Raw genomic sequence first — 121,896 nt, forward strand, 5'->3', positions numbered from 1 at the left:
CTATTTGGTGAACAACCAAATTATATATAGATGTAAGTGATATTAAGAGTCTAATTGTAGCAATTCTTGCTACTGGAGCATAGGTATCAAAGTAATCAATACATTGTTTTTGTGTAAAACCTTTGGCTACCAACATTTACTTTAAATTTATCAATCGTTCCATCGACCTTCATTTTCTTTTTGAAGATCCATTTACAACCTATTGGTTGAAACCCAGTGGAAGATCAATAAGATCCAAGTTTGATTTCTCATTATTGAATCCATTTAATCATTTATCGTTTCTTTCCAAAAAGCAAAGTCTTGAGATTTCACTGCCTCTTCAAATGTAATTGGATCAGATTTCGTATTATAACAATAAAGTATCTTATTGCATATACTTTTACTTTTTCCTTTCACAAGAAACATAATGAAATCTGGTCCAAAATCTTTGACCTTTTTAATCCTCTTACTTCTTCTTAATTCTTGACAAGATTCATCATTATTATCAATTTGTTCCAATGGAATCTCATTCTCATTCGAAGAATGAATCAATTGTTGTGGTTGTAAGTGTCTTGAAATAGAATTAAATCTATTTTCATAAAAATAACATCTCTTGATTCAATAACAGCATTAATTGAAATTGAATCATTTGGTTCAATTATCATGAACCTATATGTCTTACTATTATGTGCATATCATATAAATATGCATTCAATTTCTCTTTCACCTAACTTTTTACGTTTAGGTGTTGGAACTTTAACAATAGCTCTACAACCCCAAACCTTCAAATAATTAAGGTTTGGTTTCCTTTTCTTTCATTGTTCATAAGGGGTTATTTTAGTTTCCTTATTAGGAACTCTATTCAATATATGACAAGTTGTTAGAATAGCTTCTCCCCAAAAACCTTGTCCTATACTAGAATATGATAACATTGAATTTACCATTTCAGTCAAGACTCTATTTTTCCTTTAAGCTATACCATTTTGTTGTGGTGTGTAAGGGGTTGAAACTTGATGGACAATTTCAGTGGATTCAAAATAACTTCGATTATAGTATTCTCTACCTCTATCCGATCTTAAGCATTTGATAAATGATTCACATTGAAGTTCAACTTTAGATTTATAAACTTTAAATTTATCAAGCGCTTCATCTTTTGAATGCAATAAATATACATAACAATATCTAGAACAATCATCAATAAAAGTAACAAAATATTTCTTTCCACCTAAGGTAGGAGTATTATGCATGTCACATAAATCACTATGTATCAAATCAAACAATTTTGTTTTCCTTTGAACCTTAGGGAAATGGTTTCTTATAATTTTAGTCAACATACATGTATTGCATTTTTCAATATTATTATTAAATACAGGAATTAAATCTAACTTATACATGTCATTCAATTTTCTATAATTCAAATGACGTAATCTATAATGCCATAAACAAAAAGATTCAACTATATAAGCAGAAATATTATTTTTATTTATATTAATAATATTGAGTTTGAACATATTCTCATACATATACCCTTTCCCTACAAAAACTCCTCCCTCAAACAAAATAAACCTATTTGCATCAAAAATAAGTTTGAAACCAAACTTATTCAACAGACTTCCAGACACTAAATTCTTCCTAACTTTTGGTACATAATATACCCTTTCCAGAAGTGAATTGTAGTTCAACAGACCCTTTGCCTTTGGTTGTTGCGGTGGAAGAATTTCTTATGTACAAGACATTGTCATTTTTACATTGTGTGAACTTTGTGAACATGTTTTTGTCTTTGCACACATGTTTGGTTGCTCTGGTATCAATCTACCATGTATTATCACCTTCTCCCATATTAATTTCAGATATCATTGCAACAAACTTTTCGTTATTATCAGCCTTAGAAGATGATTTCTTCTTTAAAAATCGACATTCATTCTTGAAATGTCCCGACTTACCACAATGATAGCATGAGCCCTTTTGTTTCTTTTTGAACTTAGGTGCTCTATCAGTCTGTTTGAACTTTCTCTTGAATGGTTTAGTAGTTTGTACTTCCTCCGTAACATGTACTTTGACATTTTCAGAATTTAGGTTCTAATTTTGCTTTCAATATTCTTCTTCAATATGAAGATGATTTGCCAAAGCCTCAAGAGATATTTCATCTTTCTTATTTTTTATACTTCTGTTAAAGTCTTTCCAAGATAGAGAAAGTTTGTCTATTATGGAGGATACAACAATCATTTCATCCATTTTCATATCATATTGCTTGAATTGATTCAACATTTTTTTAATATCATAAAATTATTCCATGACAGAACGACCATCAACCATTTGATAATTATTGAAACGACTGACAATAAATTTCTTACTTGTAACATCTTCGGTCATGTATCTTGTCTCCAATTTGTCCCATAATTCTTTAGCGATGACCTCGTTTTGGTAGGTGTCGAATAAACCATCAGATAAACCATTCAATATGTGGCCCATGCACATGTAATCATCATTTTCCCATTTTTGCCTTTCTCGGGTTGCAACAATAGATTCGTTTTCAGTCTCTTCAAGTCTTGGAGTATCCAAAATATAAGCAATCTTCAAAGTTGATAATAAGAAGTGTATCTTTTTCTGCCATCGTCGAAAATTGCCACTATTAATAACTATGTGAAACAAGCGAGTAAGAAAAGAATGCACAAGAAAATTGTATAAGTAAATGCTCTCTCTATTGATTACTCAATAATGAATGGTGAATGATACAAATAAGGTGGGGAATACCTCTATTTATAATTGACCCCCTTACATCCAACGGTATAGATTGAATTACATCAATGGCTAATATTCAAACTCATCTACAAGATAGAACCTTAAGGAATTTAAACTCCCTCTTATCTTATCCTTAGAATTATAAAATTACCCTAGTGAAATACAAGTTGTTGGAGTATTTATTGATTCACCAGGCTTAAAGTAGATTGGCTTTCCACAATGTTCTAAGAATTGGGCCAATCCTGGTTGGTTAAATAAGCCCAATTTACTCAAATGGTCACCTTGGGCTGTTCTTCGTGCATTAGTCAAAGGCATTTATGTATGTGTCGTGACATTCTCCTCTTCCTGTTTTAATGGCATCCTTGTCATGTCCTCAGAATGAAACTTTTCTACCTCATCTCGAAACTACTACAATGCCTTGATCGATTTAAGACTAGCCTTATTATTGGGTAGTCCCTTCCTTCAAACAATTTACCTCAGTTTATGTTTCTATTGCCCTTTAATTCGATCTATCATGTCACATTATACATCTCAATCATAAGAGGCCTTCACTCTTTGTCATCATTGCGACTTGCCTCGATTTAAATCCCCCTAACCCTTAAGGAAAGAATTAGGCATTGTTACATTAAACACAAGGTGGACTTTGTGTATTGATGACAACTCAGGTTTTTAGGTCACCTTGCCTACTCTTCTTGGAACTCTAAAAGGACCCTTGTGTCTTTTCCAAGCCATAACAAACCCACAAGCTGCTAGACTTGGTTGTGTGTAACCTAAATTCAATAATTTTGGCAAGTCACACTGTATAACACTAGAATAGTGTTTGAAATGTACCTTCCTTGATGTATTTACTCTATCTGATTACTTATTTTGCATTGACACTTTGTCACCCAAAAAGTTTGATGCATAATCCACCTTTCATAAGTGCTAATCCCATCGGTAACGAAACATGCTTCATACCGGTAAAGAACTGCTGCACTTTTAGCACATCCAATGTGGTCTTTACCATGTAGATATTTTCATCATTGGAAACACTTTTGGCTAGTTGAATTGTAGATAATATCTTGGTTTCACCACCCGCATCTCAATTTACCAACACAACATATTGTTGGCAAGGATCCAATATACATATACAATCAACAAAAGGAAAAAAAGAGCATTAATCTTGTCAAGAAAGTTTAACCCAAGTAAAAAAAATCATAATTTAAATCGATTACCTTAATATTTTCACTGCCCTTCCAATCTCCAATTTTTAGCTCAACTCCTTATGCCACACCCACTATTAAGACCCCTTAGAGTTAACAATTTTGATTAATCTAGTTATTTTGTCAATTGTAAGAGTAAATTTACTGGAAAATTTCTCAAATATGAATAAATCAAATGCTCATGTGTCAAGTAGAGCACTCTTTTATCTACCTATGATGTTGATGTCTGAGAACATTAATACTTTATGCTTTTGACCCCTCTTTGCCTTAGTAGAATTAAGTATCATGGAAGTAAGCTTCAAAGCCTCACTCTTTACTCCACATCCTTCTTATTGATAGTGATTAGCTTGGCTCTCTTTGGGCAATCTTGCATCTTGTATGAACTATCACAAAAGAAGCACTTCACTTCTTATTTTTCTCCCATGGCTTATTGGACTTCCACTTCTTTGTTGTGGCTTACTATTTACAGTCTTGGATGACTTTTCTTTGTTTCTCTCATCGTTTCTCTTTGGGTTGAATTTAGGTTTGGAAGACTCAGACTTCTCTAATTTTTTACCATCTTGCTCAATCATTAACTCTGCTACAGTCATGCCTTAGTTCCTAGACACCTCTTCTTTGTAACTCTTGTTTGGCCTAAGGCTTTAGTCTATCAATAAAAGATAAAATGGCATCTTTCTCACCCAATTCAAATATTTGGAGCACCAGTTCACTGAACTTTCAAACATACTTACAAACAGTGCCATATTGTGTACGTCGTCACAACTTGGCTAATGCCTCATCCTCGACATATTCTGCATAAAACTACTACTTGAACTCATTTTGGAACTCTACCTAAGTCCCAACCACCACACTTTTAATCTATGCACTTACGATGCCACCATAAAAAAGTTATACTAGTCAAATACATAGAAGCAATATTTATCTTAGTAGTACTATCATGGATGCTTACAACATGAAAGTATTGCTCCATTCTCTATAAAAAGTTGTCCATATCCCTTGCGGTCCTGGTCCACTTAAACTTTTTTGGCTTAAGGACATCAATATTGTGTTTAGGTGTCACAACTAAAACCCAATTGCACATTGTCATTTTGCATAGAATGAACTTCCTTTAGAGCTCTTCCATCTCAATCTTCAAAGTTTGCACCATGGCTTCAATAACATTATTCTTATGAGTCAGTGTATCGATGGTGGTGTTGAGAGCTCTCTACATCTCCTTCACGGTGGTATTAGTGTTGAATTTGGTGCCTTGAGTATGGTATATTCATTTGTAAACTTGTATTTTTTTTTAACAGATTGGTTAATAAAACAAATTCATTAATTACATTAATATACTTTGTATAATTGTCCTCGCATGGTTTTTTCACGCAAAGCAAAATGAAAGCAAATATTGTTCATTGGTTGTCTAAATGTTTAACTAATACTAAGTGGTATTATGTGGTCGGATCATAGTACGAAAAGACAACTTGTATCAATAGACGAACCTAAACATGTCTTTAGTCTAATAAAAAATGAGCAAACTGATTAAAAGACTAATATATCGTCTATCAAGTCCAATTGGGGAGATGTCTTGTCTTGAGCATTGGAACGGGTGGCTCTCAAAAGATAGAGACATAGGTGTGACTAACTGGACTACCAGTACATTGGGTAAGACTCAATAAGAATACATATTGTATATGTTTATGTATTTATTCACTTGTGACATTTATAGTGTGGCATCTCTAAACTTGAGTGGATGGCGGACTATGTATCCGTGACTCGTACACTTTGATATAAGTAAAAGTCTGAGTTCAAATAGATAAGGAACTGAAAGTTGGTGCGTTGGGTGTACGACTTTTTTAGTATGTATATTCATTCACAATAGTGGAATTCATAGCCCAAAACATGGGTAAATGATATCCTCTCATTGACATTACATGGTTGATGAAAAGTAAACATGGCCACAGGTCATCCGTTTTTTTTATGGATGACTTGATCACTATTTGATAGTGATTGACTTTTCGTGACTATATGAGTTTATAATTAATTGGCGAGAAGTTAGAAATTAATTATAAATCATTTGAGCCTCAACTACAAATGTCCAATCGGTCCCTTTGCTAGCTCGTTGAAACCAAAAATGAATTGCGTGTTTGAATAAAAATGAAAGGAATGAATAGGAAAAGAAAAATGGAAAACATTCAAGAATGATTATGGTTTTCTATGGAAAAATGGAATCATTTGGAAATAAATATAGGTTTCCAAAAATGGAAATGGAAATGATCCATTAGCAATTCTATATGGATTACTTAAAAAAATGATCCGGAGAAAGAATTTATATTTTTTGACTATTTTAAAGCCCGAAAATGAAAATAAACCAATTGGTTATAGTGAACATGTTGAGTTGTGAAATATTGAATATATTTCTCAAAATTTTACTAGGGAAAAAAGGTTAAAATTTTACCAGGGGTAAAATCGTTAAAATTTGTTGAAGGTAAACTAGGGATGAGAAAATTGCTTTATATGTAAATATTAAAGTTTATTTTGGGAAATAGAAAATTGAATGGTTTGGATCACATTATAGAATACTGGGTCAAAAAGGCCCAAGAAGTACTCGTAATTGGACTTGATATAAAAGAGGCCCAAAAACCTCTCATGGACATGAAGGGGGCGGCAACCCTAGTAGGAATCCTAGGGTGTGTCGTCCACCCTAGTCCTATTCTAAGTAGTATGTTTTTATTTCTATTTGAAATAAACCACTACAACTCAACAAGGGTTCTACCTTCTCTTCTAATAAATAGATGGCACCGTTAGAGCTATTAACACAACTTTGAGAGATTGTTATTCTGTCGAAAAATAGAGAGAATTTATTCTCAACTATTATATATATTTTCCAGAATAATAGTTCTACCGATTTCTATTAAGAAAAGAGACATTTCGTTTTCACCCCAAAAAGAGAGAGAACTTATTTCTAGTTCTTTCTTTCTATTCAATTGGTTCAAGTCCACACTCAAAGCAGCTCGTGGTACAAGAATAGCAAAAAAGATTGTTTGGTTGAAAGCTGGGAACAACGAACTTCAACTAAGCTGAAACACAAGTATAGATTCGGTTAAGGTTTATTAATATAAATATCACAAATCGGGTCGATTTTCAAATTTTTAATTTTTCATTGTGCAAGAAAATCGTTTTCAAATAGGAATTTTTTTCAATAATTGGTATAAGAACCAGGTTGTGCTATGTTTATGGTGTAAATTGAGACTGCATCTTTCTCTTCATCTTGTTTGATTAATATTTGATAAGATGTGATGTAACACCCCAAACCCAGTCTAGATGTTATGGCTGAATCTGGAAATGTTACATAAAATAGTTACAAATTTGACTTTCGCTTTTGAAAAACATCATGAACATTTGTTATTTAAAAGCCTGTTTTATTTGAAAATGTTTTGTCATACTTAACAGTTAAAACCGTTAATTGTTTACATTTTCTAAATAAATCGAATAATTTTCAACGGAAGTTCTTAATATGTTATATTTTAGAAAATCGAGTTTTTTTAAAAACAATTGATCGCAAAAACATAGCCGTTTTTCAAGAAAAAATTTTTATCGAATGTCATGCCAAAACCTAAAAAAAAAGTCCAAATCCAAAAATTATACCGAATGTCTAAAGAATCCAAAATTTACAAAACTCTCAAACCAGAAATTTTAAATAAGTTTAATTTAAGTAAAATTAAGTTTAAGGGGGAATGAACACAATCGAGCTCCCGTCACACTGACCTGCCTAAGTCTGAGGATTACCTGAAATTATCAGACAAACAGAGAGTGAGTTTTTATAACTCAGTGTGTAACTCGTAAGGAAACAGAGTTTCAGATTTAATCACATAACAGGACAAATACAAACATACATCTTATACAGAATCAGAATCATGTCAGAGTAGTACAAATGCATATATATAATCCTACCCCCATCCTCTACACACTAGCTCTGTCCATCCCAACACACCATGTGGGGTATAAAACACTCACCCAGCCCTACACACCACTTAGTGTCCTTACAACACTTTTCAGAATAATCACAACACGCCAGTATAATGGTGAAATATCGCCTCACGCAGAATACTTCCTCCACATAATATATGTCCCACCCTATAATTAGATATAAACAAAAACTGAAATTTACATATCATACATGCTCGTATAACAGATGCAGAACATGTTATATGCATAACAGATCATACATATTAAACGTTATTTACATCAAGTTTCATACTATCAGATTAACAGAATTCATTCTTAATGTCTTATATAATTACGAAACAACCCCACGGAAGGCCCATGGTCGATTAGGACGATGTGTATGTCCCTAGGAAAAAAATTTAAATTTTGGGCCCGCACGGCCGTGTGGCCCACACGGTCTAGCACACGGACTACACATGCTTGTGTGTCACCCACTGCCTCGCACATGACCTGTCACACGGTCATGTGTCGCACACGGCCGTGTAGTGTCGATGACCCCAATTCTAACTTTCACCATTCATTGTTTTTCGAGTTTCTCATTACACACCTGACCCGATTTTAATGCCAAAACTCCCATAAGTTGTCCAAAACCTGAAATCAACCATTAGTTCACCAACAACTCAAATTAACCTCTTACCTTCAATAAAAAAACAACAACCCACCAACGAAATTAGGTTGCCGGAGGAAAACCCAATGATTCTCGTTCTTCTTCTAAACAACACATATATAGAATCAAATTCCTAACCCATACCTTTTTCCACCATCCACCAAAACACAAATAAACACAAAAGGAAACAGAATAATCAAAAAGGAACTTTTGAGGAAAAGAAGTCAACAGACAGTAGCAGTAAAAAAAATTATGAGGAACAAAATGAAATAATAAAATTTAAAAAAAAAAAGATGAGAAGCTTAGGGATAAAGTTAAGGGATTTTAGGAGTAAAATTAGCACCCCCACTAAACAGAATCCCAACATGACCCCACCTTTACTAAATGGCCAACCCACGTGAGAAGCAAAAATAGATAAACTCCCACAAGTTATCACAAGTCTCAAACCTATGACCTCACCCTCCTAATCAAGGCTTACAACCATTGAGACACACACTTATTATTAACTAAATCCAACAAATCAAAAACTTGAATTCCTAGGAGTTACATATGACATTCTTTTAATTATTCACATGTTTAGGAGAATGTATGTGAATGAATGCAAGAGAATGTATGTGAATGAATGCAATATTATATATTTTTATATAATTATTATTTTTTCCAATGTTGTGGTTCTTAGGAAATAGACTGTAGGATTAATTTTTATTTATAGAATTCTTGTGGGATGGAAACGAGCATAAGACATAAATTTATTTTTTTTTCAAAAATGAGTCTATGATGAAGTAAAGATAGAGGAATGGCGATTGAAGACACAATGAATGTCTTGTGACGAAAAACTATGTAATTTTTTTTGGTTATTTATTTTCTAGAAATAGAACCATGAAAACTTTGGCTAACAATTTTAGTTTATTACTCATCTCTTTACTGTTTAATAATTATTTATGATATAATTGTGATATATATGTATGGGACGATCCACAGTTGATCTATTAAATATATGAAGTGTGGTAATGAGAAGGTGCATGTCTAGGATTGGATCTGGTAAGGAAAGGCTTGGTTTTTAAGTGGTAAATTTTGACTCACCTCCCTATGTTGGAACCTACATGGTACACGATTCACATTCACTTCTTTGGTTTTTCCCTTAAAAGAAAAACTATAGAGAATCAAAATTGTTTGATTGGCTCTTGTGAATAATTGAATGTGAATATTATAAAATTGTAATAGCATGTCATGCATATATGAGATAAGCATGTCATATAGCTTAGGAAAGAATGTTATATGTACTTGTCATGCATATATTGATCATACATGATTGAAACTGGAAATTTTAAAAGCCTTGCATGTTTTTTAAAATGTGGCCCTCAACCACTTCAATGCTTCCCTTCATATCACTCATGGATTCCTCACGTTTGGCAACTTTGTCATCCATTGTTGGCAACATATCTTTCAAATTACTAGCTTTTTTAGACCTCTTATGGTTTTCGGTGGGACATCTTGTTCATTTGTGTAATTCGTAATCTCAATTTAGCATATTAAATGAACTTTTCTTTGACACAAACTGTCATAGACTTGGATTTTAGCTTAGCAAACTTTGTGGCCTTAGATAATGAATTCGCTTTAATTAATTAAGTTAACCTAAACCCTCAAAGTTTGAGAATCTCAAAGATAATTCTCTAAGGCATTGATGTTAGAAAGCAACTAAGCAAAACAAGCAAGTAAGAAAAGAATGCTCAATTATGCGAGTAACTGATCTCTTTATTGACTACTCAATAATGAATGGTGAATGATACAAATAAGCTGGGAAATGCCTCCATTTTTAGTTAAATCCCCTTACATCTAACGGTACAGATTGAATTACATCAACGGTTAATATTCAAACCTATCTACAAGATAAAGTCTTAAGGAATTTAAACTCTCTTTTATCTTATCCTTAGGATTACCAAATTACCCTAGTAAAATACAAGTTACCGAAGTGTTTATTGATCCATCATGCTTCAAGTAGCTAGATTGGTTTTCCAAAATGTTCCAAGAATTGAATAGTCCTAGAAGGTTAAATAAATCCAATTTACTCAAATGATCGCTTAGGGTTGTTCTGCACACCTTTGTGATGGGCCCTTGTGCGTGGGTTGTGACACGTCTTTGTGGACCTTGACACCTTGTTTAACATCAACACACTTATTTTGGGAATAAAAACGAAAAAATTTTAACAAGCATTTAAAAAAAAGCCTTTTTTTAAGGAGATTCTTAAATAATTGATGTTGTAACTATTTACACTAACTAATAGAAGTGAAAATATAAGGAATAACTTCTAAATTTAAACTAGACTTAACCAAACAAACATGAATTGGATTTTCACCTCAACCATTTGAAACCGATGAGGAGGATATTGGAATTAGTTGATGCACAAAAACGTTTGTTATTGTGTTTACAGCCAGTTGCATGATAAACATGCAGCCAATGAAGCTGTCAATGATTGGTAAAATGATTATATATATTGTTTATATAAAATGGCATTTAGGGTTTCGTACGTTGATTCGAATATAGGAAGATTCAATAGACCAAAGCCGTGATATTGTGGGGGCAGAGATTCGTATGTAGTTTATGCTGATCTGTGTGCTGTCCTTCTCGTTAAAGTGCAAAGTTAAATGCCGGTTCCTGTCTAGTTGTGCTTTATGGGATTCTGCAACTAATTTGAACTCTTTAATAAAAAATAAAATCTAAGTTAATGCCATGTGTCCATTATTTATTTATTTTGATTTGATTTAAGTTTTAAAATATTTTATATAATTAATACAATACATTATATAATTTATTTTTATATTTCGTAAGAGGCACTAATAATTAATTCTTTTCAAAAAGAATAAAGATATACGGAAATAAAACTAAAAGCTACACACTTTTCATCAAAATTTCACAAATTTTCATTTTGAGGTTCGAAAATTAAAAATTTTTATTTTAAGTTCCATGGTCAAAATTATTTGCATTTTAAGAATTACCTTCTAATTTTAGTTTCCACTGTTAATTTAATGTTGTTATACACTCATTTTAGTCATTCAGCTTTAATAATTTTTTATTTTTTCACTCATTTCCTTTTTAAAATTAATTTTATTTTTTTAAAATTTGGATTTTTACAGGGAATTGATTAGTTATTCAACTGCAGGAATGAAGCTTAAGTTTTTCCTCATAACTTGATTCATTATAAAAATTCAGGTAATTAATTCACTAAAAAACGTGAGTTTTTCCCTTGTTACTAAGAAAACTAAATTTAATTTTAGGGGGAAGGAAATGAAAGGATAAAAATGTTTTTCCTATAAAAACCTAATTTTGTCTTATAAAGACCTAGGTAATTCTTAGGAAAACCTCCTTCCCAGTTCAAATTTAGTTCTAAAAAATGAAAAGATTAAAGGAAATTAAAAAGATAAAATAATTTTTCCTATAAAGATCCAAGTTTTTCTTATAAAATCCAGTTAATTCCCTGTAAAACCTTAGGTTTTTTCTTTTATGGCAAAAAATTTAAATTAATTGTAAAAAATGAAAAAAAATAAAGAAAATTAAAAAGATAAATGACATTTACATGTAAAATATGTTTTGCCCTATACACCAAAGTTTTTCCCTTTTAATAGATTAAAATTAATTCTAGAAAACTCAAAAATAAAAAATAAGTGACCAAAATGAAAGCTTACCAAATTTGGGTGATACATGCACGGATGAGATGAAATTTATTAAATTTCATTCACCGAAGCTACCAATTTCAAGTTTCGAAAATCAATCAACTTGCGATAACTTTTTGGATGGGATCAGGCATTTCTGTTGTAACACCCCAAACTCGGCCTAGACGTTATGATCGAATCTGACGACATCACATGGTAGTGTTTTTTGAAAAATATGTCGTCGCTAAATCCTCTTTTCTATTTAACCATTTTTTTATTATCTTATGTTAACTTCAAATCGTGTTTTTCGTTTTCAAAATATTATTCATTTACAAATCGTTATTCAATTTCAAAACGTTTTTATTATTATTTTTATTGCGGAAGTTTTTAAACAGTTTGCTTATTTGTGGTATTTTTTATAAAACATTAATTTCAATTGAAAACCCGAGTTTTACCTAACACTAGCAGATTTAAATCATAAAACCATATAAAATCTAAATTTTAAACCAAAATTCGTAAAGGCCATAATTGCAGCAAAATACTTCCAAATAAAAGTAAAATCATAAATAGGTAGTAAACAGTGTAAAAGAAGTCATGTGGCCACCACTGAGTCCTCCGCTGCACCGATCCGCTTATATCTAGGGATTACCTGTACAGATTAAACAGAAGGGGTGAGTTTACGTAAACTCAGTGTGTAATCCCCATACAAATGAACAGACAGTAAACAAATAATCACAGTCTGGGCTTAAGCCCTTTTCAGTATTAGTATCAATATTAGTATCATTCCAGTTTAGGCCTTAGCCCATCTCAATACAAAAATAGTCATGCAGTAGGGCTTTAGGCCATCACAATATCAGTAGCAGTAACAGATATGCAGTCACAAAAATCCTACCCATCCAACCTCTACACACCATCTCTGTCCAACCCTACATTCCAAGTAGTACCGAATGCGACACTAGATAGTAGTTTGCAGGTGAGCTACCAGTAATTAGGCTCGAGCCTTTCAGTACACTTTTTTCGAACATTATAATTCCCCAAACCCAATGCAATGCAATATACGGATATGACATGCTATAACATAATATCATGCATGTAAACAGGGCATACAGTATCAAATCAGTGGGACATCATCAGGCTTAATCATATCAGTCATAAAGTCATTTCAGTCAATTAGGGGTCTAGGTAAATTTACTGACCCTACAGTAGGTTCACAATTGACTTGGGCGACCCGTGCAACCTTATCAGTCAAACAGTGAAAATAGGCCTACAAGCCCATAATGTTGGCCCGTGTGGGCCTACACGCCCATGTGGCCCACATGACCTAAATTAGCCTTGGCCTCATGATCCATTTTAATGTAACCCGTGCTAGTTAATTATTCATATGTTTTTCCACTATTTACTTATATGATCCTTCAAAGTTTTCTACTTGAGTCACTGTTACTAAATTATTTGTATCTTAAGCTACAGAATTTCGAATTAAGATCCGCAAGTTTTTCCTGAAACCAATCTCACATATCTTCTTACCATAAATTTTTCAAAATTATTGGTTTAGCCAATAAGTACATTTTATTTTTAAAGTTTCTCATATTCTGTTGTCTAATATTTTCGACCTTTCTACACTAAAAATTAATTATCTTCTCGTACAGAATTCGGATGATGTTCTTGTTTGTTTTTCTTGAAAATAGACTCATTTAGGATTTTAAAAATATAAATTCTAACCTATAATTATTTTTATACAATTTTTAATAATTTTCCAAAGTCAGGATAGGGGATTCTAAAATCATTCTTACCCTGTCTCACTAAAATTCAAATATCTCATACTATAAAATTCTTTTGCTTACTTCATTTCTTCTATGAGAAACTAGACTCAAATATATTTAATCCCATATTTTTTTCATCCTCTAATTTGATTTTCACAATTTATTTTGATTTTTCAAATTTAGCCTACTCCTATTGTCCAAACAGCAAGCAATTTCGACTTTTCGCCGAAACCCTTATTTTTGTGTTTCGGGTACACACCTGGTTTTGTTTGATTCTAAAACAGTCCCCGAGCACTCCAAAGCCTGTAATTGAACAAATAACACCATAATCAGTCTTACCTCGTGATTAATCAAAATCTCGAAACCAAAATACTTACCCATAAAACGATGAACACTTACAGCAAAAACTTCAAATCGATACGTTTACGAAAATCACGAGGAGAGCCTTAATCCTCGTGAAATGCTACTACCAACACCCCGAAATTAGACTATTGAACACAAAATAATCTCTTAAAATAATACCCAACAACTTACTGAATTTGCACAAGTACTGTTTAACGCTACGAAATCAAGAGGAAAAAATGGTTTAGGGGGAACAAGGGAATTTCGACAGTAGAGGAAAGAAAAGAAAAGATAATCGAGTAAGAAGCAAGGAAGAAAAAAATTTGGTAGAGATGGGGGAGAGAAAACATCAAAAAGATGGAGAGAAAAACGACTCTTTTTTCGAGCAAGGAAAAAGTGATTAGATTTTGGATATTCTCCCCCATAATCCCCTAATTCACTCCTAAAATCGCTCCCTCATTTCCCACTACACATCCACCACTTAGAAACCCAGTTCAGCACAACTCTTGCTAAAATTAGGAGCAAAAATACAATATTTTTTGTCCCAAAGAATTGAACCCATTACCTCCCTCACACTAACACTCCACTTATCCACCAGACCAGCAAGCCCATTCTATTAATTATTTGTCAACTTTTACTTAAAAGTCTACTAATCAAATATAGGACTTATTCATAAAAATACCAAAATTTTCCCAAGTCCTAGCTTGAACTTGGGACCTCCCAAATAGTCCCAGAACACATAACCACTAAAGCTGGCAAATGTTTGTGTCACACATTCACAATACCCAAAATTAAAATTTTGGGGCGTTGCATCTGTGTTGAGGCATCTTCATAACGTTCAAATATTTATCTCTTAGCTTCGAAACGCACTTTGAATCACTTGATTTCAAGTTAGAGAGCTCAAGTTATAATTGTTTTAGTGAAGACTGCACGAGTAGAATTTATGAACATTATTATTACGGAAATTACGAGTTTTAGGCTTTTAATTCAAGTTTAAATCATATTATTTTTTTATTTTTAGGCTTAATTTTTATTATATATGATCTCAATATTGTATTTATTAGGTTTTATTATTTTATTATTTATTTATTCCAAATTTTAGATATTTTTTAAAGTTATTTAGGAGCTTTATGTTTTTTAGTCAACATAAAAGTTTAGTTTAAAACTACTTATTATTTAAATTAATTAGAGTTTCAATATACTTGAATGTTTTATTTGGATTTACTTTGCTAGCCTATATTGTAACAACTCGAAATTCAGTAGTGTCGGAAAATACAATTTTGAAACCTCATTTCTGTAAATCGAGTCTGTAAATATTAAAGAAAAATATTTATGAAATTATTATGAAAACATATTGAAGTTAGATTAAGTAATTTAGCCGAAAAAGTGGTTAATTAAGGCTCAGAAACTAAATTGTAAAAGTTCAATCGTGTTGAGTTTTAATTTTAAAAAAAGGCTTGGGGACCTAAATGACAATTATCCAAAGGACCAAAATAGTAAATAAACCAATATTAAATGGTAGATAGTGGATGATGATGATGTTGTATTCCACTTAGCTTAATTAATGAAAGATTATTAAGATTAAAATTTAATTAAACTAATTAACCTAAATTAACTAATGGCTAGTTAGAATATAAATAGATAAGCAAGTGGAATTTTCCATCATCTTTTTCATTTCCTACCATCCACCATAACCAAAGCTTGATAAAAGCTTCAAAGTTTTCTTTCAACTTTCGACCATTAATTTGGCAAGTAAACCAAGTCATTTTCTTGTGAATTTTATGGATTTGTGATCATGGGAGCTTGATTTAGCTAGCCCATGTACGAATTTGATAAACTGTTAAATTTTAGAAAATTACCATTGTTGATTTATTGATAAATTAGGCTTGAAATTGATAGATTTTGACCTTAAATTATGGAAAGGATTAGGTTGTAAAATTAATTAAGCTTAGTTAACTTTGTAAAATTAGGAACCAAATTAAATAAATGCAAAACCTATCATGAAATTATGTTAGAAATATAAAATATAAAGTCCCTAATGAGAATATGTGAAATCATATTTTAATTCGAAGCTAGGAATTAGAAGTTATGTCTATCTTTAGTTTAGGGACTAAATTGAATAAAATATAAGGTCTCTAATGAGAATATGTGGATTGAATGAATTTTGATATTGTCTTATTTATTAAGTTATCGATTGTAGTGAATGACGGCATCGAGCGGTTGAAAGGGAAAGAAAAAGCGAGAATTGTCAACAAGTGATGCAAGATATCAATCGTGCTTTTATGATTAAAGATCAATTCATTTCTTTTCATATTCATGTCATATTGCATTATTGAATATCGAAGTGAGTTAATAATGATCGTATGAATTGATTTTCTATGATTGATATCGATTGCCCAGATAGTGGACTGAATTGAATGAAATGTAAAGTATTATGATTTATTGGGAATATGATATACAATGTGTAACGACCCGAAAGTCAATGATACCGAAAATTATGGTTTCGAGACTCCATTTATGTAAACCAGACTCATAAATATTTTTATTAAATATTTACGAAATTATTTTAGAAGTGAATTGAATTTTGATCGAGTAAATTCGTTAAATTAATGTTTAATTAAGATATATGGACTAAACTGTAAATGTGTCAAAAGTCAAACTACTATTAAATCTTTAATTAGAAAATGGTCTAGGAACTAAAGTGGTATTACCAATACCACTTTTGTAATGATATTAGACGGCGGGAAATGATATATAGCATTTATATATTATAAGTTAATAATTAAAATAAATGAATAAATAAAACTTAATAATAGAATATGATAAAACAAAGATAATGGAGAAACAAAACACATTTCTCTTTTTTCTTTTTCATGCAAAGAAAACTAAAGCAAGAAGAAGTGAAGAGAAGTATCAACTTCTAAGGGTCTCAATTTTTTATCTTCAATTGTTTAGTCAATTTAGTCCATTTTCTTGTAATTGTTATGTTTTCAGAATCCCCATAGTTTAATCTAGTTGACCCATGTTATATTTTTCGGTATTGTTAAAGTTTGAAAATGTTACCATTGTTGAGTAGTTGAAGTTTTAGGAACCAATTTGATAGATTTTAAGTTTAGAATTGAAAAAAGACTAAATTGTAAAGCCAATTGATGATTATATGCAATAGGGAATAAAATGCATAAATTTCAAATTTAGTGGTAGAAATGTGAAATAGGAAGTTTAATTAGGCCTAGAGTGAAATTGGTATAAGAATTGAGGGTTTAATTTGAAAGTTATGATAGTCATAGTTTTAGGGACTAAATTGAATAAAATACAAAAGTTGTATAAATTAGAAATTGAATGTGAATTTGACAGTTATTGATAAAATTATTATATTTGTTTTGACATGTATCTAACGTCGACCCGGATTCCTCAAAAAAAAAAGAAAAGGACAAAACCGTCGACATATAGCTTGGAGTTTAAGGTGACAATTTGTGATAATGAGATGTATTTGGGTTGTTTCAAAATGATTGATGTTCTTGAGGACCAAATTGAACACATGTGAAAGATGCAAATGTTTATATATTTATGGAACTGAATGCAAAATGAGATATTTGATATTGTCATATGTTTTAATAAATGAATTTATAATATAGTTTATGTAAATTGATATATTGATTGTGTATGAAATAAATAATGAAAACCTTATTAACTGTTCAGGCTGAGTCTGAGTCATGTTAATAGGGAGTTAAAAGATAAAAATTAAAGGTTATGATTGAAATAGTGATATTGAATAAGTTCCCAAAATCCATATGATTGGAAAGAAACTATATGGAATGTAATTGTTATTATTGAAATGGAAAAAAGAATATCAAATGGAAATAAAATGTGGAATGGGTTATTCAATTGTGAAATGAGTTGGAACCTTAATGAAAATGTTCATTGAAATTATAGATTTAAGAATTAAGATATCAAATGATATGTGAATTGGATTGTCTTGTGAATATATTGACAATATAAGTTAGATTGAACATAGAATAAATGTGAATTTGCATTAATGGCATATTAATTGCATATTAACATTTACATGTAGTTTATGTGTTTAAAATGATCTATGATTTGTTTAATGTTTGGATTATAGAAATACCACTGAGTTATACTCAACGTATGGTTTTACTTTTTATATGCAAGTTAGGTACTTTACGATTCGATAGTTGATGTAACATCCAGCGGCAATCCCGAACTCAAGTGTTGGTGATATTTTAAATATTTGTATTGGCATGTACCTAGGAAGTCTTTTGGTTAATATGATCATTTTGTATCTTGATGGTATTTGAATGTTATGTGTATAAGTGTTTATATATGTGATTGATGGAAATGGTCAAATTGAAGTTATCTTGCTAAAGTAGTTTGGTTATGTGCATAATGGTTTGATAGTTGAGAAGTTAATATGCAAGGTGTGTATTTAGTTAATGCATAGTTCTGAAAATGATGGTTGGTACACGGTTTTAGTCTTGCAATGGATGGCAATATTTGGTGTATGTCTTATAAGTAAATTTGAATGTTTTATCATGTTTTGGAAGGGTTAAGTGATGCATGGTTAGTTGGTCATGTTGAGGTACCTTAATGGCATATTGGTTTGGTTGATTTAAATGATGTATTTGGCATGTATTTGGTGTTTTTTTAATTGTTTGTAAAATTTGTAGGTATCTGATTATGTTGTTTACGAATAGGTTTATTCATAGTTGGAATATATTGTGCCTATGATTGTATCTAATTGAATTCTAGGTGATTTTGGCATGAAAAAGACATTTTGAAGATGGGACTTTATCTTTTTTAAGCTCAAGTATCGATATTTTGGCATTTGGCATTGATACTTGATGATATGAACAATTTTAAAACTAATAGAATGCTAAAATGGTATCGATGTTTATATGAGTATCAATACTTTTTTCATAAAATGTCAATACCAGTTGATAAATATCGATACCTTGATTTGCAAAGAAAATAGATTCGTAAATTGATATCGATTTTTAATAAGGTATCGGTACGATATCAATATCAATTATTTACTTTTGATACTAACTTTAAAATCTTGAAATTTTACAATCTAATCCCATTTCATGTCTAGATTTTCATAATTAGGTCTTTAATGATCTCAATTTATTATGTATGTATGGTTTGAGATTTGTAATTATATAAATTATATTTAAGTTTGAATTTATTTGGTATGAGTTACTTTTGCAACGATGTAACATTCCTTTATTTAGATTTGGCAAATGGGTCGAGTAAGGGGTGTTACAATATAAGAATGAATTGAACAAGTTATATGATATGAGTTAATTATATGTTGATGATGACTTGGAATAAATTTGTGAAATTGAATGCGATATTATATATATGAATTGGATTGAATTGAAATGAAATGAGATAAATGATCCTTATGTGATAGTATAGTGTATAATGATATGAAAATGTAAACGTGACTTATTACAGGGTACGACAGGTAAATGTAAATGATTACAGGGTATGGATATATAAATATGGATAATTACAGGGTATAATCGTGTGAAAATGATTTCTTACAGGTTAGGATACGACTGGCATGCCAATAAGGTCATATGCACACTTGTACAGGATTTATGTCTCTAAGGAGAACCTGGTATAAGTTTAGCTTGTACTTCTAACATAACCTTATGTAATTTCAGTTCAGACAAGCAACCTTGTATACTTTTAGCCTGAATTGGCAACCTAATAAAATTTTAGCTCAGATGAGCAACCTAGTGTGGTGTAGTTGTTGGATTTGGTGCCCCAAGTGTAGTGTTTTATCGATGTACACTTGTAATTTTTTTCGAACAAATTGGTTAATAAAATAATTCATGAATTTCATTATTATACTTTTTATAATGTCCTCGAATGGTTTTTGTATGCAAAGCAAATTAGAATTAAATATTAGCTAATTTGTTGTCTAATGTTTAAACTAATACTAAGCAGTATTACATGGTCGGATCGTAATACAAAAAGACAACTTATATTAGTAAAAGATCCTAAACATGTCCTTAGTCTAATAAAAAAAATAAGTAAACTAATTGAAAGACTAATATGTCGTCTATCAAGTCTAATTAGGGAGATGCCTTACCTTGGGCATCGGAGAGGATGACTCCCAAAAGATAGAGATATAGATGTGGCTAACTGGACTGACAGTACATCAAACAGGACCCAATAAGAATAGATCCTGAATCCGTTTATGGATTTATTCACTTGGACGTTCATACTGTGGCAAACCTAAATCTTGAGTGGATGACAGACTATATATGCGTAACTCGTATACTTTGATGTAAGTAAACGCCTGAGTTCAAATAGATAAAAAAAAAACTAAAAGCTGGTGCGTTAGGTATACGACTTTTGCAGTATGTAGCATCATTCACAATAGTAGAATTCATAGCTCGAACATGGGTAAATCATATCCTCTCATTAGCATTACATGGTTGGTGAAAAGTAAATGTGGTCATGGGTCGTTTGTCTTTATGATGAGTGACTTGATTACTATTTGATAGTAATTGACTTTTTATGAAGGAAGATGTAATGGTTACCATGAGATAAAATAGGATCATATTGGAAGAATGGATATTATCTCAAAGAGATTAAGGATATCCTATGAGGGTAACACACTTATAACAAGGTCATTGGAGGAGCATTAATCGAGTTGCTTTCATAATGGTATGTCGTTGGGCAGAGCTCAGTCACAATACTATAGTGGAATAACTTTGTGACTAAATGAATCTACGATTAATAAGCGAAGAGCTGAAATTTAATTATAAATCATTTGAGTCACAATCACATATATCCAATTGGTCCATCCGTTAGCTCATTGAAACCAAAAATGAATTGTATGTTGAATTAAATGAGCAAAAATGAATAGAAATAGTGAAAATGGAGAAATAGGAAACATTTGGAAATGAGATTTGGTTTTCTCCAAAATGAAAATTAAAATGAAGAAATAGAAACATTTAGAAATAAATGTGTTTCTCCAAAACGAAAATGAATAAATCATTTGGTCATAGTGAATCGTGGAATGTAGAAATATTAAATAGCTTTTATCATAGATTCTTTTACGGTAAAGTTGTCATGATTTTAACAGAATTAGAGTTAAGTTGAGAAGATTATTTAATTGAAAAAATATTGAGATGTTTATTTTGGGAAATTGAAAAAAAATATCAGGTTGGATTGAATTATAAAGTATTGGGTTAAAAGTCCATAAAGTATTTGTAATTGGACCGGATATGGGAAAGGCCCAAAAGCCCATCATGTTAATGAGAGGGACGACAAACCTTAGTATTATTAACTAGGGTTGTTGACCCCTTATACTTCTAGTTAGACTAGGAGTTCGTTTTTCTAGTTGGAAAAAACTTCTACGATTCAATAAGGATTCCACTTCTTCTCCCTATAAATAGATGGATCTGGTAGGGCTAAACACATAACTTTAAGATATTGTTACTCTACCCAAAATAAAGAGTTTATTCTCTACTATTAAATTTATTTTTCGAAATAATAATTTCTATTAGTTTCTATTGAGAAGAGATTTTCGTTTTTACACTAAAAGTAAAGAAAACTATTTTTAATTTTGTGTTTGATTCAAATTGTTCGAGTCTACACTCGAAGCAATTCATGGTACGAAAATAGTGGAGAAGATTGTTCGGTTGAAAGCCAGGAACAACAAGAATTCGTCTAGCCAAAAATATAGGTACAAATTTAGTTTAGGGTTTATTGCTATAAATATCACAAATCGGCTCGATTTTCAAATTTTTTTATTTTTCATTGTGCAAAAAAAATTATTTTTGAATCAAATTTTTTTCAACAATTGGTATCAGAGCACTAGGTAATGCTATCTTTATAGTATAAATATATTGAAAAATGCGCTCATATTGTAGTAAACATGTAACTATTTTCTATTTATTTGAATGATGAATAAATAAACAAAGTTAATTTAACATTTCACTATTATGTCTTTTGTATTTATATCTTTCATATTTTGCATGCATAGCAAAATTGTGACAAGAAAATATTAATTCATTGATTGTCTAAATTTCAAACTGAAGATAAATGTTATTGTAAAGAACGTTTATATTGCGAGAAAGACGACTTACTTCAGTAGGTAATCTAAATGAGTCTGTAATCCCGTAAAAGAATCAAAGTGAGCATTTGATTCAAATCCTGAGAATGATTATTATGTTGTCTACAATTCCAATTAGGGAGATGGCTAGTCTTGGCTATCAGAGCAATTGATTCCACGAGTAGAGACATAGATGTATTCATTGGTAGAATGATACATTAGACTAGACCCAAAATGAAATAATTTTGAATTCATTTGTGAATTAGTTCACTTGTGATGTTTATTGTAACACCCCTTACCCAAGACCGTTTCCGGAGTCGAGCACGAGGCATTACTTAGCTTATCTTACCAATTCGGAGCATAAAAACTAGGTTTGAAAATTTATTTCACTATTTACAGCAAATCTGTCCAATCGCGCAGCAGTTACTAAATTAATTATAACTTGAGCTACAGAACTCGAAATTTAATTCCGTAAATTTTCCCTGAAACTAGACTCATATATCTACTCACCAGAAAATTTTTAGAATTTTTGGTTCAGCCAATTAGTACAGTTTATTAGTTAAAATCTCCCCTGTTTCACCATTCGACTATTCTGACCTCTTGTTACTAAAAATAAGTTTTCTCACTGTAAGATTTTCATATGAAGTTCTTACTTGTTTCTACAGAAAATAGACTCATTAAGGAATCTAAGAATGTAAATTTCAACTCATAACCATTTTTGTACAATTTTTAATTATTTTCTAAACTCAGAACAGGGGACTCCAAAAACAGTTCTGACCCTATCTTACTAAAATTCACATATCTTAAAATATAAATTTCCTTTTTCTACACCGTTATTTTTCCATGAAAATAGACTCAACAAGATTTAATTCCATATATCATTCACCCTCTAATTCATTTTATACTATCTTGGGTGATTTTTCAAATTCACGTCACTGTGCTGCCTGAATTCTGTTTCTTTGCAAAATTTTATCCTTTCATGATTTCCATGCATAATTTATCACCTAATCTTTCATAACAACAAACACCTTCATCCTTAACCATTTTAATGACCATACATCATCAAATACTTACACATCACTCATTAGCAAAATCATCATTACAAACATACAAAATAACTAAATCCCTATACATGCCATAACTCAAACGTGTTTCGATATAAAATACCGAGCAGTTGTAGTTGATAGTGTGGACGATCTCCGACTTCTTTAGGATCCTTGAAGTAGCTTTGCAATACTATAAGAGAAAGAGAAATAAAAGAAGTAAGCATAAAGCTTAGTAAGTTTACTAGCAAATAAATAACAATATTTAACTTAAATAATTAAACTCAATGTCTATATCTGTAGTTTACTCTTTAGTTAATCTCATACTAGTTCTCTTACTTGTTTACTTAGAATACTTGTGTGCATAACTTACTCAATCCTTGCTGCATCGTTGAACATCAATTGATAGTATAATAAGTTCTTAAGTCTCACAACTTACCTGAGCTTGCCATTTATGCTTTAAACTGAACTTTCATGAACATGATTCATTTACAAGCCCGTTGAGCTACATTGGAATAATAAGGATACTCGGGTCTCTTCTGATAATAACATGCCAAAGCCATGTCCCAGACATGGTCTTACATGGGATGTTCTCATGTTGGTGCCCATGCCATGTCCCAGACATGGTCTTATAGGGGACCTCTCATCTCGGTGCCAACGCCATGTCCCAGACATGGTCTTACATGGGACCTCTCATCTCGGTGCCAATGCCATGTCCCAGACATGGTCTTACATGGGACCTCTTTACCCAAATGTCATGACATTCGTATCCAGTACCATCCTTATGTATCAACGGGACTTTTTAATTTTAATTCTCTATCATTTCATGCTTAGATCATCATCAGATAAATTCATAAAATAAATTCATAGTTGCTGGAAAATAACAGCATTGATAATAAATATTAAAATATTGCATTTATTTACCGTAAACTTACCTCGGTACCAATTATAGCCAAATTCACCAACTTAGTCTTCAACTTTATTCTTCCCTTTGTCTAACCTCGAGTTTCGTACTTCTTGATCTAAAATAGTAAATTTAACTTATTTAATAATCACATTCATCAAAACAGCCCTCGACTCTAACTTTTTCAAAATTACAATTTTGCCCCTAAACTTTTACATAATTACATTTTTGCCCCAAGGCTCGGAAATTAAACTTCATCTCTTATTCTTATGTTTTATAACATTCTGAACATTTTTCCCTTCTATGGCAACATCAAATTCCCACTCTAACATGTACTTATGAACATTAGGTATTTTTACCGATTATGTCGCTTTACTCGTTTTCACTTAAAATCGCTTAGCAAAAGTTGTTTAACATAATTTCTAGCTTCATATTCTATCATAAAACATCAAAATAAGCACTTTTCACCTATGGGTATTTTTCCAAATATAAACCCTAGGTTAAATTATTGCTAGAATAAGCTAAATTAAGCTACCGGGACTCCAAAAACGTAAAAAAACATTAAAAACGGGACTTGGGATCACTTACTATGGAGCTTGGAAGCTTGAAAACCCTAACTATGGCTTCCCCCCTTGCTGATTTCGTCCTAATGAAGAAGATGATGATTTTTGCCATCTTTTTCCCTTTTAATTCATTTTAATTACTAGATTACCAAATTGCCCCTAACTTAAAAATTTTCTATTTCACTTATCTCATGTCCATTTTTGTCTACCAAGTTACCAATGGTATAATTACCATATAAGGACCTCCAATTTAAAGTTTCATAACAATTGGACACCTCTAACATGTAGAACTTAACTTTTGCACTTTTTACAATTTAGTCCTTTTGACTAAATTGAGTGCCCAAACGTCGAAATTTTCGAACGAAATTTTCACGAAATCATTTTGTGAAATTGTAGACCATAAAAATATAAGAAAAATAAAATTTTTCTCATCGGATTTGTGGTCCCGAAACCACTGTTCCGATAACCTCAAATTTGGGCCATTACAACTCTCCCCCCCTTTTTAGGATTTTCGTTCTCGAAAATCTTACCAGTAAAGAGATTCGGGTATTGCTTCCTCATTGTCTCTTCTGGTTCCCATGTTGCTTCCTCAATCCCGTGCTTTTGCCATAGCACTTTCACGAGATTTACCTTTTTGTTTCTAAGCTCCTTTGTTTCTCGTACTAATACTTTAACCGGTTCTTCATTATAAGTCATATCCGGCTGAATTTCTACTTCTGTTGGAGTAATAACATGTGAAGGATCTGATCGATACCGTCGTAGCATAGATACATGAAATACATTATGAATTTTGTCGAGTTCCGGTGGTAAAGCCAATCGGTAAGCAACTGGTCCAATTCTTTCTATAATCTCATATGGTCCGATAAATCTTGGACTCAATTTACCCTTTCGACCGAACCGGAGAACTTTCTTCCAAGGAGACACTTTTAAGAATACTTTATCACCCACCTGAAATTCAATCTCCCTTCGTTTAAGATCGGCGTATGACTTCTGACGATCGGAAGCTGCTTTTAAACTATCTCGAATCAGCCTTACTTTTTCTTCTGTTTCCCGGATCAAATCAACCCCGTGTATCTTCTTTTCACTGAGCTCTGTCTAATATAATGGTGTTCTACATTTTCTACCATATAAAGCTTCATACGGAGCCATTTTAATACTGGACTGATAACTGTTATTATAAGCAAATTCAATTAAAGGTAGATACCTTTCCCAATTACCTTGAAATTCTAATACACAACATTGGAGCATATCTTACAATACCTGAATTACACGCTCAGATTGGCCATCTGTCTGAGGATGAAATGCAGTACTGAAATGCAACTGAGTACCCAAAGCTTCTTGCAATTTGTTCCAGAAACGAGACGTAAATCGGGGGTCTCTATCTGATATAATGGAGACAGGCACTCCATGTAGTTTAACAATCTCAGATATATACAGTTCAGCTAATTTATCTAGAGAATAATCCATACGTACCGGGATAAAATGTGTTGATTTTGTTAATCGATCAACGATCACCCAAATGGCATCTTTCTTCTTCGGAGACAATGGTAATCCGGACACAAAATCCATAGTAATTCTTTCCCATTTCCATTCTGGTATAGTAATTGGCTGAAGCAACCCCGAAGGTACCTGATGTTCAGCTTTAACCTGTTGACATACCAAACATCTTGATACAAACTCAGAGATATCACGTTTCATACCCGGCCACCAATACATCTTTTTCAAGTCATTATACATTTTATTACCTCCCGGATGTACGGACATAATACCACTGTGTGCTTCGTGTAAAATCTTCTGTACAAGTTCTGAATTCTTCGGTACACATACTCTGCCTCTGAATAATAAACAACCATCAGTTCCAATCTGAAATTCTGAATCATTACCTGACTCACAATGCACCCGTTTAGCTTGTAATTTCTCATCATTCCTCTGAGCTTCACATATTTGTTGACGAAATGTCGATTTAGCTCTCAATTCAACTATGATTGAACCATCATTAGACAGTGACAACCGGGTATTCATAGCTCGTAAAGCAAATAGAGATTTTCGGCTCAAAGCATCAGCTACCACGTTAGCCTTACCCGGATGGTAATCAATAACCAAATCATAATCCTTTATCAATTCAAGCCACCCGATTCAGGCTGTACCAACACAGGTGCTTTCGTCAACAACTCCTTCAATCGGTCGAAACTTTGCTGGCATTTTTCTGTCCATTCAAATTTAACATCTTTCTGTAATAAACAGGTCATTGGAGAAGCTATCATAGAAAACCCTTGTACAAATCTCCGATAATAACCAGCTAAACCCAAGAAATTTCTAACTTCAGATACATTCTTCGGTGGACTCCAATTGACAATAGCTGAAATTTTACTCGGATCTACCCTGATGCCTTCTGCGGATACAATATGTCCGAGAAAACCTACCTCTCGAAGCCAAAATTCACATTTACTGAATTTAGCATAAAGTTTCTTTTCACGCAGAATTTGCAACACTATTTTCAAATGTTCTGCATGCTCAGTTTCATCCCGAGAATAAACTAAAATGTCATCAATAAAAACTACTACAAACCTATCTAGATACGGTCTGAATATCCGGTTCATCAAATCCATGAATACTGCAGGTACATTAGTCAACCCAAACGGCATAACCAGAAACTCATAATGCCCATACCTGGTTCTGAAAGCTGTCTTTGGCACATCTGGCTCTTTTACCCGTAACTGATAATAACCCGATCGGAGATCAATCTTTGAAAATACTGTGGCACCTTTCAGTTGATCAAATAAGTCATCAATTCGAGGCAACGGGTACTTATTCTTTATAGTTACCTTATTAAGCTGCCGATAGTCAATACACAATCTCAAAGACCCGTCTTTCTTTTTCACAAACAGAACTGGAGCACCCCAAGGTGAATGACTCGGACGAACAAAACCTCTGTCAACAAGTTCCTGTAACTGTGCCTTTAACTCTTTTAATTCTGTAGGAGCCATACGATACGGAGCTATGGAAATTGGGGCAGTTCCCGGAATCAAATCTATAGAAAATTCCACTTCTCTTTCTGGTGGCAACCCTGGTAATTCCTCTGGAAACACATCAGAAAATTCACATACAACTGGCACTGCCTGTATCTTTAACTCAGATACTTTAGTATCCAACACATACGCCAAATAAACATCATACCCTTTTCTAACACACCTCTGAGCTGTCATAACTGAAATCGTATCGGATAATCCCTCTGTCTGATTAGATTTAACCCAAAGTAATTCTCCATTCCACAATTACATCAGGAGAGAACGCCTCTTCACGAGCTCGAATAGCATATGATCTTGCAGGTGCTCTAACATCAGATCTAACCGCTGAATCTCTGGATGCACCCCTATTACTCGCCCCCACTCCTGGGTTTCTCTGCGGTCTATCTCTGGTAGGAGCATTACCTGATCTCGCACTCGTTATTTCTTCTCTTTTAGTTGTTTCAGGACAATCCCGAATAAAGTGATCGGATGCTCCACATCTAAAACAAACATTTTCACCTGCTCTACACTCTCCGGGGTGGCGTCTCCCACATTGAGAACATTCAGGCCTAGGAGGTCGAGTACTGCCTGTACTTGCAACTGTAGTGGTTTGAGCTCTAAAACCCTCGAATCTTCTACTTCTGCTTCGGCCAGAATATATATGTGGAAAATGTGATCCGCTAGAGAGCTCCCTAGGCCTCTTAGACATAGACTGAAATGATTTACTCATCTGCCTCTTCTTTTTATCCTGTGCTTCAGCTCCAGCTTTGCCTTTCTCTTTTTCTTTTAACAAGTCTTCTACTTTACAGGCTCTTTCTACCAGAACAACAAATTCTCTCATTTCCAATACACCCACTGATAGTCGGATGTCATCATTAAGCCCATCTTCAAATCTCTTGCACATGTTGGCTTCGGTGGATACAAATTCCCAAGCATACTTACTAAGTCTGACAAATTCGAGTTCATATTCAGTCACGGACATCTTACCTTGTTTTAGCTCAAGAAACTCCTTCCTTTTCTGATCTATAAATCTCTGGCTGATGTACTTCTTTCGAAACTCCTCCTGAAAGAAATCCCAAGTAACCCTCTCACTCGGTACGATAGACACGAGAGTCTTCCACCAATGATAAGCGGAATCTCTGAGAAGTGAGACCACACACTTCATACATTCTTCCGGTGTACAAGATAATTCTTTAAAAACCCTGATTGTATTCTCAAGTCAGAATTCTGCTTTTTCTGCATCATCATCTTTGGTAGCCCGAAATTCTTCAGCCTCTTGCTTCCTAATCTTATCAACATGTGGTCTCTCCCTGATAACTATACCTGCAGCTGGAGAAGCTACATGGGGAACCTGTGATTCTTGAGGGGGTGGAGGTCTTATAGCCGGATTCGTACGAACGAACTCGGCAAACCAATCATTCATGGCTTGGAAGAAGGCTTTTCTAGCTCCTCCTCCCTATCTAACTGATGTAGGTCTTTCAGTAACATTAACATCTAGTGGCGTCGTCCCTTCTGCGGAAGCAGGCGCATTACTTTCTACTTCATCTGTACTAGCTCGTTCAGGATCCATAACTATAAAAGAAAACATTTTAAAATCGTCAGGAGTCGTCACACTATCAAAATATATAAGTATGGCATGTATAGGTAGACACTTATTCATACCGAGTATTTCCAAGAACCGACTAAACCTGCTCTGATACCAACAAAATGTAACACCCCTTACCCGAGACCGTTTCCGGAGTCGAGCACGAGGCATTACTTAGCTTATCTTACCAATTCGGAGCATAAAAACTAGGTTTGAAAATTTATTTCACTATTTACAGCAAATTTGTCCAATCGCGCAGCAGTTACTAAATTAATTATAACTTGAGGTACAGAACTCGAAATTTAATTCCATAAATTTTCCCTGAAACTAGACTCATATATCTACTCACCATAAAATTTTTAGAATTTTTGGTTAAGCCAATTAGTACAGTTTATTAGTTAAAGTCTCCCCTGTTTCACCATTCTACTATTCTGACCTCTTGTTACTAAAAATAAGTTTTCTCACTGTAGGATTTTCATATGAAGTTCTTACTTGTTTCTACAGAAAATAGACTCATTGAGGAATCTAAGCATGTAAATTTCAACTCATAACCATTTTTGTACAATTTGTAATTATTTTCTAAACTCAGAACAGGGGACTCCAAAAACAGTTCTGACCCTATCTTACTAAAATTCACATATCTTAAAATATAAATTTCCTTTTTCTACACCGTTATTTTTCCATGAAAATAGACTCAACAAGATTTAATTCCATATATCATTCACCCTCTAATTCATTTTATACTATCTTGGGTGATTTTTCAAATTCACGTCACTGTGCTGCCTGAATTCTGTTTCTTTGCAAAATTTTATCCTTTCATGATTTCCATGCATAATTTATCACCTAATCTTTCATAACAACAAACACCTTCATCCTTAACCATTTTAATGACCATACATCATCAAATACTTACACATCACTCATTAGCAAAATCATCATTACAAACATACAAAATAACTAAATCCCTATACATGCCATAACTCAAACGTGTTTCGATATAAAATACCGAGCAGTTGTAGTTGATAGTGTGGACGATCTCCGACTTCTTTAGGATCCTTGAAGTAGCTTTGCAATACTATAAGAGAAAGAGAAATAAAAGAAGTAAGCATAAAGCTTAGTAAGTTTACTAGCAAATAAATAACAATATTTAACTTAAATAATTAAACTCAATGTCTATATCTGTAGTTTACTCTTTAGTTAATCTCATACTAGTTCTCTTACTTGTTTACTTAGAATACTTGTGTGCATAACTTACTCAATCCTTGCTGCATCGTTGAACATCAATTGATAGTATAATAAGTTCTTAAGTCTCACAACTTACCTGAGCTTGCCATTTATGCTTTAAACTGAACTTTCATGAACATGATTCATTTACAAGCCCGTTGAGCTACATTGGAATAATAAGGATACTCGGGTCTCTTCTGATAATAACATGCCAAAGCCATGTCCCAGACATGGTCTTACATGGGATGTTCTCATGTTGGTGCCCATGCCATGTCCCAGACATGGTCTTATAGGGGACCTCTCATCTCGGTGCCAACGCCATGTCCCAGACATGGTCTTACATGGGACCTCTCATCTCGGTGCCAATGCCATGTCCCAGACATGGTCTTACATGGGACCTCTTTACCCAAATGTCATGACATTCGTATCCAGTACCATCCTTATGTATCAACGGGACTTTTTAATTTTAATTCTCTATCATTTCATGCTTAGATCATCATCAAATAAATTCATAAAATAAATTCATAGTTGCTGGAAAATAACAGCATTGATAATAAATATTGAAATATTGCATTTATTTACCGTAAACTTACCTCGGTACCAATTATAGCCAAATTCACCAACTTAGTCTTCAACTTTATTCTTCCCTTTGTCTAACCTCGAGTTTCGTACTTCTTGATCTAAAATAGTAAATTTAACTTATTTAATAATCACATTCATCAAAACAGCCCTCGACTCTAACTTTTTCAAAATTACAATTTTGCCCCTAAACTTTTACATAATTACATTTTTTCCCCAAGGCTCAGAAATTAAACTTCATCTCTTATTCTTATGTTTTATAACATTCTGAACATTTTTCCCTTCTATGGCAACATCAAATTCCCACTCTAACATGTACTTATGAACATTAGGTATTTTTACCGATTATGTCGTTTTACTCGTTTTCACTTAAAATCGCTTAGCAAAAGTTGTTTAACATAATTTCTAGCTTCATATTTTATCATAAAACATCAAAATAAACACTTTTCACCTATGGGTATTTTTCCAAATATAAACCCTAGGTTAAATTATTGCTAGAATAAGCTAAATTAAGCTACCAGGACTCCAAAAACGTAAAAAACATTAAAAACGGGACTTGGGATCACTTACTATGGAGCTTGGAAGCTTGAAAACCCTAACTATGGCTTCCCCCCTTGCTGATTTCGTCCTAATGAAGAAGATGATGATTTTTGCCATCATTTTCCCTTTTAATTCATTTTAATTACTAGATTACCAAATTGCCCCTAACTTAAAAATTTTCTATTTCACTTATCTCATGTCCATTTTTGTCTACCAAGTTACCAATGGTATAATTACCATATAAGGACCTCCAATTTAAAGTTTCATAACAATTGGACACCTCTAACATGTAGAACTCAACTTTTGCACTTTTTACAATTTAGTCCTTTTGACTAAATTGAGTGCCCAAACGTCGAAATTTTCGAACGAAATTTTCACGAAATCATTTTGTGAAATTGTAGACCATAAAAATATAAGAAAAATAAAATTTTTCTCATCGGATTTGTGGTCCCGAAACCACTGTTCCGATAACCTCAAATTTGGGCCATTACATTTATGGTATGATTTACCTAAATCTTAAGTTAGTCACTGACCATGCGTATGCAATCATATGCTTTGATATAAGTGGAGGCTTATGCTTTAAAGATGATCAAGCCCATAGCCGGTATGTTAGGTACACGACTTGTGTATGGCATGGCTTTACTAGTAACAATGGAATTAAAACCTCAATTAAAAAGTTAATGATATCCTCTCATTGGCATTGTGTGGATTGATAAATATGGAACGTGGCCACGGGTTGCTTATTCTCGAACGAGCAATTTATCAGTGTCATTTGTTGACAGGGATCATATTAATCTTTAAGAAGACACAATGGTAACAATGAGATAAAATAGGATTATATTGAGTGAACAGATTTAACTCAAAGAAATCAACGATATCATATGAGGGTAACACACACATGACGAGGTCATTGGACAAAGCAAGTGGATGAATTGCTTTCGTAAATAGTATACAATAAAAAGTTTTTAATAATGGTACTTCTTGTGGACTGACACCATGATTAAGTAATTGCGAATTATCGGAACAATACTTCTGGACATAATTGCAATTAATAGAGCCTAATTGTATATGTTCGATTAGTCCCTTCGGTAGCTCAACAAAAGCTCGATCAAACTGTATTTGAATCAGGAGAAAATTTTACGACTTTGAGAATAATTTAATTGAGTCGATTTATTCACTTTAGAATTAAATTAGGTGGTCCTGAGAATTGTTCAACAAGAGAATTTGATTAAAGAATTTTATTGAAAAATTAATTTGAAAAATCTAAGTGATTTTTGGAAAAATTAATTTTGATCAAGTAAAATTAAACTAATCAAATCAATTTAAATTAATATGATATTATTGAAAGTTAATTTTTAAGTCAAACTATTGGCCCAATGGGTAATTGAACTTGAAAATTAGACCTGAGATCGTAAATTGGGCCCAGGAGACCAAAATCGAGACAGAGACCAAAAAACTGGTTGAACCGTGCCCGGTATATGAAACCAGGTCAACATTCGAACCGATGGTTAGACCGAACCGGTCAGGTCATCATTAACTAGGACCGAACCAGCTCGGTGTCGTAAGGGTGTCGCATCTGCATCACCAGACATGGCAGTGTTAGTGGCTGTAACAGCAGCATCCCGGTAGCTGACGACAGTTGGTCATCAGTGGTTGAGCAGTGGAAGAGTTACACTCCTACTGAGACTCTACCAGAGAATTTGATTTCAAATTAAGTATTCCAAAAATAATATTATTTTAATAGTTTAATATTAAATTTAATTTAATACTTATCTTAGTAGTATTTTTTAATCTAATATTAAAGTGATTATCTTAATATTAAATTTAATTTAATGTTTATCTTGTAGATAAACATTTTATTATTTTAATAAGATTTAATATTAAACTTAATCTAATATTTATCAAAATAAATATTAGATTAATTTAATATTAAAGTAATTAAGTTTAATAATAGTTGAACTCTCTAAACTCTCCCTATATAAAGAGAGTCTTGGGTCATTATTTACACACACTTAAATTTAAGAGAAAGTTTAAATTTAAAAGAAAGTTGTAGAGAGAAAATTATCTAATGAGATTATTCCAGAAAATTTCTAAAGATATTTTTCTAATTTACAACTTGACCTAAAAGTTTAGAGAAATTACAAAATTACCTCAATGGTAATTTTTGTGAAAATTTTTTTTGATTTGAAGTGAGCCCACACTCGACAAACATGAGATTGAGGATAGCGGAGAAGACTATTCGGTCGAAGCACTCATCTTAGACGAATCGAAAAGGTACAATTTTGATTAAGTGCTTATAACTTTAAATATCACAATCAAGATCTTGTTTTAGAAAAAAAATTTAAAACTCTGGTTTTTTCCTAAATTTATTTTCCGCTGCGTTTTTCAAATCTATTTTTCCAACAAAATCAAGACCGAAATTCTCTCTTTTCTTCAAGTATTATTAATTTTGATAAGATGTGGCATTCTTGTAATTATATACATGTTTAGGGAAATGTATGTGAATGAATGTATGATATTATTTTTTTATTATGTATGATAAAGTGATTTTGCCAAAATTGTGATTCCTAGAAACTTAAATGTAATTTATTATTTTTTCGAGCATGTATATTTTAGATAGTGGACTATCATCTCCACGCAAGGTGTAATTTTATTATTTTAGAATAAAATATGTGAGTTGAAAATAGAAATAGAAATTTTGTAATATATTTTTCTGATGGAACACGGAGAACCAAGACACATTCAAGCTGATCAAGATGATGCCAACTCGACCCAACCAAATCAGCAATAGACCGACGGTGGTTCTACAGTAGGAGGCTTTCGGTGGTCTGACGGTGATGATTGACGGCAAGAGCCGACGGAGTGGCTAGCGGTGGGCGACGACACAAAAACGACGATAAAAAGACAGTGATAGCGAAAATGTGAACCAATACGGCAACGAAAGTCCGTAGTGGCAAAATAGAAGACCTAAGTATGCTTTTGGGTGAATTTTGTGATTCTGCAACTTTATTTTTTTAGGACGGAATCATGAAAACTTTGGCTAATTGGAGTTATTTGAATTTTATGCTTTTATTTATGAGATAAGCATAATGATATTTATATTACTACGAATGTATATTCATGCATATGTATGATAAGCATGCCATATAGTTTAGGGAAGAATGCCACAAGTACTTATCATGCATATATTGATCATTCATGATTGAAATTGAACATTAAAAACCTTCCATGTTTTTAAATTATTGAGTGGGAGAAGGTCCCTAAACAAGACCTACGAGCTCCATCAGTGGTCTCTTATGATGACATGGCAATTTAACTACCCCATGATAGGGTTGTCTTGTGGTTTTCACTGAAAAGATTTCCTGAAAGTCGGTAGAATTGTCTTTTAATCATATGATAGTTAGAATTTTGTTCTAATCGTATGATTATACTGAGCTGTTAGAAGCTCAAAACATTTCTTGATAATACGTGCCTTTTAGCCACTCAAGTTGAGCCTAGAAAATGCTAGAAGGAGTCTGATGAGATAGCTTGTTGCTCTATGCTGCCAAGCATGACCAATACATTTTATAAGCAACTTGAGAGTTGTAAGACTACTAAAGCAATTCTAGACAAACTAGAAGACATGTTCAGATGCCAAGTTGTCTTGGCTCGACGGTTGGCAATTACTAGTTTGATGAATGACCAGCAAAAGCTTGGCACTCTGATTAAAGACCATATGATTACTCTTATGGGATACTTTACTGAGGCCACAAACAATGAGGCCAATTTAGACCAGAACACTCAGATTGAGATGGTGTTCAAGAGGTTGTCGAAGGATTTTGATGGTTTTTAAGCTACATATAACCTTGGGAACAATACCCTGACGCTTACACAACTCATGAAGGAGTTACAATCCTATACGTTGATGTTGAGTGGCAGTTAGTCGGTCCAAAAAGCAGAAACAAACATAATTGTTACTTCTTCCTCAAAAGGGAAGGGAAAGCACGCTAAGAAAGACAAGACTAAGGTTTCTAGGCGACTACAAGTGGAAAGAAAAAGAACCAGAAAGCCTAAAGATTTATCTAAATCAAAATAAAGCCCAAAGTAAAGTCCCATGTCACAGTCCATAAAGAAAAATATTATAGTCCCAAAAATAATTATTATAATAATATTTAAAATACTTTAAATTAAAAACCATTTGAGAAGCTCCTTCGATAGCCGCGTCCAAGTCCTAACCTCGAGGGTTATCTGTAAAATCAGTAACTAAGTAGTGAGCTAATAAGCTTAGTGTGAGTCTTAACTCCAAAAACAATAATAAACAGTAATATAACACTCAAGCTAGTAAATAAATAGAATATCAAAACAGTACAAAATTCACAGTTTATGCAGTGCATGAGCATGTTAATGCAGTGTTTTCAGAAAAATGCCTTACCCAACTCCGCTACACACCATAAACAGAGTTTCCCAGAACTCATCTAACCAATAACACACCAGTTTGTGGACATGCCATCAATAATGCAGATAAATTGTTAGAGTTATGGACAAGCCACCAAAATTGCAAACGAGCTGCCAATAGTGTGGACAAGACACCAGTAATGCAAATAAACTGTCAGTATTGCAGACAAGCTGTTAGTACTTCCTCCTTACAAAATCGTCCCTCCCCAATGCAATATGACATGCTTAATCAATATCAAAGGCAGTACAGTGCAATAGGAATGATTTTTAACATGCTATAAGTGATAGTTACAATGAGCATGATTTTTCATGCGTTCAATAATTCGGTATCAGAAATCATGATTTTATCATGTAATCGTTATATAGCGGAAACAGTGGCATATCTTAAACATGCAATTATATTTATCAATTTCAGTGAACATGCTTTATCAAGCTTTTAATATTAGTATCAAATCAATGGCATACTATCATCACATTCATACAAAACATCATTGAGTCATACAATAACGTACACATTTTTTTCAGTACAGATTTCCAGATTAGGGTACTTATTTGAAGCCTATCCTTAACAAAGGATTTCTTTTTCCACCAAAATTACTCATGTAGTCAATTGGTCACAATTATAACAATAGTTATGCACATATTATTATTTAATATTTTTTTGTATTATTATAGAACAAGTCATCATTAATCCTTAAATCAGTTAGAACCCACACTACGAATAGCAAGATCGTTCATACTGACTCTGATCCCAACACTCCAAAGATGTAGATTTTGCCTCAATTAATCTCCCAAATTAAGATTCAATCTTCCTAAATTGAGAATGCAGATATGAGAGATTCGAATTGGAAAGCCTATGTCAGCAAGTTCAGAAGATCTACGATTCGACAGAAAACTTGATTAGAGAGGGAGTGTAGCGGCCAAAGATAAAGAGAGTTGGAAAATAGAGAAAAAATGTGGGCAACAACAGTGGTGGTGTGACGGCGATGACGGCGGTGGCAGTGGAGGTCCAATGGTGTCAAGAAAAGGGTGAGAGAGGAGGGACAGTGGTGAAGTGGTGGTGATTAGGTGTTATAACGGTGGTCGAATGTGGCTAATGGAAGAGGAGAGAAAAAATATGAGAGAAAATAGTGGATGAGAAGAGAAACAAAATAGGTACATGAGACGGCAAAAGTCAATTGGTGAAGAGGAAAATGGCAAGGAGTGAGACATGGGGAAGAAAAGAAAAGGAGAGGGAATAAGGAAGTGAAAAAGAGGATAAGAAGGGAAAAAAGAGAAAGTTATGGAAGGAAAGAATCTCCCTTGTATGGAAACTTAAAGGGATGAAAAAAGGGGGTTTAACCAAGATTTAAATGCTGAATTTAAAAAATAAAACAAAAAGGAGGAGAAGAGAATTGAACTTGGGTCACAAAGGAAATTTAGTTTGCTCTTAACCACTGGGCTACAATTCAAACTTGTTCATGAATTAACTATAACTAAATTGAAATGGGGTGTGACATCGATGCTCGGGATCTCGTGTTTAACCTAACCTACACATGGAAAACAAAATAGTTCGCTGAGTAATAAACTCAGTGGTATTTCTACAATTCAAACATCAAATGCAAGTTAAGCTAATCTATGAAAATCAATAATCATGTCACCTTATCAATTGCAAACCATATTACCAAATGCACCAATTATGCCATATGGTTCAATTTAACATATTCAAAAGATTAAGTTAGAAGCAATCGTATTAGCATATTATATTTCGAATCGAATGGATTGATTCTTCCAATTTCATATCAATCTTCTAGGCTTATAATTTGGTTCACATAGTATTTCACAATAGTAGTTCATTTCAAATACCATTTTCAAATTTTCATTTTAAGCCCCTATTAACCTGACTCGGACTCGAATGGATACACAGATCCAACCAACACACCAATTTGGCACCCGCTGCCTCATTGGACAATTATGAAATAAATAGATTGTACCTAACGCTCATCAGTATAACCAAAGTAAAAATTGTGCCCAGCACTCATCAACACGTAGTCAAAATAACCCGTACTCAATCTATCTTATGGCATGTCAATTATATCTGACTCTACCTGAACAATTAATAGGGTAACAACCCTTCAATTCTGAATATATTCCAATTTCACAATTCATCATATTCAATTCCTCAACCAAATAGTCATTTCATATGTTATAATAATATGAATCAATCCAATTCAAAGTTAATTTCACATTTTCATCAATTTACACTATTTTCAATTTTATGCCAATTCAATTCAACAAATTAATCTCAACTTACCACAATATCTTACTGTGCTATACAATGCACTTATGCAACAATTTAAACAATTCAAATTTTAGAAATATAAACCAGAAACTCCGAGCTATTCGTCAAAGACTTTAGTTTTTCATTTCCTTTCAATAAATCCAGGTCAACGTTAGCTTCGAATTAACATAAACATAAAACACCATCAATAATCAACCAAATTCACAATCAATTGTCATTTTATACAAATTTTGTATTTTATCCCTAAAACCAAGACTACCATAACTTTCAATTTAAAACTCTAAATTGTAATCTGATTTCACTATTGTCCATTAGGAACCTCCTATTTTTTTATTTTTATAGACAATTTTACATTTTATTCAGTTTAGTCTATAATGTATGTAACTATCAATTATGCTTTAAATTTTAGTCATTTTTCATATCTAAGCTTAAAATCTATCAATTTAACACCAAAAAATGTCAATTCTCAAACTATGAAAACTATCAGAACTTTAACAGTTTTAAAAATTAATACATGGGCTATCTAAATTAAGCTCTCATGATCCCAAAAACATATAAATTACAAGAAAAAAACTGAATTACACTAACCAATTATTGATTAAAAGCTTTTAAACCTTATCCATGGTGTCTCCTCTTTGCTTCTTACTTTGGTTTGGTTGGGGAAGAAGAATTTTCTCTTTCCCCCCACTGAATTTCATATATATCCTAAGTTAATTTTGTTAACTAGTTAATTAACCTTTGTTTATAATAATTAAATTTCCATTTCACTAAATTAATCATCATTTTATGCTACCGTCCACCCACTAATGCTTAGTCATGGTATATTTTCTATTTTGAACCCTAGGTTAATTGTAATTTAAGTCTTTGATCCTTTTACTAATTAAAAAACTATAGCAATTAGACTTTACAATTTAATCCCTAAACCTTAATTTATCACTAATTCGGTAAAATTACCTATACCAAATTCAATTCACCTAAATAATAACTTCGTAAATATTTTGGTTTACGAAAATGGGGCCCCGAAACCCAATTTTTCTATACCATTGATTCTTGGGTCATTACATTCTCCCTCTTTTAAAAAAATTGTCCCCCAAAATTTACATGAAATGAGGTGGGGATATTGGGATCTCATTGCTTCCCCAGGTTCCCAAGTCAGTTCTTCCACGCTGTGACTGTGCCATAGAACTTGCACAAGTAGAACGCATTTATTTCTTAGCTCTTTCACTTCTCGAGCCAAAATTTCAATCGATTCCTCCTCAAATGATAAGTCAAGTTGAATTTCGATTTCTTTCACCAGAATAATATGAGACGAATCCGAACGATATCTCCTAAGCATGGATACATGAAATACGTCATGTATCTTGTGTAATTCCACCAGTAATGCTAGTCGATATTCCACTGGTCCAACCCTTTCTGTAATTTCATACGATCCGATGAATCTAGGGTTTAACTTCCCTTAACGACCAAACCGTAAGACTTTCTTCCACGAAAAGACTTTCAGGAATACCTTATCTCTCATTGAAAACTCGATATCTCTCCATTTCAAGTCAACATACAATTTATGCCTATGATCAGTTTAACCATATCTTCAGTTTCCCGAATCAATTTCGGCTCAACAATCTTTATTTCGTTTAATTTCGACCAACAAATAGGCGTTCTACACCGCCAACCATATAATGGATCATACAAAGCCATTTGAATACTCGAACTATTATTATACACAACTTTGACGAATAATAAATAATGTTCCCAACCTGATTCAACCTTGTACCTAAAGATTGCACAGTGTGCTTGTGTTGATTATCTCTAACTTTGGGAGTGGCAAATCAAATTCTAATTGCTAGCAGGTCAAGCATTTGGCGACATACTCAACAATCTCTCTTTTCATATTTTCATATTGGGCCACCAATACATTTTCCGCAAGTAAACATATAAATAAAATTTTAATTTAATTTTTATAGATTATGAAATCAACTTAATTTGATTCCTTTCAATAAATTTATAGTTGATGTCATAGTAGACGTAGAGGAATGAGGAGATAAAAGGTTGATTGCGTCTCCACTTGGGAATATGGGCCCCACTCTGCACTCCAATAATCTAGTGGATGATTTAACATGCTCTTTTCTTTTTAGCCAAACCTCATAGGACCACATTTCCTATTGCCATTCTTCTAAAAATCCTCATCTTGTAATTTAAAATTCGTAATAATAATACAATTACTTGTTTCACTATAAACAAAGAAACTAAATGTGATTGAATTTTCAATCATTTGAAAATGCAACTAAAAATGATATGATTAAATTATTACTAAGGATTAATATCTTACTACAAATCTTCAACAGGCAAAAGAATACCTTAGAAACCTTATCCTTTAAGGAAATTAAATAAATAAAAATTAGAAAAGTGAATTTTGATAAATTAAAAATTAAGATAAATAAAAAACCAAACTTCCGCAATACCAAAAAAGCGTTTACAAATTAAGATACAAAATTTTTTTAATATAATGAATTTTTAACATTATTTTAAAAAAAGTAAGGTCGTAAGAAATAAGGCAGGAAATTGAAAAGAAGATACTTCATTCCATTTTTATGCTTTTAAGAGAACAGTAACAACATCGATCAAAAACGAGAGAACCCAAACCAAACAGTAACAGAGTAACTTTAGAATTACCAACTACCAAACCCAAACCAAACCCATAACAATATAGGCCCAAGCCCACTTTGAAACCCTAAATTTAAGACCTCCAGTTGCCTTCAGATGCACCGCCGCCTCTTGAGTAACGAGATCCGCCGTCACCGTATCCTCCTTCACGGCGTCCACCTCCGTATCCACCTCCACCATACCCCCCACCGTTTCCGTATCCACCTTCACGGCGTCCGCCACCATATCCTCCTTGGCGACCACCATATCCGCCGCCGCCTCCACCGCGGCTGTAACCACCGTTTCCTCCTCCAAATCCTCCGCCACCGCCTCCACTTCTGCGCGATTGGGCTTCGTTGACAGTTATGTTCCTTCCATCAAGATTTTGACCGTTCATTCCTTCGATCGCGTCCCTCATAGCTTTCTCGTCACGGAAAGTAACGAATCCAAAGCCTCGGGATCTTCCAGTCTCACGATCATTAATGATCTGAAAATGAAAACAACAAAACATTACTTACTTGAAAAAATATCACAAAAAAAATTTTAAAAAAAGATTTGTTAAAATCGATCGATCTTCGGCCCAAAGGGATGAAGAAAGAACGTACCGGTGAGAGTTTTAAAAGAGAATAGTAACAAGAGAGTAGTATCAAGTAACAAGTAACACAAAAGAACAGAACAAGGATCACAGATCATATGACAGGGGCGCCCAGATCGGGTCGGATCAAGTCAGATCTGGAGTCCGATCCCTGCAACAAACGGACCTTCGATTCGACGATTTCACCAAACGCACTGAAGGCTTCTTCAAGGGCCCGGTCGTCGGTGGCCCATGCGAGCCCTCCGACGAAGCACCGGAACTCGACATCAGCGGCAGCCATGAGGGGGGAGTATCAAATAAACAAGGGACAAAAAGGGAAACTAAGAGGAGCAGATATTTTGTAAAGAGCTGTGAATGGTTAAAAAGGAGGGGGACTAAACCATGATTTATAGGGGGTGTGAGGTCTGAATTAGGGTTAATTAGAGCAGGATTGGTTAACCATGGTTAAATTCATGACAACCCTGAATAATAGGGGTAAACCGGAAATCGAGAAAAAATAAACCAGGGTTAGTTATGTGGGTGACTAGGTCAGAAAAGGGACCCACAGTCACGTGATTTCTGAGCACTTGAGACTCATAAAAAAAGGGCATTCAAAAAATATCTTCTTACCTACAAAAATATCTATCTCACACGTTCGTTGCGTTCTACTTGTCACCGAATGTTATGGCGTTTAGTTCGGTTCCTTTCTGAATGACCAAAACGGCCAGTATTACTTTCGTTTTGGATTTTCCTTTTCTTTTGGGATTTAAATATTTTCTTTTTGAAAATAAAAATTAATGTGTTAAATTTTTTATTGGATTCATATAGCAATTTAAATTATTAATATATTAATCATTATATTTTTTAAATTAAAATTTGATTATGCAATAAAATATATGTATACTCAAGATATACTGGAAAAAAATTATTATGTAATGAAGATATTTATAAAATATTGATATAAATAATAAATAGGGTTTTAGTTTATTAATAAAGTAGAAATTTCAAATTTTATAGAAGTTTAGTTTAAATATTGTTATGTGTATATATTTTTCTACATAAAAAATATAAAATGATAAAAGATTTATAGACATTACTTATCCTTCTATTCAACATATTCATCGATTTATTCGTTCCGTCTTTTATTTTTAGTTTTTTTTCATTTATTTATTTATTTATTTATTGTTTTGAATATTTATTCTTTGTTCTCAATTTTTTTATTTTTGTTATTTTTGTTTTTTGTTGTTTTCTTAAATTTATTTGGTGTTTTCATTTTAGGTTAGATCCAAATTTTTATTTTTCAGATAAAACAACTTGAATGCGATCCTTCCTCCGCCATCATTTATCATTTGGTATCAGATTTTTGCATTTTTAAATTGTTTCCTTGTGTTATATAAAGTGTTTTGCAAATGTTACTTAATTCAAGTTTTAAAAAGTTTTAAAATAAACAATAAAAAAATTTGGGGTTAAATTTTATGACCAAAATTTTCAGATATGATATTTATCATATAAAGAGGGTTCAATTCAATTTTTGTGATTTTAGCACATCGGGAAGACTGTAAACGAAAAATTCAAGTTATTTTCCATTATTTCAGATTTTCTATTGGGTAATTCATTTTCTTTGATTCTAGTCTTGGGTATTCTTTTGTTTTTAGCTTTTCTTATTCTATTACGCATTCTAACACATTTTCTCTTCTTGTGTTAATAAGTACAAAAAGAGTTGCATCTCCTTTCTGTGAGCGACTTACTTCATTTTGAGTCAAGTTTTTCTTTGGCTTCTTAGAGCCTTAGGTTAGCTTTGTTAGAGAGTGATCCCACATTTTTTTTTAATATTATTGAGTTTGATTACTCTTTAAAAGTTATAAGTAAGAAAACCTCAACTTTTTGTCTCTTAGAGTTGTTTATTTTTTATTGCGAGTGCATAACAGTGAGGGTTAATTCTTTTTGACCAACTTTTCTTGTTTGGATGTCTTTTATTTTAGCCTCTAATAATGGTACACACACATAGTATAAAAGAGGAGAATAATAAACCTTGGGCAAAGCATAGATGTCGTGTTTGTAAAAAACCCGCATGAACATGTTGTTTCCAATGCCCAAAAATATTCTATTGTTAATGGATTTGTCAAGAAAGGCATTTGACCAAAGATCATAGCGGGATACACATACTTAATTGACTTTTTGAGGAGCATAAAAAAAATGCCAACAAGCAAACGAGAGTATGATTTATCTCTTACCTATTGTGGGATGTCATTAGTGTGGTTCCCAATGTCAAATTCACTATCAACCCAATGATGAAAGTTGCAAAGAAAAATATACGTATGACACCAAGCCTATTAAGGAGTCTTCTTTTAGTGCTACCATTGACGATGATGATATGAATAAGTAAGAAACTCCGGGTGAAACCGTTTGTGAAGACAACAAGTGTGATTTTGTGTCTATTGTTGAGTCTAGATCTAGTAAAGAAAGAGAGAACCTATCCAAAAGAGGGGAATGATTATGTTTTCACTAACCTTAACTTGAATTTGTCTAGTGGATTTGTTTCATTCTTTTAGGAATTTGTTGATCATTTGAAAGGATCTCAATTAACCCACTCCACCTATGATAAAGATTCTTTTTTATTCAACCAAATACAAGATTCAAGGACAGATATTTTCGAGAAAAGAGGGGATGATACATGTACGAATGGGGTGAAATTTATTAAATTTCATTCACCAAAGTTGCAAATTTTCAAAATTGGAAAATCAATAGACTTTTGATAACTTTTTGAACGAGATCTAGACATTTCTAGGTTGAGATGTCTCCATATATCTCTTAGGTTCAAAAAACACTTTGAATCATTTGATTTCGAGTTTGGGAGCTCAAGTTATAATTGTTCTAGTGAAGATTGTGCGAGCAGAATTTTTGGACGGAATTATTAAGGAAATTATGAGTTTCGAGTTTTTAATTCGAGTTTAAATTATATTTGGTTCAATTTTTTAGGCTTAATTTTTATTATATATGAGTTCAATATTGTATTTATTAGGTTTCATTATTTATTTATTTTGAGTTTCAGATATTTTTTTAAGTTTTTATGTTATTTAGGATTTTTATGTTTCTTAGTAAACGAGAAGTTTTAGCTTAAAACTACTTATTATTTAGATTGATTAGAATTTCAGTATGTTTGAGAGTTTTAATTGGATGTACTTAGCTAGCTTATACAAAAGCCTCTTCATTGTTTATTAGAGACATAATTGTTTTCATTAATAAAATGTTCAATTCTAAGAGTTAGTTTCTTTGTACGGTTTTTTTTTTATTTTTAGAGGTAATTTTTTTTCTCAATTTTCTTCAATGAGTCATGAGAATTCATTCTTCATCCTTCAATTTGCCAATAAATTATTTCTTGAAAGGTTGATTAGATCCATTAATTGAATTTATTGCGGTTTATATCTCAAATGGTTCAATTGGATACTTATTCATCTATCCACCATATACATCGGTTTACTTGTTCCATCTTTTACTTTTTTTTAAATTTTCGTTTCTTTACTTATTTATTATTTTTATTTATTCTTTGTTCTCAAATTTCTTCTTTTAGTGTTTTTTTTTCTAAATTTGTTTATTTCTTTTTTACATGTCAAATCTGGATCTTTCTCAAGTCAAACAACTTAAATACGATTTTAGTCCACTATTTTTTATCACATAATTTAGTGACTAATGATGTAGTTTACCCAATTAATGTTTACTTCTTAGAAAAACACTCTTATTTTAATTGTTCTATTCTAATTTTTTTTTAAAAGCCGCTCTATCTTGATGGTAAAGAAATTATATTGTTTCATAATTGATTTATTTTATCAATGGTAAAGCACATTGCATTTTAACGGAAGATGCATGTTTAAACATTAGAGACGATATTATTAGAAGGGACAAGTAAGTAACCACGAATCTCAAACATGGCCCGTAAAACAGATATAAAGAATACCAAAAGAAAAACTCTTATTGAATTAATATTACTAATTAATATTGATTGTACGTTAACTCAATTAGCATCGACATTGCTGCCAGTGCAAGAAGACGTAGGTTCGAGCACGTTAAAACACGTAGTTAAGGATTGGAAATAAATTATGAATAGTTCTAAACATTATATAAAAAAATCACAAATTAATCAAAAATGTAAAAAATATATATTTAAATAATAATATAATTAAAATACAAATAGGATAAAAGGGCAGATTAATAAATTTTAACTATTCCTTTTTAAATAAAACAAAACTCACGTCTAAAGAAATTACCACTTTTGCTTTAAAAATGGATTATATAATTTTTTTGCAATTGAACATAGTAACTAAGTTCACTTTAGTATATGTTTTTTTTTTGGTCTATTTTGGCATTTGAACTTGGCAACTAGATCTATTTTGGTATTTGAACTTGAATTAGTCAATCAGATCAATTGGATTGAGAAGCGATCAGTATAACATTCCGAATAAAGGGGTTGACCAATTGAACTGGAAACTGTTTGGTGGTGAAAATCAAATTCTGGGACAAAAATCAGTAGTTGAACAAGTTGAACCGATTTAATAATTTGTTTATTTTTAAAGGTTTTAGATTTTTATGAATATTTATTTATTGTTGGTCTAACGGTTGAACCGATCAAATCAAGAATCGGTGGCCTAGCTGGTTCAACCACTAATCCGGTTATTAAAACACTGGATGTGACATTCTAATATTGTATCGCATTATCACATAAAATTTTATATAATTATTTTTCAAGTAATGTTATGGTACAATCTCAAAATGTCACATAATCAAACTTTTATAATTTTCAAGTTCAAGGACCAAAATGGACCTAGTTGTTAAGTTCAAGTCACAAAGTGAATTAAGTACCAAAGTAGACATACTTAACAAATTTAAGGGCCAAAAATTATATTATCCCTAAAAAAAACTACCACTTTTCATAAACTTCCACAACTGCCCATTCCTATTCTTTCATTCTTTTCACAATATTTTTAAATTATTTTTCTCTTTCAAAATTTTTAATATTTCATAACTATTTTAAATTTTAGTATAGAGATTTTAAAAATTTATGCACTATAGAAAAAAACTACTCATTTATTCCAAAAAAAAACTACCAATTTTTTTTTTAAAATCAAATATAAATTTTCACTTTTAATTAAGAAAAATAGAAATGTAAACGTTGAAATATGATGGAATTTGAGATTTAGTCTCTATATTTTAAAAGTTGAGTATTCAATCTTTCTACTTTTCAATTTAAAAACTTTAACCCATCATTATTGTCGTTTATAGTTTCCGTTAAAATTTGCCAACTTAATATGTTTATTTTCCATCAATCATATGTCACGTCACATAAGGGTAACCGAATCAACGCGATAAATTGACAAATTCAAGGGTGAAGCCAAAACTCTTTTAGGGGGACTGAAATTGAATTACAAAATTTTAAGATATCAAAATATAATTTTATCATCTACTAACTTATAATACTATTTTTTGAAGGGATTAAATATTTTTTTCATATTTAGGAGGCCAAAGTACAATTTTACCATAAATTAATTTATAATTTTACTATTTCTAAATGGACTAAACTACAAATTTTCATTTTTAGAGAAGCCATGGCCCTTGCGAGCCACCCTACCTTCGCCTCTAGACAAATTCTAGAGGAAAACACTTATTATTTGAATGATTGGATTGAGGTTTTTAAATTAAAAAATTAGTATGAGTTAAATCTTTAACCTTTTAATTATAAGATTAAATCTTAAAATTTGTGAAAATATAGGGACTAACAGCAAATTTTAACCAAATGTAAAAGAAGTGGGACTTATGGGCAATCTTGTATTTTGGAATATACCCAACTATTCATTTTGATTGGGTTGGGCCTAATTTATGCAAAGCCTTTATCTTTCAAAGATGGCCTAAAAGGCTGTTGAATCCAACCTCAAATTCAACTTTTTGTCCACCTTGACCTTACAATTTACATTCCAAGTTCATATGGCTACTGTTTTTGTTTTTTTTTAAATAGTTATTGTGTTGTAAAATTTTAGTTACTGAACCGTTAATTACTATTAACGGTTTAATAGTAAATTGGCATGGCACGTTAAATCACAATTTGAAACAAAAATTTTAGTTTAATATATATAATTGATCTCATATTTTTTCGTTTTGAGCAATTTAAATTTTTTTCTTTTATATTTTTTTAACGTTTTTTTTCCTTTTTTTTCCATTCTCTTCTGTTTGTCCTTTTGTTTTTCTCTCTTATCCAATTCTTTTAACATAGTTTTTCTATGATTTTCATTTGTTAAAACTAGTCCTTATACTTTCATTTTTTAAAACAATTTAATTTTTTCGAGTAAGGCGAGCTTGTAGACTAGTTTTAACAAATGGAAAACATTAAAAAAACTATGTCAAAAGAAATGAAGAAGAGAGGAAAACAAAAGGAGAAGCAAAGAGAATAGAAAAAAAAAAAAAGAAAAGTTAAAAGAACATAAAAGAAAAAAATTTACTTAAAATAAAAAAAATATAAGAACCAATTGTAGAACTTAACCTAAATGTTTTGTTTGAAATGATGATTTAACGTGCCACGTCAGCATACTATTACACCGTTAACGACAGCTAACGTCTCAGTGACTAAAATGTTACAATACGATAACGTAAGTGACTAATCGTAACATTTCAAACAAAGTGACTATTTTAATAGTTTACCCTTTTTTGTGTAAAAATTAACCCATCAACATAATCATATTTAACTACTAATGTTTAGCGAATTCTCTGCAAACAGTTGCAATCCCTTATTTTTGTCGAAAGTCATACGATGCGATCAGCTTCTATGTTTTTTTTTTTTAGGAATATGGATAAATTCCCATCGAATCATTTCCAACAAAATCTGTTGAATACGGTTGATAAGTGCTGAATGAGAAGACCTTGAGAATGTTTCTTTAATGAACTGAGTAACATTCATTTTGTCTATCTAAATTAACACTTTGTCCCATTGCCTGTTACGAATAACAACTAAATCATCTAAAATATCCCATAACTCAGTATTGAATACTGTTACTAAATATTTAAGTCTGTGATATAAATTTATATAATATATTAATTTTAAACATGAAATATAACTTTAAATAGGAATTAAAAAACAACTAAATTTGATATTATGAAATGCCTTTAATATATTTGATTGATATTTGAATTTTTCATAATTAATTAAAGTAATTTTATTATTTTAATGATAAGGTCAAGTTTCCAAAAGTACACAATGTTCAATAAGGCAGTTATTTAAAAATTATAATACATAGAATATTTTATTAAATGTACTTTAAAAATATTTTTTATTTACTTAGGGAAATAATTTGTTTCTAAAAAATTAAAAATTAAATGGGTTTTATGTTGTTATTTTTATTACGTAAAACTCATGTAAGGGAAGAAATTTTAAAAGATTTAAATATCAGCATCAAATTATTTAGGTTTAAGGGTGTCAAAAGCCCTTAAATTTTTTCAAAATAAAAATAAAAATTAAGCTCATTCTTTTTCTTTTAATCAATTGAACACTTGAATTCTTAAAATGTATCAAACTTCTTCCAAAAATAAAAAAGACTCTCAAAATTTTCCAAAAAAGCAATTAAACCCCTACTCTTATTAAAAAATAGAAAAAAATTATAAATAATAATAAATAATAAATTTTAGAAAATTTATTAAATTTTAATAAGAATATAAAAATTTTAAATTTATTAAAAATTAGAATTTTTTATAAAAATCGTAAAAAATAAAAAAATTGTAAAATTTTATAAAAATTATAAAAAATTAATGACCCCTAGTTTTCTTTTTTCAATTAAAGTAATCATATGTCGCAACACAACGTGACATGTGACAAAAAATGATAAATAAAAATAAAAATCAATAAAAGTTATAGAAAAATTATAAAATACTTATTTTGGTGCAATAATTTTTATAAAAATTTTTTACGGAATTTATATTTCTTTACATTTTGTATAATTTTCTTACGACTTTATAAAATTTTATATTTTTTTATATTTCTATTATTTTTTACGATTTTTATAAAATTTTACAATATATTATATTTTTTATATTTTTTTCTAATTTTTAATATTTGAATTTTTTATTAAAATTCAATAATATTTACAGCTTTTATTGATTTTAATTTTTTATATTTTTTTCTAATTTTTAATAAAATAGGGGCTTAATTGCTTTTTTTGAAAAAGTTTGAGGGTCTTTTTTATGTATTTTGAAAGTTCAAATACCCAATTGAATGCAAAAAAAAGGGGCCTAATTGCTTTTTTTGAAAAGATTTGAGGGCTTTTTTGATACATTTTGAAAGTTCAAGTATCCAAATGAGTGCAAAAAAAAGCAGGGGCTTAATTGTATTTTTTCTAAAAATTTGAGGGCTTTTTGCACCCTTAAGCCAATTATATATATTATTTGTAATGTCATAAGAATACTTAAAATTTCATATTTATATTTTTTTATCAATTTTTATTATAATGTAATTTAAAATTTTTGTCTAAACTTATTTTTCGAGTCTATATTTTTGTTCAAATTCTCTCGTTTTTCAATGAACCTTCGAACTTAAACACATAAATTCAACCATGATTTTCTACTTGAAGTTCCAAAGTAGTTAAAATGATAAAAACGTTTGCTTAGTTTTTGGTTGTGGTTGGGACTTGGGAATACACAAGGATTATTGTTTTTGCTTTACGAAGAGAGAAGGTTTATCCTCTTATAATAATCATACAAATGTTTTGGTATGATTGTTTCCATTCCATGGGCTTATTTTTTATTCAATGACTCTGCCTTAGAGTAACTTCAAAGCTTCACATTTCTTCTCCAAAAGCATGGATAGACCTGATCGGGGCGAACCACCGGCTTAAAAAATAAAGGATTTGAATAAAAAAATATAAATTTAAAAAATAAATTTAGACAAAAAATAAGATTTATTCTCTAAATGAATCTAACTCCGAATAAGATTTTTTTTATCCGGCCCAAGTCAGATACTTATATTTACTTATCATATGTACGTGTTAATTTCCATGGAACCTAAATTAAAAAAAAACATAAAAAAGTAATTATATATATATTTATTATATTTATGTTAATTTGGATACATATACCTACAACTGTATGCTTACTTGCTATTTTTGAGTTGCTGCCATGGGTTATGTTTGCAGTAGTAAAATTTTCCTTGGATTGCTTATGTCGGAGAAGGCAATAGTAAATTTCCATGGAGTCCTCATTTTAATTTCAAATTTTTACTATATATTTTTAAATTCTGTTCCTATAGTTATGGAAGCTGTAAATAATATGTTATGTTAATAAAATATTCATGTAAATTGCAGCTTTTAAAAAAATAATCTAATTTTTTTTTAAAACAGGCTAATCGGATAAAGTTTGAGTTTAGTATTTTGAATCTAGGTCGAGCTTAAATAGAATTTTAAGCCTATTTTTGGATCAAATCCAAACCTAAAAAGCGGACCTAAAATTCTGCATCTGTCCAACCAGAACTAGACTTGTCCATGGGCCTAAAAAACAGGCCTAGAATTGCTAGGCCTGAGCTTGACCTGCTCGAATTAATTTTTTATATAAAAATTTTAAAATATATAATACATAAAAAAATACTAAAAACATAACAAATCGAAAATAAATTTTAAAATATTAAGATAAATGTAACTTAAAATACCTCTAAAATAGTAACAAAATTAATAATAAAATAAGAGTTATATAATATCCAAACAATAATAACAATAAATTAATAACAAAACAGTAAGAAAACAATAAGAAAATAATAATCTTTTTTGTTGTTATTTTTCTAATTCACAAAGTCCGAGCCAAATAAACTTTACTCGAAACTTAACGAACCTTATTTTTTTACCAAACATATTTTTCGAGCCGGACTGGATGGTTGGGTCCATGGCGGGTGTAACCAGAACCCAAAGACAGGGCAATGATTAAATTATTATAGAAAGGTACAAACTAGCCTGTAAAGTGATAAAAGTTCGTATATTTTTGGGGGAGGTACAAAACCTGGAAGCTCCATCAATTATTCATGCTTTTAAGTGTGGTATATGCAAAGCAAAACTCATAATTTTTAAATTTATAATTCCAAATAGTTGTACAAAGCTTTGGTACTGTCCTTTTTTTCCCCTTAAATATTACATTGTTGATCAGCAGACACGTACTAACGCCAACTAACTCATATTTTAAATTGTCTGTTGCTTGAACTAATGTAATAAATCATTTAAAAAAGGAAAAAGAAAAGTTGAAACATTTATTTAAAAAGATTCAACTTTTAATTCAAGCAGAACATCAAAATCTACCGACAATAACTGTAAGTAGTGGTTCATGTTTTGACCATGCTTTAATTATTATTATTATTATTATTTCAAATATTGACTAATATTATAAGCTAAGTGTAACGGCTTTTAAGTTAGACAAATAAAGGAGGAAGGAATCCGTCCACGTCCAATTCTAATAATTACTGACTTCAAGTTATTAAACTAGTTTAAATCTAATTCAATATCACAACGGAACAAAAAGAATTTTATGAAACAGAGATATCATATTATTACGGATGAAATTAGGGGCTGGTAGGAGCTTTAATCCCCCTAAAATATAATATGTTTTATTTAAGCTCTTTGAAAATTTTAAAATTTTAAATTTAAAAAAGTAAAATTAAATTTTGTCACCTAAAAATGATAAAAATTTGATTTAATCATTTAAAAATTATAAAGATAGAGGCTATTAAAATGATGAAATTGTATTTAATTTCGGCCACTCTAAAAAAATTTCTGACTTTGCCCCTGCATATTAATTTTAGCATTTTTTTTCCATGTCACTGACACATCATTTTGATAATTTTTTAAACTTGAATCCTTAACCTTGGACCCTAAATCTTGAATCCTGAGTCCAAAGTTTAAGATTCAGGGTCCATGGTCTATGATCCAAGATGTAAGATATAGAATTTTAGGGTCCAAAGTTCAAGATTTTAGATTTAAGATCCAACGTTTAAGATTTAAAATCTTGGGTCAGGTTGAAATTTAAATTAAGTCTAATGATGGTAACTGATATTTTAAAAAAAAATTATTCGATATTTGAAAATTTTGAGTTAAAACATTAATTAAAAAAATTGGAGTTAAAAGCAAAAATATAGAAGACCTACTTCGATTTTTTTGGGTTGATGTTGACAATAATTCAACAATAAATGAAAAAAACAGCTAGGGCAGCAATATTTGGTGCTAAAATTTGAGCATTCATGGTAAAGCTTTGAGGTGAGGGCGGCGCTGCCTATCTCAGCACCACATCTTTGCTTATATGAATTAATGAAATATGTTTTTTTTTATATAATGCTTTAATTATTTATAAGTCCTTTTTTAACTTTTAAATAAGAGAATAATTCGTTTCAGCGCATTCGAATCTATTAAAAATAATATCAATATTAACTGAATTAAGACTCAATCAACTTAATAAAATATATTTTAATTTGTCATGATATTGTTTATTTAAATACTTCAATATATTAATTTAATTATATAAAAAGTGGTAATTAAAGGGGATGGCTGGTATCATGGAAATTCAATTTTGGTATAAGCTAGGTTAGTTGGCCTACTTTGTTTTGTTTTCGTTTTGTCTCACTCTTAAAGCCCTCGTCAAAAGGGAAGCATTTCAGTTCATATATGAAAAATAAAATGGAAATTAGACTCGTGAATTGAGTCTGAATTAAACCAATCATTTTAAATTTTAATAATTTAGATTAATTAGTCTTGCTTGAAGTACTAGTTTTGCATCTCCCTGATTAGTTTGACTTATATTAGGATTAATTATTAATAATTAAACGAGTTTGATAAATTCACCCTCTAAAGCAAGAAGTTCTAATCTTGAGGGGATAATATCAATCACTTGATGCCCATCTAAGCGATCTGTTATGGTTATTTCGTACCCTTTATTCTTTTTATATGATTTTATTCACTATACTTATTCGCGTAGTATTATAAATTATATTATTATTTCTGCCTACGTATATGAAATATTATTGAGTAATCGTATTGGATTCCCGTCATTTTAGGTCCTTTCAAAGCATGGATGAAGCCAATGGGATAGGTAGCTCATTTGCGTCTTGCTAAAAATAGATAAATTCCATATTTAATTCTCCATAAAATTTATAATTTAATTAAATCCCATTCAACATGAAAATTTAGCTTCCAAAGAAAAAAAAAACTTTTTAATTTTTGTTGACATTTCATAATCACATTGAATCAGATCGATCCATCGAAATTGAATTTAAATTAATCAATTCAAGAAAAAATTAAAAGCTTCACCAATACAGAAAACAATACAATTAAAAGTATATAATAAATATACATAACAAATACAAATATTTATCCGATTAACTACAATATAGAATCCAACAATACAATATACAATATATGAAACATTGAAATAATCCAAAAAAAGAATAAAACTTACAAAGGCAAATATGTGTATGAAGTAAATTATGTGTGAGAAAATATGTTCTAAGGTGTATTTGGTATTGCTACTAAGAAGTACTTCTGAGATAAAAATGTTCCTAAACAAATTATTTTTTGAAAAAAAATGCTTCTCCAAAATAAAAAATGGCTCAAAAGCACTTTTTTGATAAGACGAAAATTTTAATTTCTTCCTAAAAGAAAAAAATTAGCGTTGAGGAATATTACTAAACTAACCCTAAATCCATCTAAGAGGTTAAAGAAAGAGTTCACATGTATTGTAGGTTAAATTTGAGTTGGCGACATTAACATCACTGTCATGGAAACAGTATTATAGTTTAGTCAAAGATACTACGCAGCAGGGACCTGAATAAGAGGCATGCATTTCTCTGTGTCCCTGTTTTTTTTTTTGGTTAATTGGGGTTTTGTCTTTTCTTTCTTTCTTTTATTTTTAAATAAAATTAACAACTTGATACATACAATAATAAATATAATATGCATCCCATGTTCTTATTTTCCTTTTTTTTTTTCTTTTTAAATTAGGAGGAAGGATTCATTGAATTGTAAAGGTAGGCACGAAGTTGTAAAGGAGATTTATCATATCTGAGTTTCCGCAGCTGACTATTTCAGCACTGAGTTTGTGTAAGTGGTCTTAAAATAAATATATTTGCTAAATTTTCTTTTTCTTTTTTTATAAACTAATTAACATTAGAATTATTTTTTTATGCCCACGCCATTAGTGTTGTTTTAATATTTTTTTAATAATTTTTTATATTGTTGAATCTTTATCTTGATTGATGTGAATATTGTCGTTAATGTAAAAAACGTGGGTTCCAGTAAGTTAAGTTGTATTATCTTTTTATTTATATGTAATTCTAGGCATTGTACAAAAAATAAATAAAAGAAGGTGGGTAGAAAAACTTATTAGACACTGGGATTATTTAATAAGTTTTACCTACTATTGGATTTGAACCAATGACTCTCGTCGTATGAAAGCAATACTTTAACCGCTGAGTTAAGTAGGTCATTTATTATCATAAGGAATCATAAAGAGAGAAAAAGGGACTTATTACATCGATGGATTATAAATCTAATGTTACTTCTAAGCAATACCAATCAAACCGACCAAAAGGGTATGATTATGATGTTGGATCCTGTAATATTCATCTTGACAAGAAATTATCTACATAATATGATAAAATATGTATCATAAGCACAAGTGATATAGCTCAGTTGGTAGAGCACCTCGTTTACACGTGTGCCAATGTATAAGTTTGAATCAAGTTGACTTTTACAATTTGAATAACAGATTGGTATAAATACCCTTTTGGTCTTTGTCAAATTTGAAAATGAACAAATTGATCTTTCTCTCAAAAAAAATTACAAAAAAATTTAAAATATTTATAAAGATTAAAAAAATTCTAAAAAAATATAAAAAAGGTAAAAAAATAAAAATTTTTGTAGAATAATAAATTTGGGAACTTAAATAAGTTAATTAATTATTTGATTTTATTATACTAAAGTATTATTATTAATTATTATTATTATTTTGCTTTGAATTTTTTTTTAAAATATATATAGTTTCAATTTTATGTGCTCCAACATGAAATTAGTTATATTGTAACAATATTTTAATTTGACATGTTTAATTTTTTAATTTAACTCGAACATTTTACTCGATTCAAAAAAATTTAAATCAAGTTAAGATGATAAAATAGGACTCGTCAACTTGATTAACTCGAAATTTTTTCACTCGATTCAATCGAACGCTCACACCTAAAGGAGGATAATGTGTTTTAGTGCACTCAAAAGCAACAATACACTTATCAATCGAGCTAAGACTCAATTGGCTGTAGTTGTAATTGTCGACACTATTTTTTTGGATAAAAACGGGGTCGACTTGGGTTTTGAAAAAAAATGAAACAGCAGTCGCCACCAATCCTTTTTATAAGGTGTGATTGGATCACCTCGAAAAGCGGTTGTTTTTAATAAACGGTTTGATTTTATTAAAACAACAAGTTTGGTCCGCGAAATTCAGAAAACGGGTTCGGGAGTCGGTTACGCACGAGGAAGGATTAGCACCCTCGATACGCCCAAAATTGGTACCTTAGTTGATTACTTAATGTCTTAATGTCGAAAATTGAAAACTTAGAAGAATTTAAAAAATACGATCCTTGTATTAAAACGTTGAAAATTTTTAGGAAAATGGGCATATTTCACATTATTCGAGAAAGAGAATCATATCCAGTAAGTTAGAATACAATGTCTCAAATTCCCAATACGTGAATGAATGCCAGAATTTTACTTATTTAAAAGATATTTTATTATCTCGGGTTTAGGAAAGGGATCATGCCCAGTAAGTTAGGACACGATCTTTTCTTGATTCCCGAGATCGTTTCAAAACTTGAGTTTGAAAAGATTAGTGTGTTTAGATTTATTGTGGAAATCGAAACCCAGTAAGTTAGGGTACGATCCTCTCGAATCTAAACACAAAATATCATTTTTTTAAACAAATTTTATTATCGAGTGAAATAAAAACATGAAGTCGTAGTAAAAAATGTGAAAGCAAATTACATTGTTATACATGACAAAATCATAATGAATACAAAAGTGTAAAAATGATACGAGCAATAGCAACAATATAAAATAAATAAAAGTCAAACCTACAATCATATAAAATAACAATGTATATAAACAAATAAATTAAACATTCGTTCAAAATAATAATGAAAATGAAATAAATAAATAGTGAATACAATTAAAATGTAAAGGGATTTATATATATTTATATGTATAGACAAAAAATAAAATATGTGTGTATTCATAAATTACGATATATATATAAAGTATATTTTAAAATATAAAGAAAAAAATATGCATATAAAAATATGTACATATATATATAGGTGTATAAAATTATGGAATATGAAAATAATGAAATGCGTATATAAAGTAGGCACATGAAAATATTTATGTACAAATGAAAGTTTAAAAATAATGAAAATATACATACGTATACAAATAAATACGTTAATTTATATATATACGTTTAAAATATATTGAAAATATGTATGTATATGTCTATGCAAATTAAGATATACAAAAATATATAAATACATACATATAAATATATATACTTATAAAAATAAAAATATGTATATGTATATAGATATATATAAAAAAGAAATATGAGTATATATATATTAAACAAATTATATGTAAAATATATACATGTATATGTACAAGCACTTATATGATAATAATAAGACATATATATATATATATATAAAAATACATAAGTAAATATGAATAGAGATATAAAAGTAACAACAATAATACCAATACTAATAATAGTAAAGATGATAATAATAATAATAATAATAATAATAATAATAATAATAGCAAAAGTACTAAAAAGAGGACTAAATCGAAGTAAAATAAAAAGTACTGGGCAGATTCGAAATAAAAAAGGACTAAAAAGACTAAATTGTAACACGCACGGAAAGAAGAGGGACCAAAATGGAAAATAGACCAAAATCTCAAAACGCGGCGCTTCAGGGGACTAAAATGAAACAGAAATAAAAATTTGTGGTTAAATTAAAAACAAAGAAATAGCGAAATAGGACCAAATTGAAACACGCCACAAGTCAGAGGGACTGTGCGCGTAAATAGCCCAAAAATTAAAAACACGCGGATCCTTCGGGTCGGGTCGGGTCAACGCGCGGATTCCCTTTTGCTAAAACGGCGTCGCTTCACGTTTAGTATAAAAATAAAAAAAAAAAACCAAAAAAACAATCAGTTCTTCATTTTACAAAAAAAACAGAGAAGGAGGGAGAGAGAGGGATGCTCTCTCAGGCCACAAGTCTGGCCTGGGACTCCGGCGAGCCTCCGCCGTAGCGCCACCGTGTGCGGCGGCCAGAGGCTCAAAATTGGACCTTTTTGGTCCTTTTTTGTAGCCCATACTTCTAGGCGAGGATATGGGGCCGAAACTCGCAAAAGGGGAGGCCAAAGACTCGAAAATGAGCCGAAACTCCTCGCCTTCTACCCCTCCGGCGCGGCTTTTGTAAGAAAGGTACCCTATTTTTCCTTTTATTTTACTATCTTTACTTATATATATATATAAATGAAAAGAAAAGAGAATAAAATAGAAAAATCTTCCAGAACGAAAAGAAAAAAATAACACCTTGAATCCGTTTTTAATATTTCTTTCAATTGAATCTATTTTTGTTTTTACAGAAGTTGCCCCCCCCGGAAGCCCCCTTTTCTTTTCAATATGTTCGGCTTTTATAGCGAAAGAACAAAAGAAAGAAAAAGATTCAATATTTCCTCTTGTTTTGTGTTGTCTGCTTCTTTTTCTCCTTGTTGCGTGTTTGTTTCTCTCTTTGCAGGTGGAGCAGGTGGCGCAGTGGAGTGGGTGGTGACGGCTGTGAACAGAGGGCAGGTGAGGCGGCCAGGAGCAGGTGCGGCACAACAGGGGGCTAGGGTTTCTGCCCTAGTCTGACTGGGTTTGGGGCCGGTTGGGCTTATTGGGCCGTTTGGGCTCTGCCAATTGGGCTGATTGGGTTAGGCTAGTTGGGCCTGGGTAGTTTTTTTTAGGTTAAAATTTGTTATTGGGCCCTGGGTCAAAAATTGGGCTTGTACAGCTGCCCCTCTTTGCTCGTTGTCGTGTAACGATAACAGAGCGAAGACTAAGAAAGACCAATTTTTGTCCAGTCCTTGCCGAGTATTGACTTCTCTTGACGCTTCTTTTCAAGTAACTTTATTCTAGTCCACTGTGTCTTGTTGCGTCGACTCACTCCACTGTAACTTCCAAAAGACAAAACTTGTAGCTTCAATCCACTCTATTGTAGCTTCAGGGAGTAAGGTCCATCATTTTGACCCGCTCCACTGCAACTTCAGGGGGATAAGATTCGTGACTTCAACCTGCTTTACTGCAACTTCAGAGAGACAAGGTTTGTGACTTCGCTTCTATCTATTCTACTACAACTTTAGGGGAATAAGATTAGACATGATAAGAATCACTATCTTCTGTCCGCTCCGCTACAACTTTAAGGAGACACGCCTTATTGTTTTCAGTCTGTTCCACTGCATCTTCAGGGAAATAAGACCTGATGCGATCTACTCTGCATTTTAGAGAGATAAGATCCTTTATTTTAATCCGCTCTACTGTAACTTTAGGGAGATAGGATAGTGTTTTCGATCTGCTCCGCTGTAATCTCAGGGAGATAAGACCTGATGTGATCTTCTCTACTGTAACTTCAGAGAGATAAGATCCTTTAATCCGCTCCATTGTAATCTCAAGGAGATAGGATTACTATCTTTGACCTGCTCCGCTGTAATCTCAGGGAGATAAGATCTGAAATTCTTTGGTCTGTTCCACTATAATCTCAGGGAGATAAGACCTGATGTGATCTTCTCTACTGTAACTTCAGAGAGATAAGATCCTTTAATCCGCTCCATTGTAATCTCAAGGAGATAGGATTACTATCATTGATCTGCTCCGCTGTAATCTCAGGGAGATAAGATCTGCTTCTTTAACCAGCTCCACTGTAACCAATGAAGGCAAAGTTTGTTTTCGATCTGCTTCGCTGTTAACGCAGGAAGGCAAGATCTGCTGTCTTCACTGATCTGTTCTCTAGGGAACGTGACCTGTATAATGAACCTAATTATGCCTAATGATTAGGATGACATGATCAAAATGAATCAAATACTCCCAACTAGATGTGAAGGAATAACATTCAAAATGTCATGAAAATGATTCCTTAATGCTTAGTTTATCATCACACAAAAGCTTATTAAGGCTTTATTCACTGACGTGCTGCACCACCTTCTTGCTCGGCTAGCATATCCAAAGAAACACTTAATCTGATTGCCCCCCACTGTGCACGTCAAAGTTTAATCCACTGGGACATAAAATTTGTACCATCAATCTCCCATTGTAACCCAATGGTAGAAAGGTATGGCTTTTCTCAATCTTCTCCTATCGCAATTCAATGATATTGAATGTGAAACTCTTTGGTCATTTACCTCATTCCCAAGGTGTCATACCAAATGCTCATGCACAATTGCAAAATTTTCTTCTCCCAGAAGACCTTTTCCTTTTGCCTGGTAAACATCGCTTGTTGGCTCATTGAAGCTTTGCCACCAACACGACATCTTGTCATTTTGCTCAATCAATATTTGGACAACAAAATCTGAAAAGATAGCCTTTAACTTAAACTATTCCCTCTTAGATATTTCACCCTTTAAACTTGGTGCGTTCGAAACGATAGTCCTGTTTCAGGTTCCTATATTATTTAGAAACTTCTAGAGTAATATGCAAAACTTTCATTGTGAAAGTATCATCATTCCAATGCAACATACTTGCAAAAAGAATATAACAATGGATGAAATAGAATTGATTTGAGAGCAAGCTCGAAATGAATGAATTATCAAGGGTAATAAAAGAGGAATTGATTGGAACACGTATTTTGAAAAAGAATGAAGTATTCCAAGAACAACAACAAATTCAATATATAAATAGTATGAAGGTTAGGTGCCCCAGATATCGCAGCTTGAACTTCTCTGTACAAACTTTCTGAAGACTTTCCTGAGTTTGACATGTGTTTAGGAGATCTATAGGACTTTGTCGATGCTCCAAGATGTCGCCCTACTCTTTCAGGTATAGCAGGATCACCACATGCCCCAATCTGATCACTTCATACCCCATTCTGATCAATATTTGAGCCGCCCTTTTCGGGTTTTCAACTCAAATCCCCTTTGGCCTAAGGTGCCCTTTGCGGGTTTTCCCCTTAGCCTCTCCATTTTTACTTTTTCATTTTTCATTTTTTCATCATCTTCTTCTTCTTCTTCTTTTTTTTTTTGAATGAAAGCGCCCTTTTGCAGGTTTTCACCTTGGTCCTTCCTTCTTCTTTAAACGAAGTGTTTCTAGACTGGATCCGAGTTTATAGGATTAGCAATCTCACTCAGGATCAGTGCTCTTCTAAAAATGGTCTTCTTTACAACATAAGGACTTTCCTAGTTTGGCATTCATTTCCCTTTAGAATCCTTTCGTTAAGGAAGAATCTTTTTCAACACCCAGCCCTCTTGTGGAATTCTCTGAGACGAGCATGTTTATTATGGGCTCATATTATTTATGGTACATCTGACCCTGATGAATAGCTTTTAACCTTTTTCCTAGGGCCAACTGATCACATTGCGATTGGATCCCTTCAACAAGCAATGAGGGGATTTTAATAGGTAGAACTACCTCCATCCTGTAAACCAAAAAGAGAAGTGTTGCCCCAGTACCGATGTTCGACAAACAATGAGGGTAAATGGTAATTTCTCACGTCAATTCTCGTAAGTCTCAGTCATTTTCCTTCAATTTTTGATGTTCAACTCTAGGAACTTCAGTGACGAATCGTGGTGTCCACTTCTGAGCTAATTTGAGACTTCAGCTATCGTGCTATTGTTTAACCTCAATGCATTCTCCAATACTCTCTTCTCTGAAATTCTGTATCAGTATACGATGACTTTAGCTCATGAAGTAGCCTCTCAAAATGAAACAATGCCCATTAGAAGTCTTCGATAATGGTGATGTCCATGCCCCATTTTGCTCAAAATTTGAGTCACCCTTTTTGGGTTTTCCACTCAAAACCACTTTTGGTCACAAAGCGCCTTTTTGGTTTTTCGCCTTGGCCTCTCCTTTTCTTTTCTTTGCTTTTCATATTTTTATTTTGATTTTTTTGATTTTTTGATTTTTTGAATTCATGAGATTAGGCAAGTTCTGGTCATGCTTTTCGACCAGAATCAATGTTATTCTAAAGTCTTCCACATAAGATCTTCCACTTTCATCTTGTACGTGAGAAACCTTCTTTGGTACCAGATTTCTTTCATAGAGCCCTTTTGGGACGCAACTACGACAGAAAAATTTGGATCTCTATCTTTAATCAGGATAAAATCCAACAACATCTTGAAGGGATGGAAACTCATCTTCAAATGGGTAAAGCTATGCTGACTCAACGAGAGAGGCATTGCCCCGGCAAAGAATTGCGTCGTTCGCACTGTAAATTTCTGACATCGTGCTGTTGTGCAGGTTTTATTATAAGAATCGAGGCATACCCTGGTATGATCATACAAAGACATCTTTGAATTTTTCGTCTCTGTAGGCAGGTCAATTCTAGTCTTCGTCAAGCTCACAATTTCTAATGATTCACTGAGAGGTAGGATCTGTTTATCCTTTTGTTCTACCATCCTCAACAAGTTTGGAGATAAGCTACGCTCTGTGTCAACTTCAAAGTCGTGAGATCCCTCTAAACACATGTCTCGCTCAAAAGGAGATTCTAAGTCTGTAGCAGTGTCATTCATGTCGTTGATATCCAGGGACCTATTGTAGGTACAAAATAATATATAAAGAATGTATGAATTTAAGAATAATTATCTGCACAGTATGATTATGAATGAATGAAAGAATGATTTGGATGGAAGAATAAAAGAATAATCAATGAAAAAATATTAGTTCAAAAGATCGCAAAGATGCATTCCATTAAAATAATGACGTTCAGGCATAAGCCTTTTTCACGAAAGACTTCTTGTTGCTCTAGGTTGAAAGCAACAAGTGTGTTTTGAATATTACTCTGAGTAAGCTCTAAATACTACAAAGGTTTCTTTAGAACACTCCCAGGTTTATAAGGGCGAACATCTAATAAGGTCCCTTCTTCAGTTGCTTGTGCATTGCATTCACCCCACTCGTCAATTATGATTGGGTAATGGATTTTCCGCAGTGGAGGAATCATCAAATTTAACGATGCCCATACTGATAAGCCTTTCAACCAGTTTCTTAAAGGCAATGCAGTTTTCTATGGAATGCCCCGTATTTCTCGCATGATACTCGCATTGTGCATTCGCATCGTGCCATTTGGGGTACGGAGGCTGTGGAGGTTTCGTGTAGAGAGGGGCGACAATACGTGCGTTGAATAAGCTTTGATACAACTCCTTATATGACATCGGAATTGGCGTGAATTGAAGGTTCTCAGTGCCTTGCTTCACATACGATTCTTGTCTAGATGAACCTTGCTGACTAGTAATCACCTTTCTTGGTTGTGCAATCAATTTGTTGTAGGTGTTCACATTGCTTACCTCATTTTCCTTCTTCTTTAAGTCTGACCTCCTATTATTTTCTCCAGCATCAATCTTTCCACTTCTCACGGCACTTTCAATCATTTCACCGCTCATGACTATGTCTGAAAAACTCTTCGAAGCACTTCCTAACATGTGGGTGATGAACGGGGCCTTCAATGTGTTGATGAAGAGCATCGTCATTTCTTTCTCTAGGAGTGGCGGCTGAACTTGGATAGCGACCTCCCTCCACCTTTGTGCGTATTGCCTAAAACTTTCATTAGGCTTTTTCTCCATATTTTGAAGGGTAATTCTGTCAAGGACCATATCAGCTACATGACTGTATTGTTTCATAAAGGCTTGTGCTAAATCCCTCCAAGAGCTAATCTGGATACGCGTCAATTGATTGTACCACTTAGACGCTGCCCCTGTGAGGCTATCTTGAAAGCAGTGTATGAGCAGTTGGTCGTTGTTGACGTATCCGGCCATACGCTTACAGAACATAGTAATATGAGCTTCTGGGCAGCTGGTCCCATTATATTTCTCGAATTCCGGCATCTTAAATTTGTAAGGAAGCACCAAATCCGGAACTAAACTCAGATCTTTCGCATCTATTCCCCGATAGCCGTCGATACTTTCTATCGCCCTAAACTTCTCTTCAATCCATTTCCATTTCTCCTCAAACTGCTTTGGTAACTCCTCCTTCATCTTGTCTTTCTCCGCTACTTCATCGAAGTCCGGGACAACCAGATTATCGTCAGGACTAGAACCAGATCTGCCCTGAAGGTTCTTCGGTATTGAAGCGTCACCTTGAAAGTGCTGAGGCCTAATCGAAACAGAAGATCTTCGTGGATGTGGTTCAATCTGAATTTGCGCTTGCGGAGGCGTGTATCCTGGAGAAAAAAGTGGCTCATCATTGTTTCCTTCTTCATCGCAAACCACAGGATTTTTCCCTTTATCCACTCCCTTGGTTATTAATTGCGTCAATTTAGTCATTAGTTCATCCTGAGACTCCTTCATCTTTTGTGCCATGTCTTTCTGGATCTTTTCCATATGTTCTTTCATTTGCACCTGTAACTGGTCTTGCATCTCTTTTTGCGTTTGCTCCAGTTTCTCTAATCTTTGATCCATTTCTTTGGCTTTGCGACGAGTACCGTAAGGATGTTTGGTTGATTGGTTTTCCAGATTAGCTGAAATAATTTTACATAATTAGGGTCACTTCGTGAAAATCTAATGCATATGATGCAATGTAATGCAGATGCATGAAATGAATGCCTAAAGAGACGTTGATTCTGATTCAATTACATTTAGGAAACTTTTCTAGAAAGCAAATTCCCTTACATAAAACGGATACATGTACGACCTCACCCTCATATTCCAAGAAACAACATCGATTTTTTCTTCATCCGCATGTTTGAGGTAATCTCACCAATAGATGCCATTGCTAGCTCATTTTCTTGATCTTGGTCGCGATCCATCATCTGCCCATCTTCATAAGGCTCGTCAGCTTGTTGAAGGCTTTTGGACAATCGTCTCGAATCCCCAGGCCACCAAGCAAGGTCACGAACTCTTCCATCGCCATTCTTGTGTTTCTCAGAATATGTTTGGGAAGTCGTATTGTTTTCCACTTTATCAAGGAATTCGTATTCCATGACAAGCTTTCTAATTTAGTAATTGGATTTGAATCCATATCTCTTTCCTAAAATGCAAATGCAATGCAATCATAATCAAAACAAAACAAGATCGGTTAGTAAAAAAAAGAAGCAAACAAGGAAAACAAAAAGTACCTAATCAGGTAGATACTAGGGGTTTGGAGTGGCTCTACCTAGGTTAAGTTCCTAAGTCTACTATATGAGGGTTGGTTCTAAAGTAAGGGTACCCGAACCAGCAGATTCCTCGATCCTCACCCATTATAGGCTCATACGGACTGAGTTCAGTTCAGGGGAATACATTTCCCTATGGCCATGCGGAGATGAAAATCTCACGAAGACATAGGTACGGATGTATCCCGAAAGCGATTCACCATCCCATGCGGAGGTGAAAACCTCACGAAGGCGTAGCTTCTCACTCCCACTTAAAAAGGGTGTGACCAACGGTCATGCAATGCAATGTGCAAAAATAAATCTGAACTTAAACACAGCAATTATGAATCACAATGACGAAGATCATAATAAAGATAAATAAAAATACAATGAAAGGATCGTATATTTAAACTAAGTTTTTGATTTTTGACAAAAAGACAAAAAAAAAATAATCAACTCATGGCTTGACTCTCTTATTTAAAGTCCCCAGCGGAGTCGCCAAGCTGTCGACACTATTTTTTTGGATAAAAACGGGGTCGACTTGGGTTTTGAAAAAAAATGAAACAGCAGTCGCCACCAATCCTTTTTATAAGGTGTGATTGGATCACCTCGAAAAGCGGTTGTTTTTAATAAACGGTTTGATTTTATTAAAACAACAAGTTTGGTCCGCGAAATTCAGAAAACGGGTTCGGGAGTCGGTTACGCACGAGGAAGGATTAGCACCCTCGATACGCCCAAAATTGGTACCTTAGTTGATTACTTAATGTCTTAATGTCGAAAATTGAAAACTTAGAAGAATTTAAAAAATACGATCCTTGTATTAAAACGTTGAAAATTTTTAGGAAAATGGGCATATTTCACATTATTCGAGAAAGAGAATCATATCCAGTAAGTTAGAATACAATGTCTCAAATTCCCAATACGTGAATGAATGCCAGAATTTTACTTATTTAAAAGATATTTTATTATCTCGGGTTTAGGAAAGGGATCATGCCCAGTAAGTTAGGACACGATCTTTTCTTGATTCCCGAGATCGTTTCAAAACTTGAGTTTGAAAAGATTAGTGTGTTTAGATTTATTGTGGAAATCGAAACCCAGTAAGTTAGGGTACGATCCTCTCGAATCTAAACACAAAATATCATTTTTTTAAACAAATTTTATTATCGAGTGAAATAAAAACATGAAGTCGTAGTAAAAAATGTGAAAGCAAATTACATTGTTATACATGACAAAATCATAATGAATACAAAAGTGTAAAAATGATACGAGCAATAGCAACAATATAAAATAAATAAAAGTCAAACCTACAATCATATAAAATAACAATGTATATAAACAAATAAATTAAACATTCGTTCAAAATAATAATGAAAATGAAATAAATAAATAGTGAATACAATTAAAATGTAAAGGGATTTATATATATTTATATGTATAGACAAAAAATAAAATATGTGTGTATTCATAAATTACGATATATATATAAAGTATATTTTAAAATATAAAGAAAAAAATATGCATATAAAAATATGTACATATATATATAGGTGTATAAAATTATGGAATATGAAAATAATGAAATGCGTATATAAAGTAGGCACATGAAAATATGTATGTACAAATGAAAGTTTAAAAATAATGAAAATATACATACGTATACAAATAAATACGTTAATTTATATATATACGTTTAAAATATATTGAAAATATGTATGTATATGTCTATGCAAATTAAGATATACAAAAATATATAAATACATACATATAAATATATATACTTATAAAAATAAAAATATGTATATGTATATAGATATATATAAAAAAGAAATATGAGTATATATATATATATTAAACAAATTATATGTAAAATATATACATGTATATGTACAAGCACTTATATGATAATAATAAGACATATATATATATAAAAATACATAAGTAAATATGAATAGAGATATAAAAGTAACAACAATAATACCAATACTAATAATAGTAAAGATGATAATAATAATAATAATAATAATAATAATAATAATAATAATAGCAAAAGTACTAAAAAGAGGACTAAATCGAAGTAAAATAAAAAGTACTGGGCAGATTCGAAATAAAAAAGGACTAAAAAGACTAAATTGTAACACGCACGGAAAGAAGAGGGACCAAAATGGAAAATAGACCAAAATCTCAAAACGCGGCGCTTCAGGGGACTAAAATGAAACAGAAATAAAAATTTGTGGTTAAATTAAAAACAAAGAAATAGCGAAATAGGACCAAATTGAAACACGCCACAAGTCAGAGGGACTGTGCGCGTAAATAGCCCAAAAATTAAAAACACGCGGATCCTTCGGGTCGGGTCGGGTCAACGCGCGGATTCCCTTTTGCTAAAACGGCGTCGTTTCACGTTTAGTATAAAAATAAAAAAAAACCAAAAAAACAATCAGTTCTTCATTTTACAAAAAAAACAGAGAAGGAGGGAGAGAGAGGGATGCTCTCTCAGGCCACAAGTCTGGCCTGGGACTCCGGCGAGCCTCCGCCGTAGCGCCACCGTGTGCGGCGGCCAGAGGCTCAAAATTGGACCTTTTTGGTCCTTTTTTGTAGCCCATACTTCTAGGCGAGGATATGGGGCCGAAACTCGCAAAAGGGGAGGCCAAAGACTCGAAAATGAGCCGAAACTCCTCGCCTTCTACCCCTCCGGCGCGGCTTTTGTAAGAAAGGTACCCTATTTTTCCTTTTATTTTACTATCTTTACTTATATATATATATAAATGAAAAGAAAAGAGAATAAAATAGAAAAATCTTCCAGAACGAAAAGAAAAAAATAACACCTTGAATCCGTTTTTAATATTTCTTTCAATTGAATCTATTTTTGTTTTTACAGAAGTTGCCCCCCCCGGAAGCCCCCTTTTCTTTTCAATATGTTCGGCTTTTATAGCGAAAGAACAAAAGAAAGAAAAAGATTCAATATTTCCTCTTGTTTTGTGTTGTCTGCTTCTTTTTCTCCTTGTTGCGTGTTTGTTTCTCTCTTTGCAGGTGGAGCAGGTGGCGCAGTGGAGTGGGTGGTGACGGCTGTGAACAGAGGGCAGGTGAGGCGGCCAGGAGCAGGTGCGGCACAACAGGGGGCTAGGGTTTCTGCCCTAGTCTGACTGGGTTTGGGGCCGGTTGGGCTTATTGGGCCGTTTGGGCTCTGCCAATTGGGCTGATTGGGTTAGGCTAGTTGGGCCTGGGTAGTTTTTTTTAGGTTAAAATTTGTTATTGGGCCCTGGGTCAAAAATTGGGCTTGTACAGTAATATTTATACCGGTTGAAGTCAATTTATTTTGGATTCAAAGTTTAATCTTTATGTTTAAAATTTATGAATTGTTATAATATTTTTAATTTTTAAGATAAATGATGTTGGGTCAACATGAAATTTGTTGAACTGTGGAGTTAATGTTTTAATAAATAAAAATTATTTTGAAAAATATAAATATTTTTAAAAGTTTTAAACAAAACCTGTGAGTAAATAAATGTAAACAAGTAGATGTTCCCAAATAAAATCTCTAATTTTAAAAATTGTTGGAGGAGAAAATTGTGGTTAAAAAACTTTATCCCCATTTTGTGGTAAAAGTAAAAAATAAAATAAAATACTAAACTCAATTGCTGTTACATAAGAAAGCATCTTTTATTGTTTAGAATTATTAAAATAAAAAATACAAATTGGGTGATCCCAAGGAAAAAAATAGTACTCTCTTTATCTTCAATAAAAATATTTGAAGTGAGATCCAACTTTAATATTTAATTTATCAATTGAAACTTGAAATGGAATCAAAGAGAAGAGTTGGATTATGAATAAAATCTATAAAAGGACTGAAACTGAAAAAATAAAGGGATTAAATTTTGAAAATTTGAAAAGTATATAGGTACCAAAGTGCAGGGTTACAGCGAGCTTAAACCCCAAAACAAATTGGGTTGGGCAAAAATGTTTGACTTGAGGGAAACAAAGGACGTCAGAAATACCAACTACTTGCCTAAATGAAGCCAATGGTGGAGTCCCCCACATGAACTCATCACCAGTAATGTAACTTCCCCCCTTAAACCCTTACAGTGACACTGATTCACCTAAAATTTGCCAACAAAAATAAACAAACAAAAGCATGTGAAACCCCTCAAGACAATGAAATTAAAGGAAGATCAATGATAGGGGGCAGTGCAGTATTTTTCTTTGAAGCGTTGCTTAGCTGGCTTTGGAGGGCTGGCCGGAGTTCAGACAAAAAAAAGGGTACCGGCGCCCTACCTGGCTCTGTTTTCTGATTAAAATCACGGAGCCACCAGTTTAAACTTTACCACTGGTTCATGGCTGTTAATCTGTTATTAAGCTTTTTTTTACCTTAATTAAATGAAAAATGCCAACCAATTAAGTTTTTGACCGGCCTCCCTCCCTATTATCTTTCCAGAATTATTGATTAAGATTAGTACTTTTTTTATTTATTTACTACAATTTTTTAAAAACATTTCATGCTTTCTTTTCTCTCTCTCTTACTCCCCTTTTGTCAACTGAAGAAACTGAAGGATTTAGAGAGAGAGAGAAAAACGTAGGTAGAGAGAGAAAAGAGGGTCAGCCAAGAAGAAGAAGAGACGTTGATACAGATTGGGTTACCAACAGTTTTGAAAAGAAAAAAAAGAGCTTTGGTGCATCAAGGTAAGAGCTTTTTTTGGGGGGGGGGGAATTCCTTTTTGGGGTTTGAGTCTTCAACAAAGGGGAAGAAAGTGGCTATTTTTTTCTCTCTTCTAAAGTGGGGTTTTTTCTTTTTTAATGTCAAATTTTCATTACATGTAAATGATAAGGTTTATATGATTGGGGTTAGACTCCATGAGCCATGGTGGATCAGCGTAGCATAGGAGTAGCTTTGTTGTATCTCTTGTTGTTGATGTTACTTGAGTCTACATTGGAGCAACAAGTGCAACAGCGACTGAGTTCACGCATTGAGTTCACAGCTTTATTTGAACTGAGGTCCTCTTTGGGGCTTAGAAGCAGGGATTGGCCTAGAAAAGTTGACCCTTGTACCAGCTGGAACGGTATAAGATGTGAAAATGGCAGTGTTACTTCCATTAACATTTCTGGGTTTAGAAGAACGAGGGTTGGCAAACGAAACCCGCAGTTTGCTGTCGATTCTCTGGCGAATTTTACACGTTTGGTTTCGTTTAATGCCTCTGAATTCTTGCTTCCTGGTCCTATCCCTGATTGGTTTGGCCAAAGGCTGTTGACATTGCAAGTGTTGGATCTCAGGTCTTGTAATGTTTCAGGTGTTATACCTTTGAGTATTGGTAATTTGACTAATTTAACTACTCTATATTTGTCGGATAATAGGCTCACCGGGCAAATTCCTTCGACTTTGGGTCGATTGTTAAGCCTTTTGGTTCTTGATCTTTCGAAGAATTCGCTTACTGGATCTATTCCATCATCACTTGTATCACTAAGGAATTTAACAAGTCTTGACATTTCCTTGAATAACTTAACGGGGTCGATTCCTCCAGGCGTTGGATCCCTTTTGAAGCTACAAATTCTGAATCTTTCAAGCAATAGATTAACGTCTTCAATACCTGCACAACTTGGTGACCTTGATAGCTTGGTTGACCTTGATCTCAGCAGCAATGGTTTGTCAGGGTCAGTGCCCCGAGATCTTAGAGGGTTAAGAAATTTGCAGACAATGGACTTCGGGAACAATGGCCTCCAAGGGTCTCTTCCGGTCGCATTGTTCCCTTCTCCAAGTCAGTTGCGGATTATAGTTCTGAGAAATAATAGTTTCAGTGGTGACCTTCCTGAAGTATTATGGTCACTACCTGAGTTGAACTTGCTCGATATCTCTCACAATAATTTCACAGGGATGCTGCCTAATTCTACTTTGAATGATAATGCCACTGCTGTAGTACTTAACATTTCCCAGAACAAGTTTTATGGAGGTCTCACCACTGTTCTTCGAAGGTTTATCTCTACTGATTTGTCTGGAAACTATTTTGAAGGCAGGGTTCCAGACTATGCGCATGACAATTCATTTCTTAGTACTAACTGTCTCCAAAGTGTGTCAAGCCAGAGGACTTTAACAGAGTGTGTATCATTCTATGCTGAGAGGGGCCTGAGTTTCGATAATTTCGGGCCTCCAAATTCAACAGAACCCCCTGCAACTGAAAGTCGAAGGAGCAACAGAAGGATAATTATACTGGCTGCAGTTTTAGGAGGAGCAGGGCTTGTTGTGCTACTAATGTTGTTGCTATTGGTGGTTCTATGTTTCCGTAAAAGGAGCACAAGGAATCATAGAGGGATCGATGTGGGAGCAGTTCCTGCTAGAGAAACATCTCTTTCACCAGTAGAAGGAATTAATTTTTCGAGCCTAGGTGATTTATTTACCTATCAGCAACTTCTTGAAGCCACTGGTGATCTTAATGATGCAAACCTCATCAAGCATGGTCATTCTGGTGATCTCTTCAAAGGTATCTTAGAAGGCGGGCTTCCTGTTGTTGTCAAAAGGATCGATTTGCAGTCAATTAAAAAGGATGCGTACCTTTCTGAACTGGAGTTCTTTAGTAAAGTTTCACATCCACGAGTTGTTCCCTTATTGGGACATTGTTTAGAGAGAGAACATGAAAAATTCTTGGTTTATAAATATATGCCGAATGGGGACTTGTCAAGTTCCTTGTACAGGAAAAAGAGTTCAGAGGATGATAGTTTACAGTCATTAGATTGGATAACAAGATTGAAAATTGCTATAGGAGCTGCAGAAAGCCTATCTTTTCTGCATCATGAATGCACACCACCCCTTGTCCACAGGTATTTTGCAGCTTTCCATTTTTATGCTTAAACTGCCTTCACTTGCACATTCTTTTCTCATATATATCGTAACTTCTCATAAGCTGGCATGTAGAGAAATTTACTGGAAAAACTGCCTCATTATCTTTTTTTCATTTCGGTGTGCAATAGATAATTTATTGATTAGCTTATGTACGCTGTACAAAAACTCGTGGTGACATGTTTTCTTTTGTTATTGAAGAGATGTTCAAGCTAGCAGTATACTTCTTGATGATAAATTTGAAGTGAGATTGGGGAGCTTGAGCGAGGTCTGCGCTCATGAAGGTGATGGTCATCAAAATAGAATCACAAGATTACTGCGGTTGCCACAGTGAGTATTCTGCAGAACTGTATTATATACATAGATGAATATTGTAGCTCACATAAGATGTTTGTTCAACGGTTTATTGCATATTGATTGTTACGTATTCAATTTTTAGTCAGTTTCCCGATACAGTCGACTTTTTTAATGTTTGTTAGTCTCTTGGGTGTTGTGGTTTGGCATGTGTATTTTGTAGTTTAAGAAGTTGCAGAAAAGTGTTGTCAGCCGCCTTTTAATTCAAATATTTATCGATTTTTTCCCCATGGTTTCCTTCACTTATTTATGGATAACACTGGATTTTGCATTATTGCTTCCTTTAGTTGTCATGAGTTCTAGTAGATAAAGACTCATTTAGGTTTCTCTCGTAAAATCAACTTTCTTTTTACCAGAATGAAGTTGAGGATTTAATGTGTATGGTTTTCACATGGAGAATCTAATTCAACAGTGTTGTACTTCTACATTGTTCTATGTTTTAGCTACAAACAATGGAACGGACTAATAGGACATCGGATTATAAAATATGAACTTTGAGACACTTAAGTCCATCTGTGATTTGCTTCATTCTAGTTTCGGTGCATATTTTTCCTTGACGGAAGCATGTTTCCTTGACTCAAAGGGATTAACCCGAGATCAGGTTTTAATGTCTGATGAAGTAGAGTGCTGCAGTTTACATGTTAAATAAAAATGTTATATATTGATACGAATCTACAATATGAAGCAATGCCAGGCCCATATGCATCAACATTCTTTGAAAACCGAGTAGTAATTAGCAAATAGCATGTCTCTTTTTTGATCTTATTGCTGTTTCAAACAAAATGTTTGAGTTGTATTTCATGGTTTTTTATGCTTGTTTTATCGGTAAAGGTTGTCTTACAGTTTTTTCTTTGCTGCATGCAGGTCATCTGAACAAGGTTCTTTAGGTATGTATACATTTCGGTTGTAAAATTCACGCTTATTTTAGATCTCATTGTTACCACTGGGCGGTTCATTTGTTGATATATCCTGCTTTGCACTATAGGTCCTACATGTTCATTACATGCATTCAGCCATTTTTACTAATTAGCAACCATTGTCATTCGAGGTTCACATTCTGCAAGCGTTGTACCTGAAAATTCAACTTCGCTTCCTTCCCCATATCCCCCTTTTATTAGATCAGCAGCTTATTGCTGCAATATGCCTACTCATTTAGACTTAACAAATAAATAAATTCTAATTCTAGGACAGACAAAATGTTGCCAGTAAATTTGCTTGAGAGCATAGAATTGACAGTAAAACATTTTTCTTCAAATCCGAAATCTTTTTCTGAAATTTCCTTTTTTATTTGTAAAACATGCAGGTTCATCTACAGCAATATGCGCCTACGATGTTTACTGCTTCGGGAAAGTTTTACTTGGGTTGGTAACAGGTAAGCTGGAGATCAGTTCATCGAGTGATACCGAGATGAAGGAATGGTTAGAACAAACACTACAATGCATAAGTATATATGATAAGGAACTTGTGACCAAAATTTTGGACCCGTCTCTTCTTGTGGACGACGATCTATTGGAGGAAGTCTGGGCCATGGCCATTGTTGCGAGGTCTTGTCTCAATCCAAAGCCTTCTAGACGGCCCCCAATGAGATATATCCTAAAAGCTTTGGAAAATCCCTTGAGAGTGGTTAGGGAAGACAATACAAGCTCAGCAAGGCTTAGAACAACCTCGTCAAGAGGATCTTGGAATGCTGCTCTTTTTGGTAGCTGGCGTCAAAGCTCTTTGGATGTAGCCGGTATTCCAGCAGCCTCCACTACTAGAGCTGAAGGGGGAAGTAGTTTCAAACATTCAGGAACGACGGGTTCGCAGGGCAGTGCTCAGAATGGTGGAGGCGACCATTCATCTTCACGTAGGCGGCATTCAAAGGAGATATTCCCGGAACCACCTAAACCACAGCAAGATATAGAACGAAAGGATCGTGACTAGTATAGAGGTTAATTCGTTCTCCAATTCTTTCTTAACAAGACAGCAGGCTTCCCATTCAAGTGCATTCTGGTCAGCAGATATTTTGCACTGGACTGGGAGGCTTTGAGGATGCACAAAACTTCTTTAGATGTTCATTAACTACCGAGTTTCGCGAATTCGAGTGTCGTGGACAGTGGTTTTAGTTTGTGACTGGATGGATATGGATAAAAGGGTCGGGGCAAAGAAAGGGGGGGGGGTGCCATTGACAAGTAGTAGGTCATATTTGTTTGACAGCTTGTTTCAGAATAAGAACAAGCTACAATTTTTATTTGTTATTGTGTTTGTGGTCCTTTTGCGCAATGTAAATTGTAATTGTCCAGGATTCTTTCATTCATATCAGATTTTCAGCTATGCAGAAAAAAAAATGAAAATCAGGGGAAAGAAGAAATCATACTGATTCTTTTTTTGTTAGGCATTTCTATGGAAATTATAGTACTAATTGAAAGGGTGGCAGTATTTGGTGCAAATCTTATTTTCTAGTCTATGATGGTGAAAAAAAACAGTATGAATCAGATACATTAAGCGATGCAAGTGGGAAAAACACTATATATTTGAGTTTTGTGGATGGATAAAACAGGATTGGGAGAGCTTTTCTTCATTTAGGGGTCCAATCATCCCCAGGTTGGCTCTAAGTTTCAATGTAACCCAATATAACTACAGTTCATCGAGAGTTTTAAATAAAAAAAAGGAAGGCAAAGCAATGAAATTTCTATAGGAAACTGAACAAAAGGAAGAGGTTCCATCGAGTATTGTAAAGGAAGAAAATAACATTGAGACAATATTCTCTCACTTAAAAGTTTAATCTGGTTTAACTCTAAATTTAATTAACTTAAAAGTTTAATCTGGTTTAACTCTAAATTTAATCAAGAATAGCCGATTGAGTCTTAGTTCGATTGGTATGGACTTTGTTGTCAATGTAAGAGGACGTAGAGTGCGCTAAAGCGCATTATCTTCCTATTTATGGATCGAGAAGAGACTATAGATAATTCTAGGTATTGTGTAAAACAAAAACAGATATGATCAAAACTAAATTTTGATTATCAGTTAATTTAGTTCGAAATTGGATAATTAACTAAATTAATCTAAATAAATAATAAATAATTTATATAATATATTTTTACAGTTAATAACTAAATCATTTGAACACCATTAGTAATACACATTGCGAATAGACAATGGAAAAGGAACGGAAAAATACATAAAAAAGGTTCCACCGAGATTTGAACTCGGGTTACTGGATTCAGAGTCCAATGTCCTGACCACTAGACCATGGAACCATGTTGTCTGACTTCTCAAACCTTTATTTTTAATACTATTTTAATGCAACGAAGCTATGAAACCCCTCCCTAGTTTATCCATGTGCATTTCCCACCATTACCGAAAATGCTTACTTACACTCCTCCCTCTCTCCACCTCCACCTCCATCTCCACCGTTACCCTCATTCGACCACCATCTCCTCCTCCCTCCACCACCACCCTAACCATCCGACCACCACAGCACCTGACCCTGTCCTCCGTATTCATAACTCAAAAACCACTTCCTTCCTCCACCACCGCCAACCGGCCACCACCACCACCAACGAAACAAAGAACCCACCCCAAGAATACGAAAATGACCACCACCATCACCGAGATTCCGAAGATAAACCCAAAACCCCACCACACATACTTCCACCTCAAGAGAAACAAAACATCCTAGAAATGTCCCTGGTCACCAAACGCGGCCCACAATTCCCAGGCTCCATTTACGCCAATTCTCTCCCTTCTCTCCAATCCGTAATCCAAACCCAAAACGAAGACGATGAGGATGATGAAGAGGTGATGATAAGACGGGCGCTTGATATTAGAAGGAAGGTAACAGCAGAGGTTTTCAAGGCAGCAATGAAGAAGGGAAAGTTTGGGATTACGTATTCGACGAATTTGGTTAATAGACTGCCGGATTTTATTGACCACGTGATGATCGAAGCCGCTGCGTTGAAAAGGTCCCCTGAGTTTAAGGATTCCACCTTTAATTTGCGTGCTAAGCTTGTTATTGATCACTCCAATGTTGTTCCTCTCATAAGGTAAGACATTGCATTTGTTAGATCATGTTTTAAAGAAATAGAAATGATTAATGTATATCTATGTTGTATTACTTGTGATTGCTTAATTGTATAGGTGGCTGAAACACAATAACCTCTCATATCCCAAAATTGCAAAGCTGATATGCATGTCTAAAGGGAATCTTGACTCTATAAGACGGCTCGTTGAGTGGTTGAAGACGGTTTATGTGAAAGGAGAATTTCTGGGTGCAACGCTTTTGAAATCCGGAGACGATATTTTGCATCGTAGTCTAGAAGAACTGGATGAGATTGTTGATTATTTGGAGAGTAATGGAGTTAGGAGGGACTGGATCGGTTTCGTTATTAGCCGATGTCCGAGGTTGTTGTCCTATAGTATGGAGGAAGTGAAAACGCGAGTCGATTTTTACTTGAATATGGGTATGAATGAGAATGATTTCGGGACAATGGTATTTGATTATCCGGGTGTACTTGGCTACTTCACTCTTGAAGAGATGAATCAAAAGGTCGCTGACTAATTTGCTTGCTCCTCTAACACGGCTCATCGATCACAATGCCATGGAATTTGCTTTTATTAAGTTTTGTTAGAGTAATTATTGTTATCTAGTCTGCATAATCAATAAGATATATGCTCTTGTTGGTCATCCAGGTTAATTATCTGAAAGAGTTTGGGCTCAGTACCGAAGATGTCGGGAAATTACTAGCTTTCAGGCCACAGTTGATGGGTTGCAGCATTGAAGAAAGATGGAAGCCGCTTGTTAAGTACTTATATTACCTCGGAATTTCTCGAGATGGAATGAGGAGAATGCTTACCATTAAACCAATGATTTTCTGTTTCAATTTCGAGGCTACAATTGCACCAAAGGTTGTCATTGTTGTCACTTTACTTCCTAGATGTCGTACTTAACGTCTTTCCTGTTTCATTATCTTATATTTTCCCATTGTGATCCTCTTTATATCTTAATGTGTACATTTAGATTATATGTCATGAAGTTAATGCTTCAGCTCACATGAACCAAAATCTTCTATATTGAATGTTTGTGATGTCATGCTGTATAATATGGATGCTGACATTGATTTGGTCATCATGTTTTCAGGTACAATTTTTCCGGGACATTGGTGTTCGAGAGGATGCCATCGGTAACATGCTTGTTAAGTTCCCTCCCTTACTAACCTACAGCCTGCACAAGAAAATTCGGCCAGTGGTTTGTTCTTTTTCTTTTGATTTACTCTCTAATAGTATTTTAGTAGATTATATTTTTATTTTTGATGATCGTCTAAAAGATGTAATTCACACTCAGTTTTTTAAAATATAAATTCTACTTTCAGTTGGATCAAATGATTCAACTACACATTAAATATATTTGATTCTGCTTCTGGTATTATTGTTAGTGTTGTTTATGTTGGGATTCTACTGCCTATATGGTGTTTAAGATTTTAAGCCAAGCTAATATAGTCTTATCAATAACCCGGGAATATCATACAGGTCATATATTTGATGACCAAAGCTGGAGTTACAGAGAAGGATATCGGTAAGGTTATAGCTTTGGGACCAGAGCTATTGGGTTGCAATATAGCAAAAACCCTTGAGGTTAATGTAAAGTATTTTCTTTCACTTGGCATACGAGTTAGACAGCTGGGTGAGATGATTGGCGATTTCCCTAAACTTCTTCGATACAAAGTAGATCTTCTGTATCCCAAGTATCAATACTTACGGAGAACGATGGTACGCCCCTTGCAGGATGTCATTGAATTTCCCAGGTAAGCAAAAGACTGTTTTATCTATTTCATTAAAAGTAGTTATGATCATAGTTATGTTTGTTGAGAGCAAGTTTCTAGGAGTTGACCTGAGATGTTCTTGAATCCTAATGGAACTCGAAAAGTGTTATTTCTCAAGCCATTTATCGAATTTATTATTTCTTAACCGGGAAGTCGTATTTAGAGTCTTCAACATAGTGAAAATTGAACAGGTTTTTCAGCTATTCTCTTGAAGAGCGAATAATTCCGAGGAACAAAATTATGGTGGAGAATCGGGTTAACTTCAAGCTTCGCTACATGTTGGCGTGCACTGATGAAGAGTTCAACCAAAGGGTTGCAGATAAGGTTGAAAGGAGGCGGAGATTTGAATCCGGTCGCATGGATGATGCAGTGTCTGGTTCTCAAATGGCCGAAGGAACCTTGGGGAAGACGGCAAGTAGTAGCTTATCCAGCTGATGTAAATGCGTTTTTTGGGTTCTCGTGTAAAGGATTAAGTCGAGGACAGATGAGAAATGGGCATACCAGAAGTGAGGATTCTCTAGGGTTGTTGCTGGGAGCTTGAAAGACTCCATTAGGTCCTCACACCACTTTCGATATTTCTTAAAACCTCAATGACCTTCATTCATTTCTTGGATGTAAATACTAATGAAATGTATCTCCATTTCCCCCTTTAACCTAGGATCAAAGGGTTTGTGCATACTAGTGGGATTGTGTACTAGATCATGTGTATCTATTAAATATATGAAGACAATTATGAGCCTGAAATTTTCATGAAAGCTCATATTTATTACATTTATCATCTCAAAGTTAGGGTAAGAGTCGTAATACAATCACAGTGTAGAACTTACAAAGTAAAATTGCATTTGATAGAGAGGTTATCATTTTAAAAAATCGAACTTGAAACTGATGTAACAAAACATATCACAAAAGTTATGCACCTTCTCATCATTTGGATAAAGTTACACAAACTGAAATCTTGTTCCTTCAACAAAGGCACAATGGGCAAAAATACAAACTAATATATGCAAGACCATGCATCTCTTTTTATTTTCCTTTCAAGAAACTAGGAAAGCGGCAGTTGTTGTTCCAAGCAAGAAGGAAACAGAGGGGCAACTTCACCGATGAAGGCTTTCAGATCTGAGATTCTCTGCAATCTCGGTTTCCCATCGGTCACCGTTCTCAAGCAGCTTCTCTTTGTCATACAGCAGCTCCTGCAATAACGTCGGCAATAACTAATTCACTTCAACTAACAACCAAGAAGTGATAGTAACCGTATACAATTTAGTTGAGAGAAAGACGAACCTCATGAGTCTCGGTGGCAAATTCAAAGTTGGGTCCTTCAACGATTGCATCAACAGGACATGCCTCTTGGCAGAGCCCACAGTAGATACACTTGGTCATGTCAATGTCATACCTTCAAAGTTGAACTCGTGTGAGACAAAGAAGACAACAATAATAGGAGAAAAGCAAAAAGACAGAATCAACCTCGTTGTCCTACGACTTCCATCCTCTCGTTCCTCAGCCTCTATCGTGATTGCCTGTGCGGGACATACCTGATAAACCACAAGCACTTCATGAGAACTATATCAAGATAGATAATCCATACTTAATAAAGATGACGGGATCATCTGATTAGCAAAATGTATTAGCTACCAGTGGAACAGTTTGACCAGCTCCAACTTTTCAAAGATTGCAAACTCTCAAGATAAGCAATGGCAGACACTGTTCTTCCATTGTAGAACCATAGAATGTTACGCAGACAAATAGTGGAAATAGTGGTAAACCAGGTTTCAATGCATATTCCAAAAGAGTCAGTGAAGTGACCATAATATCCAAAGGTTTCAGGTATGTCAACCTAAAAAATTTTCACACAGGCTAAAAAGGTAACGTCCCGTGGCACTCGCATGTCCAGTCAGGTGCCTATATCAGTGAGCAGCGGATAGTTTCTATGCGGATTGATAATTGCTTTCCCCTATTGAATCACTGCATGTTGGTACCATTCACATACAACAGGAACAATAATTTAGTTAATGGCGCCAAAAGGATAAAGCTCCAACTTACCGCTTCACAAAGTTTACAGGCAATGCAACGTTCCTCTCCAGTTGGATATCGGCGGAGAGCATGCTCCCCTCGAAAACGAGGGCTCAATGGACCCTTCTCAAATGGATAGTTAATCTGCATAAGGAAAGATAGTTTGCATCATACTTTTGCTTCAATCTAAGCCCAAAGAGAATGATTAGGAAGATGCTTACAGTAACTTTTCTTTCAAAGAAGTACTTGAGTGTCAGCATGAGACCCCGAACCATTTCAGTTAGAAACAGCGTGTTTATGCTTCTTTCGAAAACTGCAATTGTGCAGAATACGAGAAACCAATCACTTCCTAAAAGAAAATGATGTAAAAAGCAATGGAAACAGAGACATTCTGGCGCACTACATTACCAGAACTCCAGTCCTTTGAAATCTCCTTTGCAAGCTGCTCTCTTTCTTCATCATCTACAATTTACAAATAAAAACATCCATGAACAAACGTGGGGATCATTAGCTATGCACTTAAAAGCACTCATATGCATTTTCTAGAGCTCTGTTACAAGAAATCACTATTTCTACAGCAAATTCTGAATTGGTTCGCATGATCCCAGTCAAGAAACACTAGCGATCCAATTCAGTAAGACTAGTGATCCCCTAACACAAGGTTTATTATAATATTATTGAGTAAAACAAATAATTCACAAAACTTCAAATTTTATTTATTCAGAATTATGTGTTTATATAAATATAAAAGCTATATACATACATATACATAAAAGTTCCAAAGAAATGTTTTAGGTTCCAATAAATAGCATTTCGTTCCTAACAAATGATCCAGAGAAGAGTACCCTATCGAATTAGGTTTTACAAAATGTAGCGATTTGTGTTCCGACCGATCTGGTAAAACTGTTCTAGTTGTATTTCTGGTAGACCAATGAATCCAAATAGAAAAGGAACTGCATTTTACACCATTTCCACACTCTTTTCGAAATTCAAACCATGACATATAAACATGTAAACATTGAGGTTTAGATAAAAATGAGAAGACGATGAAATAAAAGGCCAACCTTTCTGCGTGCCATATGAGCGTGAACTGAGTCGCAACCCGTAGTGTTGTGAACCCTGCAACACTTGCCCTGACACAGCCTATACATATATATACATTCATAAAAATTTTCAAAAAAAAAAAATCCTTACAAAAGAAAATTGAACTAAAAATCGTTTTTTTGATAAAAAATATTACGAAATTATTTAGCTTAAATCTAGATAAAAAGATCTGAAAAGCAAAATAATGATTAGGTTCTAGAGGAGGATGAAGAAACGAGTTCTTACGAGGTGTCGAGCTCGGAGAGCGTTGAGAGAGTTACGAGCGAAGATTGCAGCCATTGATTTTGATTGAAGCTGGTGTTAATCCGGCGGATGAAGACGATCAGATCGTCGCCGAGCAGAGCTGTACAACCAAGGAACTGGAAAAAAAAAAATCTCCCGATTAATTGAGGCGTTTTCACGATGCCTTCGATAGAATCGGTTCGACTTGAAACACCAAAACGGCAACGTTTATGGGTTTGCAATTGCAAGCCTATTACAGTAACTGGGGCAAGAGTATTTTCTTAATGTGGGCTTCAGGGAGAGAATATTCCCTAACGGGCTAAGCCCAAGAATAACACATTCATGTTTGATTACGGTGTCGTTTTCGTTATTCATAGAAAAATTGTACTCATGGTCGGGCTTGGGTTTATAGTTTTTGACTTTGAGCTGACTCGGTTTAATCTGTTTTATTGTTTAAAAAAATAAAAAAAATAATTTTATACAAACATTTATACACTTTTATAAATAAATTTAAATAAAGAATATTTACTTATTATTTTAAATAGAGAAACGAATAATTTAGACAATTCTAATTTGAATTCAGTCTTAAAAATATTTTGAAAAAACAATGAATAGATAGGTGTTATGTAAGGCCTTCCTTAGTATATAGATATAAATTAAATCTCAAAATTAAGTGAAATATATGGACCAAAATTAAAATTTATTAGAAATTAGAAGGATTAAAACTAAAATTTAACCATAATATTTTCATGTAAAAAGAATAATGGATAGATTAGACCAATTAAAAAAAATAAATTGAATTAAAAGTAATTGATCATTTAAAATACAAAAAAAAATTATTATCTATTACATGCCGTTATTCATACATTTATTATTTTTGCTATCTCATTAGAAATAATACTATGTCTATTAGGCCTCCTTTGATTTGGCTTTTAATGCCAGCGAAGTGCAGTTGGGGTAAATATCTGCTACCAACCTCACTGTTATGCTATTTGGTTCAGTATGCCAGTTCAGTGAAGAGGCATTTCCACCACACTGATATGCTGAAAATCAGTTGGAAGTTTCAGCAGTAATTGAAATTCACTGAGCTGTTGGTATTTTTAACAGACAAAAATACCCATAATTTTATTTATTATTTTACCATTTTATCCTTGAAAGTTAAACTAATTTCTTTCCCAATCTTGAAAGTTACAAATCATCCGTTTAGATACTTCAAAATTTGATCCAAGTATAATGTTACTATTTGTGAAAATAATATTTATCATTGTTATAAAAGAATATTTAACTATAAAAAATTAAAAATAATTATCATTTTATCTATTAAATAATTTAAATTGATTATATAATTTATTAAAATATTTATAATAAAATATTGGAAGATACATTTTAATATTTTATTAAATTAGTTTATAAATTCACATATTTTAATAATTTTATAAAATTAAAATAATTTAAAAACTTTTATTATATATCAATTCTAATATGATGTCCTTAATAGTCATTTTTTATTCTCACCTCACCGCTACAGCTGCGTTTGAATCCAAACACACACTCCACCATTGTTTCTAATCTCACCGCGCTGTTTTTAATCTCACTGGAGCTAAACACATTGCCATCCAAACTAAGCCTTAGTATATTAGAGTAATTTGTAAATATTTGATTTAGGTACCATATTGGACCCAAAAAGACTTATACATCAAATTAGAAAAAAAATGTTCGGCTATTTTACCATAATAACTCAAAATAATTTATTATTTACATAAATGACCCTGATTAAAAAACAATCATCTAAATGACCTAAAATGAACAGTGTTGAGGGGTTTTGGACATCTCATGGCCGACACCCATGTCCCCAATCCCCAAAAAATCACTTGATAATTCAAAAAGTGTTTAAAAAATAATTTTTTTTATGTAGGTCATTGCATGGTCGACACCCATGTATTTTTTTCCGGTATCTAAAAGAATTTTGGGTTTTGGCTTTATGGTGGCTAGCACCACTTTCTGATTTAAAAAAAAGAAAAGATTTTTTAGTTTTGGCTTTATGGTAGCCGATACCACTTTTAATATGCTCAAAAAGTAAGATAGCTTTAGAGCCAAACCCATGGTGTGCATGCCCATTAATAATAGTTGTCCATGCTGCGACATTAGGTGAAGAGATGCTGGAAACTGACTTGTGAGCATCACTAATACATATTAATAAGGGATGTTCCAACATAAACGTTTGAATGAAATGGTGTTTTGATCAAGTGAGCATGAACATGCATGAAAGAGAACTGAGAATATTGAGCTTGTATGTGCTATTTGTAATCTGCACATATTCAGGTAGAGCATTAGAGTCTCTTTGTATTGCTCATTTTGAATATAATTAGACATCATTGAATTCCATGCCACACGGTTTCTTCAAACAACTTTAAAGCTTTATCAATCTCTCCGCTCCTCGAATATATAGAAATCATGATGTTGATAGAAATTATTGTTCTTTGAGACATCTCTTCAAATAATCTTTTTGAATTTTCAACTCGGCCATAAGCAGCAAACCCTTTAAGCTTTAGATTATATGAAGCTGAATTTGCCTCAATGAGTGTATTAAAAATTAGTTTAGCATGAGCAATCCTACCCATTGATATAAGGCCTATATTAAGTGAATTTAAAGCATTCAAACACGAATTTGTTACTCCATCATAAACTCTTTTAGCATCAGCAATAGCTTCACAATTAGAATAAAATTCAATGAGTGTACCATCAATTAATTGATCAAATTCAAATTCATATTTGATCAAAATCCTATGAACAAGCCTCCCTTCACGTAAATTAGCTAACTTGTTACAAACATTTATAACAGAATCCAAAGTGGCGTCGTCCACCACAAAGCCAAGATCCAAAAACCTTTTTTTTAAATCAAAAAGTGGTGCCAGCCACCACAAAGTCAAAACCAATTTTTTTTTTATACCGAAAAAAAGTACATGGGTGTCAGCCATGCAATGGCCTACACAAAAAAAAAGAGTATTTTTGTTAGACGCTTTTCCAATCATTAGGTGATTTTTAGGGATTTGAGACATGGGTGTCGGCGATGGGGTGTCTAAAACCCCTCAACACAGTTTATTTTAGGTCATTTAAATTATTATTTTTTAACTAGGGTCATTTACGTAAATAATGATTTTTTGGGTTATTTTGGTAAAAAAACCAAAATGTTCAACTATCAAATTGGATAAAAAAGGCATAATGACTTTTTTAGCCCTTCAGCTTTACAAAAAAAAAAATCATTTTAACCATTTAATTTTTTTTGCCTCTTTTATCTCTTGAACTTGCATTTTTATCAAATCACCCCAAAATGGATGGGAAAGTTGATGTTTGCTAACTTTACCGACATGGCATACACGTGGATTGCCATGTGAATGACATATTAACATTTAATTATTTTTTTAAAATTAAAAAATTTTGTTATAATTTTAATACTTTTTTAAATAATTTTAATGATTTTAAAATAAAAAATTATTTTATTTTTTAAAATTAAAAAATTAATTAAATGTTTATGTGGAATTCACGTGGCAATCCATGTAAATTCACGTGGCAATCCATGTGAATGTCATGCCAGCAAAATTACAAAACCGTTAATTTTTTTATTTATTTTAAAGTGATTTGATAAAAATATAAATTTTAAGGTTAAAAGGAAAACTTAAATAAAAGGCTAAAATAACTTTTTTATAAATTTAAAAATCCAAATAAATTATTATATCATAGAAAACGTTAATTACCAAATTAAAAAAAAATATCAAATTCAATTAGCAAATGCTATATTAAATTAATATTATCAAATAAATGAAAAATAAATAAAATCAGGGCTTATTTTATTACACAACAGAATCATCCTCTGAGACACGTGAAGATAAACAAAGAAAATGACAATTTCTTTTTATTAAAAAAAGCTAATTACATCATGGTCTAAATTTTAAATTGATCCTCAAATTTCAAAATATTTTAATTAAATCCTTAAAATATAAATTTCATATCAATCAAGTTCTTCGTCAGCGTAGTCACCGAGTTATTGTTAAATGTAGCTCAAATATGATGTTAAGCATATCTAAAACACCTTAATTAAATTTTAAATAATCGAATACTTATCACTATATGTTATAAAAACATAAATAGTACTCATTAAAATTTTAATGATATAGACATACTTAAATTTGATCTGTATATTTTAAATACGCTCGAAGTTGACAATTAGGCTAACCAAAGGATTTGATTGATGGCAATTAAGGATTCAATTAAAACGTTATAAAGTTTAGAGACTAAATTAAATATAAGTCATAGTTTGGTGGGGTCTGATAGAATTAGCCCTCGAAGGAAAATTCAATCTCAACAAATTTTCTTTGCTGACCAAAGGAAAATGAAGATTGAAAAAATCAAGTGGGAGAAAAAAAGCAGTGATTAAGAAAGAAAATATCTATAATCTATCAAACAACAAATATGCAAATAGAAGCGACAATATGTCAATAGCATTAACAAAGTAGTTGCAGTAGACTTGACCCGTTAATTACCTCTCAGGCAAAACTTCCATGGAGGAAAAATAAAAAACAAACCGATTATTATTGAAGAGAAGCTTTTTTTTTTCAACACACAGGCTAAGTGAGCCTTTTTTTTCTCTTTCTAGGATAAGGATCTGTAGAATGTCTGATACGTTTTGACCCCACACTTGAGAATTTTGAAAAAAAATAATATTATCTGAAAGAAATTTATAATTCTAGGGAAAATGAAAGAAAAACGAGAACAACCCAGTTTTGTTTGCTGAATTTGTGCCCTTGGGTTGTTCTTTGTTCTTGGTAATTTTCATTGATTGTAGTGTGTGATTAATTTTGTTCTATATTTTTGCTGCTGTTACTGTTAGGACTCCAGGTAGACGCCAAGATTCGATTGCTTTCGGATAACGTTACGCCACAAAGAAGATTGAGGTGAGTTTTGTCTCTGTGTTAACGAGTGATTTGATTGAGGCGGGTTCAGATTTTCTCTCGAATCGGGTTTTTACTAATCGGATTGAGTTCGGGTTCTGATTACTTTTAAGAAAATGCAATCGTTTTAGGCTTTTTGAAGTTCAAGCAAAGCTGGGTGTTTTTCTTTTTCAGGGTTCAGATCATCGTTTATTGTCGTTCGAGCTTTCGGGTTTTCTTTCGGGATATAATTACGGGTTTTCGGATATAAATGATGTTATTGTGGTAATGAGATACATCACATCATACATGGATGATGGTTATGGCATGAAATGTATGTAACAATGTAAGGGAGGGAGGGATAGACAGATGGGTCTTCTTTTGTCTGTTAACTTGACGTGCCCTCAGGAAAAATGTTTGTTTGATATGTGTGGGGGGATTTTTGTATTCTTGCTTTTGTTATTTTTCTCTGCTATGATCCAATTTATTTGCTCTAATTTAATCTTCATTGAACTCTAATCCAAATTGATGCAGAGGACAAACATTCCATGTTAGCACCTAAAATTTTTTATTTTAGATTATGTCGTATAAGATATGACGTATCATTTAATAGTTAAATTAACGAGAAGGACATGATTAATGAACACCGATAGTTTGAATATATAATTAGTAATCGGATCAGAACCAGTGGGATTCAAGTCATTGTTCTATCTCTATGTTTGTGTGTTTATATGTATATGTAGGTGTTAAGATATTAACATGATGATAGCTTTGATGTTATCTTTGGTGAGCTGAATGGAAGAATTGGAGGACTCATTATAATCTCCTATGGAAACGTTTTTGAACCAAATATTTAAGAGTGCTTGTAAAAATTTGCTCAGGTGATTAGAATGATGTTTTGTTATCTTAGTCCATGATAAAGATTTTGTTTAATTCTGGAATTGGAATTTCAGCTTTATCTTGGATGCCTTTTCTTTTTGGTATATACCTAATATTGTTTTTTCAGACCAAACATACCACTCGACAAAATGATGTCTTTTCATTTTGCTTTTTACGTCAATATTCTTTTTTAGGATTAAAAACACTTTGGAACTTTTGGAATTTTTTTCCTTATTTACCCATCTTCTTATCTCTTCTTTTATCTTTCTTTTTTCCCTTCTACTTCTAGTTTGGTAGCAGCTGCCCTTATATTTGCCTCTGCCACTGCTTGAATTGCTGCTTGTTTCTCAGTTCAATTGCTGCAGAAAATAAACAAAATTTCATTTGTATGTTCTTTTTAACTTGATGGCTGCATTTCTCCCTTCTCTATTTCCTTCTTGAGAGGTCTCATGTTTTGTTCTTTAGTTTCATCATTCAATTTCTTATGTCCTGGCTTTGAGTTGAGTTGGTTTCAATGGAAAATTTAAACCCCACCACTCTCTGTTATTTGCTTTCTGCTTTTCTGGGTTTTTCATTGTCAATTGCATGAAATTACATTGGTTTCACCTTGTTCGCATTCCTGCAGGTTTTTCTTGCTGGAATGGTTTCTTACTTGTATGGACTTTAACAAGTTATCAACTCGATCAAGGTGGAAAGGTTTTACCAAGGGGTACTAAATTCTTTGTGATTATGGAGAGGGTTTATGAATCATCTAATGGAAATGGGCCGACTAGTAATGATCACATGGTTATGAGGCACTCTCCTAAGTCTCCTTACCAATCATTCTCTAAGAGATCATTACGATGGCTAGATTTAAGAGTTTTCTATGTCAGAGTAAGCAAGTGTGAGACTGATGAATCAACTCCTATGCACCTTACTCTAAACCATGTTCCTTTGAATCCTGATACACTTCTTGAAGTAAATGGTGTTAGAACTGGCATCTATTCTGATGGCCCATCAACCCTTCTTAGAAGGGATAGGCTAGACAAAAAATCGGAAGAAGCCACTTTTGTGAGCACGGATAGCATAAGGCTGACAGGAAGCATGAAGTTCGAGGTTTTTAATAAGGATACTCTTCTTCTATATGGGGTTTTAGAGTTGTGTGATAGAAATGGTTGCACCAAAGAGTCGAAAGGAAGTGGCCCGATGTGGAGCATGAACTGTGAATCAGTTATAACTACAGGCACTGGTTTTCTCAAGACCAAACAATTTCACAGTCCAAGTTCAACTTCACCCACAGTTGAGGTCTATGTTGCAGGGTCATTTTTAGGCAATCCAATTATATTAACTAGAACTTTACAGCCTAGTTTACGGAAGAAACAAATGAAAGGGATACTAGATTCGATACCGGAGCACGATGCAACTGAAGATCAGAAAGAAGCCACCCCTTTTCAGGTATTTGTTAAAATCTGGCTGGTTTCCCCTTAGCTACTCATCTGTCATGTTGTCCTCCCAATTTATAGAAAGACCACTCATGATGCCCTAAATTTTCATTGTCTGATTGGCCTCGTTCCTAGGAATCAATCATACTTTTAAGTTTGCAGATGATATGTATGGTACATACTTTTAATTCAAAATGTGATACTTGGACTACGCCGCTGAAAGACATTGTTTACACTAATACCGTATTGGGACAGCTGAATGCATTTATCTCATTTCCATGTCAGTAATCCTTTGTGCAGATCAGATAATAACCAAACATTCTGTTTTGTTAGATGGGTATGTTTGTGTGATACTTGCCTTGGAACGAATAGAGAAAGCCTGAATATCATGTTGAGGTCAATATCATTAAAAGTTCATTCTGCAGTTTCGTTTTATTAAAGGTTTGGGTAGAAATTGTTCTGCTGTATTGTCTTGTTTCTTTGGGGTATCCCTTCTAAACGTCAAACACCCCGGAGTAGTAATAATTAGAAACCTACCACAAATGACTTGGAATGTAGTTTCCTTGATTGAGCTCTTTGCAAGTTTGCATTAACATAACCAGCTTATTTATTACTTGGATGCTAGTATGATATTCAGTAACTCAACTATCATCTCTATGTTGGAGCTGTTATATCTTATCTACTTTTGAAGCTGACATTTAATCCAGTTGATCTTACAGTTCGAATCAAGCCTTTGCAACCCCTTTGTTCATTCCCGGACTGGAACCTTTTTTCTTGGGTGTTGACTTTGCAAGCGCCAACCATATTGATGTGTTCCATATATTTAAATCATAACTATGGTAATACAACAGACATAACTTTTGATTTCTTTGTCTCATGTTTTTACAGATGCTGGATTACTTGAATCACAAGTCAGAAAGTGAAGAACACAGGTATCTGTATTCAGGGGTGGACTATTTTGAGGGGGAAGATGGGGAGCTGTCATGGTTCAATGCCGGTGTGAGGGTAGGTGTCGGAATCGGTCTAAGCATCTGTGTGGGAATCGGATTAGGAGTAGGTTTGCTGGTTCGTACCTACCAAGGCACCACCCATAACTTTCGAAGACGACTACTGTAATAAACATTTTCACTTTGCGAAATAAGTCCTTATTTCCCATGGGCTAACTTAGATGGTGTTCCTAACATGTCTTCATTGTGTGGATTAGGAGCTCATAATTTGTGATTAAAAAAAGGCCATGAAATAAATTGGATGTATATCAATGACAATGTAGTAATCAAATTATTTTATGTTATAGGTTATTTGTACCATCATATTCAAGCTAAAATTGAGTCGCACAAAGAAATTTCGATCCAGTTTAGCGATTACTTGCTAATCTAACTCAAGTCAACACTCTTAGATTTCAAAGATAACTTAATGCATTTTGATACTCTGAATTAAAGAACAATGTCGTAACCGAAGACTCCGAGGATTTCAAGCAAGATGTTCAAGGCTAGTCAGGTCGACGATGTTGTTCCTGATGCACTCATTCCACCTTTTCTTCCAACAGAAGAATGACCGAATATTACGCAGAGTGCTGCTGTCATTGAAAAAGCTCAAGTGATGGGTGTTTTGAGGAACAAATTAATACTATCAACATTGAGATTCAACGCTTACATACTTGCAAAGCTCCGCTTGCTGATTCGATTTAAAATTTAAGGTGGGTTTGGATGGACAGTGTGATGCTGTTTAGCTTATTTTTTGTCTCACATTACAGTATTTAATTTCATCCCACCGTTATTTTTGCATTAACAGCAGGTAAATGTACTGTCCATCCAAACCCTTAGAGTGGTCAAATTGGTCTGGCATTTTGGCAAAAAGGAAGAGAGTTGGCAAATGCGCGGGTGCCAGAGCTGTTGCTGCTTTTTCTTATTGTTTTCCGTGATTGGTTATTTTTCAGTATTTCTACAGTTTGTTGAACTTAGTCAATTTATATTGAATATTTTGGTGCTTATTTGCATCTTTCACAAAATGATTCATCATGGGAAGCTTAATTGTTTATTTGAATATACGAAATTTCATCGCTTTCATTATTTCATTAGTGGAATGAATAATTGATCATGAGTTGTTTATTGGATAAGAATTATTGCTTTATCATTATGGATTGACTTTAAATTTGAAGCTTTGGTTTAGCACGGCTATTTAGTAAAACTCATCAAGTTTATTGTTCACTTCTTGTTTGCTCTATTTATAGGAGGTTCATTCTCTTGGTGAGGTGTGCAATTTTGAAAGTCGGAAGATTGGATCATCCTGCTCAAACTATTTACTTCTAGCTTTTATTTGATTCCATTGTGTTGATTTTTTCATGTTGATTTTGACGTTGAGAATTCTCGAGTATTGAAAAAGAGAAAATGCATCATACAATTAACAAAAAAGAACTTGATACAAAATTTAATTACATTCAAAGTTTGAAACTTTAAAAGAAAAAAAATCACATAACTTAGACACAAAATTAGAACAGTTCATGAGTCGAGTCGGACTCATGCATACTTTTTAGATCAATTTTTCAAGTTTGGACCCGACCTAAATGAGTTTACTGTTTTACCTAAGCCCGACCTAATTTAAGAAAGGTAAACCTAGACTCACTCAATCCGTCCATATTTGATTTTTTTAAAATATATAATGTACTAAATGCACTAAAAAACACTAAAATAAAAAATTTCTAACACATTAAAATATATTAAAAAATATTTATATTAAAAAACACTACCTTAAATATAATAAATATTTTATTGTATTAAAATATAATTTTTAAAATTTCATATTTTAGGTTGGGTTATTTGAGTAAGTTTTTTAAGTTTTGAATAATAAATTTTATTGTTATTGGGTTAGTAATTTAATATAAATATATAATTATTATAATATTTTTTATAACATAATATATTTGGATCAAGTTAAGCATAAACTAAAAAACCTTACCTAACATATAGATAATAGATTTTAAATTTTACTTAAACCCATTTGTAAGCCATGTATTTTTATCCAAACCTTCCAATTTCTCAAATAGACCTTTAAACCTAGATATATAACAAAACCTAATTTTTAAACTTGAATAAATAACCCGACCTATGAACAACTCATAAACTTGCATATTTATTAACAAATAACATACAATACTTTCAAAAACATTCTAATATTCTTTTCATAATTTTTTTTTTAAAAAAAGTGCAATGCATGGCAATCGCAAAAACATAAAATTTTAATCTACTGCCAAAATACGAATAATTCATGGAGAAAAGCCAACACCTTCCACGTATGATAGGTAGGCCAGGTCTATTCGTTCACCATAATTTCAAGGAACTGCATCAAAAGCTTTCAGTTTTTTTTTTTTTTGCCTCTGTAGCATACATACATTGGAACATTGGGATTGAGAATATCTACAAAGAAGCCAGTTTTGACCATACACGTAACCGCACCACTTTACTATATGCACAAAAGTTGGACAGACAAAAACTGAACTTCCATCACCAGTGACACTAAGGGGGAGACTAACCACCTACCACCACCATAAGCAAGTACCATTCTTTCTAATCAAGATTTTCGAGTTGAGGAGGTCGAGTTGCTCTGCGAAACCATGTATTGAAAGCCGTGATTAAGTGGGGGCAATCTTCAACATTTCGGGTTGAGAAGCTGAGACATTGTTGCAACAGTAGTTGTGCATCCGACATCGGCAGCGTTGAGATGATTCTCAAGAACGTTTCCTCCAATTCCAGGTGCAGTGGTTTATGGCTGGGTAGCATAGGTGACACATTGTCTTTGCACACAAGCAGAACAGGAAGCCAATCTTTCACAAGCTTCATTCTAACCTGAAATTTTATACACACTATAGTCAGGTCCTGACCATCATTGATGGGCAAGAAACACTCAACTTCTTTAAAACTCGAGCATCACACATGCGTAGCAACCAAGGAATGTAACGCAGCTTTCAGAAACCAAACAAGAAGCGGCAGACCATTTCCTAGTAAAATTTGCCATTACCCGCGATCATGTTAGAATAAACTACCCCTTTAGTACTCTGTCATTTATTGTTGTTAGAATAAACTACCCCTTTAGTACTGTCATTTATTGGTGTAATCTTAGTATCAACACAAGCTTGGACCACACTTCTGCTTTAAAATTATAACCTTTAATTACTCTTCAGAAGATCTTAGTCTTTGACAACCAAAAGTATTCATATTTCATTATAGTTTTTAGATCCAAAGCACATAAAGTTGAGTAGAATTTATTTATCAAACTAACTTGAGTAGGCATATTAAGCATATGGTTCCATCACCCAAAAGACACCGCAGTGAATATATTTGCTCTTTTAAAACAGACCACTCTTTCTATTTTCACCACTCTATAAAAGCAAATCACATGTATTAAAAGGTAGCCAAAAAGTGATCAAGGCTGGAGCCAAAGGATTACCCTAACTTACCATTCCAACAGAATTTCCATCGACTCGAATGTAATCAACAAACTAAAGCAAGAACTTCCTTGCAGCAATCAATTAACAATAGCCAAACTTGGGGTTTATCTTTCAGAATAAGTATTGCAGCAGAGCTTAGAAAGATCTAAATAACAATATGGTCAGATATCATATACGTAATTCATAATGCACGGTCGCCTAGACAATCATATGCTTGCTTGAACTTCCCAATTTAAACATCACAACTTCTAAATTGAAAACAACTTGTTCCCATGGACGATTAATTCCTAAAATTCCAAAAACAATTCACATTTGAATGCCTGACGAGCAACCCTGACCAGCAAAGTCTTATTGATTCCACCAAACAAACACAATTTTACATTTACCAATTCATTGAATGCTGTATGATAAACGCCTGCATATTCAAATAGTGGAATAACTTGCAAGAATGAAATTGATACCTGTCTAGCAGCCAATATTGTTCCAGCAGCAACAGCATTGGCAAGCTTACAAGTACACCGGAGGACGACAGCAGGGAGTCCCGGAACAATATTCCTCCAAGCATCATCCCTAAACGCTCTTTGCAAATCCGCCGTAAATGAAGCCTGCTCGCTCCATTCAACCACAGCTGAATCCGCCACCCTCAACTCAATCATCCTCTCAACCAACCACAACAAATGCCTCCCATTAGTCATAGCCGTATGCAAATTCAACCTCTGGATCGCCTCCGTCTCATTATGATCCCCTCTAAAATCAGGGCTCGTATACTCCTCCAAACTCTCCTTCACAACCTTCAAGCTCGTCTCGAAGGCCCTCTCCAAAACCCTCCTCGCCGATTCCCGCGACGAAAAATCCCTCAGAAGTTTAGCCACAAACGCTTTAACGAACGCCATATTAGGATGGTTATGAATCGCCGCTAAAATCAAGCCGTGCAACATTTCTTCGCAAGAATCTTCTTTCCCCGGCGAAAGCCTGACGAGAAGTTCCTTCGATTCTTCCTCCCGCAAGAAGGGGATCAAACTCAGCACTCTCTTCTCCTCCTCCTCGCTCCACGGCACGGCTTCCAAGAATCTCAAGCATGATTTCACGCAATCCTCGAAGAGTAATTCGAGAGCCACGGGGAGGATCTCGAGTGCGGTGGAAGCTGAGTCGATGACGGTCGCGAAATCGCTCGTGTAAAGCAGTTGGAGGACGGTTAAATGGATGGATATAGAGTTCGGATCGTCAACAACGGCAAGGTTTAACTGAACTAGGTTATTATTGTTATCATTGCTCCTGGAACCTTCGGCGCCATTGTTGCTCTTGGCGTCGGCGTTCGTTCGGTGTTGCCAACAGTCGGATAAAATCGCCGCGAAATATTTGGCGCGGCGGATGACGGAGGAGTGGAGATAGATCTGGATGTCGGATTGGCGGGAAGAATCGGATGGGGCGTCGGAATCGAATGGGGAACGATCAACGAAGAGGCGGAGTAAGACGTCAGCGGTGTAGGGATCATTGAAGGAGGAAGTAACGGCATTGGGAGAGGTGGTGATGGTGGATGCGGAGGAGGAGGTGCGGTGGAGCTTTTGGGAGGATTCGGAGACCGTTTTGTCTGAGAAAGAATTGACGACAGTGGCGGTGGAGGAGAGGCGCGTGGCGGAGGTGTGGCGGTGAGGCACGCGCTGACGCTTTCGATAGCTGTTTGGTATCATGGAGGAGGTTGTAGAAGAAATTGATAAATTAGGTTTTGGATAAGGAAGATATGAATAGGGAGGTAATGCTATACTACTAGTACGTGAGGGGGTAATGCCTTGTAATTTGAGGATGATTGATTGATTTTGGGTAAACTAACTCGTGGATCACCCAATTTTTTGGCGTTTCATTTTGGTCCCTCAAATAAAAATATTTATAATTTAATCACTATTGTTACAATAATTAAACATTTTAATCCTCTAGCCGAATGATGAAATCTAACCTAGTGCTCCACATCATTTTTACTATTTTTTAACCTACCATCGTTCATCTTCTCCTCCACATCACCCCTGCTTCCACCATTCTTTCTTATTCTTCTTTTGCTCATTGCTTCGAGCCATTGTACCATCTCTTCCTTTACCCACTATTTCCATCATCATCGCACCATCAAGGGCTTCCAATAAACCATGCCCCCATCTAATTATAGCTTCCTCAAGTTACCTAGCACCTAACTTTTGGGTGCTTTCAGTACTTGCAACACTGTGGTTACAATAATTAAAGATTTTAGTTATCACATCGTTTCTGATGTAACATTTTATATCATCATTTTTTATTTTCTTTATGGGTTATTATTTATCTAGGGTTGTAATTATGGTGTTGGGTGTTCAACCTCTTTAAAATAGAAAATTTTTTATTTAAATTTTTTGAAATTTTAAATTGATAGATATAAAATTATATTTTAAAATAAAATCTTAATTTAATTTTTAAAAAATATAAAATATAAAATATTTAAATAATAAAATTATATTTTTACTATTATAAAAATTACCATTTAAATTCCGCTTTTTTCCCTTCCCTTCCCTTGTCGTCTTTCTCCTCTCCACACCACCCCTGCTTCTATCTATCTTTCTTTTTCTTCTTCCTTTGTTCCCTGCTTTTGGCCACTGCACCATCTCTTCCTTTACCCACTGCTTCCATCATCACCGTACCATCAAGAAGAAATAGAGAACAGGCAAGCGCTACAGTATGCTTATCCTATTTATGTCCCTCCACCGTTTATCTTTTATCTTCTACCTCCCGTCTTCACCGTCTTATTTTGTTTCCTACTTCAAACTTCGATGAAACCAAACTCATAAGCCTTCCACACACGTGCTTTCTAGTAATTTTTGGGCGGTTTGGCCTATGGGGGCAAGCTGAATGGGGGTGTCATCAATGCCTTGAATGACTTTAGTTTCTTCTTCTTCTTCTTCTTTCTCACCTATCAGAAATACAAAAAATTAGAAGATGGATTTTCTTTAATTTGTTTTTTAAAGCAAAGGAATGAATCCATGAAGTGATAGGATATAAATAGGCTAAGTTGTTTGGTAAGAATCACATTCCTCTTTCTTCTTTCTTTGTCACTTAGTGTGTTAAAATGAAGTTGCAATCAAAACTTAATAGTTCAGAAGGGTGAAATACAAACAATTTTTTAATGGAAGGAAATAGGTTAATTAATTATGGTAAATATTTGTCATATTTGCAGCAAAGAAAGCTAGAATTTGAGAATAAGAACCATAATGATGCATTAATGCATCCTCTGTTTAAATATCAGATTGTATACAAAATTAATTCTACCCAAATGTTGCGTAGAAAATTTTGTCAAAATATTTGTCTCTTGTTGCTTAGCTAAAACTCTAAACACTGTTTGGGAACTCTTTCTTCTTAACCTTTGGGTGCACAAATGTTGCTTAGGGATATTGTTTTGCGAAGGTGACAGTGGAAGAGCTCGTAGTCCCATGGTTGCTTTGTTTATAGCAGAAGGTCTCTTCCTCCACTATTTTTTTTACATAGGTCTCATCCTCTACTAGGCTTTGCGAGCTAGCCTCTTATACTCATACACACACAAAGATATAGAAGCATAATTTTAACTTGGTGAATTTGGTGGCTTGAGCTTGAATACGTGGCCATTTCCCAAACTATTAAAATTGTGAGGATCGATAGGTTTTGCCTTTTTGGTCAAATATACAACTATAACAGTTTTTTTTTTTTGCATAAAATCATATTTTAATTTGAATAATATATATATACAAAATGTAGAAAGGGAAACTATAGGATAAGCATACGGTAGCAGTGGGTAAAGGAAAAGATAGTGTGGTTGCTAGGAAGCAAAGGAAAAAGAAGAAAGAATGATGGAAGTAGACTTTTAAATGGTGCTGCAACACGTGGTATGTTAGGATTCATATCATACGCTTAGTTCATTTCATCATTGCTTATCAAAATACATAGGTAAATGTTGACATTACAATCCTAAGTTTGTATTATATGACTAAATATAACGTGGGAAAACAACTTACGTTAGCAATTAATATAAATGTTTGTAGTACATGAGGTTAAATTGAACAAATTCATATAAATGTTTGTAGTACATGAGGTTAAATTGAACAAATTCATGTTAAAAGCCTATTATGTGATCTTAAGTCCTATTAGAGAGATAGATTGTATTAACTATTAGAGTTTGATTAACTTCTAGAAATAAAGACATATATAAGATTGTTTGGACGGATAATGTATAAAAAAATTATCTTAAATTTGTTTATGGATTTATCCACTAGTGACTATATTTTTGTGTAAGTGAATGAATATGTGTGTAACTCATGTATTTTAATATGTTAAAAAAATGTGCTCCCAAGGTTGTGAGCCAGAAGGTGGTATGTTAGGTACATAATTGTTAGCCCTAGTTTTTCAAATGTTTTGATATAATAAAATAAAACTTTAAACTCTTACTCAGTTAAATTTGTAATCGGTTGATATAGGCCCTTAAAATTATTTTCAAAGTGTTTAGAAACTCAGATTTGTAAAACGTCTTTGAAAGATATTGGTTCATGACCAATTTTACCTTATTGAGACACTTCGACCAATACAAGTGGATACTTGTATTGATAAAAGTAAGTTAGAAAGCATCCCAAGCATTCTTTCGAACTTCTATCGATACTTGAAGGTTCTTCTCCTGGTACACATGCAATTGTATCGATACTTAGGAGGAGTTTTATTGATAGAAGTAAGTTAGAGAACACCCCAAACCACCCATCAAACTTTACCGGTACTTAAAAGAATCTTTTACCAATACAAGTAAGCCAATAAGCATTTTTGGGTTCCCCTGCGCCTTCTACTAATACAAGTATTGGTACAAGTTTGAGCCCTTGAAACCCTCAGACTTCTACTAATACAAGTGGTCTTCTACCAATACATCGAACTCCAACAGTCACATTTTTGAAGACTTCTATATCGACACAAATCCACTTGTACCAAAATAAGCAATTTGCAATCTACAATTAATGCTTAAATTTAATGTTATAACAACTCTAATTTACTCCTAACGTCCCCAAGGTTGTTAGAAGGCATAAATACAAGTCAATAGCTCCATATTAAAGATAAGAAACAAGTTTGTCAGGTCAATTATACAAAAATCTAATATATTCATCGATATTCTCTTTGTTCTTTATACACACTCGGGTAACCATCTCTTTTATTATTTTCAAGTATTGTATTGTTATTGAGTGAGCTTTATCATTGTAATATCTTCCTTGAGAGGTGTCTTTAATCATTGTTATTATTTAACATATTTGTAAGGGGTTGCTTAAGGTTACACACACTTGGGTAACCATCTCTTTTATTCTTTTCAATTGTTGTATTTCCATTGAGCGAGCTTTATCATTGTAATATCTTCCTTGCGAGACGTCTTCAATCATTGTTATTATTTATCATATTTGTAAGGGTTTGCTTAAGGTTTTTGAGTAGAAACCTTAAGGGAAATGACTCTATCTTGCCCAGTGAAAAGATAGTGTTTTGTAGAGGTTAAACCTTGTCCTTAAAAGGTTCTAATCTAATGAATTTAGGAAATCGTGGTAAGTTAAGGTAGTGAAGATAAACAATTGGAGCTTAACTACCATAAATTCTTGAGTTTTCATTGTTTGCCTTATTTTTTAAAAATTTTAAAATCACCAATTCATCCCTCTCTTGATGATTCTCGAGCTTAACAATAATTTATACATAGCATGGCTCTAGTTAGAATAGTAGCATCATAGTTCGATAAAAAGAGTAAATACTAACCTTTTAATGGCATCATATGATTTATGAAAATAGAACATACCCAGGGATCATCTGTATGAGACAAATTAATAATTGTTTTCATTACGGAAGATGTAATTATTATTATGAGATAAAAAATTGAGTTAGGTGAAAAATAGATAAATAATTTATATTAATTTTATTAAATTATAAATTAAGTATAAAAGATTTAGTTGGAAAAATATAAAAAAAACTGTTATAAACTAAAAATTAGAACATTATGTATAGAGTAAAATATATTTTATGTTTTCACCTAAAACAAATATTATCTATAATATCTATACTATTGTATTGCATGTTGTATATTAATGAAACATAAAATATGATGATTAAATTGTTAAAATATAAATAGTAGAAAAGTTATAAAATTGCGTAACACCAAATGGTTTTAAGGTGTTTTGCTACATAGAAAATGATTTACAAAAATTATTTCTTGCATTTTTGTGTGTGTTTGTTTCATGAAAATCAATTTGGTTAATAGAAAATGACTTACGAATCAACAAAAAAAAAAGAAGAAGCTAATTTTACTAGATATTGACTTATATATCATTTTAAAGAGCATAAGTTATTTTCTAAAAAAAAGTCATTTACAAGTAATTTGATTTTTATATAAAAATTTACTTGAATCAAGCATAATATTATTATAATAATATTTTTTATTTTTAATTTTTAAAATATTAAAATATTGATATCAAATATTATAAATTTTAGTATAATTATACATACAGATTTAATTATTTTTATATGATAATATAATTAATATAAATTTTTTAATAAATTATTTAATATTGCAATTTTATGTTAATAATATATTTTAGCATTTTTAAATAATATTTTTAATATTTTATTGAAAATATTTATATTACTATTTAAAAAATAAATATATACTACAATTTATAGATATTTCATAATAAATATTTTCTATTATAAAATATGATTATTTTAATAATATAAATACAACAACTTGTTTAGATTATCCTTAGCCAAATTTATTCGTTTCAACTTCAATGTTTCACTATTTATTCTCATATATGTAATTTATGTAACTTTAAATTAAATTTTAATTAAAATTTATTTATTATTAAATTTGTATAAGATATTAATTATTATAAAATAAATTTCGATTACCACAAGGAAATGTTTCTATAATATTATGTAACAAATTTAATTTATGGTTATTTGTTTCACTAAAAACAATTTTTTAAAAATAATTGTAGGAAAAATTATTACACAGTGATAAATATATTACACAGAATCATCTAAACACAAAAAAAATATCAGCTTTTTCAGAAAATCATTAAATTTTCTAAAAATCCTTTTTTGAAAACTATTTTCAATGAAATAAACATATTCTTACATTATGTAAGTGAATCCTTCCCCTAATAATTTATTGGGTAAACTATATCCAAGGTCATTAAACTATTAATAAGTTTATATTTTGGTCACTCAATTTCAATAAGTTACAAAAAGACCATTGAACATTCAAAAGTTCTTGTTTAAGTTACTAAACTTTCCAAAAGTTTTTCTTCAAGTCACTACTCACTAGGCCGTTAAGCTTTTTTTTTAAAGTTCGATTAGCGAGCTCCAAGCAACGATTTGAAGATTAGTAGGGATAATTATTACCCATCGACGGTTAGAAGAACATGTCTTAGATCGAAGTCAGTCTAACGATCAGTTTCAGAGATTGAAGAAGAAAGTTGTTTAGGTTTTGGTTTGCAGATTCGTGATATTTGAAGTTGTTTCATGAAGAAAATTAAACTACAGAAGAGAAGAAGAATGAGAGCTTTTGATTGGTGTAGGCGGTGCGAACATAGAAGGTCATACATCAACGATTTTAACAACTCAGTGACTTAAATGAAAACTTTTGCATAGTTGGGTGACTATTTTGTAATCTTTTGAAGTTAAGTAACCAAAACATAAACTTAAAAATAGTTCAGTGACATTGGTGTAATTTACCCTATTTATTTTATATTATATCAGGTGAGGATATGCTTATCCGGAAAAGGATGTGCGAAGAAAACGGAGGACTTCCGTAGATGGCGCGTGTGGGGGACGCACCAACTGTTAAATTTCAGGGACCAATTTTAACAAAACCACCATCCCGACTCTGTAGTGTGGATCGAGCCACCCATGAAACTTACATTCTGTATAGTTATTGGGGTTATTTTATTTTATTTTATTTTTTATATAAGTTTTAAATGATTTATATATTTATTAAAATTCACTATTTTTATTTTCATCACTTAATTAAAAATTAAAAAATGGTTATTAATATTTTCAAAATTATTAAGTGACATTTGCTTAGCAGAAAAAATAATATATTTTTTTAATTAGCATAATAATTTTAGTTCTCAATTTTTATATTTTTATTCAATTTAACCTTGATTCTATATAAAAATTATAACTCTTTTTTTTATAAAATTAAATGATAAATATGTAATCAAATATTTTTATATGTGAAATATTTCAATTAATTATTTTAAATATTATTATGTTTATATGTGAAATATTTTAAATACACATATAAAAATGTATAATACTAAAATTTACTATACTCATGATATGGATTAATGAAGACTAAATATTACACATATAATGATTATATTTACTAAAAACAATTATATTTGTCATAATTGTTTGATTTTATAAATAAAATAGTTATTAATTAAAAAGATAATTAAACATAAAATTTATAAATAAAAGAGTTATTAATTAAACATAAAATGATATATTTATTAATTAAAAATAAAAAAATTTGAAACAACATGAAATAAAAATTACAAATATGTTTAGAAGAGGAATTGAACTTGAAACTCAAGGATGAAATCATTATTACTTAACTATTTAACCAAGGGAGTTAATATGTTAAATATATTAATTAAAAATAAAAAAATGTTAAAACAACATGAAATAAAAATTACAAATGTGAGTGAAAGAGGAATTAAACTTGGGACTCAAGGATAAAACCGCTAACATTTAATCATCTAACTAATAAAACTAATTATATTGAAAAAGTCAAAAAAATACGACTTCGCGGACACTTTCACACTCTTTCTTCAAAAATGATCTATGTTTTAAAATTTTTTTAAAAATAACTTATTTGACCAATTAACTTTTTTTCCCAACATATTTTACTAATTCAGCCATAGAAACATGGGTTATAAAATTAGACGGAATATAAGCTTAGACTCCAAATGGAAAAGAGTAAGGAAATGGTGGTAGCTACGGATGAGTAAAATTTGACTTGATTAAATAAGTGAATTTAAATTTCAAATTAATACTTCAAGTTATTTAATGTTTTGAAAATAAATTGAACAAAATAGCTTAACTTAAATAGTTTAACTTGGATTTAAAATCTCGAACTCAAATTATTCTTAGCATATGTTCAAGGTCTTTTGTTTTTCTTGGCATATGTTGTTTTTGCACAAATCTTTTTAATTCTTAAAAAAACTAGTTTGAGAAGGTTCAAGTGTCCAAAATGAATTTCTAGATTCGTGAATTTATCAACATCAAATTTGTAATATATATATATTCTTAGCAATTATGTCAGGTATAATGAAAAAAGGATGAAAAATCTTTTGCTTGAGTGGAAAAGTAGAAAGAAAATCAATTTTGAACGTACTTGGTTAAAAAAAAAATACAAAGGACATAAATTTTCTATCCTAATGTATTAAAATTAATCTTTTCAAATATGTGCATGTTAGTTTGAAATTATGCTTTTTTGAAAAACTTTATTTTTTTTCTTTTCATTTTTTCATATCTTCTACCAAATACATCAATAAAAAGAAAAATTATATTTTTTTAACCTTCTAATTTTTTACCCATTTAATTTTTCGTTTTTTGATTTTATTTCCTCTAAATAAAACCTTAAAATTTACGAATTAATTCATTTATAAATCACTAAATATCAATAAAAAACATAATTTTGAAAATTTTAAAATAAGGAATAAATATTCAATCAATCATTAAAGCTTCATTCAATCAATTGATAGTTGTGTAGAGTATTCTGCTTGATGTGCTGTCTGCACGCCTCTGAGTACGGTTAGGTGGTCGGTATCATGGGGGGCTCGTGGTCATGGCAGACCAATACAACTTTCTAAAAGATATTTCAAGCCTATACTCATTTGGTAAAGCAAATTGAAGATGCATTTGCCTTGGCCCTTGTTTGGTGGGTAGGGAAAAGTAACAACATTCAAAATGTTCCTCTTGAATGATTACTATGGTTTAAATTTTAGATTTAGACATTAATTTTAATTTAGTATATAATATATGATGGTTGATTTTGTATAATTATATATAAATATTGATTTTATTTTAGTTTTTATAAATTATTAATATTATCACTCATAAATTTATTATAAAAAAACATTATTACTTATAGAGTGATGTGAGAATAAAAAATAAAAAAATTTTAATTAATTTAACGTTTTTAAAAATTATAAAAATAAAATCAAGGCCATGGTAAAATTTTATTTTAATGCTCTAAAAAATTATAATTCAATTCTAGCCCATTAAGTTAAATTTATAGTCAAACCCCGTTAAAATAAATTTATAGTTATATATATATTTAAAATAAACTCATATTAATTACTAAGAAAGCAATAATAATCATCTCCAATAGTCCAGAGACTCTTAAAATCTTAAGTCGACAAGCTTACCTCGTGCACCCAGTCGACACCCAGTCCTATCTCCAACATACTAAAATCAGAACCATTACTATTCAACTCTAACAAAGTGACGTGGGAAGAGCATCCCATAAATGACAATCAACAAAAGACAAAGCTACCTGAGCAAGCTCATGAGCCACTTTGTTAGCAGACTATTTAGTCCATTGGAAGGACAAACCTTGAGAAGAAGCACTTAATAAATTATAATCATCAAGAATCATACCAAAGTCAAAATGTTCAAATAAGATTTAGTAAGAGCCATTATCACATCATTAGAGTCTGGTTTCATCACTATATTATCCAATCTTAATTCCTTAAGTCACAAAGGAGCATCGCGGATAGCAAGAAGTTCCGCCATCCGCACTCTACTTCATCAGGAAGGGTCCCGAATAATTCGTGCACAAACGAACCATCATGATTTCGAATAACGACTGCAATGAGGACTTGTTTTGAGCACTATCGAATGCAGCATCCATGTTGCATTTCAACTCATTCCGACCCGGCCGAATCCAATGCACATTTGACCGCTGCATCGAATCTGCCAGTTGCTGCACTTTTCAGTAAACAAAACAAGCCATCGACCAGTCCTGCACATACTGATCGACCACTACTATAACAGTGTGAAACAAGGTCGTCACCCCTTTTCAAAGGAGGAGGTTTTGATGCAGCCACAAACTCGAAGCAGCTGAAAACACTCTGCAAAATTGAAATACTAGACAAATTTAGAATCGCTAGAAAAAAAACCTCAACAGTGTCAAAATTAGCCGAGAGCCCAAAGTAATGCCAAACACCCAAAGCAATCGGGCACTGTAATAAAACATGCTCGGCATTCTCATGACTATTACACCGACTACATAAAAGGTCAATGTTGCACCCTCCCTCGACCAGTCGGTCTTTACAAGGAAGGAAATGTCGCAAACACCGCCCTCAGAAATCCTTGACCTTTAGAGGCACTTGTAAATTCCAAAGCACATTCCAAGGACATTCTACCGCAAATTGCATGATAAAGGAAAGCGAATTGACAGTCGTGTTGTAACCCAACTTCAAATCATACAACCCTATACGAGTCAAACGCCATACCAAACAATCGTCCGGCTTATTAAGGGCGAGAGGAATAGCCAACACACGATCAGCATCATACGGCGCCAACATCCCTTTAACTAAGTCGACATCCCATCGGTCTCCCTCGGCAGTCAAAAAATCATGAACCCTCGTATCCGTAAAACCATCGATAGGCTCAGAAGCAATAAAGAAATTAGACCCGTCTGGAATCCAAGGGTCCTTAAAAACCCGTATCTCTCGGCCTATCCCCTATCTCCAACGAACCCCAAGCGACAACTGCGTAGCAGCACAAATACTATTCCAAACAAATTAAGGATTACTACCTTCAACAGAATCAAGAAGCACTTCTTTCCCCGATCGAGATAAGAGCTTGTTCTTCCAACTAGATAGACGTTTGCTGAGACGTTCTCTGATAAACTGAAATATCTGCTTCTTGTTCCGCCCCACCAACGATGGCAAGCCTAAATAAAATCCTTGAGTAATAGACACATCCACTCCCATAACAGAACATGCATGTTGCTTATTCGGCAACTTCGTATTGGAGCTAAACATAACTCCTGACTTTTGATAGTTGATCGTCTGCCCTGACGCCTGCTCATAAATATTAAGAATCTACCGAACAGAATGACACTCCTCCGTAGTGGCCCTAAAGAAGAAAAAGTTGTCGTTGGCAAATAACAAGGGAGAAACCGAGGGACCCCCTCTAGAAACGACAATACCACGAAGCTTGCCCCGCAGTTCCGCTTGCCGAAAAAGAAAGCTAAGGCCCTCAGCACAAAGAATGAACAAATATGTATAATTAAATAAAAAATTAAATTTATTTATAAAAATAAAATTTTATATACATTTAAATAGTAATAAAAAATTTATACGTAAATCAAAATTAACGTATCGCCTTAAGTTTGAAATTTATAATGTGTAATAAAATGAATTATGCTAACATGTATGAGTAAATATATGTTATATAGATATTATATTTATAACATATTCATAAAAAAATTATTTAATAAATATCTTATATTTAATTAATCTATATTAATTATAAACCCTTTATTTGATATCACGAGTTATCAAAATATCATCTCAATAAAAAAATTAAAAATACCACTAAAAATAATAGAAGTCACAATTATAAATTGGAAACATACATAAAAATTATTTAACTAAGTAATCACACCAAAGTTTATTTTTATAACTTTATATTATTTTTAAAATATAATAAAAAGAACAACTCAAATAAAAAATATTTACTTCTCTACTTTCTTTCTTGTTCATTTTAGCTACACTTTTATTACCTTATTATCAATCATTATCATTTTTAAAAAATAATTAAATTAAAATTTGTATATTATTTTTACGTTGCACCCAACTTTTAATTTAATTTAATTTAATTTGCAAAAAAAAAAAACATAATAAGTCAAAACCAAGTCAATCAATACCAAATCAATATTCTTGCCGAAACCTAAAACGCACCGTCTCCTTAGGAAACAGCTAAATTCTATGCTGCTATTGCTATTAACTCCACACGTTTCTAGTTTTATCCACTTTATCCGACACCTGTCCTCTTAACATTCCATCTCTTACAAATTAAAATCCATTTACCAAAACTGTAAAACCCCAAAAGTCTAATTATGAAATCCCGTCCTTATTCTTTAACAAAATTTAAACTTAGTCCTTTTATTTTAATTTATTAAATTTTAGTCTCGACACTTTGTGAAAACAAATCAATTAGTCCAATTATTAGTAAGCACATGGACTTGAATCATTAATTAATATTATTTTTTTGTATATAAATTAATCAAATTGCCAAATTTTAAGCATATAAATGGTTGAAATATTGAATTTTAGATTAGTGATTTAAAATAAAAGTTTAACTTTTCTAATTGGACAAAATTTTAACAAATTAATATAAAGGGGTTAAATTTTAAATTTCATAAAATAAAGTGATAAAATTCAAAATTAGACAAACCCAAAAATATTCGCCCACACACGCCCTTGCCTTTCGGCGATTAAAGATAAATAAAAAGAAAAGAAAAAGTAGTTATAAAATCACTTCAAAGCTCTAGATCTGCTCTACAGACAAACTTGAGAAATCTTTGAGAAAATCTGAAATCTATTCCAGCATTTTCTTATAGCGATTAGTTTGAGAATGGAGGCGAAGCTGATAGAGAGGCTGGAAGCCGCGGTGGCTCGGCTGGAGTCTCTATCGGCCGGTGGAATCTCGGCGAGGGGATTACCGGACGGTGTTGATGAGGTGTCTTCGGATCCTTCGATTTTGGCGTTTGACGATCTGATGGCTCAATATGCGGCTAGGGTTTCGGCTGCTGCCGAGAAGATTGGAGGTCAAGTGCTGGATGTGACTAAGCTAGTTCTCGAGGCATTCTCTGTTCAAAAGAAACTTCTTATCGAGATCAAGCAGACTCAGGTCGCTGTTTATTTTTTTTCCCATTTTATTTAATTAAAATTTGAAGTGTCTATTTTGTTTGGATGAGCTTTTTATTAATTGCGCTTTTATAATTATTTTATTTTGTGATGGATTATGTGAAATTTAGTTAAATTACATTTATGTATAATGCATTCGTATCTTGAATCTGGTTTTGGCGTTGATTTTGCAGAAAAGGGTTTGGTTTTAGGTACAGTGAGAACTGTAGGTGCAATCAGAGAGTGTCCCATTCCTGTTTGAAATTCGACTATGATTGTTTCACGACCTTAAGAAAGTATGAAAACGATCGAGAATTGATATTACTAGCCAATTTTTTAAACAAATAATATTAGCGCGAGGAGCATTTAAGCAGTAGAGTTTATAGGAAGCTGTCTGAAGGTTTTATCGTAGAGCAAAATTAACATTTTGTGGCTTGCGTGTAATGTTACGGTTTTCTAAATACTGATTCTAGGGCAGTAATATTGATTTTCTGGCCGCTATCTGCTTTTTGTCCTTATACTCTGCAAGTATCCTATTCCGTGGTTCTATTGTTTTCATGAAAATTTTTAATGTCTTTCCACTCTGTTGGTACAGAAACCTGATATGGCAGGCTTGGTCGAATTTCTCAAACCACTGAATGAAGTGATCTTGAAGGTTAATGCTATGACGGAAGGGAGGCGATCTGATTTCTTCAACCACTTGAAGAGTGCTGGGGACAGTCTTTCAGCTTTAGCATGGATTGCTTACACAGGCAAAGATTGTGGTATGTGAATGTATGTTGTAGCCTATTTGCACATAGCTGTACCTTCACAATGAAGTGGCTCGCGCGTGGGGTGTAGCATAACTCCTAACTTATGTTGAAAAATATTAGGAGTCTGATTTACACTATTTGTTTAAAGTGTTGATTTACATTCCTGCCTTTGTCTGGAATTAGGCTCATACTTTCAACTAATAACGCTTTGGGAAAAAGTGTGTGACCCCAACCTGTGCTTGTCATGCTCAAGCATTTAGCCCTTTTCAATTTTATATGGCAATAGCATGTGATCTACTGCCACTTGTTTTGATTCTTGGTAATGCTTTTCTTACTCAAGGTATGAGCATGCCTATCGCACATGTGGAAGAAAGTTGGCAAATGGCTGAATTTTATAACAACAAGGTACCTTTTTATTTGTAGGAAGCCACAACTCAAACTGAAACTTCCATATGGTAATTGTCTTAGCATTTCCATATCTTAATGTAATGTAAATATCAGGTTCTTGTAGAGTACAGAAACAAAGATCAGATCCATGTTGAATGGGCCAAAGCTTTGAAGGAACTGTATTTACCAGGTCTGAGGGATTATGTCAAAAGCCATTATCCTCTTGGCCCGGTATGGAGTGCTTCTGGTAAAAAGGCATCTAGTGCTCTGTCGAAAGCTCCTCCACCAGGGGCCCCTGCACCTCCTCCCCCTCCACCTGCTTCTCTTTTCAGCTCAGAACCTTCTCAGCCTTCTTCATCAAATCCAAAACAAGGGATGTCAGCTGTTTTCCAAGAAATTAGTAGTGGGAATGTTTCTGTAGGTAATCCTCTTTCCCTCTCTCTCTTCTGCTTTTCTGTCAATATTGAGCAACTATGATCTCATTCTCTTTATGTCTAGGCCTGAAGAAGGTTACTGCTGATATGAAGACGAAGAACCGTACAGATAGAACAGGTGTTGTTAGTGCCAGTGGAAAGGAAACACATTCAAGCTCCCCTTCTTTCTCAAAAGCTGGACCACCCAAACTAGAGCTGCAAATGGGTCGCAAGTAAGTGTGCATGATTCTTTTGCCTGTTTAACTTTATTTAGGTGGTTGGCAGTGGTAGCTGAATTTTTTTTGAAGTGTCTCTTCCTTGTGATACTGGCAGGTGGGCTGTTGAGAACCAAATTGGAAGAAAGAACTTAGTTATTGATGACTGTGATGCCAAACAGTCTGTGTATATTTATGGATGCAAAGATTCTGTTTTGCAGATTCAGGGTAAATTCATTATATCATATGCATAATTGTTTATTTTGACACCATGAATTTTTTTGTTATCTGAAAGAAATAACTACTGAAAAGTTATGAGCAACTTAATGTTTCTGTGATATTGAGCAGGGAAAGTCAACAATATAACCATTGACAAATGCACTAAGATGGGAGTGGTATTTAAGGTTAGTAGGGCGAAGACCAACTTTTAACATTTATATTTTTGTTAAGCACATTCACATCTATACTCATTTATGCCTTTGACTTAAATGGCAGGATGTTGTGGCTGCTTGTGAGGTAGTAAACTGCAACGGTGTTGAGGTGCAATGTCAGGTATCTTTCTTCTTCTTCTTCTTCCCGACTTTCTCTTTCTGGCATAGTTACCTTCAAAGCAAATACTGGCCATGGTATTATGTTTCATAGCACATGATGGTCTTTCTTTCCATGCTCTTTGACAGATATTGTTACTACTTATCAGTGATTGATAGTTGTATTACTTATGATCATCTACTTTGTGGCTTTCGTAGGGTTCTGCTCCAACAATTTCAGTGGACAACACATCTGGCTGTCAGTTGTACTTAAGCAAAGACTCTTTAGGGACATCTATAACAACAGCAAAGTCAAGTGAGATAAATGTGTTAGTGCCTACTGGACCTGATGGTGACTGGGTAAGTTGACAACTTTTTCCCCGCGTGTCTAAATCTTTCTGTTGCGGAAGCGACGATAATATTAATAACAATATTATCAGAAATATTTAGATAATTATTATGCCAACAATTATACTAAGAAAATTCCCAGTTAAATTAGAGGGGTCGCAAATGGTCTCACTTAAAATCCAACAACTAGACAGAACTCACTTAGTTATTTATAGCAATAATAACTAAATAAATATAACCAACATAAAGCTATTAAATATAAGCAAACAAATAAGAAATAAAACACTAGAATTTAATGAGGTTCGGCCAATTTAGCTTACGTCCTCGGACACTACCAAATTAATATTTTCGTTAAATATTACAAAAGAGAAGATCAACACCAAGTTACAATTAGCTACTTGGATTTTCAAAATGAGATTTTGGGATGATGAAACCTAAGGGGGAGGGGTTCTATATATAATAAACAAAACCTTCTCCCTTTCTATTTTTTTCGAATGTGGGATATTGCCAATATTCAACAAATCTCCACATTGGCGATATTCCACATCTTCGAACATCTTCTCATAACACAAACTTCAATAGTGTCTTCAAATTTGCGCCAACGACGCCATATCAAATGTGTCGGACATTGATCAAGTCTAAACAATGTTCAAACTTGGCCCTTGTAACCACCTTAGTCAGCATATCTGCAGGATTTTCCGTAGTGTGAATCTTTTGGAGAAGTATCTTTTCTTCTTCGAGAATTTCCCGCACAAAGTGATAGCGAACGTCTATGTGCTTCGTTCGTGCATGAAAGACTTGATTCTTTGCTAAATAAATAGCACTTTGACTGTCAGAATATACCTTAAGTTGTTTCTGACCAACTTCCAAGTCTTTAAGCAATCCGTGAAGCCAAATTGCTTCCTTCACAGCCTCTGTAATTGCCATATACTCTGCCTCTGTTGTAGACAAAGCCACCGTGGACTGTAAGGTAGATTTTCAACTAACTAGTGCTTTTGCTAAAGTAAACAAATAGCCAGTTGTAGACCGTCGCTTATCCAAATCACCTGCATAATTAGAATCACAATATCCAACTATGCGTTGACCAAGTGATTCATCCCGCTCGAATGCCAATCCGACATCTATGGTATTTTGGAGATACCGCAGAATCCATTTCACAGCTTGCCAATGACCCCTGCCCGGATCATGCATGTACCTGCTAATAACACTAACAGCCTGTGAAATATCTGGTCTCGTACATACCATTGCATACATCAAGCTTCCAACTGCATTTGCATATGGGACTTTTGCCATGTACTCTCGTTCTTCCTTAGTCGTTGGAGATAACTGGTTACTCAGTTTAAAATGAAGAGCAAGTGGGGTACTTACAGGTTTTGTACCTTCAGACATACCGAAACGTTGTAGTACCTTTTCCAAATACTGTTTTTGTGACAGCCAAAGTTTGCCCCTCTTTCTATCCCGAGTTATTTCCATGCCGAAAATCTTCTTGGCTTCCCCTAAATCCTTCATCTCAAACTCTTTACTCAACTGAGCCTTCAGTCTATCAATCTCCATTTGGCTCTTTGCTGCAATCAGCATATCATCAACATACAAGAGTAAGTAGATGTAAGAACTATTTTGAAGCTTGCGCAAATACACACAATGATCGTATTTGCTTCTTTTGTACTTCTGGTCCTTCATGAACCTGTCAAATCGTTTGTACCATTGTCTCGGAGATTGTTTCAATCCGTACAACGATTTGCTAAGTTTACAAACCCAATTTTTTTTACCAGTAACCCTGTATCCATCTGGCTGAGTCATATAGATTTCCTCCTTCAAATCACCGTGTAGAAACGCGGTCTTCACATCAAGTTGAGCTAGCTCCAAATTCAACTGCGCTACCAAGGCCAACAAAATTCTAATGGAGGAATGTTTAACAACAGGAGAAAATATCTCATTATAGTCAATTCCCTAATCCTTCTTTCTTTGCAAATACCCATTTGCAACCAATCGCCTTCTTTCTTTTTGGTAGTTGTGCCAGCTTCCACGTCTTGTTTTTCTCTAGAGATTGCATTTCCTCTTCCATTGCACCTAACCATCTATTATTCTCTAAACTTTGAATGGCTTCGGTGTAAGTGGATGGAATATTATCAACAACTGGAAGTGCATAAGCTACCATTTCAGTGAAACGAGCAGGTTTCTGAATTTCTCGTCTCTGCCTTCTGACTGCAATTGGCTCTGATTGCTGTTGAGGTTCTTGGGTAGAAATCTCTTCCTCATTTGACTCTGCATCTGCCAATTAAGAATCACTAGTGGTACATTCTGATGGAATTACCACACTCTGCTCAAACTTCACCTGCTGCGGAGTACACTCCACCTGCTGCGAAATACTACTCACTCATTCTGGATTTACCTTATTCAACATGGCAGATTCATCAAAGGTAACATCCCTACTGATTATCGTCATCTTTGCCTCTAGACACCACAAATGATATCCCTTAACACCAGCATTGAAGCCCATGAATAGAGCCTTTTTTGCTCTTGGATCTAACTTTGATTCTTTCACATGATAATATGCAATAGAACAAAAAATACGCAAGGTGTCATAATCAGTAGCAGGTTTTCCATACCATTCCTCCAAAAGAGTCTTGCCATTTATAGCAGATGATGACAAATGATTGATGAGATGTTGAGCGTACGTTACAGCCTCAGCCCAAAACTTTCTATCTAATCCAGCATTAGATAACATACATCGAACTTTCTCCACAAGCATTCGATTCATACGCTCTGCCACCCCATTCTGTTGCGGTGTTCCACGTGCGGTGTTCCACCTGCGGTGAAGTGCCTTACTATGCCACAATCTTGGCATATCTTCAGGAATGGATCGCTTTTATATTCTCCACCGTTGTTTGATCGGAGAACCTTAATCTTCCTTCCTATCTGATTTTCAACTTTAGTTTTCCACTTAAGGAAAACTTCAAGCACCTCATCTTTGTTCTTCATAGGAAACACCCAAACTCTTCTGGAAAAATCATCAATAAAGGTGACAAAATAACGTCTTCCTCCAAGTGATGGAGTCTTGAACGGTCCCCATACATCAGAATGCACATAATCTAGAATACCTTTGGTATTGTAAATCCTAGTGCTAAATTTCACCATTCGTTATTTTCCCAGAACACAATGCTCGCAAAATTCAAGTTTGCAAGTCTTTGTACCTTTCAATAATCCTTACTTGGCTAGAGTTTGCAAGGATTTTTCACCAGCATGGCCCAAACGCATATGCCACAGCTGTGTTGCCTCAGCGTCCTTCTTGGTACTCGAAATTGCTACTGCTGTTGTCCCGACCACTGTACTACCTTGGTAGTAATACATATTGTTCTTTCTTATGCCTTTCAACATCACCAATGCTCCTGAAGTTGCTTTAAGAACTCCATCTCGTATTGTCACAACTAGGCCTTTAGATTCTAAAGACCCAAAGAGATGAGATTCTTCTTCAACTTTGGGGCATATCGTACATCCCGCAAAATTCTAGTAGATCCATCATGATTCCTCAGTTTAATTGAACCTATCCCGGCTGTTTTACATGTGTTATCATTACCCATGTAAACAACCCCTCCATCTAGTTTTTGAAATTCAAAGAACCATTCCCAAATGGGACACATATGATAGGAACCAGAATCCATGATTCACTCATCTGCATGTGATGTTGAAGATGACATACTAAGAGAAAAGTCTGACTCTGTTTCACTATTGCATTCTGCAACATTTGCATCTTGCGGAGTCTTCCCTTTTTTCTTCAATTTTGGATAATCTTTCTTCCAATGTCCTTTTTCTTTGCAAAAGGAACATTCATCTTTGGCAACAGCTCGACCTTTGGACTTTTTTCTCTTCCCTTTAGACTGACTTTGCTGACGACTTCTTGTTACCAATGCTGCTTCACCTGAACCTTTCAACTTATTCTTTCGGCGTAATTCATAGCTATACAATGCAGCAGTTACTTCATTGAAAGTTACTTCCGACTTTTCATGAAGTAGAGTAGTTTCAAGGTACTCAAACTCCTCAGGAAGCGATCCCAACAACATTAACGCCAAGTCTTCGTTTTCAAAAGTCACATCCAAATTCAACAAATCAGCTACCAGCTGATTAAAATTGGTAATATGCTCGTTCATCGTGGTACCAGGAACATAACTGAAACGAAACAGTCTTTTCTTCATATGTAACTTATTTTGACTGTTCTTCAGGAATTTCTCCTCCAATGCTTTCCACAATTTACTTGCAGAAGTTTCTTTACTGAATGTATACTTCTGCTCTCTGGAAAGACATGATTGAATTGTATCACATGCCAATCGGTTGGTGGTCTTCCATTCTTTATCATCAACCCCTTCTGGTTTTTCTTCCTCAATGGCAATATCTAGACTTTGTTGAAAGAGGGCATCTAGAAGCTCACTTTGCCACGTGCCGAAATAACCTGTTCCATCAAAAATTTCCACTGCAAATCTCGTATTTACAGTTTCAACCCTCGACAAAATGTACGAGGTGGAAGTTGTTGATGTGGATGGTTTTTCTTCTGTCATTTTTGCCATAGCTTCTATTTAATAGTCACCAAATGCGGAATACCCACAAGCTTTAGGAAATGTTTCTGATGTGTAAGATTAGACTAAGCTACAAACACATAGCATACTACAAAACCTTGGCTCGGATACCAATTGTTGCGGAAGCGACGATAATATTAATAACAATATTATCAGAAATATTTAGATAATTATTATGCCAACAATTATACTAAGAAAATTCCCAGTTAAATTGGAGGGGTCACAAATGGTCCCACTTAAAACTCAACAACTAGACATAACTCACTTAGTTATTTATAGCAATAATAACTAAATAAATATAGCCAACATAAAGTTATTAAATATAAGCAAACAAATAAGAAATAAAACACCAGAATTTAACGAGGTTCGGCCAATTTAGCTTACGTCCTCGGACACTACCAAATTAATAATTCCGCTAGAAATATTAAAAAAGAGAAGATCAACACCAAGTTACAATTAGCTACTTGGATTTTTAAAATGAGATTTTGGAATGATAAAACCTAATGGGGAGGGGTTCTATATATAACAAACCAAACCCCCTCCCTTTTTATCTTTTCCTAATGTGAGATATTGCCAATATTCAACAAATACATCCCCAATTATCGGAGACAAAGGTCAGGTAAAAAATTTTAACTGTAGATACATTGGATACAAGAACCACAGTACAAAGCATATTCTTTTTACTTCTTACATTTTCTAGGGCGTGTGATCAGAACAATATTGCTATTTAAGGCAAGCAACCATCCAAACCGAAAAAGAAAAGGACCAAATCTCGAAATAAAACCAAACAAGAAAAGCAGAACATTCTTTTTGATGTACAATGCCAACTAACCTATTGTTATCAAGACTTCAACTTTATAATTAAATTGTAATTACCGGTTTCCATTCCTATTTCATAATTATGCTATTAATAAGTCATTTAACTTATGTCTAGAAAAAACTTTTACTGCCACGTGAATATTGCAGTTTTGACACATATATTACTTTCTATAATATATGGGCAAGGCAGCTAAATGAAAAACAATGTAACTATTCTGCAAGTAAAATAAATGAATTCCAAAAAGGAGGAAGAAGAATTTAGCTAATCAAGAAGCTTTTAAGGTCGTGTTGAATATTGGCAATATCCCACATTAGGAAAAGATAGAAAGGGAGGGGGTTTGGTTTGTTATATATAGAACCCCTCTCCCCTTAGGTTTCATCATCCCAAAATCTCATTTTGAAAATCCAAGTAGCTAATTGTAACTTGGTGTTGATATTCTCTTTTGTAATATTTCTAGCGGAAATATTAATTTGGTAGTTTCCGAGGACATAAGCTAAATTGGCCGAACCTCGTTAAATTCTAGTGTTTTATTTCTTATTTGTTTGCTTATATTTAATAGCTTTATGTTGGTTATATTTATTTAGTTATTATTGCTATAAATAACTAAGTGAGTTCTGTCTAGTTGGGTTTTAAGTGGGACCATTTGTGACCCCTCCAATTTAACTGGAAATTTTCTTAGTATAATCGTTGGCATAATAATTATCTAAATATTTCTGATAATATTGTTATTAATATTATCGTCGCTTCCGCAACAATTGGTATCCGAGCCAATGTTTTGTAGTATGCTCTGTGTTTGCAGCTTAGTCTGATCTTACACATCAGAAACATTTCCTAAAGCTTGTGAGTATTCCGCATTTGGTGGCTATTAAATAGAAGCTATGGCAAAAATGACAGAAGAAAAACCATCCACATCAACAACTTCCACCTCGTACATTTTGTCGAGGGTTGGAACTGCAAATACGAGATTTGCAGTGGAAATTTTTGATGGAACAGGTCATTTCGGCATGTGGCAAAGTGAGCTTCTAGATGCACTCTTTCAACAACGTCTAGATATTGCTATTGAGGAAGAAAAACCAGAAGGGGTTGATGATAAAGAATGGAAGACCATCAACCGATTGGCATGTGGTACAATTCAATCATGTCTTTCCAGAGAGCAGAAGTATACATTCAGTAAAGAGACTTTTGCAAGTAAATTGTGGAAAGCATTGGAGGAGAAATTCCTGAAGAAGAACAGTCAAAATAAGTTGCATATGAAGAAAAGACTGTTTCGTTTCAGTTATGTTCTTGGTACCACGATGAACGAGCATATTATCAATTTTAATCAGCTGGTGGCTGATTTGGATGTGACTTTTGAAGACGAAGACTTGGCGTTAATGTTGTTGGGATCGCTTCCTGAGGAGTTTGAGTACCTTGAAACTATTCTACTTCATGGAAAGTCGGAAGTAACTTTCAATGAAGTAACTGCTGCATTGTATAGCTATGAACTACGCCGAAAGGATAAGTTGAAAGGTTCAGGTGAAGCAGCATTGGTAACAAGAGGTCGTCAGCAAAGTCAGTCTAAGGGGAAGAGAAGAAAGTCTAAAGGTCGAGCTGTTGCCAAAGATGAATGTTCTTTTTGCAAAGAAAAAGGACATTGGAAGAAAGATTGTCCAAAATTGAAGAAAAAAGGGAAAACTCCGCAAGATGCAAATGTTGCAGAATGCAATAGTGAAGCAGAGTCAGACTTTTCTCTTAGTATGTCATCTTCAACATCACATGCAGATGAGTGGATAATGGATTCTGGTTCCTATCATATGTGTCCCATTTGGGAATGGTTCTTTGAATTTCAAAAACTAAATGGAGGGGTTGTTTACATGGGTAATGATAACAAATGTAAAACAGCCGGGATAAGTTCAATTAAACTGAGGAATCATGATGGATCTACTAGAATTTTGCGGGATGTACGATATGTCCCAAAGTTGAAGAAGAATCTCATCTCTTTGGGGTCTTTAGAATCTAAAGGCTTAGTTGTGACAATACGATATGGAGTTCTTAAAACAACTTCAGGAGCATTGGTGATGTTGAAAGGCATAAGAAAGAACAATATGTATTACTACCAAGGTAGTACAGTGGTCGGGACAACAGCAGCAGCAATTTCGAGAAACAAGAAGGACGCTGAGGCAACACAGCTGTGGCATATGTATTTGGGCCATGCTGGTGGAAAATCCTTGCAAACTCTAGCCAAGCAAGGATTATTGAAAGGTACAAAGACTTGCAAACTTGAATTTTGTGAGCATTGTGTTCTGGGAAAACAACGAAGGGTGAAATTTGGCACTAGGATTCACAATACCAAAGGTATTCTAGATTATGTGCATTCTGATGTATGGGGACCGTCCAAGACTCCATCACTTGGAGGAAGACGTTATTTTGTCACCTTTATTGATGATTTTTCCAGAAGAGTTTGGGTGTTTCCTATAAAGAACGAAGATGATGTACTTGAAGTTTTCCTTAAGTGGAAAACTAAAGTTGAAAATCAGACAGGAAGGAAGATTAAGGTTCTCCGATCAAACAACGGTGGAGAATATAAAAGTGATCCACATTCCTGAAGATATGTCAAGATTGTGGCATAGTAAGGCACTTCACCGTAGGTGGAACACCGCAACAGAATGGGGTGGCAGAGTGTATGAATCGAACGCTTGTGGAGAAAGTTCGATGTATGTTATCTAATGCTGGATTAGATAGAAAGTGTTGGGCTGAGGCTGTGACGTACGCTTAACATCTCATCAATCATTTGCCATCATCTGCTATAAATGCCAAGACTCCTTTGGAGGAATGGTATGAAAAACCTGTTACTGATTATGACGCCTTGCGTATTTTTGGTTCTATTGTATATTATTATGTGAAAGAATCAAAGTTAGATCCAAGAGCAAAGAATGCTCTATTCATGGGCTTCAATGCTGGTGTTAAGAGATATCGTTTTGTGGTGTCTAAAGGCAAAGAAGACGATAATCAATAGGGATGTTACCTTTGATGAATCTGCCATGCTGAATAAGGTAAATTCAAAAAGAGTGAGTAGTACTTCGCAGCAGGTGGAGTTTGAGCAGAGTGTGGTAATTCCAGCAGAAGGTACCACTAGTGATTCTTCATTGGCAGATGCAGAGTTAGATGAGGAAGAGGTTTCTACCCAAGAACCTCAATAGCAATCAGAGCCAATTGCAGTCAGAAGGCAGAGACAAAATTCAGAAACTTGCTCGTTTCACTAACATGGTAGCTTATGCACTTCCAGTTGTTGATAATATTCCATCCACTTATACCGAAGCCATTCAAAGTTTAGAGAATAATAGATGGTTAGGTGCAATGGAAGAGGAAATGCAATCTCTAGAGAAAAACAAGACGTGGAAGCTGGCACAACTACCAAAAGGGAAGAAGGCGATTGGTTGCAAATGGGTATTTGCAAATAAAGAAGGATTTCCTGACAAAGAAGATGTTCGTTACAAGTCAAGGTTGGTGGAGCTAGCTCAACTTGATGTGAAGACCGCGTTTCTACACGGTGATTTGAAGGAGGAAATCTATGACTCAGTTAGATGGATACAGGGTTGCTGGTAAAGAAAATTGGGTTTGTAAACTTAGCAAATCGTTGTACGGATTGAAACAATCTCCGAGACAATGGTACAAACGATTTGACAGGTTCATGAAGGACCAGAAGTACAAAAGAAGCAAATACGATCATTGTGTGTATTTGCGCAAGCTTCAAGATAGTTCTTACATCTACTTACTCTTGTATGTTGATGATATGCTGATTGCAGCAAAGAGCCAAATGGAGATTGATAGGCTGAAGGCTCAGTTGAGTAAAGAGTTTGAGATGAAGGATTTAGGGGAAGCCAAGAAGATTATCGGCATGGAAATAATTCGGGATAGAAAGAGGGGCAAACTTTGGCTGTCACAAAAACAGTATTTGGAGAAGGTACTACAACGTTTCGATATGTCTGAAGGTACAAAACCTGTAAGTACCCCACTTGCTCCTCATTTTAAACTGAGTAACCAGTTATCTCCAACGACTAAGGAAGAACGAGAGTACATGGCAAAAGTCCCATATGCAAATGCAGTTGGAAGCTTGATGTATGCAATGGTACGTACGAGACCAGATATTTCACAGGCTGTTAGTGTTATTAGCAGGTACATGCATGATCCGGGCAGGGGTCATTGGCAAGCTGTGAAATGGATTCTGCGGTATCTCCAAAATACCATAGATGTCGGATTAACATTCGAGCGGGATGAATCACTTGGTCAACGCATAGTTGGATATTGTGATTCTAATTATGCAGGTGATTTGGATAAGCGACGGTCTACAACTGGCTATTTGTTTACTTTAGCAAAAGCGCTAGTTAGTTAGAAATCTACCTTACAGTCCACGGTGGCTTTGTCTACAACAGAGGCAGAGTATATGGCAATTACAGAGGCTGTGAAGGAAGCAATTTGGCTTCATGGATTGCTTAAAAACTTGGAAGTTGGTCAGAAACAACTTAAGGTATATTCTGACAGTCAGAGTGCTATTCATTTAGCAAAGAATCAAGTCTTTCATGCACGAACGAAGCACATAGACGTTCGCTATCACTTTGTGTGGGAAATTCTCGAAGAAGAGAAGATACTTCTCCAAAAGATTCACACTACGGAGAATCCTGCAGATATGCTGACTAAGGTGGTTACAAGGGCCAAGTTTGAACATTGTTTAGACTTGATCAATGTCCGACACATTTGATATGGCGTTGTTGGCGCAAATTTAAAGACACTATTGAAGTTTGTGTTATGAGAAGATGTGGAATATCGCCAATGTGGAGATTTGTTGAATATTGGCAATATCTCACATTAGGAAAAGATAGAAAGGGAGGGGGTTTGGTTTGTTATATATAGAACCCCTCCCCCTTAGGTTTCATCATCCCAAAATTTTAATTTTGAAAATCCAAGTAGCTAATTGTAACTTGGTGTTGATCTTCTCTTTTGTAATATTTCTAGCGGAAATATTAATTTGGTAGTGTCCGAGGACGTAAGCTAAATTGGCCGAACCTCGTTAAATTCTGGTGTTTTATTTCTTATTTGTTTGCTTATATTTAATAGCTTTATGTTGGTTATATTTATTTAGTTATTATTGCTATAAATAACTAAGTGAGTTCTGTCTAGTTGTTGGGTTTTAAGTGGGACCATTTGTGACCCCTCCAATTTAACTGGGAATTTTCTTAGTATAATTGTTAGCATAATAATTATCTAAATATTTCTGATAATATTGTTATTAATATTATTGTCGCTTCCGCAACAGTATTAATGTCATTACCTTACCTCTTCGTGCTAGCTACCACAGGAAGAAATCTAGAAACACAAATACGAATACAATGTGATATCTTTCTAAAATGTTGTGAATTAATCTATTTGTAATTTATGGGTTGTTCTATTCCATTATTTTATGTGTTAGAGGTAAGTTAAACCTATCATACCTATGTTACTCGGACTTGGTGTGGGGGTATGAGTGTTGAATATGGATATACTTCGATTTTTCTAAGATCTTTCATGTAGTTAAGAGGATCCTTAGAGCTTGTATCCTCAATCCTCATATCTTGTGTCAGTCCGAGCAACATAGAGGTAAACCCTAGTTAATCATGTTTCAGAATGACATGGAGGATGATACAGTTGGTTTATTTTTGTTTACAATAGACGGCTTACATTGTTTTGTGTTGTAGGGGGAGCATTCATTGCCGCAACAGTATATCCATGTATTTAAGGATGGTCAATTTGAAACTACCCCAGTGTCGCACTCAGGAGCATAAGTGAGATCTATTTGAATTGAAAACTCAGCTTTCCTTTGGGGGGAAAAAGAATTATATTCTTTCATTTTCTTGGATACATACCTATGGGTGAATTTTACTTCTTCCGTACGGCTGTTTATTTATTTTAACACACATATCATTTGGTCATCATCTGTATTATTTCACAACTACAGTTTGAATCTCTTCCATAACCTGTTTTTTGGTTGGTGTGTTTTGTTTTTTGGCGATGATGAGTTGGGAATTTTTGCAAATATTACTGTTAAGTTTCTAATGTTCTACTTTCCTTTGGATTTTTATTAAGTAAATTAATGTGTGTTTATGTTATTTGGGTTTTTCTTTAATGAATTCTCTTTTTGAACGATTGAATTTGGCCTGAGATTTTCACATTGAGGTGTCGCCTGGTGAGGAATTGTCGTCTTTTATTGGTTACCGTGAAACGGGTAATAATAAATTTAAATAAATTTTTTATTTTTTAAATAGGGAAATGGGTTATTTGGGTGGAGAATAGGTTTTGATTATCTCTATGATATTTTTTTACAAGCCTCTATGCATCTGATAATAAACGAGAAATATCTTCATTCCAGCTATACAGTTTTAGTTCTATGAAGCTGTCATTTTCGTGGTACCTATATGCACAGCCTAGACTTGATCACGTCAATGCAAATTTTTATATTATCTTTTATATAAAAATAAATTTAAAAATATAATACATTAAATATATCAAAATAAATACTGTCCAGTAAGTTGAAAATATATTAAAAAAGTATTTATCTTTAATTAACACTAAAATAGATGTAAAACAGGAATTATACAAATACCTAAACAATAATAACAAAATAAAAGTGATATAATAGTAAAATATAGCAAAACAATAGTGAAGAAGATTAGATAAATTTAGATTGAACTAGGCTCAGTCGAAAAAGATTAATTGAGTTCAAACCCCAAAAATGAATTTTATTTTATTTTGTTAAAGTCTATTTTTTGAGAAAAATCCTTCTACTTTTTAGATAAATTTTTGAACCTAGACGGGTGATGCGATTCATAATTAAATTTAGCACA

General features: G+C 33.3%; 7 protein-coding genes and 1 non-coding gene across 12 annotated transcripts; 4 read left to right on the plus strand and 4 right to left on the minus strand.

Moving 5' to 3' along the window:
- Positions 1-41,081: 41,081 nt before the first annotated feature.
- Positions 41,082-42,393, minus strand: LOC107942897 (glycine-rich RNA-binding protein GRP1A). Its single transcript, XM_016876629.2, has 2 exons — positions 41,924-42,393; positions 41,082-41,649 (listed from the first exon to the last, which is right to left on the minus strand). The coding sequence occupies exons 1-2, from the start codon at positions 42,035-42,037 to the stop codon at positions 41,257-41,259; spliced, it is 507 nt and encodes a 168-aa protein (XP_016732118.1). The 5' UTR covers positions 42,038-42,393; the 3' UTR covers positions 41,082-41,256.
- A 26,721-nt stretch (positions 42,394-69,114) lies between these two features.
- Positions 69,115-74,639, plus strand: LOC107918383 (probable LRR receptor-like serine/threonine-protein kinase At2g16250). Its single transcript, XM_016847936.2, has 4 exons — positions 69,115-71,896; positions 72,117-72,245; positions 73,134-73,156; positions 73,573-74,639. The coding sequence occupies exons 1-4, from the start codon at positions 69,948-69,950 to the stop codon at positions 74,190-74,192; spliced, it is 2,721 nt and encodes a 906-aa protein (XP_016703425.1). The 5' UTR covers positions 69,115-69,947; the 3' UTR covers positions 74,193-74,639.
- Positions 74,640-75,436: 797 nt separating this feature from the next.
- TRNAQ-CUG (transfer RNA glutamine (anticodon CUG)) lies at positions 75,437-75,508 on the minus strand. Its single transcript has one exon. It is a non-coding gene; the product is annotated as a tRNA-Gln (tRNA).
- LOC107920159 (transcription termination factor MTERF2, chloroplastic) lies at positions 75,465-78,839 on the plus strand. The gene is made up of 6 exons (XM_016849702.2): positions 75,465-76,294; positions 76,389-76,797; positions 76,941-77,156; positions 77,389-77,496; positions 77,778-78,052; positions 78,262-78,839. Exons 1-6 carry the CDS (start codon positions 75,615-75,617, stop codon positions 78,503-78,505), a joined length of 1,932 nt encoding a protein of 643 aa, XP_016705191.1. The 5' UTR covers positions 75,465-75,614; the 3' UTR covers positions 78,506-78,839.
- A 131-nt stretch (positions 78,840-78,970) lies between these two features.
- Positions 78,971-81,643, minus strand: LOC107920160 (NADH dehydrogenase [ubiquinone] iron-sulfur protein 8-B, mitochondrial). The gene is made up of 8 exons (XM_016849703.2): positions 81,410-81,643; positions 81,145-81,223; positions 80,489-80,542; positions 80,302-80,393; positions 80,111-80,224; positions 79,535-79,602; positions 79,352-79,463; positions 78,971-79,260 (listed from the first exon to the last, which is right to left on the minus strand). The coding sequence occupies exons 1-8, from the start codon at positions 81,461-81,463 to the stop codon at positions 79,165-79,167; spliced, it is 669 nt and encodes a 222-aa protein (XP_016705192.1). The 5' UTR covers positions 81,464-81,643; the 3' UTR covers positions 78,971-79,164.
- A 4,143-nt stretch (positions 81,644-85,786) lies between these two features.
- On the plus strand, positions 85,787-89,944 carry LOC107920582 (uncharacterized protein At1g01500). 4 transcript variants are annotated; one of them, XM_016850361.2, is made up of 5 exons: positions 85,804-86,035; positions 86,295-86,358; positions 86,530-86,619; positions 87,839-88,647; positions 89,523-89,944. In XM_016850361.2, the coding sequence occupies exons 4-5, from the start codon at positions 87,943-87,945 to the stop codon at positions 89,748-89,750; spliced, it is 933 nt and encodes a 310-aa protein (XP_016705850.1). In that variant the 5' UTR covers positions 85,804-86,035; positions 86,295-86,358; positions 86,530-86,619; positions 87,839-87,942; the 3' UTR covers positions 89,751-89,944. The 4 variants fall into 4 exon arrangements, with proteins under 4 accessions (XP_016705848.1, XP_016705850.1, XP_016705849.1 ...); XM_016850359.2 differs by lacking the exon at positions 86,530-86,619 and having other exon boundaries at positions 85,787-86,035; XM_016850360.2 differs by lacking the exons at positions 85,804-86,035; positions 86,295-86,358; positions 86,530-86,619 and adding an exon at positions 87,353-87,599.
- A 1,955-nt stretch (positions 89,945-91,899) lies between these two features.
- LOC107920087 (BTB/POZ domain-containing protein At1g63850) lies at positions 91,900-96,058 on the minus strand. Its single transcript, XM_016849606.2, has 2 exons — positions 93,540-96,058; positions 91,900-92,476 (listed from the first exon to the last, which is right to left on the minus strand). The coding sequence occupies exons 1-2, from the start codon at positions 94,767-94,769 to the stop codon at positions 92,198-92,200; spliced, it is 1,509 nt and encodes a 502-aa protein (XP_016705095.1). The 5' UTR covers positions 94,770-96,058; the 3' UTR covers positions 91,900-92,197.
- Positions 96,059-106,568: 10,510 nt separating this feature from the next.
- Positions 106,569-121,161, plus strand: LOC107919968 (cyclase-associated protein 1). 2 transcript variants are annotated; one of them, XM_041109993.1, is made up of 11 exons: positions 106,595-107,010; positions 107,602-107,770; positions 108,099-108,163; positions 108,260-108,566; positions 108,644-108,791; positions 108,892-109,001; positions 109,122-109,177; positions 109,269-109,325; positions 109,520-109,660; positions 115,839-115,879; positions 120,751-121,020. In XM_041109993.1, the coding sequence occupies exons 1-10, from the start codon at positions 106,735-106,737 to the stop codon at positions 115,872-115,874; spliced, it is 1,365 nt and encodes a 454-aa protein (XP_040965927.1). In that variant the 5' UTR covers positions 106,595-106,734; the 3' UTR covers positions 115,875-115,879; positions 120,751-121,020. The 2 variants fall into 2 exon arrangements, with proteins under 2 accessions (XP_016704910.1, XP_040965927.1); XM_016849421.2 differs by lacking the exon at positions 115,839-115,879 and having other exon boundaries at positions 106,569-107,010; positions 120,751-121,161.
- The last annotated feature ends 735 nt before the right edge of the window (positions 121,162-121,896 follow it).

Source organism: Gossypium hirsutum, chromosome D13 (assembly GCF_007990345.1).
Source record: "Gossypium hirsutum isolate 1008001.06 chromosome D13, Gossypium_hirsutum_v2.1, whole genome shotgun sequence".
Lineage (NCBI taxonomy): Eukaryota > Viridiplantae > Streptophyta > Magnoliopsida > Malvales > Malvaceae > Gossypium > Gossypium hirsutum.

Coding starts and splice junctions, on each gene's coding strand:
- LOC107942897 (XM_016876629.2), bottom strand. CDS start 42,037: ATGGCTGCCGCTGATGTCGAGTTCCGGTGCTTCGTCGGAGGGCTCGCA. Junction 41,650..41,923: donor GTGAAATCGTCGAATCGAAG/GTCCGTTTGTTG, acceptor TTTCATTTTCAG/ATCATTAATGATCGTGAGAC.
- LOC107918383 (XM_016847936.2), top strand. CDS start 69,948: ATGGTGGATCAGCGTAGCATAGGAGTAGCTTTGTTGTATCTCTTGTTG. Junction 71,897..72,116: donor ACACCACCCCTTGTCCACAG/GTATTTTGCAGC, acceptor TTGTTATTGAAG/AGATGTTCAAGCTAGCAGTA. Junction 73,157..73,572: donor ATCTGAACAAGGTTCTTTAG/GTATGTATACAT, acceptor TAAAACATGCAG/GTTCATCTACAGCAATATGC.
- LOC107920159 (XM_016849702.2), top strand. CDS start 75,615: ATGCTTACTTACACTCCTCCCTCTCTCCACCTCCACCTCCATCTCCAC. Junction 76,798..76,940: donor TTGAAGAGATGAATCAAAAG/GTCGCTGACTAA, acceptor TTGGTCATCCAG/GTTAATTATCTGAAAGAGTT. Junction 78,053..78,261: donor GATGTCATTGAATTTCCCAG/GTAAGCAAAAGA, acceptor AAAATTGAACAG/GTTTTTCAGCTATTCTCTTG.
- LOC107920160 (XM_016849703.2), bottom strand. CDS start 81,463: ATGGCTGCAATCTTCGCTCGTAACTCTCTCAACGCTCTCCGAGCTCGA. Junction 80,394..80,488: donor TTCAAAGGACTGGAGTTCTG/GTAATGTAGTGC, acceptor GCACAATTGCAG/TTTTCGAAAGAAGCATAAAC. Junction 79,603..80,110: donor CCTGTAAACTTTGTGAAGCG/GTAAGTTGGAGC, acceptor GTGGTTTATCAG/GTATGTCCCGCACAGGCAAT.
- LOC107920582 (XM_016850359.2), top strand. CDS start 87,943: ATGGAGAGGGTTTATGAATCATCTAATGGAAATGGGCCGACTAGTAAT. Junction 88,648..89,522: donor AAGAAGCCACCCCTTTTCAG/GTATTTGTTAAA, acceptor ATGTTTTTACAG/ATGCTGGATTACTTGAATCA.
- LOC107920087 (XM_016849606.2), bottom strand. CDS start 94,769: ATGATACCAAACAGCTATCGAAAGCGTCAGCGCGTGCCTCACCGCCAC. Junction 92,477..93,539: donor CAATATTGGCTGCTAGACAG/GTATCAATTTCA, acceptor ATAAAATTTCAG/GTTAGAATGAAGCTTGTGAA.
- LOC107919968 (XM_016849421.2), top strand. CDS start 106,735: ATGGAGGCGAAGCTGATAGAGAGGCTGGAAGCCGCGGTGGCTCGGCTG. Junction 109,002..109,121: donor TTCTGTTTTGCAGATTCAGG/GTAAATTCATTA, acceptor GATATTGAGCAG/GGAAAGTCAACAATATAACC. Junction 109,326..109,519: donor GTGTTGAGGTGCAATGTCAG/GTATCTTTCTTC, acceptor TGGCTTTCGTAG/GGTTCTGCTCCAACAATTTC.